Source organism: Polypterus senegalus, chromosome 8 (genome assembly GCF_016835505.1).
Source record: "Polypterus senegalus isolate Bchr_013 chromosome 8, ASM1683550v1, whole genome shotgun sequence".
In the NCBI taxonomy this organism is placed as follows: Eukaryota; Metazoa; Chordata; class Cladistia; order Polypteriformes; family Polypteridae; genus Polypterus; species Polypterus senegalus.
The window spans coordinates 153801746-153945924 of NC_053161.1; the positions used below are offsets into that span (position 1 = coordinate 153801746).

The 144179-nt window shown below is 39.6% G+C and overlaps 3 protein-coding genes across 8 annotated transcripts; all 3 read right to left on the reverse strand.

Annotated features, from left to right (window-relative positions):
• Nucleotides 1-10022: 10022 nt before the first annotated feature.
• On the reverse strand, nt 10023-42804 carry LOC120533178 (gastrula zinc finger protein XlCGF57.1-like). 2 transcript variants are annotated; one of them, XM_039759910.1, is made up of 4 exons: nt 42703-42804; nt 26464-26514; nt 20314-20925; nt 10023-13755 (listed from the first exon to the last, which is right to left on the reverse strand). In XM_039759910.1, exons 3-4 carry the CDS (start codon nt 20894-20896, stop codon nt 12371-12373), a joined length of 1968 nt encoding a protein of 655 aa, XP_039615844.1. In that variant the 5' UTR covers nt 20897-20925; nt 26464-26514; nt 42703-42804; the 3' UTR covers nt 10023-12370. The 2 variants fall into 2 exon arrangements, with proteins under 2 accessions (XP_039615844.1, XP_039615843.1); XM_039759909.1 differs by lacking the exon at nt 42703-42804 and adding an exon at nt 30726-30808.
• A 3581-nt stretch (nt 42805-46385) lies between these two features.
• On the reverse strand, nt 46386-69423 carry LOC120533229 (gastrula zinc finger protein XlCGF8.2DB-like). Of its 5 annotated transcripts, XM_039760007.1 has the most exons (4): nt 69345-69403; nt 58323-58380; nt 50466-50655; nt 46386-48246 (listed from the first exon to the last, which is right to left on the reverse strand). In XM_039760007.1, the coding sequence occupies exon 4, from the start codon at nt 47952-47954 to the stop codon at nt 47184-47186; it is 771 nt and encodes a 256-aa protein (XP_039615941.1). In that variant the 5' UTR covers nt 47955-48246; nt 50466-50655; nt 58323-58380; nt 69345-69403; the 3' UTR covers nt 46386-47183. The 5 variants fall into 5 exon arrangements, with proteins under 5 accessions (XP_039615941.1, XP_039615942.1, XP_039615940.1 ...); XM_039760008.1 differs by lacking the exon at nt 50466-50655; XM_039760006.1 differs by lacking the exons at nt 50466-50655; nt 58323-58380 and having other exon boundaries at nt 69345-69423.
• Nucleotides 69424-86519: 17096 nt separating this feature from the next.
• LOC120533176 (gastrula zinc finger protein XlCGF26.1-like) lies at nt 86520-106278 on the reverse strand. The gene is made up of 3 exons (XM_039759908.1): nt 106195-106278; nt 97099-97586; nt 86520-88272 (listed from the first exon to the last, which is right to left on the reverse strand). The coding sequence occupies exons 2-3, from the start codon at nt 97538-97540 to the stop codon at nt 86744-86746; spliced, it is 1971 nt and encodes a 656-aa protein (XP_039615842.1). The 5' UTR covers nt 97541-97586; nt 106195-106278; the 3' UTR covers nt 86520-86743.
• Between the last annotated feature and the right edge of the window lie 37901 nt (nt 106279-144179).

The window sequence follows — 144179 nt, forward strand, 5'->3', positions numbered from 1 at the left end:
TAAGTGGGATCGAACTCGGCTAGCACTACGTTCAGAATTTGAAAAGCAACCACCTTAGTTAATTGTGCCATTGACGGCGTCATTTCGTTGTAGCTAATTCGTTACTTTCGTGCTCCACAAAATATTGTAAAGTACTAATAAATGAAATATTTCAATACTTGATCGAATAATAACAACTGATTTAAGGATTTCACCTTTTCTTTCTCAAATGTGCTTACCTATATCATGGCAAAGTACAGGGATAAACCATTATTTTCCGTCTACTCCATTTTAATTAAGTCAAACCAAGGAAAACATTTAAGGCTATTAAATGTGATCTCAAGAAAAGATGAGGGTTAATTCTAATACTAATAACAGGAGCGATTATAATGATACAGTGCAAAGGTAAATACTAATTGAAAGAGCCGGGAATCCATGCGTGAGGCGTCTTATTTTAACTCTTGCTATCGTATAGTGCATTCTGCTTGTCGGCGTTAGTTATATATATATATTTATATTTTTAGACATCAGACACTAGAAGTTGCTGACGAACCCTTCTCTTCGTTGTCAGTCTGTAGCAGCGAAAAAATAAAAGCAATAAGAGTTATAACAGACGTCATTGAAGTGGATCATGAGTTTGTGTAATGTTAATGAAAATGGCCAGGAGGGGTCACTAAAGAGGTGAGTGTCAAATGCTTCGAAGCTTCGATACGATTTCCGACACAATTGCTTCAAACGTTTTGATGCTTCATGAGGCTTCACTCCGCCCATCACTACTTCCACGTGCGTCTTACTTCCTCTTTCGTTACGTCAGCAAAGCCAAACTGACCAATCACATTGCTCAGAGGGACTCGACACTAAGGCTATAGTGTTATATAGTACTGTAGACATAAGCCGATTTCTATCATCGTTCAGTTCCACTCTTCTGCGCATATTCCCTAGTAAATAGACTAGCTGTAGAGTTCCATTCCATTGATGAGGCTGTCACGTTATATTAGAAGTCAGTGATAACCCCTAGTTACGATTTGGTTGAGGATCATCTAAGTCAAGTAATCCAAGTGACAAAAACCTGCATTCCAATTGGCGGAACTGCGGAGGTATGCAACTGGGCCCTTTTCGCAGACACAGCGATAACGTTTGCACTTCGCCCTCTGCTGGACTGTATGTGGTAGTGCACGTAGTAGTTTACTGTGAAGCCTTTTTCTTTCCCGCAGATCACGAATAACTGCCATGTAATTGAGGCAACAGATATAAACTACTCAAAAAATTAAAGGAACACTTTGAAAACACATCAGATCTCAATGGGAAAAAGAAATCCTCCTGGATATCTATACTGATATAGACTGGGTAATGTGTTAGGAACGAAAGGATGCCACATCGTTTGATGGAAATGAAAATGATCAACCTACAGAGCCCTGAATTCAAAGACGCCCCAAAAATCAGAGTGAAAAAATTATGTGGCAGGCTAGTCCATTTTGCCAAAATTTAATTGCAGCAACTCAAAATTGTACACAGCACTTTGTATGGCCCCTGTGTTCTTGTATACATGCCTGACAACATCGGTGCATGCTTCTAATGAGATGACAGATGGTGTTGTGGGGGATCTCCTCCCAGATCTGGACCAGGGCATCACTGAGCTCCTGGACAGTCTGAGGTGCAACCTGGTGGCATTGGATGGACCAAAACATAATGTCCCAGAGGTGTTCTATTGGATTTAGGTCAGGAAAGTGTGGTGGCCAGTCAATGGTATCAATTCCTTCATCCTCCAGGAACTGCCTGCATACTCTCACCACATGAGGCCAGGAATTGTGTGCACCAGGAGCCACTGTACCAGCATAGGGTCTGACAATGGGTCCAAGGATTTCATCCTGATACCTAATGGCAGCCAAGGTGCCTTTGTCAAGCCTGTAGCGGTCTGTGTGACCCTCCATGGATATGCCTCCCCAGACAATCATTAACCCACCACCACACTGCTCATGCTGAATGATGTTACAGGCAGCATAATGTTCTCCATGGCTTCTCCAGACCCTTTCACTTCTGTCACGTGCTCAGAGAGAACCTGCTCTCATCTGTAAAAAGCACAGGGCACCAGTGGTGCATCTGCCAATTCTGGTATTCTATGGCGAATGCCAATCGAGCTACATGCTGCTGGGCAGTGAGCTCAGGGCCCATTAGAGGACATGGGGCCCTTGGGTCACCCTCATGAAGTCTTTCTGGTTGTTTGGTCAGAGACATTCACACCAGTGGCCTGCTGGAGGTCATTTTGTAGGGCTCTGGCAGTGCTCATCCTGTTCCTCCTTGCCCAAAGGAGCAGATACTGGTCCTGCTGATGGGTTATGGACCTTCTATGGCCCTCTCCAGCTCTCCTAGAGTAACTGCTTGTCTCCTAGAATCTCCTCCATGCCCTTGAGACTGTGCAGGGAGACACAGCAAACCTTCTGGCAATGACACGTATTGATGTGCCATCCTGGAGAAGTTGGACTACCTGTGCAACCTCTGTAGGGTCCAGGTATCGCCTCATGCTACCAGTAGTGACACTGACTGTAGCCAAATGCAAAACTAGTGAAGAAACAGTCAGAAAAGATGAGGAGGGAAAAATGTCAGTGGCCTCCACCTGTTAAACCATTCCTGTTTTGGGGGTCATCTCATTGTTGCCCCTCTAGTGCATCTGTTGTTAATTTCATTAACACCACAGCAGCTGAAACTGATTAACAACCCCCTCTGCTACTTAACTGACCAGATTAATATCCCATAAGTTTCATTGACTTTATGCTATACTCTGATTAAAAAGTGTTCCTTTAATTCTTTTGAGCAGTATATATTAGTCATATTTATTACATAAAATGTAATCATAGAACTCAATTTCAATTTCTGCCTACAATAAAAGGAAAACAATGGTATTTTTCATATCCATGTTATTTCTTCACAATCCTGGTATATATTACTTTACCAGATGAAATGACATCTTAAAGTGAAGAATATTGTATAAAAAAGAACAAAAATTAGCCGACTCTTGCATTTTATAATGTAAGTGTAGGATTCCTCTTTCTCATTTTTAAAAAACCTTAAAACTTACCAGTTTAGTTTCCTCCACTTCAATTTAAGAAAGCGTGTCCCATGTGTTTCTGAGCCAGGCCTGTGACAGCAGAAATCAGGCAAGGATTCGTTTCTTGCTCATTTGTCTTCTCCCAGCAGCTGTCCCGACACCTCAAACCCCACCAAGCTCTAATCTGCTTAGCTTTGCTTCTAAAACCCTCGTTAATAAACGCACATCATTTGAGTTATATTCAGTTAATGAAATGTAAAAGTTTAAATTAAAACATGCAGGTACAGAGGCATAATCTTCACAATTTAGTCAGTCAGTGTCCAACCCGCTACATCCTAAAACAGGGTCACGGAGGGTCTGCTGCAGCCAATCCCAGCCAGCACAGGGCGCAAGGCAGGAACACACCCAGGCAGGGCGCCAGCCCACCGAAAAGGGCACATACCCATACACTAGGGACAATTTAGGATCGCCAATGCACCTAACGTGCATGTCTTTGGACTGTGGGAGGAAACCCATGCAACCACGGGGAGAACATGCAAACTCCACGCAGGGAGGACCGGGGAAGCGAACCCGGGTCTCCTTTCTGCGAGGCAGCAGCGCTACCCACTGTGCCGCCCTTCTTCACAATTTAATTCCATTGAAGTCATTTTGACTGACATGAAGCTGGCAGCTCACCACCCACACACTCCAGGTATCATAAATGCTTGTGGAAAATCTCAAGGTGCAATTTTTTTTTTAACAGATATTTCCCAAAGCAACTTAACGGTCCCACTCCCTCCTTATTGACTTACAAATGAAATATTAAATTGCCAAGTGCACCGTGTGACTGAGTAATCGGTGCAGTAAAACAGCAGGCCATCTCTAAAACAGGGTCCTGATGAATCTTCAAGTTGAGTTCTGAAAGTGGACTCTGCCCTCCGTAAGCACACGCTGGCAAAAACTGAAATGGTTGGACAAATTTGATAGAACAGTGACATTTAAAATATGGAGGAAGCTATAGGATGTTTATCGTGTTTAATTTTCTGTATGTGTCGTCACTTCAGTTTACAATCCCAATCCTGAAAAAGGCACCGTCAGTACAAAGTGAACAGAGTGGAACATTCACTCATTGCAAGACCTGACGAAAGGCATCATGGAGTGTCTGCCCTCTCGCTTGGAGCGGCTGGATTCAGAGCACAGACTCGAGCCAACCTTACCAGCCACAAACACCACCAACTCCAACCCAAAGGACCACTTTGAGCTCCTGTATGCTTACGGTTATTTTTGCACCAGGCCCTCTCAATTTCAGAAGCTGGTGGATGCAAACCTTGGCACTGAAGAGTGCAGCCATCTTAGCCAGTAGAGCGGAAGGACAACTGCCATCTCTTGAGTGACCAGCCAGGCTTCTAACTGGAAGGATATCTTCTTCTCACAGCGGGCTCTTTCCATTTCCATTTGCACAAAGTCATTCACACTGGAACAACTTAAAAGTCATCAATCAACCTAACCAGGAGAAGGGAAAAGATAGTGGATAGTATCTGGAGAAGAACACACCTTGACAAGCCAAGAACATACAAGGTCTATACACACCACAATTTGAACTCGGGGAGGAGGCCGCAGAACTAAACAAGTTCACCAGTGCTGCGCGTTTGTTGGAAATGTCAAATGTCACAAAAAGAGGCCTCATGTCACGTCAGAGAGAAGGTGGCTTGAAGTCTCAGGCGTAAGATGCAGCACAGCCAGGAGGACCAATATACTGTATGGTGGGCACAGACACACAGCAGACCTGCTCGGCAGTTGTTCGGTTAGGCTTCCTGATTGATTTAATGAACAGTTTATGGAAACTTTTAGAAAAAAAGATATTCGGATCAAACACTGTCAGACCCCGACCAAGATCTTTTATAGTTCGTATTGAACGATTATCATTTAAGTTAGAGGTGATGGCACTCCTCAGAAAAAAGGAAGATATTATATATGAAAATAGCCACATTCGTGTCTTCCCTGACTTCTCTCCAGCAACAGCTATTAAACACGCAGCTTTCTATAATATTAAACAGCGGCTACGGCAAGCCAGTGTCAAATACAGCCTCCTGTATCCGGCAAAACTGAAAGTGCAATGGCAAGGTCATTTCTATGTCTTCGCTAGCAAGGAAGAAACAGAAAATGAATTAAGAAAGCTGATCCTGGGACTATTCTGATACATAATAGTGAGTCATGGCGGTAAATGATAAATGATAGGATTAATAATCTACTGTCTGATCTATTTGTTTTAAAATACGGGTTTTTTTATCAGCATATATTCTCATATTCTTATTATTACTTATTATTACTAGGGCGCTAAATGTTTATGTTTTATTGTGCTTAATTACTTTTTCCTCCCTTTTTTTCTCTTTTTTCTTTTCTAATTATTTCATGTGTACCCTAAATGAGACTGTTCAATATCATACCCTTGGTTTGCTGTTATTGCTATTACTGCATTAAGACTTGTTATGCTTATTTTGGACACATCTTTAACACCATCACCCGGGTTTATTATCTGGGGGTATCATCTTAATGCACTAAAATTGCTGAAGACTATATATATATATTTTAAGTGCAAAATTCTTTGTTTTTCTCTCTCTCTTTTAAAGACTATATTGGTAACAGATATCTCTATCTTTTAACCCTAAAGCGCCACTGCATGGGGGCTTGATGTGCTTTGGACGTGCTCTGTCTCTGGGTATGTCAGAGGACTGGGACTGCGTGAAGTGGGTTTTAGCCTCACCTGGGGAGGCAAAAAGGGAGGGTGGGGGGTTAAGGGGGGAAGAGAAAGAGAGCAGGCTTGATCTATATCTAATCTATCATCTTAATCTTTATAATTATAACTATCAACGTAATAATAAGCTGCATGGCAACAACTCTTGGGGGAATAGGAAATTAAGACCTAAACTATTTCACTTCCAGTTAAGACTATAAAATGACATCAAAAACTCAGAATCAGTGTCTCCATGATGGGACAGTTAACTTCGTAAGAAAAAGGAGTCCTGCTTTTTATCTGCCACGTTCATTTAGACACATCTCCGTTTTACGTTCAAGGCCGCAGATCTGTCAATGCCAAGGAGTTGCCTTTGTGTTATTTATAGAAGTCAGGAATCTTCTGAATTTTACGACTTGCTTCTGTGACAGTATGGCTGTCTCCTGGCTTCAGGACGTGTTGGGTTATAAAAATGCATGTCTGATTATTTGAGATGCAGCAGCTCTTCAGCAGCACACGTGTGTGTGTGTGTGTGTGTGTCTTTTACAAAGCATCCCCTCTACTGTCACTAGTGGACCCTATGGAAGCTCATTCTCTCCACTCAGAAAAGTAAGTATTGCACTATTTCTCAAAGATAGTGCCTGCTGCTGTTATTATCGTGAACACGCATGCTCGGTCCGGTCCTCTAGTGACAGTTATTTCTGGAAAGAGTGTGTAATCAGGCGCCCAGAACTGAACAGATGTTACACATAAACATTTAGTTTTAATCAGGTGGAAATTGAGCACAGATCCCTCAAAGCGCCAGGGTTTGCAAGTTCTCCCCCATATGTTTTAAACACATAGATGATCACCCGTTTTACTGAATACTAGAAATGTGTAACCAATGCTTCTCAGTTAACAAAGAACATTTAGTCATTTAAGTGCTGTAAAGTCATTAACATCCATCCCCAACCTGAGTCCTCAAAGATCTCGGGTATGGAAAACTAACTGCTGTGCCAACAGTGCACGGTTTTTAAAATATCTATTGTAAATAACTAGATCAAACTTAGACAGGTATGTTACTTATTGGTTTCTATTACTAGATTGCATGTGGCACACTATTTTCCGCTTGGCTGTGTGATTCAGACAGCAAAAGGCAGGCATACCACTTCACTCCCAGCGCTGCTGCCACAATCACTGGCGCCCTGCGACCCTTAACTCGGCTGATCCAATGTGCCCCTCCGCACATGCAGGATTACATGTATACGTACGACTTTGGTCTTGTAGGATGCGGTCAAGTGGCACTTGCGCACTTTCTCACGAGATGTCACTAGGTGGGCACATGTGCAGCATGTTATTACTAACCTCAGTAGGCAAGGTCTTTGTGAAACAACATCAAATATTATGAAAATGTCATTTAGTTTTTTTTTTTTTTGAGTGGCAGAATTAAATTTCTGTATGCTCTCAATTCCTCAGCTAACATCAAGAATAAATCACTACAGGGCTTCATATACATTCATATATCTTTAGCACAGATACAGAGATATGCCAATGGCACTTTATAACAGATGGACTGATAGACAGCCAGATAGGATACTTCATTAATCCCCAAGGGGGGATTCACATACTCCAGCAGCAGCATACTGATAAAACCAATATTAATGAAAGAGCAATAAAAGCGCAGTGCAAGTTAAAAAATGCAAGGTGGGGAGTGTGAGGCAGATATAACGGTCTATAATCTTGTGTAGTGTTAACGTTTACCCCACCGGGTGGAACTGAAGAGTCGCATAGTGTGGGGAAGGAACGATCTCCTCAGTCTGTCAGTGGAGCAGGACGGTGACAAAAGTCAGTCACTAAAGCTGCTCCTCTGTCTGGAGATGATCCTGTTCAGTGGATTCTCCATGATTGACAGGAGCCTGCTGAGTGCCCGTCGCTCTGCCACAGATGTCAAACTGTCCAGCTCCATGCCTACAATAGAGCCTGACACCTCACCAGTTTGTCCAGGTGCGAGGTGTCCCTCTTCTTTATGCTGCCTCCCCAGCACACCACAACGTAGAAGGGGGCGCTCGCCACAACCATCTGAAAGAACATCTGCAGCAAAACACTGTAAGCCAATGTTTTGGATCCAGAGGCAGAACCAAACACTAATGCACAATTAAAAAATACACATCATCCCTTTCCTCACTGCTATATTTATAATGCGGATTTTGCTGCTACAATGCCGTATCACATATATTAATACCACGCTGCAACGCTTTTCATTCTTCCCTCACAATGGCTGAAGTGCGCTCTTATAATAACATTCACCCTCAGTGCCATCCATCCAGCTTGTTAACCCTCTCTGATTCAACTGCATTCATTCAGACACACAGACTATTAAATGGGTTGGGGTTTCAGATTTCAAACGGTACGACATTCCAACCTCTCTGTATTCCACTTTCTACATTTCAGATTTATTTTTTTGGAAATAGGCTTTTGAATCTTAGAGCAACTTGTGTTGTGATTTGGATACACTTTATAATTTCTTTACCAAATACATGTTGTGAGACAGTAATGTCTGCCCTTCAAAATGATACAATGCCATGGGTTTTCAAAAATGGATACGTTTGATTATTTGAAAACAGTGAAAGTGGAAAATTGGGGAGGGATGGCATCAGGAAAAGCATCCAGCCATAAAAAATTGGAGTAGTCCAATTACATTTAAAAATGGGAATTGCAGTGGAAGAAGAGGGGAAAAAAAACAATCCTGTATTTTTTGCACTGCTTCAAAACATTACAACTAGAACTATTACTTGTAGATATTTTATAACAACGTTGTGCGTTTCTGACACATTCACCAACACTCATAGTATTAGGGAGTTTATTCCAACACCTTTGGCAGGGGTCCTCAATCACAGACCTGGAGGGCCGCAGGTTTTTGTTCTAACCTGGATGCTTAATTAGAAAGCAATTCTTGCCAATAATTTAATTTCATAGCTTGCTAGGGCTTTAACTCTGCCATGTCAGGTCATTCTCATATCCTAGACTTTCTTCCTCTTTCTAATAATATCATCCAAATGATTTTAAGGCCAAAATGGACGAGCTATCCTCAGTCCTTCACTTTTTTCTCTTCACTTTCCTTGCAAGTATTTAATTAAACCCAAAAGTGCATGATACTTACACAGAGGAGTAAATGGAAACTAGCTAAATGGAGAAATGCCGCTCTCTTTTGTCATTTGCATGTTATTGATAATTAGGAGTGGTGGCTCTGAGGCAAGGGATCTGCACCAGCAATCGGAAAGGTTGCCGGTTTGAATCCCGTAAATGCCAACAGAGACTCTGCAATTACTGATTTGCGCTTTTAGTAGTGAGAAAAGCGCTATATAAATTCAAAGAATTATTATTATTAGGAACAATTAAAAACTGAGAATACAGCTGTTTAAGACCAAACAAGCAATAAGGGTTCAAAATCTTAACAAGCGAGACAACTAAAGTGAAACAGAAGTGTTACTTGAGCAATAAGAGATTCTTATTACGCAAAAACCTGCAGCCGCTACGGCCCTCCAGGACTGTGATTGAGGATCCCTGACCTATGGAAAGAAGTAAATATTGATAAAAACATTAATGAATTTTGCTACAACACGTGTAATTCCCTAGGTTTAAAAAGTCTGAAAGAGAAATGTCTCAATTTTATTCTGAGGGGCGAGTGCGAGATGATGAAGTTCCAGCCAGTGAAATCAAAGTAGTCAAAAACTGACATAAATGAGGATGAATTTAAAAGGCGAATGCAAACAGAATCTTTCCTTTAAAATTAAAATATCTGGCCCACCCGTGTCCATGTAGTTCTCCTCGAAAATCCCAAAGTCCCGCATTACGCTGGCTGGCGCCCCTAAGCCGGTCTCCCATTAAAGTGACTATGTGGGGTGTGCCTTGAGTCGTGAACTCTATGCAGGGTTGGTTGTATGATGTGCAGTCCACACCTCTGAAATGAATAAATGGGATTGACAAACACATATAATACCCAATACAGTGTTGCGTTAAAGTAAAAGAGAAAAGCCAAGCAATTAGCTAACTAAAAGGATTACAATATGCAGGCTTTCGAGGCAACACAGGCCCCTTCTTCAGGCAAGATGGCATATTGTAATCCTTTTAGTTAGCCAATAAAAGGGGTCACTACATTCATAATGGCTACCACAGTACAACACCCTAATACTACAGTAAAAGAGAACAGGAGGCTGACACTCTCCTCAAAGTGGTGTCTACCGGGAAAGGAGGTCCTGCCCTCTACTCCACCCAAATGTTTTATTTAAAACTGCACGGTGCACATAAGGTAATCATCTTTATTAATCAAAGTCCTTTATTAATGCACATCCTATCAACAGAGGACATATACTTGCAGCTATTTTTTTTTTTTTTTATAATTTCTACATATTTAGCTGATGTCATTACTCAAGGCGACTTACAATACCAGTACACGTTACAATAGTTTACAGAATTATTATTATTATTTTTTTTTAAACAGATAAGAGCACAGGCAGGGTCACATAGTTAGGCATAGGCTGGAATTGAACCGCCGCCCTGAAGGTTTAAAGTTCAGTTTCTTAGCCTCTGTATCAAACTGCTGGCCCCAAAGACAAGAGGAGAAAGACAACAGGAAGGTATGGGGTTTTAACCCAGGATGCTGGATTTGTGAAGCTGTGTACAGCGCAAAAAAAAAAAACATTTCCTGCCTTCCTTCCATTGTTTCAAGAAGAACAGTCAAATGAGAAATAAAAAGTAACAGTAATGTTTTTTCTTTTTAAACTTACAATAAAAAAAAACAAACAAAAAAAAAAACAATCTTATATTTCATGGGCCCTGCTACAGCCTGTTGACAAGCTTATAGTATTTTTATACCTGCTTGTAAAAAATCCTGTTGAATAACCAAACGTTCCTCTTTGGACCACCAAAAAAAAAAAAAGCATGCAAAAAAAAAAAAAGTATACAGATAACTATGTTGTTTTTATTCTCTTAAATTAGTTGGAAAAGCTTGCTATCTAATTGCATAATCTTCTGCAAAGCAACAGTTCAGAGCTAATAAACACTTACGGACGTTGACAAAATTTCATTGAAGTTCTTGACTAGGATTATAGCAATCACGGCAGTTCTCCACTTTGAGGGTTATGTCCACTTGGGTCTGCTAGGCGGAGAGGAACATCACTCTTAAAGTCACAGTCTTCTTGTAAAACTGGCTGTAAGTGTTGTACGAGAATTGCCTGTAGATAATGCCTCCTCCTCAGGAGTAACAGTAATAAAGACAACGTCTTGGTAGTAAGCTAAGTACTATGGAGCTAAAAAAAAAATTAAAACAAACAAAACAAAAACACTTAACAATTTTAGTATTCTTTCACATCTGGCTTACCTCAAGCTGTATTTCTTAGCATTCTGTAATTTTTTCCTCTCTCTTTCCCTCTCCATCCATATGTCAACGCAGTTACTTTGGTGTAACAATTCAATTACAGAGATTTCTTCTGAATGCGTTTTCTTCACTCATTATAGCCAGTTCTCCCAAATATCTTTCCTTTTCTATGGAAGTTTGTATGCAGCGACTACCTGCACATTTGCATCTCCATTATCTCACTATCTGAATGTTGTACTTTAGAAAAAGAAGAGAAAGCTGGCTACTATTTTGCAACTACAATGGTGCATTTCTTTGCAGGTTAAAAGTCTTGAATAGTTTCCCACATAAAGGTAGGAAGATGGCGTCTCTCTGGTGTGAATTCAGATGTGCGCTTGAAGTACACTTGACTGGAATGCTTGCCTCATTCAATACACTCATCTGGCTTTTCTACAGTTTGAATGACATTGTGTACTTGAAGACCACTTAGGTGGGTGTGAAGCTCTTGCCATATTTCTCACAGGTGTCAGTTTCACCATGCAAAGTTTTGCGACAGAAGTACATCTCACATTTCATAATGCTTTTACTCTCAACAGCAAAGGCTTTGTGTTGTCCCGGCATTGCCCCTTGCAACATTTTTGCTTTCTGTAGCTCAGGAGTGATATTAATCTCCAGATCTTCTAGAGTTTTCTATTCATATATCCCGTGGATCCAAGAACCAATCAGTTATTTTATCCAATATCTGGAAGTTCTCAGATGGCATCTCTTTATTATTTGTCTCTGCCATCTTAGGCAGCCTCTTGGAATTAATAATTATTTAGGCTTTTTCTGAGGGACTTTCGTTCAACGTTATATTTGGGCATCCTATCATATAGCGGTTAGCGTGCCCCATGTGACTAGCACATTTTACAATATTATTGGAGAACTGTGGTTTTAATGAGTCTGTGGTAGTGATAGGTAGGTTATTTTCTTTGCAGTTGCCAATGGGGAGATATGACATCTTATTTTTGCATAAACCTTGGTGCAAAGCCATGGCCATCAGTACCTTGTATTCTGCAACCAGGTGTATGGCTCGTGTTACTTTCAAAGTTGTTTGTCGATTATTTTTCTATTGATGCTTTGAACCACCTAACACAAGGGACACTGTTTTGTATAGCCATGATTAGATGTTCACCCTTCTCTCCGTTTGCCTCTGCTAAGCCATCCATAGGTCAGTAATTGATCCACATGAGGTTGGAGTGATAGAGGAGAATATTTTTCTACTGTATTTATGTTCTTTATTCTTTACCAGTTGGTTTTACAACTGAATTTCTTGTATTTCTAGTTCACCGTTGTCTTGCCAGTTGGCTGCAGTCTTGTCAGCTGGAGGTGGTCTTGCCAGTTGGCCCAAATGAGTTCTCATGTGTCTACGAAGATCACACGAGACTCTGAATCGCCTGCCACAATCCCTACAGCAGTACGGCTTCTCTCCGGTATGAATTCTCATGTGTCGGTGAAGATCACTTGACGCTTTGAATTGCTTGCCACATTCAGTACAACCATAAGGCTTCTCTACAGCGTGGACTTTCATGTGTCTTCGAAGATCACGGAGTTCTGAGTATCGCTCATCACATTCACAACAGAAATACAACTTCTCTCTGGTGTGAATTCTCTCATGTCTCAGAAGAGAACTTTTATCAATGAAAGGTTTGCCACATTCCCCACAGACAAATGGCTTCTCACCCGAATGAGTTTTCTTGTGTCTCTGGAGAGACATTTTATCAATGTACCACTTGTCACATTGATCACAGCCATATGGCTTCTCTCCGGTGTGAATTTTCGTGTGCCTCTGAAGATCACTCGAGTCTCTGAATCGCTTACCACATTCGGTACAGCCATATGGCTTGTCTCCTGTATGGATTATCATGTGTTTTCGAAGTGCACATTGTTCTACAAACTGCTTGCCACATTCGCTACAGCAATACGGCTTCTCTTCAGCATGAATCTTCACGTGCTTCCGAAGTGCACGAAGTTCTTTGAATCGCTTGTCGCATTCACTACAGCAATATAATTTCTCTTCTGCATGAATCTTCATGTGTCTTTGCACAGAACTTTTATCAATGAATCGCTTGCCACACTCAGTACAGCCATACGGCTTCTCTCCAGTGTGAGTTCTAATGTGTCGCAGGAGATCATTTGATTCTCTGAAACGCTTGTCACACATAGTACAGCAGTGTGGCTTCTCACCAGTGTGAATTCTCATATGTTTGCGAAGATCACTGGATACTCTGAATCGCTTGACACATTCAGTGCAACAATGGGTTTTCTCTCCAGTATGGATTCTCGCGTGCATTTTAAGATGAGCTTTGTGCACAAATTGTTTACCGCATTCTTCACAACCAAACATCTGCGTGTGATTCCGCTGGTGTTCTTCTAAGTCAGAGCTATTTTTAAAAAATTTTCCACATAATGGACAGGGTAACAAATTGCCTGAATTCGCATTTTGAATGTTTTGGAGACTTTTGATGGCATCCACCCCAGACATCTTTGCCATAGGTAGAAGATATTTCTGTACCGTGGCCCATTTCAAAGGTCTTACACCCGACTTCTTCATATTTTCTTGAAGCTGATAATATTGAGCTATGTCTTGAAATGATGTCTCATTTAATGAAGACTCAAAACAGCTGTCATCCTCTTGTAAATCTGTAGACGTCAAAGACAAAGAATTAGTAAGGAAAGGCACATTTACTCACAACACTAAAGCAGCTGTTAGGATCAGGGATAAGCCCCAATTGCTTAATCATTGTCACACATTTGTACAGGACCTGAGCCTAAAACTCTCAATGAATAACTTCTAGCTTGTAAGAAAATGCAACTTTAAGCTTAAGTACCATTGTATCATTATGCAGGTTCAGTTGTTTGCTATGTAATATGTACAATACAATATATGAGGATCATGGGAGTGAGTGCTGTATTCTTTAGTTGCTGTATGCACTTAAGCTGTTGTTAGATGATTTTTGGTTATGTTTATGCATTACTGACTTTTAATCCTGTAATTCTTTGCTGGATTGCTTACACCTTTGTATGCTCATTTCTGATAAACTTGAGGAGCTTTACCTTTCTATTTATGTCTATTTTTGGGTGGGAGTTCTCTTTGTGACCTTTGTGGTCTTATGCTTTTTCCCTTTCCAGTGGGAAACTCACTCTAATTGAATAAATAAATAAGATTAAACAAACTTAGTGCAGGCAATTACTTTCTTACCAGAAAGACAGTGGCAGTCATACAGTTGATTGGAATCACACCAAAGAATCTGATACTGTCATTTTTCTGATCACAACAAAATAGAATTACAAACTGTTCTCATATGGCTCACTACCACCACATGATGCACAAACTACTTCAATATGTGAGACAATAACAAAGTATAATGGTGCTGATAATTTTATTGTGTTGAGTACTGGAATGCAGTGCTCATATGTAAACATACAGTACCCTCTTGAAGAGAATTACTGAAAGGGTTAAGAAACCAAGAGTTCTAGGAGCCGGCTTAAGAAATTGGCCAATATCACGTACCCAGGAGAACTGACACTTGTCACGTAAACATAAAATTTCATAACAAAAGGGTAACAACTGAACTTAAGACAAAGACAACGAAAGTTGAAACAGACTTATTTTGGCCTATGCATTTGGGTGTGTAAATGAATGACCCAATCAGTGAGTGCAATCCAGTGAACCAATCACAGTAAGCAACAACTCGGCACTGTTATGCAAATTCAGTTATCTATAAGAATGACTCTCTGCCTTTGCTCTGTTACCATTTGCTGACAACATCTACTCAGGGCACTGTCCCTTAGTATATCGCTGTAACAGGGTTCTCCCCTGAATGAAAGATGCAATTGACAAGCTTCCTCCTGCCTGGTTTATGAATAATTTCTGCCTTAAGAGTTTCTTAGTTAACGATAAATACTTACTTCTTTCTACTTAAGATATAATGGAATCACTCTGGTTGTTTGATGAATGCTGGTCTTACAAACCATTTTTTCAAAATAAGGTTCTTACAGTGAGACCTGTAGGTACATCTAAATTGCACACCTTGTCACATAATATTACAGAATCCTAACAAGACTGGAGTAGGGGTTAGAATGTGTATCTAGGCCAGAAGTGTCTAAAATTAAACACTAATATAAATTTTACTATTCTGTTTCCCCACCTGCAGTCTCACAAACACTGTCCTCTCGTTTTTTTTCAAACCTGACTGCAGTGACCCTGTCCATCTTTGGCTGTTTTATTGTTTATTGTGATACAAAATACAGCTTTAAGTAACAAAAACTAAAATTCTGTCGTTTCAAGTGGTAGATTCTCCTTAAGAAAAAGTGTAAAATTGAAGAAAAACATTTAGAGATTCTTGTGCTTATTACATAGCTGTAACAGTAACCAACTTCATGTGCTCGTTCAGATCCCCTGCTCACATGCAAACAGAAAATAAGCTTCAAAAATGTGTTATGCACTGCACAGCAGAATATTATTTTATATTATATATATTATTATATAATATTATATAATTATATTATATTAATTTATTATTTGCAAACATTTGACACCATTTGCAAATGCATTTTTGCAAGACTATGAATACAACTTTGAATTCTAGACAAACATTCAAAGCGTAAATCACTCTGACTGGTGTCTCAATCAAAATGGCACATACGATGCATGCTGGGTAGAATCTCCTTTCAAAAATAGATTAAGATTGCCGCTCAAATAAAAACATTTATTGACAAAGTGACTCTCAAGACACCAGACATCCTCAATTTTTAATACGCTACGTTTCCTTGTCTTTTAAAAAAAGATACTCTAAAAGATTAGTCAATCTCTATTTCCTAAAGGCATGACAATAATTTCAGTTTAAAATTAACTCAGAAAGTGTAAGACATGGTTTGCTACAATAAAACCTAAAGATCATGAGGCAGCACCTGTATCAAAAGCCATACAGTCTTCCCTGAATAAAATAATATATTAAAAATCCCCATTCCAACTTCATCCAGCTGCAAACAACTCCCTCTCTGCCACTGTGCATAAGTTTAATTAAAAAATGCTATCCATTAAAAAAAAGCTCCCCTATATTCTCATTGTGATTTCACTACATGAATACTTCATTCAATAAAAACTTGTTAACTTAATTTTCCAGTTCACTCATTCCAAAGCCAGATCCCTGGGATCGGGAGACTAGCTTGACAGTAAAATACTGTAAACACCACCACTGCATCAGACATTAGTCGATCACAGAAAGCATTCACTCACACAAATAGAGCAGGCTAATTTAGATGTGGCAGTTAACTTGGCCCATACGACAAATTCCACACACATAATTCTGGGGCTGGTTTTTAACTCCTTTCATGGTAAATTGAAGGCCATCATTTCTGATGAATAAAAAGTGAATAATGATCTTGGCTACATGTTGTGCAGAAATGCATAAACAATTATAAGAATATAAGAAAAGCTTTAACAAAAGCTGTAAACAGCCTATATATAGCTGCCAAATTATCCTGTTCAGAATGTAAGATTAAAATGTAAGGTTTCTCCAAGCACTATTATATATCAATCCTCCTGACCTGATCTCTGATGGGGTATTTTGCAGGTATAAACATTGCTTTTACTTTGAGCATTCCTGTGGAAGTTCACATATATCCTAAAATAACCTGCATGCTACCAGGTTAGTTGATTTGGGAAGTAAAATGAGGTAAGATATTTTAAAACATTCATCATTATGGTGCCACACTATGACATGTGGGCGGCACAGTGGTAGTGTTACTGCCTTGCAGTAAGGAGACCTGGGTTCGCTTCCCGGGAGTTTGCATGTTCTCCCCGTGTCTGCGTGGGTTTCCTCCGGGCGCTCCGGTTTCTTCCCACAGTCCAAAGACATGCAGGTTAGGTGGATTGGTGATTCTAAATTGACCCTAGAGTGTGTTGGTGGGTGCCCTGTGTTGGCTGGGATTGGCTCCAGCAGACCCCCGTGACCCTGTGTTCGGATTCAGCGGGTTGGAAAATGGATGGATGTTGTACGACATGTTGCACGATAACAGGGTTTGAAGAAGTAAGAATTTCCCTGAACGTGTGACAATACTACTACTACTAGGCAAGTTATTTCATGCATTTACGACTGTTAGTATGCAGAACAACACTTCCAAGGTTTATATTAAATTTACCTTAAAATAATCACCATCTGTATCCCTGTGTTACCACTGGCTTTAATATACGAGGTAACTATACAGCATCCACTCACAACTTCAAACACTTCTGTCATTAATCTCAGTTTGCTGAAACTGAAAACATTCAGCTCCTTCAATCTTTCTTCATTGCTCACACCCTATCAGTTCTGGATTTAGCCTAGTAGCTCATATTTCTAGCACAGATAATGCTGCCTGACAAGTGTGTTACACAGGTTAAAAACGGCCTCTCTGACTTCAACCACATCTAGAAGCATTTAAAATTATCATCTACTGTGTATGAAAAATAAACACTTTTGAGCATTGATCAGCCTGAAGGAAGGGTTTATTGTTAGACAAACACAAATGTCCTACGTCCTGCTACGGATCCTAAGATGTGTGTGCGCTTGTTGCATTGAGCAGGCGGCTTTTATAAGGGCACACAACACATCATCATTTATCTCTTATCAAGAGTCATTTCTCCGAAAGAACAAAATGACCTTAAAAACTAGTGGGAAGGCAACTTTTGAAACATGCTTCATAGGCAGTTTTGATAATACAAACCACAGAAAGAGACTTAATAGTCTTAATATTGCTGCTGGATTATTAGTCACAAATCAACGTAAAAGCTACGGAAATGGATAGAAATACTATATGTAAACATGGGCTAAAAGCAATTTTGAGCTAATACAAATATGGGCTCAAATAAAATGTCAAGACTGCTTCATGGTTAGAATTTGACCCTTCGTGATTTTAACAGCCCAGAACTTCAGCAATTCCTACACACACAGCATATGTACATTATGTATCCCAGCATTCTATTAGCATTCCAATTTTTGTTAGGTTTGTCCCCAGTTCATTTTACGTTTCATGTAACTGTATCTAATATTTCTTACATTTTACATTTACTCACTCTAAACTTCATCTTCCCCATATCTGCCAAACCCTGAACTCTGTCTAAATCATCTGTAATGATCCTGTGGACTTTAGGCAAATTCCTTTCAAGTTTAGTACTAAGGGCCTTCTGCATTTTTGTCCCAACCAGTTCCTTCTCTTAACTTGACTCCTACCTTAATTAACCAAGCTGTTATTTCACAGTTTCTATGTTTTTTATAACCATCCAGAAATTACAAACTGGTTATTCTATATTCTTACTGAATAAAGCAAGAATTTATATACTGTACTTGTTAGATAGCTAAGAATTCACTTTTTCTGTTGCTTTTCTGGTTATTTAATAAGCACACAAATGCTTACACTGAAGTAGCTGCTCCTTTCAGAGTCATTTGCACTGGTGTCTGCTCTGCTCATCATTAACTATCTGTTTTTGGATACAACTAAGAAATCAAACTTCAATAAAAAAGTACTTTAAAAAAAAATAAGGTAAGCATTTTAAGATACAGAAAAAAATGTGTCTTATGGCCTCCAAGTGTAAATCTAACATTATCGAGCTTTTTTAGAAGCAAAAAAAAAAAAAAAAAAGCGTCAGCAAACGAAACGACGAGATTAATGAAACAGGTTGGAACAAAAACCTGCAGCTACAGGAGGACCCCAGGACTGAACACGAGCAACGCCTGCTCTAGAATATCCAGCTATTCACCAGGTTTAGTGTCATCTACAGACATAACCAACTTTTTAATCATCTTTCGACCGAGTCTGAACATATAAAGAACGAACAATGGCCCCACCAGCTTTTTTAATGTAATTCTGAAAAATTCCCTCATCACACTACAGCCATTCACTGAAAAAACCCTTCACACTTTAGCCCAATCTTTTGTGCATTCAAACCAATTGTAAAATCATCTCCACACAGATTTGAACTTTCAAAAATGCAGATAAATGTCACATGTACAACACTAATCGTATAATTCAAGCTATCAACCCCATGTTGACTATTGTCTAACAAAGAGTTGCATTTGACATGTGTTACCGTAATAAACTACAAAACAGGTTTGCTTGATTTCTAAATTAATTCAATACAAGGATAAGGTCCTTGCCATAACCACCCTCTTAACAGATATGATGAAGCCATGTGTAATAGCCGACAGTCTCGTAAATGGACATTATCCATGTAAAACAAGCACAAAATAGCAGTTCCCACTAGAAAAACAAACAAGGCAGCCCTATTGTAACATCAGAGTCAAAAAGATAAAATATTTTCAGTGGTACACGAATGATCCCTAAATCAACAGAATTTTGATAAATAAAGATTCCAAAGCATACAACAGAAAACAATGATTGTTTAGAAATAAATGTGATTTTGCTTTTCAAGAGGACTCTGGGGTTTTGTTGCTTTTTACTGCCTTACATTATTTCAGTGCAAACTATACCACTACTAATATGCACCTAAAATCTGGACTAGCCTGCCAATAGGAATTCGCCAGGCTGATACAGTGGAGCACTTTAAAACACTGCTGAAAACACATTACTTTAACATGGCCTTTTTATAACTTCAATTTAACTTAATCCTGATACTCTGTATGTTCAATTTCCTCAAAATAACTATTCATGGTGGCTCTAAAATCGCTACTGACCCCTACTCTCTTTTCTGTTTCTTTTTCCGGTTTCTTTGTGGTGGTGGCCTGCGCCACCACCACCTACTCAAAGCTTCATGATGCTCCAACAATGATAGATGGATTAAAAGGCAGAACTCTACGTGACCATCATCATCAAGCCCTTCCGTGAGAACCCTAAATCCAAAGAGGACTGTTTCATTTATGTTAGATAGAATGCCCAGATGGGACTGGGCAGTCTAATGGTCTGGAATCACAACAGATTTTATTTTTTCTCCAGCCGTCTGGAGTTTTTGTTTTTTCTGTCCCCCCTGGCCATTGAACCTTACTCTTATTTGATGTTAATGTTGATTTATTTTGTTTTATAATTGTATCTTTCATTTTTCTATTCTTTAATATGTAAAGCACTTTGAGCTACTGTTTGTATGAAAATGTGCTATATAAATAAATGTTGTTGTTGTTGTTGTAATAAAAAAAGGAATAAATCACTGGTCAACACTTGCATCCCCAAAATATCCTATGGTCTTAATCCCATAATACTTACTTTCACCAGATTGACCTGAAGCAGAAGGCTTTTCAGATGTTTTTGCACTAGACTCCACCGAGTTAGACTGTTCATGGTCAGGATCCTCTTGCATATAGTGGCGACTGTTCCACATGGAATTTAATCCAGTTGTCTCTTCATCTCCATAAGAACATTGTGAAATAAACTCGGATTTGAAATCGTCGTCTTCTTCTTCTTCTTTAACACAGGTTATAATTTCATGCTCTGGTACATCAAAGTCCTCTGGTGTTTCCTCAGAGTCTCCTTTAACACTTACAGTGTCCCATTCATAATCCTCCTCCTCTTCCTCCTCTTCATCTTCATCATCCTCTTCCTTAATTCGGACAGTCTGCTGTGTATAGTCGCTTGATTCCCAATCACAGTCTTCTTCCTTAATGTGCACTGCAGAGTTGAAATTAAACCCCTTGTCTAACGTGAAACTTTCCTCTTCCACATCACTGCTTCTCTCTTCTGTATCCTCCACATCATCTTTATATGCCAGCTCTTGGGTCTTCCGAGTACCCTGGCCCTTCTCCTTCATACTGCTTTTCCTGGAAATACCAGCTTCTGCTGTCTCCTCCATTGGAACAATGGAGTACAATTCCTTGAGGACTGCAAAAAGAACACAACACATTTACGTTACATCTTTCAGTTTCACTGCAATAAAACAAATATTCCAACCAATTAATTAATTAAAGTCCACATTAATTACTCAAGCTTCATGACAAATTGCCAGTTATAAACCTGATGCTTTACCAGCATGTTTCCTTAACTGCCACCACCACTAAAAAGGCTCTGATTTAAGACTAAAAGGATGATAAATCTACAAGCTCCGTGTGGGGGAAATCAAACAAGAGTCAACATTAACAAATGTAGTATTTTGATAACAATCTTATAAATATAGTACGTAAATAAAGCCCTGACCTGTTACTTAAAATGAATACATGTCTTCAGAGTAGAAGCCTTTAATGTGAGAAGCTGTTTTAACATCTTTATATATAATACGCTACTGTGGCTGTTCGTTTGTCTGTCCAGGATTTTAAATCACCTGTAGCTCGCAAACCATTTCACCTATTGACCTGAAATGTGGCACACATATACTACATGACCTCTAATATCTGCTTTCGTATTGATGATTGACCTCCAATGTTATTCCTCTTTTTATTTTATTATAGAATCAACTCTTACCAGCAGGGCAGCCGTGTGGCGCATGCGTATGGGCAACATTCTCATCCCTACCACCTTCGCAGTTACTTCCCCTACCTCTAGATATCTTAAATCATTCTTGAGGCAGATTGAAGAAGTGAAAAATTAAGAAAAATGTACTTAGTAACTGCAACACAAACACTGATAATCAGTTTTAACGCAAAAAGATGCCAATGAAAGAAGAGAAGCAGTGGACCGCTAGGGTCGAGAAAAGAAGAGCTGCTCAGGAAGCAGTAAGCGGATCATCCTCTGAATGCTAAACGAATGCTAAACGAAGAAAGAGGGTGAAAACTAGGAATGCAAGTCAAGTGGGTTCACTGCACGTTACTGTGCAGTGCGCCGTTACTGGTTTTATCTATATTTCATTTACGCTGACGCCTATGTTCAATATCTACAATTAAATTTTGATTGCCAAATTTTCAAAATAATGGTATTTGTAATTAGATTGTGGCTAGACAAACCTTGAAGTGCTTGTATCAATAATTCAATTATTATTAATGAAAAAGAGATTCATTTTTGACTTCAGTAGAGATTTCAGTATAAGATCTGTTACTATATCTTCACAGACATATATTTAATGTAATTGAATTAAAAAAACAGTAGACTCCTCATTTCGCATTCTTCTAGGGACTGACTGCTACCAGCTATGATCCTATTTAAACTGTTCCAAATTCTTCTGGTTAATTTTTGATATGAATATTGTTCTTCACGTTGTGTTAAAATTCTTATTCCATTTCATGAATGCCGTCATGTTGTTACTAGTAATTGCACCACAGTTAAACCAACTAAAGCCTGATGCCCAAGTGCAGAGCGGTACATATAAACAGGTTTGATGTTTGAAAACAAAGCTATGTTCCAAGTCTATGACTTTGTGGCTTTGTCCCACAAAGACCTGGGAAGAAGTAGTCCAGCAGGGAATAGGAGTTCGCATTTCAGAATGAAGCTGCAATTTTACAGTTCCATGAGCCTCAATATGGCATTCATAAAGACGTTTTGTTCCTTGGAAATCGTGTTTTGTTATTGTCTAATACGAATGTTAAGGCCTCACCTAAAAGATAATATTCAAAGAAAGACACCATAGGATATTGTGTTAAGCTGCACATAATTGTTGCCACTTTGCAACAACATCAATAATAAAGTTTTCATCTGTGACATCTGTGTGTTGATACTGTGTTATCACTTACGATTCACATGAGTGCTCATGCACACTTGGAGCTACATTTCTTTTTTGTATGAAAAAGTGCTATATAAATAAATGATGTTAAATAAAATAAATGATATTCATGTGTGTACTATCAATCACACCAAACACTCTAGGAAAACCAGTGATTTGCATGCTTGCTTATTAACATTACCTTGCGTAAAGCAGTGGGGAAATAAATACATCTTCATTTTACCTCATGTGTTATAAGGACACTGAAAGTTGGTGTAAAATTTAAGAAATGCTTGGTTGTGTTATCACTATTGCAAAGCGTCATTTTCCCTGTGGCCAAAACATGTAACTTTACCAAAACGTTTATTTTGGCGTACAGCTTCTTCGCATAGATGGAGTGATCATGTGACGTACAAGATTTATGAGGCATATTATTTCATCTCTGTCAAATTCATTGTCGTCTAGCACTTACAAAACATTTTGCCTCTCCTGGAATGTGTGTGCCAATCTCTGCCATAACGGCATCTTCTGATAGCTCCTAGTAGGACATTTCATGGACTCTCCCAAAATCCAGGCCAAGTTAGCAGTAGTTTCCTAAGTTATCGATAGATAGATAGATAGATAGATAGATAGATAGATAGATACTTTATTAATCCCAAGGTCTTATATAATACGCTACCGTGGATGTTTGTTGTCTGTCCAGGATTTTAAATCACCTGTAGCTCGTGGATGTTTGTTGTCTGCAGGATTTTAAAACCGCTGCATAAACCGTTTCACCTATTAACTTGAAATTTAGTCCACATATACTACGTGATGTCTACTATCCGCTTTTGGGGTGATGATTTTTATTAATATTTTTAGTCTTATTTTATTGAAGAATCAACTCTCTGCAGCACACAGCAGGGCGGCTGTGCTGCGCATGCGTATGGGCGCCGGTCTCATTCCTCACCACCTTCACGGGTCACTTCCCCTACCTCTTCATATCTTTAATCATTCTTGAGGCAGATTGTAGAATTAAGTGCCAGCTTAAGTGAAGAATTAAAGAAAACATACTAAGTAATTGCAACACAAAAACTAACTTAATCAGTTTTAACGCGAAAAGATGCAGATGAAGAGAAGCGAAGCAGCAGGCCGCTGGGGTGGAGAAAAGAAGAGCTGCTCAGGAAGCAGCAAGCGCATCAACCTCTGAGCAAACGAATGATAAACGTAGAGAGATTGAGTCTGAAAACTATGAATGCTCAAGTCAAGTGTATTCACTGCACGTTAACATGCAGTAGGCCGTTACTGGTTAATTATATTTCCTATTCTCAAATACCGGTACTGATCTTATTACACTGAATTTGAGCTTTTCAGGAAAAATTTTACAGCACATTCATGATGACTGTTTTGCATCCACAATTTTGACATCTTACTCTCCTCATTCCTTTCTCAACTCTTGTCCCCAGGTTTTTAAAACGATGTGTGAAAATCAACAGTTGTGCTTTTTCATTTTCTGCTTCTGTTCCTTTCCCATCATGAGTTGACCAATTTGTTAACTGTTGAAGAACAATATTCAGTCTGCTGACTGTGCAATTAAAACTTACCAATAATATTGGAAGTATATTAATAACAGCCCTAAGTGACACTAAATGTTTTCATTTTAAAGTTATATTATAGGCCTATTACAAAACTTAAGAAGGGTGGTTCAGTTGGCATGACAAAATCAGGTAGAAGGCCAAGGCTATATAAACCCTCATAAACCCAACCAGGTCACTCATCAACCAAAGGTATGAAGAAATCATAGCAGACGTCTGACAGATAACAAACAAAACCTCTTCTGGTCCAAAGAAGCGCGTGTAGAATATTATGATTGTCATTCAAAGTTATTGTATTTCACTTATCACTACATACAATAAATGTGACATTTAAGAGCACAGCATGTCAGGCATAATGGGGGCAGCACCAACATGATGGGAATGTCAGTTATGTTAAGGACAAAGCAGAAAATGTGTGTCTTAGCCCAACACCCTGTAAGCTCCTGTCACACAGATGAAATTACTGAAGAAGGTCACTTTCAATACAACAATCTGAAGCAGGCAACAGACACATATAAGGAATATCTCAAGAAAAGAAAGGTCACCCTTTGAATGGCTAGGTCACAGCAATCCTATAGAAACATTTTGGACTTACCTACAGAGTGAAGTGAGCTAAATTTACACAGAGATCTAGTCAAACATGACTTACTACTGGAGTTAAAGCAAAAAGTCCTGTCCGTAACGTCAGCCTATATAGCATCAGGATTTAGAATCCACTATAAACCTGTTTTAGACATGCTTGGCCACTTTTGCTATGGTGGCCTATCTATTGTTCTATCAAATATTCAGCTATGAGAAAATGGATGGCAAAACTTTTGTTAGTAGCTAAATACTTGCAAGTGTCGCACAGATCCATACTCTTGCTGTACCTTCCCTTCCACAAGATGACTCGGGGCACATTGATCAAAAGTTGATTCTTATGTTTTATTTTCCTCTTTCTTTTTTTCACTTTCTTGTATACAAAGTATAGGGAAAGTTTTGTAATCGTCCAAAAATCTGATGTCGACGTTTTAATGAATCTTGACGTTTTAGACCTCCCCGAGTCTGAAAATACCATTTCTGGAATTACTTATGTGCGAGTTATGTAAACACGATAACCTGAGTACGCTTTTATTCAGGTCAACCAAATTCTGCATACAAGTATTAGGTACAAAACATTGTACTACTTTTATTCATGCAGCTGCAGAGTGCGATTTATTCAACTTTACTTTTATGATAATTGTTCAATATAGTATTAATTTAATTTGTTGTTGATGTTTTTTTCAATGTACAGTATATAAAAATCTAATCAGTTTTACGATTAACTCCTCAAACATCCATCCCCATATCTGAGTATACGAGAAAGTCTAGGGGAGACCACTTCCCGATATTTTTATACCTAGTGCCAGGACCGAAGTGCCATTTGACTACCTAGAGTTTAGAAGGCCCAGTTAGCCATGCTTAACTTGACTTTGTGTCAGTGTAGACTTAAAATGGTGTGGTTTGTTGCAATGAAAGTTGTACGGCACAATGTACATGTATATGACATTACAGCCCTAGGCCTACACACAGCTGTATGGATTGTTAGGAAGCCCGGTTCAAAGTTTCACTGCCACTTTTTAGCATAACCTCTGCTGGATCCAAATATGAAAATGACATTTTATGTAAATTTCCATGCACAGCTGCTATTAATCTGTTCAATTACAAAGCGAATGAAGTGTCCACAAAACTTCAGACACCTTTCTCTGTTGATTCAATATTTTAAACCTCAAAACTCATGAAGCCCGGGAAAGACAATTCCAGAGCCGATTAAACCTTCTGATCCTTGTAAGCTCTAAGGATGTTGTAAAGACACTGAATAACAATCTGCATGGAAGAATTACCAGAAGTAGACCTTCCTTAAAAACTCACGTTTGGAGTGTGCACAACAATAGCTAGATAAGTTAGACTAAAGTGAACTCACAAAACAAAATTGGGACTGTGTGCCTACAACCATAACATATATTTGGTGAAACGTAAGTGAAGTTAAATGTGGTGGTGAATGTGTTATACTGTGGGGTTAAAAAAACTGCAAATAAACTATAGGGTGAAAGTTGGAAGAATGTACCACATAAATACTGATAAAGCCAAAAAGAAAATTTCCCAAGGTCAGTGTGGAAATTGATGCTGAAAAGAAGTAGAATCTTTCAATAAGATAATAACCCAAAATATATCAGAAATCAACCATAAAGTACTTACAGGAACAAAAATTCTTGAATTGCCTCGGTATTCAATTTGATTAGAGAAAACCTGTAGAGAAAGCAAAACATGCAAGTATGAGAAGAGCACACGGTATCTCAGAACTTGAGTACTGCAGAGGTGATTCAAATAAATAAATAAGTAAAAATAAATAAAATCACACATATCAAGAATAGAAACAGTGGATAAAGCACATGTCTGGAAGCTGGGATTTCTCTCACATGATATGCTGTAAAATGGTGACTAATTGGGTGCCCAAAATTTGGTATATATGGCAATCGCAGTTTTAGTCTTAACAAATAAATAGTACTTGTGCATTAAAATGCATATAAATTTCACTTTTAAATGGGTACCCTGCAAAGGTTGGTATAACGTTTTATATCAGAGCTTAAGTATTGATTACAATAAAGTATAAAAAATGTTTTATTTTACTTAATAATTTTTCTTATTTTTTTTTTTTATTTCCCTTTGTGTTGAAATCATGTGCAGCCATTTTGAAAAATATGACTATGATGCCATAAGTCACTATGGGGCACGGCCATCTTGTGATCTTATAATGTCACACTCAACACTTTGTGCACTCAGCAAGTGTCCTCACTTTATACTTATAAAAGGAAAGACTTAAAAAGAAAAAAACAAACGAATGTATTGTGAAAGGAGACAATATACAGCGTCTATAAAAAGTATCCACTTCCTTGGAGGTTTTCCAATGTTACTGTCACACTGGATTGAACTTGGCTCTGTTCACAGTGAGCACAACCAAAAAAAAAAACTTTTTAAAAAGTCCCTTTAATGTAATCTGTTTGATATTTCAAGATCTCTCCAAAGTAGTCGAAATTCATTACAAATATAAAACAAAAAAATATTTTATAGGCACTGTATAACCAAAGGCACAATAACATGTCTGCGGTGGGCTGGCGCCCTGCCCGGGGTTTGTTTCCTGCCTTGCGCCCTGTGTTGGCTGGGATTGTTTCCAGCAGATCCCCGTGACCCTGCCAGTTAGGATATGGCGGGTTGGATAACGGACGGATGGATGGACAATAACATGCCACCATAAATAATTAAATGATCATTTCTTTATATGTTTTTAACACTTTTCTCATTTTTCTTTAGGTCAATGACACCACACGCAATGTGAAATTATGCCTTGAAATTTAAACTGCCATTTTCACACGTTAAAGCTGACAGGATGGGCTCTGACAAGTTTGTGTTTTAATGACTGCATTGTTGGTAGAGGAGATGTTCGCAGTTGTAACTCTGAGCGTGCACTTTGCATATGTCTATGAGCCACAGGATTCCCAAGCAAAGCTGCGACTGTGCACATCTACGGTGGCCAAGAGTGCAATAAAGTCGGTCAGAATTACTGCATAAAGTAGCTGCATCAGATCAAGATGCCCTGAATCCATAATCCTCTCAGGAGTCTGCACTGGACACGTGGTGTCTGCCTATAAATGTAGCACTTGATGGCCAAAGATTTACTCGCATTGCATTGATGATGCACCAGTTAAAACACAGTACTTACCAGAGCCCACCCTCCCGGGTCTGACTGGTGAAAATGGCAGTTTTTATTTCAAGACATTTTATGGTGTATGTGTGGTGTCATGGAAAACAAAATAATTAAATATACTGAATGAAATAAGCAACAAAAAATCCAATATTCAATTATCTATAATCGTATCACTGTTTATGTACAAACACATTTCACAATATGTTAACTTGCAAATATAATTTTGTCTGAAATATCCACCCTTATTTGGGCAATTCAGTATTTGTTTGTTTATTATTTCAAAAATGATTTGCCTTTTCTCAGGCTGGCAACTGATTGGCAAATTGTTGTGTAGAACCCTGTTATTGTAAACTAGTTTTTGCCTTTAAAAAAAAAAAAAAAGGCTGCCAGTCATGTTATAAGTATCACCTTGATTGTTTTCTTTCTATGTGTATTAAAATCTCAAAATGGATGCAACACATTTCACTGGACACTCCCAGAAACATGCAATTTGACCAGTTGCAGCCAACGTTATCTGTACAACTGTATTTAAATAAAACTTTTTTTTTTTTTATTTCTTACACAAACAACCATCTACACAGTTTCTGAATTCTTCAAATCAAGCATCATGTCAAAGACAGAGGACAATGCTGGATGGAGAGGACAGCTATATTCATAATAATTTTCATCAGGTATATCGTACAAATGTAGAGCTGTCAAATGCTCTCATGCGCCTGTCTAGGATATGTGGAGAGTATTTGGAACTCTTCAAATTTGACGAGAACAGGTAATTCAGCCCAACAAAGCTTGATAATCCTATCCGCCAAACAAACATCAAGTTTTGAATTTCCCTAAAGTCCTGCTCTCCAACACATTACTTGGTAACTTCTTCCATGTGCCTTTGGGGTTCTCTGTGTGAAAAAGCTTCTGAATGTTTGTGTGGAATTGACCCTGTGCTCTTGTTAAACTCCTTTCAAAGTAACCATCTCAATCCACTGTACTAATTCCGTTCATAATTTTAAAATTTCATTCATGTCACCAAATCATTTTTTTTTTTTTTAACTTAATAAGGTCACCTCGTTTAATCTTTCCAGCCTAACTGAACTTCCTGTGGTGCAGCTTTAACATGGAGACCAAAACTGCACAAAGTGCTCCAGGTGTGGCTTCACTAGTGTGTTATAAAATTGTTTTGTACTCTACACATCATGGGCAATACAAAACCGAATTTTCTGTTAGTCTTCATAAGGGAATTGCGTTCTCCCTGTGACAATACCTCGTCAATCATTGCAATTCTCAAGTAACATGTTCACTGATTGATTTTTGAAGCATGTTTACCCTTTATAGAATGATAAGGAGTCTCCTATAGGAGCTAAATGCCCAGGGCAATAACCACACCTGGTGAGGATGAAAGTTCAAACCGCACACCCCCTTTAACACCTACACTCATACACAACCAATTTAGAGTTGCTAATTTGCTTAACCTGCACCGGGGTGTGTGTGTGTGTATATATGTATGTATGTATGTTATATATATATATATATATATATATATATAAAAAAAGTGCAGAGAGCAGGAAAACCTCTCTCAGGCTGCATTCAAATCCTTGAGCTTTTTAAAGCAACAGCTTTCACCAGAGTCTCGCCAAAGAAATTTAAGGGTTGCTAATCTACCTCACAGCAAAGTGTTCGGGACAATGGGAGGAAATCTTTGTCAGACGTAAGTCTGTGGTTTTACCAACTCCACCCTATTTTATTAGGACTTGAGCATTCACGCTGACATTTTCCGCCCAATTTCTCTTTAGGAATGACTTATTGACTTATTTTTCAACGCTACCATTTACAACATTGATCTTCGCTATTTTAGCCAGTGTTTTTACTGTTTTCCCTACGACTGGCAGCAAAAATGAAAAAAAAAAAATGCTGTTTCGCGTTGTCCGTGGGTTTAAACGGTTCAAGCTTCGAACACATATATACATCTGTAAGTAAATGCGTAAAGTATTTAAAAGCATGCACATTACAATTCAGTAATTAAAAGGCACACTCCAACAAGCAACTATTTTTTGGCTATGATTTTTGACACGGACCGCATTCACAATGATTCGTTCGCACCCAAACGGCAATTAAATGACGGCGTAATAAGCAGAAAAAGGAACCCCGGTCCGCAACCGCTAGTGCAGAGATCGGGGCCGCCACTAAGCGCCAGCCTCGACTCGAGCACAGGCCTAACCCATCGAATCCGATGACTGCAGGCTGGGAGCGCCGACGGCTGTTTGCCGTACATCGAAGTACCGAACATTTACTTCATCCCACAGAATAATAATTTAAGTGGCCAGCCTTTTATGAAATCGGCAGTGTGACGCGAAGTACGGTCATCTCGGCCTTTGCTTTTGTCTAAAATCCGCCTTCGCAATCTGCTGCGGCCTGTGCGGATTAACGGATGGGGCCCACGCTCCCATGCCCACTACCTAACTGACCAGACTCCGCACGACCATATCTGTGCATCTTTAAATTACAAAGGTGACGTCGCGACATCCTTAATAGTCGAAGTGTTCAGCGACAGAAGGCACTCCTTTGTTATCGAGGAGTGCGCAGTGGCAATGGTCACTAATGCTCTTCGGGCACAGAGGGGTGTTAAAGAGCAGACTGTGACGCGACGTTAACGGACTTGTGCACACGCCAAAAATACTGCATCAACTGGATTAGCCGAACCAAAACAAAAACCACGTTCTAATTAATTTAACCACAAACTCAAATAACAACAGTATTGGACACTCACCTTCCCAGATAAAACTTCGCACCTGAACGATCTTCAGGCGAGTTTTTTCCGTTTCCGTCGTCCTCCCCCCACCTTTTTTTGTGTGTACGTCATTGCCACCTACTGGACTGGAGTGTCATATACTTGAGTGCTAGCCGTCTAACGTCATTTTGTCGAGGAAACTTTCAAATTGAGGATTCAACAATTCAGTTTAAAACAGAATTAAAGCACACACAGGTTGGGTAACACACCGCGAGTCACTGGTGGGAATGAACGGATACATTTGTGCCACTGTGCTTTAAAGCCACCTTAGCCGCAGTAATGTTTCCATCCATCTTGTGCAGACTCGCTGGGCAGTTGGAACCTATCTATGCAAGCATCCGGCTCAAAGCAGGAAAAAATCTCTTAACAGTCCACCGCACACTCATAAAAATTAAAGGTGCCAGAGCGATTCTTCGGAGTGATGCACAAAATTTTTCATGGGCCATGTTGTTTTCTGTGTGGGACAAAAACAATGGCCCATCTAGCTTTAACAAAGCATGATGCTTTTAAATATTTTTTCTCCGTTTCTTATAACAAAATGACACCATGCCCTCGTGCTTCGGTCCTAATGGAAGAAAATAACACTTGGGTCAATGAGATGGGAGGGGAGGGAGTCTGGGTCATGGTTCCCCAAAGGGAGGTATATCAGATATTAAACTGATACCACAAGTTGATTTTAGACAAGAGAATGATAACCTAGAAGGCACCAGACCTAGCTGGGCCCCAGATTCCAGTTGCAGCTTCTGTCTGGTACTGACCCCCTACCCCATGAAGCTGTTGCTTTTCTACTACACACCCTGCAAAAGATAAATGCAGCTGAATAAAACAAAGCAAGTCATGCCAGACACAACCACACCCGTCTATAAATACCATTGACCTGGAGAGGTACTCTTTCCTCACTCTTGAAGACAAGTTCAACTGCATCCTGAAGCTGCATAATGGAAGGAGTTTGGTTTGTGTAAATGAGATAAACCAGCATCTTAGAAAAAGCAATTAGGAGGAAGTAAAATAAAAAAAAAAAAGAGAGAGGTGGGCGGACAGAAGAAGAGTACATCAGACTGACTGAATGTCACGGAGTGCAAACCAACAGACATACAACTGGAATCTTCTTTCTAGTGCAATACGAGACAAATTCCTCATGTGCGATTGGCTGTCTCAATGGTAGACACAAGCTGGGACCAGAGGAGGATCTACAGGGACTATGGTATTAAATGAACTTAAATGAACTTAAGCTTTAGGGCCTGTAATCCTGGAGGGGCCCCATAAGTGCCTTTAGTTTACACTTCTTAAAAACTGTGAGTCTACTTTGTCTTTTTTTTTAAAGTAATATTACAATAATAGTGTAACTAAAAACACCACCTTTATTCAAAATCCGAGATGTAGTGGTTATATGTTTTAAAAAAATTGTGGTGATCTATTGTGAAACATCTCCATTGAAGAAGATAACAGTGGTTACCCAGACATCACTGCTGGTTGAGAATAGGCCTCTATAACAGTTCAAGCTTCAGGGCCCTAAAAATGTAGGCCCACTGCTGGCTGTGACATCACATTTGTCACTACAGTAAGATAAAATACAACAGAAGAAAAGATAGCAGCATGCACACTGTACATGGTTGTGTAAAAAATTTACCGTATGGTTGAGGTCCAATTAAGTGTTCAAGTTCAAACAGTTTCACAGTAGGTTCTGTAGGACAAAATTGCATTGCCATCTCTTCTTTGGCATGGCACATGATACTTTTACTTGAGCTGCAACCACAAGCTTCCTCTTTTACTGACTCTTAACTTCAGCTAAAGTGTAAGTTCTCCTCACAGAGCTTCTCTTAAAGAAATGCAGTTTTTTGGGCCTCATCTGATAAAACTGATTCAATCACAAATAAATGATATCCAGTGATAATAATAATAAGTTGCATTTATAGAGCGCCTTTCACAAACCCAAGGTTGCTTTACATACAGATGGGGAAAAAACAAGATCACACAGAAGACAAAAGTTTGTTGAAGTTTTGAGTTGAGATTTAAAGATGGAAAAAGAGGAGCAATCTCAGAGAGACTGAGGAAGAGTGTTCCAGAGTTGACAGGCCATAACACTGAAGGACCTGCCTCCCAGGGTGGACAGTCTGGTGCGTGGGACAGTAAGGAGATTACTGCTCGAGGACCTGAGAGAACAACAAGGAGTGTAAGGAGCTAAGAGCTGAGTAAGGTAGAGGGGGCAAGGTTATGTAGGGCTTTGAAGGCTCGAAAAATAATCTTGAATTTAATCCTTGATGGAACCGGTAACCAGTGCAGTTGAGAGAGAACAGGGGAGACGTGAGCGGAACGCTTTGTGTGGGCGATGACTCATAGACTCAGCTCCACCTTCAACACAATCATCCCTCAAAAGCTGGTTGTAAAACTGAGCAGGTTGGGCCTGAACACCACCATCTGCAATTGGATCCTGGACTTCTTGACAGAGAGACCCCAGTCTGTTCAGATGGGCTGCAACACTTCCAGCATCATCACACTGAGCACTGGAGCGCTGCAGGCTTAGTCCACTGCTCTTCACCCTGCTGACTCACGACTGCACAGCCCCACACAACACCAACCACAGCATCCAGTTTACAGATGATACGATGGTACTGGGACTGATAAGTAGGGATGATGAAACAGTATACAGAGATGAGGTGGAACGGCTATCTGCATGGTGTGAGGACAACAATCTATCTCTCAATGTCGACAAGACAAAAGAGATAATCGTGGACTTCAGAAAATCACATCCTGCCCACATCCCACTCAGTATCAACGGTTTAGATGTGCAGACTGTTAGGAGTACCAAGTTCCTCGGTGTGCGTATAACTGAGGAACTTACGTTGATGCTTAACACCTCATCACTAATCAAGAAAGCCCAGCAGAGACTACAATTCCTGAGGTGGCTGAAGCAAGCACGTCTTCCCCCTTCCATCCTCACCATGTTCTACAGAGGCACCATTTAGAGTGTTCTGACTAGCTGCAACACTGTCTGGTATGGCAAGTTCAACATATCCGACCGCAAGTGCCTGAAAAGGATAGTGAAGACAGCAGAGAACATTATTGGGCTGCCTCTACCTTTGCTACAGGGCATATTTTACAAACTCATGTGTCCGCAAGGTCTGCAGCATTGTGCAGGACCCCTTACATCCCTCACATGGACTTTTCACACTTCTGCCATCCAAGAGAAGATACTGCAGCATCAAAGCCAGATCTGCCAGGCTGCAGGAGAGTTTTTACCCCAAAGTTGGCTTCCTGGCTCCCTGTGTCTTACAGAATTGAATATAAAATCCTACTAATAACCTACAAAGCCTTAAACGACCTTCTCCATCACTATGTGCTTGCCCGCCCACTAAGGTCCTCTGATTCTGGCAATCTTGTTGTATCCCACACTAATCTACACTCCATGGGTGACAGCAGGGCCTTTAGCTGTATAGCGTCCAGACTCTGGAATGAGCTACCGAATTAATCAAATCAGCTAACTCCATGAAATCTTTTAAAATAACATCTCAGGAAGGCTTTTAGCTCTACTTGACTTTATTACCCCTCTCTCAGTTTACCTCTCTGTCAAGATGCTCATGTAACCTGTATGTGTGTGTGCTGGACCATCAATTATGTTGTCTGTTAGGTTTTTTCTCTTAAATGACTGTCCTAATCTTCTTTATTTATCTGGTTTGTGCAATGCAATATACTGTACACCCTGCCGTTCTTTCTTTAAACTCTGTGAAGTGCCTTGAGCATGGGAAAGGCGTTATATAAATAAAATTTATTATTATTATTATTATTATTAGGCTGTTAGACTCCTTAACACCATGCTGCCACCTGGGATCTTCCATACTGTCTCAACCACCTCTAAAAACAGAACTTTTCTACATGCAAGCCACTTTCCTGTAAAGACGAGTGTGCATGGAGAAAAGAACTGAAAATCTCATACTAACCTTTAAGTATTTTGCACACTGCACTTTGACATTCTTTAATATCCTTCTGCTGTGAAACATTCTGACCTGTCATTGTTTACACATGTCTTAAACAACTATTATCATACACTGATAATTTCTGTATTATCTATATCTATAATTTATTTATTACATTACATATCTGTTGACTATATTTATGTATCTAGATTGCAAATACCATACATTGCATCAATGTTCATATTGCTTATTACACGTCAAAATTGCTGCTACTTTTTTGTCTTTACTTTGCACAATGTCTTGTCTTGTTTGTGTTTTAATTTTACATTTTAGTTTTAATTCTGTTTTATATTTTTTATTTGCACTTCATGTTGTTACACTGTGGACCCTGAGCTTCGCAATTTCGTCTATCTGTATACTTGTATATGGTTGAGATGACAATAAAGTTCTCCTTGACTTTTGACTCTGGCTGCAGAGTTCTTAATGTACATGTAGCTTCTGTATAAATTTTGCAGAAAGGCAAATGAAGAGGGGCCGGCACAGTGGCATACTGGTAGCGCTGCTGCCTTGCAGTAAGGAAACCTGGGTTCGCTTCCCGGGTCCTCCATGCGTGGAGTTTGCTTGTTCTCCCCGTGTCTGCATGGGTTTCCTCCCACAGTCCAAAGTCCATTGGCGATCCTAAATTGTCCCTGGTGTGTGTGTGTGTGTGTGTGTGTGTGTGTGTGTGCTCTGAGGCGGGCTACTGCCCTGCCCGGGGTTTGTTCCTGCCTTGCGCCCTGTGTTGGCTGGGATTGGCTCCAGCAGACCCCTTATGAACCTGTGTTAGGATATAGCGGGTTGGATAATGATTGACTGACTGGGAATTACAGCAATCAATATGAGACATTATGAAACAATGGACCAGAGTTTGAGTATCAATAAAGGACAAAAGTGGACAGAGTAGAGCTATGGGGTTGTTATAGACTGGTAGACTACTTGGGGTTAAGGGAAAGCTAAAAAGAACAAAGTAGACACATGTCATTAATAGCGCTCTGGACTTCAGACAGGGCCAAAGGTTGACCTTCTCACAAAGTATATACAACTCGGATAAAAGACAGAAGTGGCTTAAGGTCAACTCTGTAAATGTCCTTGAGTTGCCCAGCCAGAGTACGGCCAGTTTGCCATACTTAGTTTAAAAAAAAAAATCATAACTCAACTGTTGTCAAACTTAATGGACAAACCATACTGTACCTTATACTTTATAAAGGGTCGTGGTGAGGATTTGCAAGGAATGCACACAGTCATATAAACTGCTGAAAAAAATTAAAGGAACACTTTGAAAACACATCAGATCTCAATGGGAAAAAGAAATCCTCCTGGATATCTATACTGATATAGACTGGGTAATGTGTTAGGAACGAAAGGATGCCACATTGTTTGATGGAAATGAAAATGATCAACCTACAGAGCCCTGAATTCAAAGACGCCCCAAAAATCAGAGTGAAAAAATTATGTGGCAGGCTAGTCCATTTTGCCAAAATTTAATTGCAGCAACTCAAAATTGTACGCAGCACTTTGTATGGCCCCTGTGTTCTTGTATACATGCCTGACAACATCGGTGCATGCTTCTAATGAGATGACAGATGGTGTTGTGGGGGATCTCCTCCCAGATCTGGACCAGGGCATCCCTGAGCTCCTGGACAGTCTGAGGTGCAACCTGGTGGCATTGGATGGACCAAAACATAATGTCCCAGAGGTGTTCTATTGGATTTAGGTCAGGAAAGTGTGGTGGCCAGTCAATGGTATCAATTCCTTCATCCTCCAGGAACTGCCTGCATACTCTCACCACATGAGGCCAGGAATTGTCGTGCACCAGGAGCCACTGTACCAGCATAGGGTCTGACAATGGGTCCAAGGATTTCATCCTGATATCTAATGGCAGCCAAGGTGCCTTTGTCAAGCCTGTAGCGGTCTGTGTGACCCTCCATGGATATGCCTCCCCAGAAAATCATTAACCCACCACCAAACTGCTCATGCTGAATGATGTTACAGGCAGCATAATGTTCTCCATGGCTTCTCCAGACCCTTTCACTTCTGTCACGTGCTCAGGGTGAACCTGCTCTCATCTGTAAAAAGCACAGGGCACCAGTGGTGCATCTGCCAATTCTGGTATTCTATGGTGAATGCCAATCGAGCTGCATGCTGCTGGGCAGTGAGCTCAGGGCCCATTAGAGGACATGGGGCCCTTGGGTCACCCTCATGAAGTCTTTCTGGTTGTTTGGTCAGAGACATTCACACCAGTGGCCTGCTGGAGGTCATTTTGTAGGGCTCTGGCAGTGCTCATCCTGTTCCTCCTTGCCCAAAGGAGCAGATACTGGTCCTGCTGATGGGTTATGGACCTTCTATGGCCCTCTCCAGCTCTCCTAGAGTAACTGCTTGTCTCCTAGAATCTCCTCCATGCCCTTGAGACTGTGCAGGGAGACACAGCAAACCTTCTGGCAATGACATGTATTGATGTGCCATCCTGGAGAAGTTGGACTACCTGTGCAACCTCTGTAGGGTCCAGGTATCGCCTCATGCTACCAGTAGTGACACTGACTGTAGCCAAATGCAAAACTAGTGAAGAAACAGTCAGAAAAGACGAGGAGGGAAAAATGTCAGTGGCCTCCACCTGTTAAACCATTCCTGTTTTGGGGGTCATCTTATTGTTGCCCCTCTAGTGCATCTGTTGTTAATTTCATTAACACCACAGCAGCTGAAACTGATTAACAACCCCCTCTGCTACTTAACTGACCAGATTAATATCCCATAAGTTTCATTGACTTTATGCTATACTCTGATTAAAAAGTGTTCCTTTAATTTTTTTGAGCAGTATATATAATTTCTACTTATTTTACATGGCTTTCTATTTTTCTGCATTATATATTATGCAGTCTTACTTTTTGTATTCATTATTTTGAATTAGAATGCATGAAAAATATTTCTTTTGCTCAACTTAAAACTATAGTGAAAACACAAACATTTCTAATGTTAATTTCACACTACTGCCCTTTTATAAAGGGGCAATAAGAGCACAAAAAAACCCAGCTAATTAAACAATATGATCAGTTATAGGAGAAAAGGCTTACCGAAACTGAAACATTGTGGGGGAAAAAAAACCTGAAGCCACAAGATTCCCCCAGGAATGAGACTGGAAACCAGCCACTTCCAAGCCTCAGCCTTGAGAAATTTTATGTTTCAATCTGTCCACTTGCTTATTAACATATAGATCACAACAAATTGGATGAGAACAGGTCATTCAGCTCAGTGAATCTTGCCAGTCCTATCCACTTAATTCTTCCAAAATAACATCAAATAAAATTTTGAAGACCCCCTAACATCCTGCTGTCTACCACACTACTTGGTAACTTATTCCTGTCTGTGGTTCTCTGTGTGAAGAAAAACTTCCTGATGTTTCTGCACATTTACCCTTAACAAGTTTCCAACTGCGTCCCCATATTTTTGTTGAACGTAAACAGCCTACTCCTCCAAACAGCCAATCATGTGGCTCTGACTCTGTGTATATGGCAGGCAGACATGGTCAAGTGGTTTAGCTCTTGTTGGACCAAATATAAGATCACAAGTCTTGGCCATTCTAAGTGCCTATGGTTGTGGTAGTATGGCTGTTGGAGGCAAATGCAGTGTTGCCAGGATTAAGGAAAAAAACTGCCTCCCAGATTTTGATGCACTACAGTCCATTAAGAGTTTACAAACAATGCTGTAATAAACAAAAAAGCATCAAGTGGATAATGGCTATGTGCACGAAAACCAGGGCCAGATTTACACATTTATACGCCTGAGGCCAAAGCACATAATTCTGCGCCCCCCTCAAAAAGTTGATCTATAATTTTCAATTTAATATGTAATAGTTTATTTTTGAAACATATAAGCACTTAATACAATCTTTATAATCTTTGAACCACAATATATTTTTAATTCAAAACTACACTACTTATGAAATTGCATAACATTATCACCTACAAAAAAACTTGCCATCCAGTTTCTTCAAGCCATCTTAAATACCTATTAGAATTTCTTCCTTTGCGCTTTTGAAAAAGCTTCAGTTGTTTCATTGAAGTCGACCAATCTTGTTAAATCTGCTTCGATGCAAAGAAGTGCAAAGACATTCAGCTTATTTTGAGGCATCGTAGATCTTAAATGATCCTTGATTCTTTTCAGAGAAGAAAAAGGCCTTTCAGCCAAGGAATTCGTCACCGGCGTGCAGACAAACATTCTTAATGAAATGTCAGCATTTGGATAAACTGTTTGTAGTCCTTTGTGCTAAAGGGGTTTTTAGTCCCAATGTTGCAATCAGTTATGTGAGATTTCAGATGGACAAGTTCATCGCATAGAGCAGGTTCCAAATCATGTTTGAAAATCAAAAGCAGGTTTCTTCCCTCTTCTTCAAGTTCTGGAGAAGTCAGCGACCAGAATTTTGTAAGAGCACCAAATCTTTAGCCAAACTCTTTGTAAGCAACTGACCTTTTGCTTTAAGGTTGTCAGCTATCATTAGAAACGTATTGATTCGAAAGTTATCATGCCCGCTTAATAAACGTGTCTCATCAAGTTTCCGGAGAATCGAACGCTTTTCATCACGCTCATATACAGTACCTTCTTTTCAGAAATGTTGAGAGCTTTTTCCTCATATAAATCAAACTGTTCTCGCAGTTCTATCAAGAACTTTACTAGTGATTGGAGAACTTTGGCAACTTCCAAAACATCAATTTCCACATTTAAACTAAACAGTACGGTATATAAAAGTAGTAACGATATATTTTAGGTACCTACTATCAGTAGATATGTAGAAGTCAAGCGATATGAGCGTAATTAATCACTTGGAAGCACTATTGTAACACCAAATCTGGAATTTTCCTTTTAACACGTGGTTTACGCCGAGTGTGTGAGAGTAGAAATAGCAAATGCTTTTTGCCTGTGACTAAGCAAGACAGCACAAGGTGTAGAGATGGGCAACGTAAATGTACTGCTCAATTTATTTAATGTATATGGAAGTAAATTTAAAAAACAGCATTTTATTTGGCCTTTTCAAAATAATACTGAAAAATTTGTAAATATTTGGTTGTTATTTGTTCTGTATATACACCCCCCTGACTGCTTCACCCTAGGCCATGGCCTATGTTGGCCTTATAGGAAATCCAACCCTGACGAAAACATCTTTTAATAAGAAAAATTCAAAGGAGAATGGCCAGACACACTCAAGATAATAGAAAGGCCACACATACTTAAGTAGCAGCTCTTTACGACAGCAATGTCCAGAAAGGCCTTTCAGAATGCATAAACAACAACATTTATTTATATAGCACATTTTCATACAAACAGTAGCTCAAAGTGCTAAAGTATCAGACCTTGAGGTAAACAATCTACAGCAGTGGGAGACCATTAACAACAGGGAAATGAAGCTACAGTAGGCATGAGATCTCCAAAGGTTGATGACTAAGGACTGAAAAAATGTCACCTGCTCTGCATCCTTTTATTTCTTAGGCATAAAGAGCATGAACCTAAGGATACAACTTGTTTTGTGTAAAAGGTACATGTATTGGTGATATTGGAATGTGGAAGAAGTGTTTTATGAACAAATATTAGGCCTCTTTAGGATAACTGGGCAGCATTTGAATGGTTCAGTTTGCTACAATGGTCTACACTGTCCTGAGATTTTAGTTGTTCCTTTGAGATATGGTGTAATTGGAGGTCCACATCATCAATGTATTGCCATAAAATCTGCAGGAACCGAGAAGCTATTGTGTCAGCCTAACCAAAATCTAGCATCATGTTGAACCTTGCGAAGAATTCAAGCTGTCCTGGAAGTCAAAGTGTGTACCGAGTACTAGTTAGGAGAACTGAATAAAGTGACCACTCAATTGTTTTCATTCAATGTTTTAAAGCATGCAATATTGGCCTCCACAACCTGAAAGGTTCTTGACCATGGGAAAGGGCATCAATATTCACTGCAGGTCCCGTTACACTGCTCAGTTGTAGGTGACTTTGGGGCTGTGTGAAGTTTACTATACACTCATTCTATTAGTGGTTGCCCAGTCTCTTTGAAGAAGTGATATTTCTACATGAAAAAGTACACCCTATTAAGTGCTTTTTCTTTTCTTTCTTTTTTTTTTTTTAACATGTGGACAAATCAAGATCTAATCTTCACTTAAACAATATTTATAAACTAGGGGGTTCGCCCCCTGCTCACTTCGCTTGCCAATCCCCCCTGGCCTGTGCTACGCGCCAGCCACTTCACGTTGCTGCCGCTCGTGTTGTGATGAGGGGGGCTGAATGCACTCCAAGGAGATGTGGTCGCTCCTCCAAAACCCCCTCTTAAACGGTGATACAATGGGAAACAAATAGTTTTTTTTACCACCTCTTTGCTCGATGAGCTGCTGCTGCCGTACTGCATGATCTGCATCTTGTGCGGCGCTTTGAACATTTAAAAGTCTGTGCAGCAGCTATCCTACTCTGTCTTTTGTTCTCAGCCCCGGAAGTGGTTAAATCTCTTGGCACAAAGTCTTGTCTCGTGGGACGCAAGTTCTTGATATTTTTTTCAGTTTATAATTTAAAAATGGAACAAGAATCTGAAAATCTAACAACATCACATTAAAGTTCAATAAATTCTGAAAAGAATGACACCAAACATATATACGTAGGTTTTAAAATAAACCTGATTTAAAGCGGGACATAAAATCGCTGCACTTTTAGGCTTAGGATTTTCTATATATAGAGAAGATAAAAGATGACATGATATAGCGAACATCGTGACATATTTACATTTCATTTTGTAGTTCATTGTGTAATATAAATAAACAACTGCAAATTGTGCATGTAGAAAAAAAATCCACCCCTACATTTCTCTCTACCTCAGATACCTAAAATTAGAATCAGACTCAAATGATTAGAACTTCAGTGGAGAGAATCTTATCTGAACTGGTCTTATTTCAACCTCAGACATTTAGTTTGGTCTGGTGTTATCTCTGTACTTATACTGAAAGAGCTCCGAGGCTTTCAGTAATATTAGAGATGCCTGGAAAAGCATTTATAGTATAATGTCTCAAAACAACTGTAAATCAAAACTTCTACTGCACAGAAGATCTGCAAGTGGTGTAGATTTCAAACAACTTGTCCAGGCCATGTCAACCCAGCAAGCTCAGCCTGACAGCAGGACACAAGATGCTGAAAGAAGTTTCATCAGCCCCAGAATTTCATCATGGGACGCACAGGTAGCTCTTGCTACTGTCAATGTCAAAATGCACAAGCCTGCCATTAGAAAGAGGCTGAACAAATTACATCTACATAGGAGCTTTGATAGGAGGTAAACTTTCATGTCTGAAAAGGACATCAGAGCAAGCGTCAAATTTTCCCATGAACATCTAGGCAAAGACCAGGACTACTGGAACAATGTGCTCTGTGTCAAAGGCAAAGATAGAGTTAGTTCCAGAAAAAATGTCTGCTGAAAACCACATTTGACCTGAAAAACCTGATAGCAATTGTAAAGTGTGGCAGAAGAAATGTTAGCAGGCCTGGGAAGCTCACCGTCACAGAATCTACTAGGAATTCTTTATTGTACCAGAGGGTGCTTCAGGATAATGTGAGATCATCTGTCAGAGGATTGAAGCTCAACCCAAAGTGTATCTTGCAACATGACAATGACCCTAAACATGCATATGAAATCCACCAAGGAATGGCTGAAAAGAAAGAAATGGAGGGCTCTGAAATGGCAGAGTCAAAACCCAGATCTGAATCCATTGGAGAGGCGGATATGAAATGGGTTGTGCAGGCAAGACTCCCTTCAAACATCACACAGATAAAAGAATTCTGCATCGAGAAATGGAAAAAAGTTACACCCAGTTCATGTCAGAGATAGAAATGGCAGATCTGTTCATCTTTTATTGAATAAATTATTGCAAAGTCAAATTTTCCAATTACACCACCTTTATCTAAAGATACTGTTTAAATCAAGGATATGTCCACTTATGTTTAAAAAGAAAAAAAAAAAAACATTTCATGGGGTTACTGACCTTATCTTACGATTCTATTCAATGTCAGCTGGAAAGTCACCATATGTTTACATGCAAATACTGAAAAAAAGAAGTATAGACAGGTATTACTCAACAGCTAGTACTAGAGGCTTGAAATTAAAAATTTATCTTCTTCATCAGCTGCTCTCAAGTACCATTTTCTGGGACAACTTATGACTGCAGGTGTTTGTTCTATCTAGTCTTTCATCGAGTCAGTCACATTCCCCCTAACTGATCTCATTGCTTAATGAGCTGGAAATGTCTTCCTCCTCTTATTTAGAAAAAGAGACTTGTATTTGACAGAAACCGAGTAATTATTTTTTTTAACTCGCTCTATTCCATGGAGTTTGTTCCTTTAATGGTATCCTACAATTAATAATGAGTGGAGCAAATGAAACTAAATGCTAAGGGCAGCATCTACTTCAGTGTTATCCACTTGTATGCTTATTAGTAAATACTGGGTTAAGTAACTAGAACATTAAAAAAGAGGAAATTATTAAAAGGCAAGACAAAAGTTGAGCACTTATACATCCAACACACATACAGTACAGGCCAAAAGTTTGGACAAACCTCCTCATTCAATGTGTTTTCTTTATTTTCATGACCATTTACATTGGTAGATTCTCACTGAAGGCATCAAAACTATGAATGAACACATGTGGAGTTATGTACTTAACAAAAAAAGGTGAAATAACTGAAAACATGTTTTATATTCTAGTTTCTTCAAAATAGCCACCCTTTGCTCTGATTACTGCTTTGCACACTCTTGGCATTCTCTCGATGAGCTTCAACTGGTAGTCACCTGAAATGGTTTTCACGTCACATGTGTGCCTTCTCAGGGTTATTTAGTGGAATTTCTTGCTTTATCAATGGGGTTGGGACCAGCAGTTGTGTTGTGCAGAAGTCAGGTTAGTTGGACGATCATTTATTTTTCAACAGGACAATGACCCCAAACACACCTCCAGGCTGTGTAAGGGCTATTTGACCAAGAAGGAGAGTGATGGAGTGCTGTAAATGGTCATGAAAATAAAGAAAACACATTGAATGAGGTGGTGTGTCCAAACTATTGGCCTGTACTGTAAATGTTTGCTTAATTCAGTAAAAAATGAACATAGCTAGGTTGTAATTTCTGAATCGACTCAAACACCTAGAAACTGTAAATGTTTTCATAACTAAAGTAGGGGGCATCTAACAAAAATGAGAACATATTTGTGATTAAAACCTACAGCCACAGGAGGCCCCCAGAACTGAACCTGAAAAACAAAGTTTCTACATTTATTTAAATAAAAAAAAAAAAACATTTACTGCCTTGGCCATGGTGCAAGAGCCAACTGAGCGAAATCTCTCCTTAGAGCAGGGGTCTCCAACACTTCGCTGGCGAGCTACCCCTTTCCAAGTAGCTTGCCAGAGGGTTAATGAATCCTATATAAATTAGAAAACTTGATTGCTCAATTTAGGGGTGGGCGATCTTTTCAAGAAATCATGTCATGATCCACAATCTGAATTGCAATCTATCTTTTCAATGTGGCATACACTTAAGAGAATATCCGGACTCAAACTCACCTAAGTAACAAAGTTTAATTCAATTGTTCTCTCGTTCACTAGCTAAGTGGAGTTAAGGAACACACCCTGAAGCTGGCGAGTGAGTGAGGAAGGCCCCTCCCTTCAGCCCGTCATGTGGATCTCGGATTCGCGCAAATAAATTGGTAACACAAGCGAGCTATGAGACATAACGAAATGAGAGAAGTCGCAAAATCAAAAGGAATGTTCTAGCAAATTATAGAAAAAACCCGATCTAAATCCGTTTAGTTCTCTCATGAATAGCGGACAGACATGCAGACAGCAAAACATTGGAATTTATATATTATATATTAGTAAACCTTCAGAATAATGTGCAGTTAAAGTCTCAACCGCATTCTCAGCATTTCTAGAGCTTAGCAGAGCCAGATAACTACATGAATCTTCACCAAGCAGCTCTGAAAATATCTGCTTTATTTGGGTCTCCATACCTCTGTGAGTCTGACATGAATGTCATGAAATCAAAGTTCAGATCAAGACTGACAGATGAACATTTAAAGGACTCCATAAGAGTGAACCTAAGTGGCTCCACTCCACCATACACATGCCACTCTTGTTGACTCCATGCAGTGCCAGTCATCTGACTAACTAAAAAACACATCACACCTGCAACTGGACATGTGAATACTCTTGTGAAGTGAAACAGCGACAAGGAACAAAATGACAAATTAATAAGTCATATCTGTGTATTTGTAATTGCATTGTTTTGTTTTGACAGCATTCATGTTTTAATTCAATAGTGTGAGATACACTAGAAAATGCATACAGACATACAAAATGCACTTGCAGGTGAACTAAATATTTTTTGTGATGTTTTAATGCAAAATGTGAGTTGTGGACAACAACATTTTGTAAATTCAGGCAAAACAAGCTTATTCAGTTTGTTCTGGTTGAAATAAGCTATGAGAAAAAACGTTAGAAAACATGAGTAGCTCTCGGCCATTTTCCTTTAGTCACTACACTGGTTGCGTGTGTCATTCAGGATTGACTTTAAAATACTGCTTATGGTTTATAAAGCCTTAAATAATCTCGCTCCATCTTATATATCGGAATGCCTGACACGTTATATTCCAAATCGTAACCTTAGATCTTCAAATGTGTCTCCTTATAATTCCAAAAGCTAAACTTAAAAGAAGTGGTGAGGCGGCCTTCTGCTGTTATGCACCCAAAATCTGGAATAGCCTGCCAATAGGAATTCGCCAGGCAAATACAGTGGAGCACTTTAAAACACTGCTGAAAACACATTACTTTAACATGGCCTTTTTATAACTTCACTTTAACTTAATCCTGATACTCTGTATGTTCAATTCATCACAATAACTATTCACAGTGGCTCCAAAATCCATACTGACCCCTACTCTCTCTTCTGTTTCTTTTTCCGGTTTCTTTGTGGTGGCGGCCTGCGCCACCTCCATCTACTCAAAGCATCATGATGCTCCAACAATGATGGACTGAAAGCCAGAAGTCTACGTGACCATCATCATGAAGTCCTTCCATGAAAACCCTAAATACAAAGAGGACTGTTTGATTTATGTTAGGTAGATTGCCCAGAGGGGACTGGGTGGTCTCTTGGTCTGGAACCCCTACAGATTTTATTTTTTCTCCAGCCTTTGGAGTTTTTTGTTTTTCTGTCCACCCTGGCCATCGGACCTTACTCTTATTCTATGTTAATTAATGTTGACTTATGTTTATTTTTTATTGTGTCTTCTATTTTTCTATTCATTTTGTAAAGCACTTTGAGCTACATTTTTTTTGTATGAATATGTGCTATATAAATAAATGTTGATTGATTGATTGATAGTAAAAGTAGCTCTCAGAGGAAAAAAAAGATGAGAGTCCCCTGCCTTAGAGCAACATGATCTGAGAAATGGAGACACAGTTTTAAACTGTACCAGATAATTCAATTAATACTAGAGCTGTACATCTGTGTCCTTTATTAATTTTTTTAATTAGTCAATATTTCAGCATGTGTCCACGTTTTATTTTTTGTATTTACCATTTTTGAGATTCCCGCAGCTTCCTAGGCTTTTAATGAAAATTTGGCGTCAGGCTTTAAAAATGGTGCCTGGAAATCAAATTGCTTTTCCATAAACTAAAAGCCTACACAAACTATGAAGGGGGTGTATTAAACTACTCTAAAACTAAGACATTATGAGAAGAGGCAGAAGGAAAACCATCAAACTTTGGGTTATTATTACAAAAACAAGGTTTCTTAATGTTTAATGGGTTTGCTTAAAAAATATCAACAATAACAAAAAATTAAAAAGTACATCCATAAGGTAATGCAGTCAATCCATAACCAAGAAACCCCAAAAACCCTAAAATACAAAGACAAAAACAGGGAAGTATATTAACAAATCAATGGCCCCAACAAGGCACACTAACACTCAACCGTGAACATACAAACGGGGGAAATAAGTATTGAACGCATCAACATTTTCCTCAGTAAATAAATTTCTAAAGGGGCTATTGACATGAAATTTTCACCCAATGTCAGTAACAATCCAAGTAATCCACACATACAAAGAAATCAAAGCAAATAAGTCCATAAATTAAGTTATATGTAATAAACTGCATACGCTAAAGGTGCTCACTCAGATGTGACCTGGATGGGGGGTTCCACCCCATGAGGTTCCATTCACAAGCTGCATAATTGTTATATTTTTGAGTTAATTATCAAAGTAATATACATCAAAAATAAAGACTAAAACAAGTAAAATTATTACATATTTACTAAATAACTAAACAAACCATTTAAAATAGAAAATAAAATGAAAAGAAATTTAAACTAGTGGTAAAACTAGGGCTATTACATACTAATGGTGGGTTTGTCTTCGTAAAAATAAATTTATTCTTCACAAAATCTTAGATTTGCTAAAATTGCCTGGTCAGTTTCTAGTTCTTTATACATTTTCTTGGCTTTTCGCCGAGTGAGTTTTCTTGTGTCTCTGCAGAGACATTTTATTCATGTACCACTTGTCACATTGATCACAAGCGTATGGCTTCTCTCCAGTGTGAATATTTGTGTGCCTTTTAAGGTCACTCGAGTCTCTGAATCGCTTACCACACTCTGTACAGCCATATTGCTTTTCTCCCGTATGGATTATCATATGCTTTCGAAGTGCACATCGTTCTGCTAACTGCTTGCCACATTCAATACAGCAATATGGCTTCACTGCAGCATGGATTTTCAAGTGTTTCCGAAGTGCACGAAGTTCTTTGAATCGCTTGTCGCATTCACTACAGCAATATAATTTCTCTTCCACATGAATTTTCATGTGTCTTTGTACAGAACTTTTATCAATGAATCGCTTGCCGCACTTGGTACAGCTATACGGCTTCTCTCCAGTGTGAGTTCTAACGTGTCGCAGGAGATCATTTGATTCTCTGAAACGCTTGTCACATATAGTACAGCAATGTGGCTTCTCACCAGTGTGAATTCTCATATGTTTGCGAAGATCACTTGAAACTCTGAATCGCTTGACACATTCAGTACAGCCATAAGGTTTCTCACCAGTGTGGATTCTCATATGCTTCCGAAGATCACTGGATTCTCTGAATCGCTTATCGCATTCAGTGCAACAATGGGTTTTCTCTCCAGTATGGATTCCTGCATGCATCTTCAGATGATCATTGTGCACAAATTGTTTACCACATTCTTTATAACCAAACATCTGTGTATAAACCTACTGGTGTTTTTGTTAATCGGAGCTATTAAAAAAAAAAAAAATTTGCTGGACAGGGTAACATTTACTGAAATCGTATTTTAAATGACTTGGAGACTTTTGATGGTATCCATCCTAGACATCTATGCCATAGGTAGAAGACATTTCTGTAAAGTGTCCCATTTCAACGGTCTTACGACTGACGACTTCATGTTTTCTTGAAGCAAATAATATTGAGCTATGTCCTGAAATGATGTCTCATTTAATGAAGATTCAAAACAGCTATCATCCTCTTGTAAATCTGTAGACGTTAAAGACAAAGAATCAGTTATGTAAGGAAAGGCACATTTTCTCATAAAGAAAAAAAAAATAACCCATGCAAACTCTGGGATATAATCCCCATTTCTTAGCTTAATCAGCCCCATACATTTTTACACCCAAGTAGTACTAAACATGAAGGATCTGAACCTAAAACTCTATGAACACATCTGAAAGATATATTGACTTTCTAGTTTGTGAGAAAATGAAACTTGGTGCATAAGTACAATCGTATCATTATGTAGGAGTAGTTGTTTGCCAAGTACTGCCAGAGGATCATGGGAGTGAGTGCTGTATTCTTTAGTTGCAGTGTAGGCTTACACTTAGGATGTTGTTGTTTAGGTGATTTTTTTGATAAGGTTTATGCTTTACTGACTTTTAATCACGCTTACTTTGCATGAGCATTTTTGATAAACTTGAAGAGCTTTAACTTTCTATTTATGTCTACTTTTAGGTAGGATTTCTCTTTGTGGTCTTAAGCTTTTTCCTCTTCCAGTGGTAAACTCGAACTAATTTGATAAATAAATAAGATTAAACAAACGTAGTGCAGGCAATTATTTTCTTACTGGAAAAGCAGTGGCTGTCATGCAGTTGTTTGGGATCACACCAAAGTAACTGATACTGACATTTTCCTGATGACTTGTGTTCACAACAAATTGAATTTCAAATGTTCTGATATGGCTCATGAACGTTAAGTGATGCACAAACTACTTGTGCATCTACATGTGAGACGATTACAAAGTGTAATGGTGCGGATAATGTTATTGTTTTGAGTATTGGAATGCAATGGGACCTTTCCAATGTGCATATGCAATGAGAAGTCAAGCAAAATGACACATTGTATTGCCTAACTGAACAGATTACAGTAATCCCTCGCCATATAGCGCTTCAACTTTCGCGGCTTCACATGTAAGCATATCTAAATATATAACACAGATTTTTCGCTGCTTCGCGGGTTTCTGCGGACAATTTACTTCTGGTACATGCTTCCTCAGTTGGTTTGCCAGTTGATTTCATACAAGAGACGCTATTGGCGGATGGCTGAGAAACTACCCAATCAGAGCACGCAGTTAAGTTCCTGTGTGCTGACTGGCTCAGCGACGGAGTGCCGAATTAGATTCCACTGCATTAACCAGAAAGTCTCATCTCGCTCATTCAGCATCAACGTGTTTCGCTGTGTAAAGAGTTAACAGTTGTGTTTATCTTTGTGCATAGTCAAGCCCTTCGTTATGGCTCCAAAACAATCTGCTCCTGCTTCAGGAGCTGTGCCCAGGCGCCAATGGAAGATGCTAACGATTGACGAAAAGGTAAAAGTTTTGGATAGGTTGAAGTAAGGAAACAGCTACACTGCTGCAGGACGCCATTACGGCATCAATAAGTCCACAATTCTTTTTATTTAAAAAGAAGGAAAAGAATATAAGATCTACGGCCGCAGTGTCCTTTAACCAGGGCGCAAAACGAGTTGTAAGTGGATGTAATAAGGTGGTAGTCCGGATGGAATCTGCTTTAGGGATTTGGATTGAAGACTGCCGGAAGAAGAACAACGGCGGTGCTACACAAACAGTGTGTTTACATACATAATTTCAACAAATCTTACCTAATAACTAAGAGAATATAAAGGGTTTATGCTGTATAACTGTGCAGGGAATATTTATAAACAGTGTGGGAGAGTTTATAAGGGCTTAAAATATATAAAAATAACCATACAGACATGGTTTCTACTTCGCGGATTTTCATCAATCGCAGGGGGTTCTGGAACGCAACCCCCGCAATTGAGGAGGGATTACTGTACAATATGCAAGCTTTCGAGGCAGCTTAGGCCCCTTCTTCAGGTAACTCGGAATCAAAGCATACAATGCATATATGTAAACATACAGTATCCTCTCTCACAAACCTCTTAACATATTTTCAAGATACAGTAATTATTTTATGATAAACCACAAAAGATCATTGTAATTAAATTGATAAAATATATTTAATCTTTTTGGGGCATGCCTATCCTTAGTTGAAACAACACTAAAATTTTCTACCTAAGATATAATGGAAACACTCTAGTTGCTTGATAAATGTTGGTCTTACAAACCATTTTTTTTTTCAAACTAAGGTTCTTAGAGTAGTAAACTGGCACATAATATTACAGATCCCCAACAAGACTGGAAAAGGAGCGGTATTTCTATAATTAAGCACCAATATAAATTTTACCATTCTATTGCGCCACCTGCAGTCACACAAACACTGTCCCCTGGTTTTTCAAGTCTGACTGTAGTGGCTCTGTCCACCTTTGGCTGGTTTATTGTGGTACTGTTGTGCTTGAAAGTTTGTGAACCCTTTAGAATTTTCTATATTTCTGCATAAATATGACCCAAAACATCATCAGATTTTCACTCAAGTCCTAAAAGTAGATAAAGAGGAACCAGTTAAACAAATGAGACAAAAATATCATACTTGGTCATTTATTTATTAAGGAAAATGATCAATATTTTAGAACATTCATCATAATGGCGCCACAGTGTGATGATATGTTTCACGTCGACTAGGTTTGCCAATAAGAATTTCCCTATACGTTCGACAACGCTACTACTAGGTAAGTTATTCTACAAACTGACAACTGTTAGTATGCAGAAAAATATTTCAAGGTTGCTATAAAATTGACCCTAAACTAATCACTATTTGTATCCCTGTGTTAATATAACTATGTAGCATCCAGTAGTAACTTTAAACACATCTGTCATGTAACCTCCTCTGGTAGATCTCAGTTTGCTTAAACTGAAAAGATTCAGCTCCTTTAATCTTTCCTCTCTGCACACACTACATCCGTTCTGGATTTAGTGTAGCAGCTCATTTTTTCTAGCAATGTAATGGCCCATGGAGACTAAAACCACATATAATTTGGCCTCATGAGTGTGTCACAGAGGTTAGGAACCTCCTCTCTTTTGCTTCTACTACACAACATACAGTATGTACATTTTGTAGCTCAGCATTCAATTGGTATTCCAATTTTTGTTTTGGTATTCCAGGTTGTGGATCTCAAACAGTTCACTATGACTTCCCTTGTGCATTTCGATTTTCACACTTGGTATTATGTAACTGTATCCTACATTTCTTATATTTATTCACACTAAACCTCATCTTTCACATATCTGCCTATCTAAGTTATCTGTAATGATTTTTTTGACTTTAGGACAATGCTTTTCAAGTGCAGTACTAGGGACTCTTCTGCATTTTGTCCCAATCAGTTTCTTCTATTAATTGCACTCCTACCTTAATTAAGAAAGTCATTTAACAGTTACTATGTTTTCTGCATCAATCCAGAAATTATAAACGGATTATGCAACATTTTTACTGAATGAAGGAAGTATTTATATATGTGTTACATGGGTAATGGGTCACTCTTTTTTCTTTGATTTCTTTTCTGTTTATTTAATAAGCACACAAGTTGGCAACATTGAAGTAGCTGCTCTTTTCAGAGTCATTTGCACTGGTGTCTGTTCTGCTCATTATTAACCGCCTGTATTTATATACAATTAAGAAAGCAAACTAAACAGAAAAAGCAAATTTAAAAAACAAAGTACGCCTTTGAAGATGCAGAAAAAACAAATATATCTTATGTCCTCCAAGTGTAAATTTGACACTATTGACCTTTTCTAAATACAGAATAAAAGGAAGGGTCAGCTAATTAAACAATGATATGTTTTACTGCTTTTAAATAATCACTCCCATTATTATCCTACGATGCTAGTTTATAATCAATCACCTTTTTATACAATGGATAACCTTTACTAGCTGCATGTTGTTAGCAGCTTCTCCAGTGTCTTATCATCTCAGGGAGCTTGAAGGAGTCAGTGCGATTGAAAGATGGCATCAAAAAGAACAGATAATCCAAGTCAAAGGGGTGACAGGAAAACATAAGTTGACTATACAGAAATACGTACTAAAGAGACAAAACAGGCAAAGGTGTTAGAACCCAACTATTTTAGGAAGCACCGGTTAGCTCCATCTAAGGCTAAGGTAAATGCGAAAAGGCCAGAAACAGTAGAGATGAGGACAGGGACAGGCTAAAGTGTCAGAACATCAGATTTTTAGATTACCCTAAATACATTACAGAAGAGGTTTGCTTGATTTCTGAGATAATTCAATACATGGACAAAGTCCTGGCCATACCATCTTCTTAATGTGTATGATGAAGCCATGTGTAATAGCTGACAGTCTCGTAAATGGACATCATTAGCAAAGACAACATGGCCACAGACACGTAAAACAAGAATAAACTAGCAGTGCCCACAAGAAAAACAAACAAGGCAGACCTATAGTGACATCACTGTTATAAGGATAAAATCAATTCAGTGGTGCATAAATGATACCTAAATCAACAGAAAGTTCAAGAACAGGGATTCCAAAACATTAAAAATGTTAAATGAAGGAAATTGTCAAGATCCCAGTTTCATTGCAGTTCATTTTGTGACTACTAGTTATGATCCAGTTTGAACTTTCCCAATTTCCTCTATTTAATTTTTGAAATTAATATTGCTCTTCATGTTGTTTCAGATTCTTATTCCTTTTCATAAATGCCGTCATGTTGTTACTAGTAACTGCACCCCTATTAAACCACTAAAGCCTGATGCCCGAGTGCAGAGCGGCGCACATAAACAGGTTAGATGTTTGAAAAAAAGCAGTGTTCAATTTGCACTAAAAGTCCATGACTAGAATGACACTTTGTTCCACCCCTGACCAGGACATAAGCCATATTCCAACAAGAAATAGGAATTCACATTTGAGAATGAATGATGTCAACATTTTATAGTACCGCGAGCCTCTAAAAGCATTCATGAAGATGTGTTGCAGTTTCCTTGGAAATCACAATGTTTTGTTGTTGTGTGATACTAACGTTAAGGCTTCACCAAAAAGATAATATTCAAAGCAGAAGGAAGACAACATAATGTAGGATATTGTACTAAGCTGCACATAATTGTTACCAGTTTGCAACATTAAAAATAATAATAATCCTCATTTTATCTATGACACCTGTGTGTTCATACTGTACTATCACTTGTGATTCACACAAATGCGTGCTGATCCACACATGGGGCAATAATCTTTATGTGTGTGTCATCAATCACACCAAATACTCTACGAAAACGAGGGATTTACATGCTTTCTTAACATTACTGCTTGTAAAGCAGTGGAGAAATGTACAAATATGCATATTACCTCACAAGTTATAAGGGCATTGAAAGTTTGGTGCAAAATTTAAGAAATGCCTGGTTGCGATACACCCAAATTATCACCATTGCAAAGCCACTTTTTCTATTGTTGCCAAAACACGTAACATTACCAAAAGCTTCATTTTGACTTAAAGCGTAGATGGAGTAAGCATGTGACATACAAGATTTATTAGACATATTACTTCATCTCTGTCAAATTTATTGATGTCTAGCGCCTCCAAAACACTTGGCCTTTCCTGGAAAGTGCGTTCCATTCTCTGTCTCAACAGCATCTTCTGATAGCTCCCAGTGAGTTAGGACATCTCATGGGCTCTCCTAAAGCCAGGTCAAGTTAGCAGAAGTTTTCTAAATTATTTAAACTTCATAAATACTGGTGCTGATCTTTTTATTACACTGAATTTCTGCTTTTCCGGAAGAATTTACACTACATTCGTATGGACTGTTTTGTATCCAAAATTTTGACATCTCCCTCTCCCCATTCCTGTCAACTCTTGTCTATAGCTTATTAAAATTCTGGCAATGATATGCTAAAATCAACAGTTATGACTTTTTATTTTCTGTTTTTGTTCCTTGCCATCATGATCTAACAAATTTGTTAGCTGTTGAACAATATTCAGTCGGTCTGTTCAATTAAAACTAATGAGATTTCCTGTCTGACCAATAATATTGTAAATATTAATAACAGCCCTAAGTGACACTAAACTTTTTCACTGTAAAGTTTAGTAAAAATTCACACATTATTATTATTATTATTAAACGCCTATTACAGAACTCATTTTGGAAGAGTAGATCAGCTGACATGACAAAATCAGGTAGAAAGCTAATGCTGAGGCTATGGATGGATGGATGGATGGATAGATACTTTATTAATCCCAAGGGGAAATTTACATAATCCAGCAGCAGTATACTGATACAAAGAAACAATATTAAATTAAATAGTAATAAAAATGAAAAGAATTAAAATAAAATTAATGTTCGCATTTACTCCCCCGGGTGGAATTGAAGAGTCGCATAGTGTGGGGGAGGAACGATCTCTTTAGTCTGTCAGTGGAAGAGGACAGTGACAAAAGTCTGTCACTGAAGCTACTCCTCTGTCTGGAGATGACACTGTTAAGTGGATGCAGTGGATTCTTCATGATTGACAGGAGTTTGCTTAGTGCCCGTCACTCTGCCACAGATGTTAAACTGTCCAACTTTAATCCTACAATGGAGCCTGCCTTCTTAACAAGTTTGTCCAGGCGTGAGGCGTCTTTCATCTTTATGCTGCCTCTCCAGCACACCACCGCGTAGAAGAGGGCACTCGCCACAACCGTCTGGTAGAACATCTGCAGCATCTTACTGCAGATGTTGAAGGATGCCAACCTTCTCAGAAAGTATATTCTGCTCTGAGCTTTCTTACATAGAGCATCAGTATTGGCAGTCCAGTCCAATTTGTCATCCAGCTGCACTCCCAGATATTTATAGGTATGCACCCTCTGCACACAGTCACCTCTGATGATCACAGGGTCCATGAGGGGCCTGGGCCTCCTAAAATCCACCACCAGCTCCTTGGTCTTGCTGGTGTTAAGGTGTAAGTGGTTTGAGTCGCACCATTTAACAAAGTCTTTGATTAACTTTCTGTACTCCTCCTCCTGCCCACTCCTGATGCAGCCCACAATAGCAGTGTCATCAGCGAACTTTTGCACGTGGCAGGACTCCGAGTCATATTGGAAGTCTGATGTATATAGACTGAACAGGACCGGAGAAAGTACAGTCCCCTGCGGCGCCCTGTATTGCTGCACACGATGTCAGACCTGCAGTTCCCAAGACGCACATATTGAGGTCTGTCTGTAAGATAGTCCACAATCCATGCCACCAGGTGTGAGTCTACTCCCATCTCAGTCAGCTTATCCCTAAGGAGCAGAGGTTGGATGGTGTTGAAGGCGCTAGAGAAGTCCAAAAACATAATTCTTACGGCACCACTGCCTCTGTCCAGGTGGGAGAGGGATCGATGAAGCATATAGATGATGGCATCCTCCGCTCCCACCTTCTCCTGGTATGCGAACTGCAGAGGGTCTAGGGCTTGACGGACCTGTGGCCTCAGGTGGTGAAGCAGCAGCCGCTCCATGGTCTTCATCAGATGTGACGTCAGAGCAACAGGCCGGAAGTCATTCAGCTCACTAGGACGTGATACCTTTGGGACAGGAGTGATACAAGATGTTTTCCAAAGCCTCGGGACTCTCCCCTGTTCCAGGCTCAGGTTGAAGATGCGCTGTAGAGGACTCCCCAGTTCCAAAGCACAGGCCTTCAGCAATCGTGGCGATACACCATCTGGACCCGCTGCTTTGCTGGCACAAAGTCTTTTCAGCTCTCTGCTCACCTGGGCTATGCCCCTCATAAACCCAACAAGGACATCAAGCAAAGGCATGGAGACAATAAATCATAGCAGCAGACTGGCAGATCACTTAAACATTTCTGAAAATCCCTCCTGTCCAAAGAAGGCCGTGTAGATTATGATTTCCTGCCAGAGATACTGTATATCACTTATCATTGGACAACACACACACACACCACAATTAATGTGATTTAACTCTTTCAGGGCTGATGTCGACTTTTGTCAAAAGGGGGAGTTGATGATGGTAATCAACTGTAAACTGTGACAAAACCAACTGTTATGTTTTAGTTGGACTCTCATTGCTAGAAAGAAAGTTAGCTGGTTTGATCGAGATTTCCTGCGCTCGTGTGAGTAGTAAGGAGCAAACAACGGCAAAAATGGGACAGACATCTGGTGAGAGATCAAAGCAAATGCGTAAAGCAAAATACTCTGTGGACGATGTATTGCCTCTTCTCTCCAAATTGGACTATGACTTGCCGGAATTCCGATTTTGATACAAGTGATCGGAAATGAATGTGAGGTTCCAGCTTCAGCGGATTGGTCCCCAGCTAATCGTGGTGATGACAATGTTTGCCAGGTAGGACTGCCACTTAACTATGATAAGAGATAGAAACCAGATTGCAATGCACTGTGACCGTGATCACTGCTGCTGCTGCCCCAGCCACACGATGACAGCCTGGCAGCAAGGCTGCCGCACATTCTTGGCAAACTGGCAGCCACAGCAGACGTTTTACGTTGATTTCTGTGTGAAACCATTGCTTTTCAGAAACCTCTGTCTTTTGGAAAAAATATTCAGCCCTCAAAGAGTTAAAGAGAACAGCGCTTAATGTCAAGCATGGTGGAGGCAGCATCAACATGATGGAAATGTCAGTTAAGGACAAAGCAGAAAATTTGTGTCTTGGCCCAACACCCTGGAGCTGTTGTCAGACAGGTGAAATTACTGAAGGTGGTCACTTTCGATACGACAATCTGCAGCACACAACCAACAAAAATAAGGAATGGATCAAGAAAAGGAAGGCCACTGGTTAAATGGCAGGGTAAGAGCAATCCCATGGAATCTTTTTGGGCTCTACAGAGTGACGTGAGCCAAGTTTATACAGAGACCTAGTCAAACATGACTTACTATTGGAGTTAAGGCAAAAAGTATCGTCCATAACGTCAGCCTTTATAGCAACAGAATCTAATTTTAAGATTTAGAATCTACTGAATAAATGTTTTAGACATGTTTGGCAACTTTTGCTATAGAGGACTGTCCACTGTTCTATCAAATATTCGACTCAAAGAAAGTGGCAAAATTTCTCTTACTAGTCAAATACTTGCAAGTGTCCCACAGATCCATACTCTTGCTTCACCTTCCATAAGATGACCCAGGGTACAAAAGTTGATTCTTATCTTAGGGTTGAACAATGATCTTCATGGAAGAATTACCAGAAGTAAATCTTCCTTAAAACTCATGTTTGGAGTGTGCACAACAATAGCTAAGTAAGCCAGACTAAAGTGAAGTGAACTCACAAAACAAAATTGGGACTGTGTGGCTACAACCATAAAACATACTTGGTAAAATTTAAGTGAAGTTAAATGTGGTGGTGAACATATTATACTGTGGGGTTACAAACTGCAAATAAACTATAGGGCAGGGGTGGCAAACTCCAGGCCTGGAGGGCCGCAGTGGTGACAGGTTTTCATTCTACCCCTTTTCCTAATCAGTGGCCAGTTTTCACTGCTAATTAACTTTTTCCCCATCACTTTAATAGTCCTGTTAGAAAAGTTCAGCCCTCTGAATTGATTTCTTTCTTCATTAAATGACAGCCAAGCAGAAATGAGATGTGAAATGAGCTAACAGATGACCAGCTAAACTGGGGCTTCAAACTCCAACCAATTTCAGTCCAATCACTTAATGTGAAGCCAATTCTTGCTGTTAATTAAGTCCGTTATTTAATTCCATGGCTTGTTGCTGCTCTCATTCTGCCACTGCACACATTTCCAAAATTGTTTATCTGTTCTTTCTAAGAGTCAAAATGTTTTGGTGACCTGAGAGATCCACCTTACCAAGACTATCACCTCTCTTTAATTTCAGATATTGTGTAATGGGCACAGGGGAGCTGGTCATGTGGTGGTTTATTTTGTGTCTCATTATTGTTTGTCTGCTAATTAAAGAAAAAGAAACAACTATGGCGCCTGAGTCAAGTTCATTAAAAGAAGCAATCAGCAGCAAAAACTAGTCACAAATTAAGAAGATGGTAAGAAAGAAAACCTGCAGCCACTGTGGCTCTCTAGGCCTGGAGTTCGCCACCTCTGCTATAGGGGGAAAGAAGGAAGAATATACCAAATAAATATTGATAAACCCTAGTGTAGAAGCCAGTTTCCCAAAGTCAGTGAGGAAACTGATGCTGAAAAGAAGTGGGATATTTCAATAAGACAATAACCCAAAGTATTTCTGAAAACCAACCATAAAGTACTTACAGAAACAAAAGCTTAAAGTTCTTGAATACTCTCTGCATGCAATTAGATTAGTGAAAATCTGTTGAGAAAGCAAAACATGTAAACATGAAAGAAGATTTGAAGTGTTAACTACAGAGGACTGGTGATTAAAATAACTACATAAAGATACACAGCAAGAATAGAAACAGTAGATAAAGGATATGTCTAGAAGCTGGGGTTTCTCTCAAAGGAGATGTTGCAAAATGGTAACTAGGTGCCCAAACTTTTGCTTGTATCACATTTGCAGTTTTAGTCTTTAAACAAATAAATAGTACTTGTGCATTAAATTACACATAAATGTGACGTTTAAGCCTGTACCCTGCAGAGGTGGGTTTAACCTATTAAAGCAGGACTGAAATATTTATTACAATACAGTACAAAAATCTTAATTTGTTTTATTTTGTAATTTTTGTTAATTTTTTTTTGTATTTCCCTTTGTGTTGAAATCATGTGCAGCCATTTTGCAACACATTACTATGATGCCAAAAGTTAACATAGGGCATGGCCTTCTTGTGATCTTATAATGTCACAGTGAACTTTAAACAGAGTGCACTGAGAACGCACCTCCACTCTATATTTATAAAAGGAAAGACAAACAAAATAAATAAATAAATAAATAGATGAATGTATTGTGAAATGAGACAATATAAAAGTGCCTATAAAAAGTACCAACTCCCTTGTTTTCAATATTGTCATCATACAACACTAAACTTACTCTTTTGACACTGACCAACGGAAAAAGACTTTAAAAAGTCCCTGTAATGTTTTTCAGGATCTCTGCAAAGTGGTCTAAATTAATTACAAATATAAAACAAAAAAGAACTGATATTTTTACAGGCACTGTGCAACTAAAAGCACAATGATACGCAAGCATAAACGTTTCATGAAATGTGTTTTTAACACAGATGCTCAGGTCGATCAGCCACTGATGTAAATCGGTTGATTTTCACTAAAAAAGACTCGTGATCGATAAATTGGCCGATCACAAAAACACAATCCTTTCAGCCCCTGCTTTTCTAGGCTTTACGTAATTTAGTTGCAGTGCTCCTTTACGCAAGGTATTACAGTAATTGAGGCAGCACAAGCTTTTTCTTTTTCTGGAACATACTCTTCTGTTCTGGAAACAAAGCAAGCCAAGACTTGTTTTAGAAGAGACTGAGAGACGAATGGAATATTAGCCTTTACGTTAAAGAAAATGGAAAAATAAACTGAGAAAAAGGAATCAGACTCTTCCTGTTGAAGAAAAGCTACTTTAATGAATTCAGGCCTTTTTATTTTGTCCTTAATATTAAAATGGACAGCGAGCTTGTTTTAAGTACAGCGGCTTACATTCTTAATTAGAAAAAGAAAAGATGAAGACAAAATTGAAATTGCTGCTTAGTAAACAACAGGCTTGTTAGCTTAACAGACAAAATGTGTCTTTTACTTAAAACTTTTCAAGCATGTTAGTTTTGGGTCTTCTTGATAAACATCTTAAGAACATTTGATACATTTGCAGCTTTTTTTAAAGATATGTACACATTGTTTATTATTTGTTACTGTATGACATACAGTAGAAGTTTTGGTAAGAACCAAGCGCTGGATTATTAAAATGGTAATCCATATTTATAATTTTACAAATGTCCAGCTGATACACTGAAGGCAAAAAACACACCTGTACAAACATAGTAAATAAATACTTTTAACAATAAAAAAAGTTGCAGTGCAAGTAATGATTAAAAATAATTAAAATTTACAAGTGCTGGTATATTAGCATTTAAGCAGTGTTTAATTTCCAATACCAATTAAATGACTGTGTGAGTATGTATATTTTCTTTCTTACAGAAATGGTAAAACCTACTTTATTGTTTTAATAAGCCTTTTTTCAGATAGTTACATTATAGAAAACAATCAAACAATATTACAGCTTGTAATTATGAGAAGCATTTTATTTTCTTGTACACCATATGTATTATGGATAATGACTTTTGTACATATTAATATGCATTTTAAGGATATTTTATTTATTTTAGTTATTTTTATGATCACTAACAATAAGCCCATAGAATTTAATTTTGTGAAATGAACAGTTTACACCTGTATTCTATAGTTTAATCATGAAAGTATCTCTATATATAATCTTCATTTGGATCTTGATCTTTGTTTGTCCGCGAATGAATTAGAAGCACCACCACTAGATGGCAGTAGAGAGACAGCTAAAACATAGGCATTGCATTAAGACTCTCCTCCAGGCTTATACTACTGAAGACTGTAGTACTTCAGTCACACCTCAAAACACCGACATTCAAACTAAACAAATTGTTGTGCTTTAAATTAACTAAAGAGATCTTCATTTAGATCTTGATCTTTGTTTGTCCGCGCATTCCACACATACATTTATAACCATTGCTCCGTGTATATTGCCTTAATCTTTGGATTGCCACAAAGCAACCTGCGAGACTGGAGAAAGGTTGAGAAGAGATCGTGAGAGGAAACTACAGCGTCGTGAAAACGAGACGGACTGTGAATGGACAGAAGCAGAAATACTCCTACACCACCACATAATTACGATTCGGACAGTGATTCCAAGTAGGCCGTTCCTATCGAATCAATATCCAAGGGTTTTCTTTTGTAATTTTGTTTCCCTTATTAAAAATCATAATGCTGTGCGACGAAGGGCCCAGTTCACGACTGGCAGCCGCGTTTAAACAGGGAGCCCTTCACAGACAACTTTAACGCGCGCAACGTAGTTGGGTGCACATGGCTAGTGCTTTTAATATAGGACATTAGGCTTTGATGCATCCGGTTACACAGGATCTTTTTTAAAAGGATAAAGAGAAGGAAAAAAAAAAAAAAGATTGGAATCGGCAAATCAAGTAACATGAAACGATGATTGGTATCAGCCTTAAAAAAACACCTGATCTGAGCATCCCTAGTTTTTATTGCTTATTTCGTTACGTCTTTAATTCTTTTTTCATTTTTTTAGGTCAGTGACACCACACGCAATGTGAAATGTGCCTTGAAATTTAAACTGCCATTTTCACACGTTGAAGCTGACAGGATGGGCTCTGACGAGTTTGTGTTTTAATGACTGCATTGTTGGTAGAGGAGATGTTCACAGTTGTAACTCTGAGCGTGCACTTTGCATATGTCAAAAGCCACAGGATTCCCAAGCAAAGCTGTGACTGTGTGCATCTGTGGTGGCCATGAGTGCAAGAAAGTCGGTCAGAATTACTGCATGAAGAAGCTGCATCAGATCAAGATGCCCTGAATCCATAATCCTCTCAGGAGTCTGCACTGGACACGTGGTGTCTGCCTATAAATGTAGCACTTGATGGCCAAAGATTTACTCGCATTCCATTGATGATGGACCAGTTAAAACACAGTACTTACCAGAGCCCACCCTCCCAGGTCTGACTGGTTCATTTCAAGACATTTTATGTTGTGTGTGGTGTCATTGAAAACAAAATAATTAAATATACAGAATGAAATAAGCAACAAAAAAGAATTTATGTACAGACATTTCACGATATGTTAATTTGTATATTTCATTTTGTCTGAAATATCCATCCATATTTGAGCAATTCAGTGTTAACTTTGCTTATTTATTTCAATAATTTGCCTTTCTTGTTTTATTCAGGCTGCCAACTGATTGGCAAATTGTTGTATAGAACCCTGTTATTGTAAACTAGTTTTTGCCTTAAAAAAAAAGTCTGGCAGTCATTTTAAAAGTTATCATTTTGATTGTTTTCTTTCTACGTGTATTAAATGTTCAAAATGGATGACGCACATTTCACTGACAACTCCTGGAAACATGCAGTTTGACTAGGGCACAACTCTAAATGTATTATAATAAAAAAATATTCTACTTTCCCCACAAACAACCTTCTATACAGTTTATAAATTTTTCAAATCAAGCTGCAGCCTCTCCTGACGGCATCAGGTAAATGAGAGGACAATGCTAGATGGATGGACAGAATAACTAAATTCATAATATGGTACACAGCAGGTATATCATGCAAATGCAGAGCTGTCAAATGCTCTCACGAGCCTGTGTAGGATATGTGGAGAGGGAATGGAACTCTTCATAAACAGTCATTAGAACATCAGGAAAATTTGAAGAGCTTGCCAATCTTATCCTCCAAACAAACACCAAGACAAGTCTTGAATTTCCCTGAAGTCCTGCCCTCCAACACAATACCTGCTAACTTATTCCATGTGCCTTTGGTGTTCTTTGTGTGAAAGAAACATCTGAATGTTGGTGTGGAATTTACTCTTAAGTTTCCAACTGTGGCCCTGTGATCTTGTTAAACTTCTTTGAAAGTAATCATCTCAATCCAATGTACTAATTCCTTTCATAATTTTTAATTTTAATTACATCATCAAATCATGCTTTTTTTTAAACTGGAAATGCTCAGCTCCTTAATCTTTCCAGCCTAACTGATGTTCTCTGAACTTCATGTAGTGCGGCAGTAACACGGAGACCAAAACTGCACAAAGTAGTCCAGGTGTGGCCTCACCCGTGTGCTATAAAAGCATGACCTCTCAATTTGCACTCTACACATCATGGGCAATACAAAACCTAACATTTGGTTAGTCTTCTTTATGGAGTGAGTCATGGGGAGAATGTGCCAATGCCTCGTCAATCATTGCAATTCTCAAGTAACATGTTCACCGATTGATTTTTGAAGCCTGTTTCCCCTTTATAGAATGATAAGGAGTCTCCTATAGAAGCTAAATGCTCAAGGCAATAAACACACCTGGGGCCTCATGTATAAACGGTGCGTACGCACAGAAATGTTGCGTAAGAACTTTTCCACATTCAAATTGCGATGTATAAAACCTACACTTGGCGTAAAGCCACGCACTTTTCCACAGTACCTCATACCTTGTCGTACGCAAGTTCTCCGCTCGGTTTTGCAGACTGGCGGCAACCAGCGTCAAAGCAGTGCTACTGTTCCTGTGTGGTTACACCTTATTTTCCTGACGCGGCTTTATAAATACACTAATAAACAATATGCGGTTAGTTTCAGTGTAACGCATCTGATTGTAATTAACTTGTAACAATATAATGGTCCAGGGGACAGCCATAGTATTCCAAATACCATAACTGCTTTAGCGTTGTTACTCTCACTTCTCCTCCTTCTTCTTCTTCTTTCAGCTGCTCCCGTTAGGAGTTGCCACAGCGGATCATCTTTTTCCATATTTCTCTCACTGCACCACTCGGAGTATTTATATCACTGTATCTGAGTGTGAATCACAGCAGCAGCTGATCGGAAAGACAATTATCAGTATACAGCTTTAAGGACACGCTACCTCAGCCACTGCAAAATGTTTTAAAGCCTTTCCTGTACGGACCTCACGATTCAGAAACAGTTTCATCCCAAGAACTATAAACTCACTCAATCAAGTGCTCCTTGTAGAACTGTTAGGACTTAGAAGTACAATCACCACACTGTAAACTTGCACTATAGTTATAATATCGCACAACCTGAGCCACTTTATAAAGCGCGTATTTACATATGATGACGATATCATTTTTAAGGTGAAATGCAGCAAAATATGTTTGTTAAATTATACAGATAAAACTTTAACTTCATTTAAATAATCTATATTCTTCACTGGGAGTGTCGTTAAGGATAGAATAATTAAACATGTACTACGAAGATATTTCAATGTTCCTTAAACGTTTTGAAGAATCAGCACTAAGCTTACAGATGGCTTAACGTCTATTACAGAGCTGATTGTATGGCGATCGGTTACTTGGGGAAAGAAAAGCACTGTCTGCAGTGACGGCTACGCCAATATATATTGAATATAAAACAGAAAGATAAAATAACAACACAGCGACAAATTTCGGCAAAAGTTAAATGCTTGTGTCATGAGCAGGCGGCTATGCAGTGTCTGCAACGGACGTGGCCATCCACCGTGCATTACATTGGCGGCGAAGGAGCCACCGATTCTTCCTCTGCCCAGTGCCACCACAAGCCTAGAGCCGCCCCTGAGTACTGCTGCAATAAATTATTTCATCGAAGTGAAACACATGTTTAATAACGTGCTTTAACTCCTATCATCATGAAAATTATATCACGTATACATTTTAGTATTTTAGTTATTCAGAGAGCTGTAATATCACGAATGTAATGGATTCTGTGTCCAGTTGGAGGAAGAGAGCCGGTTTAAGAAGCAAGTAGTGATTCACACACATAGGCACATAGATTAAATACAAAACAAAGCATTTAACGTGCTACTTTAATTACGATGGGATTTGAGAAACTGGTTAATTAAATGATTTTAAAATGAAGTTTATAATGTTCTACTTTAATGACAAAATAAACTACGTGATTAAAGTGGAAATGTCGAGATTGAAGTTGACATTTCGTGCTTTTTCCCCCCACTGTGTGCCTTTTTTCTCTGTACCCTAATAAGCTTTCATATGACACTCAGACAGTGGGCTTACAACTCGGCTTTTCACGGCGACTTTGATATGTGACTTCATTTTTATTTCCGGCACTGTGCGATTTTGTGAACGTGAGCTTTCAAGTTTCTCCAACACGCTATGCCACTCGATCAGTCTTTGTCAGACATAAAAGTCTGTGGTGAAACCAAATCCACTCCATTTAGTTAGAATGCTATAGTAGTGAGCATCCATACTGACAAGTTTTCTTTAGGAATAACTTGTAGATTGCTTTTTTTTTTTTAAAAAAAAAAAAAACAAACTACCATTTACAACATAGATCTTCATGATGCTTTAGTCATATTTCTACTGTTTTCCCTATGACTACCTGCATATCTGAAAAACAACGTGACAGGGTCACACACTGTCAGTGGCTTCAAACCTTTTAGGCATCCCACATGTACAGTTAGGTCCATAAGTATTTGGACAGTGACACAACTTTCATTATTTTGGCTCTACATGCCACCACAGTGGATTTGAAATGAAGAAATAATTACATGACTGAAGTGTAGGCTTTCAGCATTAATTCAAAGGGTTTAACAGAAATATTAGGAATTTAGGAATGACAGCAATTTGTATACGTGGTCCTCCCACCCCTACCATTTTCAGAAGCTCAAAACTATTTGGACATTTGAATGCCAAGCTGTTCCATAGCCAGCTGTGAGCAGTTCCTCTCATTATTTCATTAACTGTTAAACAGGTAGAAGGTGTGCAGATGATTCCAAGTGTAGAATTTACATTTGGAAGCTGTCAATGTGAACTCTCAAGATGAGGTCCAAAGAACTGCCCATTCAAGTAAAAACAGACCATCATTAGGCAGAGAAAATAAAACAAACCCTTTAGAGAGATAGCAGAAACACCAGGAGTGATCAAATCAACCATTTGGTACATTCTTAAAAAGAAAGAACACACTGGTGAGCTCAGCAACACCAGAAGATCTGGGAAACCACAGAAGACAACTGTGTTAAATTATTGCAGAGTTCTTTCCTTGATGAACAAAAACCAATTTGCAACATTTAGCCAAACCAAGAACACTCTTCCGGAGGTAGGCCTATCATTGCCAAAGTCCACAATCAAGAGAAGACTTCATGAAAGTAAAGACAGAGAGGCTTTACCACAACGTGTAAACCACTGGTGAACCTCAAGCATAGGAAGGACAGATTAAACTTTGCCAGAAAATATATAAAAAAAATTTTAAAAAGTCCAGTTTTGGAACAGTTTTCTTTGGACAAATGAAACTGAGATAAATATATACCAGAATGATGGATAGAAAGGAATATGGAAAAGAAAAGGAATGGCTCATGATCAGTAGCATACCACATAATCTGTGAAACATGGTGGAGACAGTGTTTCTAACCTACCCTTCTTAAGTAAAGTTCTAGAGAAGGCAGTCATTATGCAGTTAAATGACCACCTAAATAAACATGCTATTCTTGATACTTTTCAGTCAGGCTTCAGAACAAATCACAGTACAGAAACTGCACTCATTAAAGTAGTAAATGACTTGCGGGTAAATGCAGACAGAGGCCATTTATCTGTTCTCATCCTCTTAGATCTGAGTGCTGCATTTGACACCATTGATCACAACATTCTTAGAAATCGCCTTAGTCAATGGGTGGGCCTCTCTGGCAGGGTCTTAAATTGTTTTGAATCCTACCTGGCAGGGAGAAAATTCTTTGTGAGTTGTGGTAATCAAATCTCAAAGACACATGATATCCAATATGGTGTTCCACAAGGCTCTATCCTGGGTCCGCTGTTATTCTCAATCTACATGCTTCCGTTAGGTCAGATTATCTCAGGGCACAACGTGAGCTACCACAGCTATGCTGATGACACACAGCTGTACTTATCTATAGCACCTGATGACTCCAACTCTTTCGATACACTAACACAATGTCTTACTGGTATTTCTGAATGGATGAATAGTAATTTTCTCAAACTAAATAAAGAGAAAACTGAAATGTTAGTAATTGGCAATAATGGATTCAGCGAGGTTATCAGAAATAAACTTGATGCACTAGGATTGAAAGTTAAGACGGAAGTAAAAAATTTAGGGGTAACCGTTGACTGTAATCTGAATTTTAAATCGCATATTCATCAGACCACTAGGACAGCATTTTTTCACTTAAGAAACATAGCTAAAGTTAGACCTCTTATATCATTGAAAGATGCAGAGAAATTAATTCACGCTTTTGTTTTCAGTCGACTAGATTACTGTAACGCACTCCTCTCAGGACTACCCAAAAAAGACATCAATCATTTGCAATGAGTGCAGAATGCAGCTGCTAGAATCCTAACTAGGAAAAGAAAATCCGAACACATTTCTCCAGTTTTGATGTCACTACACTGGTTGCCTGTGTCATTCAGGATTGACTTTAAAATACTGCTTATGGTTTATAAAGCCTTAAATAATCTCGCCCCATCTTATATATCAGAATGCCTGACACGTTATATTCCAAATCGTAACCTTAGATCTTCAAATGAGTGTCTCCTTATAATTCCAAAAGCTAAACTTAAAAGAAGTGGTGAGGCGGCCTTCTGCTGCTTTGCACCTAAAATCTGGAATAGCCTGCCAATAGGAATTCACCAGGCTGATACAGTAGAGCAGTTTAAAACACTGCTGAAAACACATTACTTTAACATGGCCTTTTTATAACTTCACTTTAACTTAATACTGATACTCTGTATGTTCAATTCTTCATAATAACTATTCACAGTGGCTTTAAAATCCATACTGACCCCAACTCTCTCTTCTGTTTCTTTTTCCGGTTTCTTTGTGATCATGATGCACCAACACTGATGGACTGAAAGCCAGAAGTCTACGTGACCATCATCATCAGGTCCTTCCATGAAAATCCTAAATACAAAGAGGACTGTTTGACTTATGTTAGGTAGATTGCCCAGAGGGGACTGGGCGGTCTCTTGGTCTGGAACCCCTACAGATTTTATTTTTTCTCCAGCCTTTGGAGTTTTTTGTTTTTCTGTCCACCCTGGCCATCGGACCTTACTCTTATTCTATGTTAATTAATGTTGACTTATGTTTATTTTTTATTGTGTCTTCTATTTTTCTATTCATTTTGTAAAGCACTTTGAGCTACATTTTTTTGTATGAATATGTGCTATATAAATAAATGTTGATTGATTGATTGATTGTGACATGATCATGCATGGCTGCCAATGGAAGTCGGTCACTGGTGTTTATTGATGATAGGACAACTGACAAAAGCTGTAGGATTAATTCTGAAGTGTACAGGTATATACTGTCTGCTCAGATTCAGACAAATGCTGTAAAATTGATTGGACGACACTCTGTAACAGTACAGATGGACAATGAGCTAAAACATACCGTGACAGCAAACTAAATGCTTTTCAAGGCAAAGAAGTGGAATATTCTTCAATAGCCAAGTCTATCAACTGATCTCAACCCAATTGGATATGAATTCCACTTTCTGAAGACAAAACTGAAGGCAGAAAGTCCAATGAACAAGCAGCACCTGAAGACAGCAGCAGTAAAGGCCTGGCACAGCATCACGAGGGTGGAATCCCAGCACTTGGTGAAGACCATGGGCTCAGACTTCAGACAGTCATTGACTGGAAAGTATTGAAAATGATTGTTATATTCATGATTATTCAAGTTTGTACCTTTTACCCCTGGAAATGGAAGGGGGTATATGTGATTTGCACATATACAAAAAAATAGAATTAAAGTAAAACTGCAAGTCTCTATACTTCAATGATATCTAGACTGCTTAATTTCAAATCTACTATGGTGGCACATAGGGCCAAATTTATGAAATTTGTATCAATGCCCAAATACTTATGGACCTAACTGTATACACGCACATAAATTTATATGTTATCGCTCAATAATTAAAATACATACTCCGCATTCATAATTATTCTTTCGCATCCAAACGGCAATTAAATGACGGTGTAATACGGGTAAAGGAAACACAATCCGAATCGCAAAACCTCCATTCCACTTCCAGTACAGAGATCGGGTCGCCACTTAGTGCCAGCCTTGACTCGAGCACAAGTCGAACGCATCAAATCCGAGGACTGCAGGACTGGGGCGTGTCGTGTTTCTTGCGTCAGAGGACCGCAAAATTACTTTCTCCCACAGAAAAATACTTTTAAGTCGCCAGGCTTTTATGAAATTGACAGTGTAACGCGGAGTACGGACAACTCTTTTGTCTAAAAACCACCCTTGCAGTCCGCGGGCTGTGCAGATTAACCGATCCGCACTCCCATCCCCAGTGCCTACTGACCAAACTCCGCAAAAACATACCTGCGCATCTTTAAATGGCAAAGGTGACGTCGTAACATCCTTAATTGCCGGTGTATTCAGCGACAGACGGCATTCCTTTGTTATCGAGGAGTGCGCAGTGGCAATGGTCACTAATGCTCTCCGGGCACAGAGGTATTAAAGAGGAGACTATGACCTGACGACGACAGACATGTGCACACGCTGAAGATACAACATCAACAGTATTAGCCAAAGCAAAACAAAATCCACATTCCAACTGATTTAAGCTCAAGCTCAAACAACAACAGTATTAAACACCCACCTTCACAAACAAAACTTCGCGCCTGAACAATCTTCAAGCGAGCTATTCCGTTTCCGTCGTCCTCATTCCACCGTTTTTGTGTGTACGTCATCGCCACCTACTGGACTGGGGTGTCATATACTTGAGTGCTCGCCGTCCAACGTCATTTCTCAAGGTAACGTCCTAAGTGACGATTCAACAATTCAGCTGTACTTAATTTTTTTTTGTCAGCGGTGATAGTGAATTGATACATTTGTGGCACTGTGCTTTAAAGTCACTTTAGCCAAAGTAATTTTTTTCCCTCACTCATTATTTTTTACATCCATCTTTCAAATCTGTATTATCCTGAGCAGACTCGCTGGGAAGTTGGAGCCTATCCACACAATCATCCGACACAAGGTAGGAACAATTCCTGGAAATGTTCTCAGTTCACTCTTAAAAATAAAGGTGCCAGAGTGGATCTTCAGAGTGATGCCATATGGGAACCACATGAAGGTTCTGTATATTTATTATACACTTTCCGCTGGGTTAATAGCAAAAATTGTCATAGACCATATTGTATTTCTGTGTAGGACAGTAAACAGCAGCCCACCTAGATTTAACAAAGCATGATGCTTCTCATTGTTTTCTCTTCTCAAAGGCAGCATGCCCTTGCACTTTGGTCCTAATGGAAGAAAATGGCACTTGGGACAATATAGGGCTTGAACCAATAAGGGGCAGGGGCTTGAGCCATGGTTCCCCCAAAGGAAGGCATATCAGATATTGAACTGATATGAAGAGATACGACAAGTTGATTTTAGACAAGAAAATGATAACATAGAAGGCCAGACTCGGCTGGGCCCCAGATTCCAGTTACATCTTTGGCCTGGTACTGACCCTCTACCCCATGAAGCTGTTGCTTTCCTTCTACATGCCCTGCAAAAAAGACACACCCTGAAAAAGATAAATGCACTTGAATAAAACAAAGCAAGTCATGTCAGACACCACCATCTGGTCTATAAATACCATTGACCTGGAGAGGTACTCTTTCCTTAATCTTGAAGACAAGTTCAACTGCATCCTGAAGCTGCATAGTGGAAGGAGTTTGGTTTGCGTAAATGAGATAAACCACCTTCAGGAAAAAGCAATTAGGAAGAAAGTGAAATTTAAACAATAGGAGGAGGGTGGGTGGACAATAGAAGAGTGAGACATTCAGCATGGTTCTGGGTGCAGAGGCTCCCTCATGCAGTGCACGTTGATTTACTGCTTGGCATTGAGTGCAACCCCAATCTCTTTGTAGTGCAATACAAGACAAACTCCTCATGTACCATTGGCTCTCTCAATGGCAGACGCAGGCTGTAACCAGGGGAAGATCTACTTTGGGATTAATGGAGCTTAAACTTCAGTGCCTCTATCCTGGCAGGGCCACAGAAGTGAATTTGTTTCACATTTCTTAATAAATGAATGTGCCTACCGTATGAGAAGGGCTTTTAAAAAATATTATTAAAATATTACAGTGCAATTCACAACAACACCTTTAAACAAAATCTGAGATGCAGTAGTTTCATGTTTTAATAATTCTTTAATAATAATTCTTTGCATTTATATAGCGCTTTTCTCACTACTCAAAGTGCTCAGCAATTGCAGGTTAAGGGCCTTGCTCAAGTTTTAACTAATTGTTTTCTGTTGTGGAACATCCCCATTGAAGAAAATAACAGTGGTTACCCAGAACTCCCTGCTGACTGTGAAGGGGTCCCCATAACAGTTCAAGCTTCAAGGCCCTAAAAATGTAGGTCCACCACTGGCTGTGCCATCACATTTGTCACTACTGCATGATAAAAATACAACAGAATAAAAGGTAGCAGCTGCAATGTGTGCATGGGGGTGTAAAAATGTATCCCATGGGTAAGCTCCAACTGACTAAGTTCAAACAGTGTCACAATGGGTTCGGTAGGGCAAAATGGTATTGACATCTTTTCTTTGGCATGGCACATGAGACTTTTACTTAAGCTGTAACCACAAGCTCCCTCTTTTACTGACTCTTAACTTCATCTAAAGTGCAAGTCCTCCTCACAAAGCCTCTCTTATGGAATGCAGTGTTTGGGTCTCATCTGATAAGACTGATCAATCACAAATAAACCAGGATCCCGAGCTGTTTTGTCGTGTGGTGGGTGTGGCGACATGCTGTACTGCAGTGCATTGCTCCCCAACCTGACCTGACTTGATCATCACTGTTGTTGTCATTCGTGTTATTGTTGGACTGTGTAGGCTCTCAGACATTAAGTTAAGACCGAACATTGCTAGTATGCAAAAGTAATATAAAACAGTAAGTGGACAATCGCTTTGAGTCAGAGTATTCGTAGATGTGTATTGTTTAAAAAAAAAAAAATTGCGTTGCTCATCGTCATTTCTGGGCAATAGATTGTGCTGTGCATAGTGCAGAGGCGCACAACATAAAAATGTATTTATGTTCTGTTCTGGTCAGGACATTTTTTTCTAAATAAAATAAAGATAGGAATCTCTACACTGGGCTGCAGTAATTCACCCTGACTACTAGGCACTTGCCTAGACCGCTTATGCACAGAAACAGCCCTGCTTCTTAGAACATAACATCTCTCACAACCGCTGGATACTGAACTTGCACTTGACGATCACTGCAGCAAAGACCGACCTGTAAGTAAAACTGAGGTGGACATGATCAAGCCTTGCACCCATACACTGACTGATCCATAAGGGACTCCTCCCATCACTTCAAGTTCAGAGTGGACACTGGCGGACTGAGTGTGGGATTATGTGCTTCAGGAATGATTGTCAGGAACAACCACGGTGTTCCCGGGTGTTATAAAGAAGATCCAAAACCGACAGCGCGCACTGGCTTCAGCCTTACACACAACAAGCATTGAAGTATGTGAATCTCCTGAAGATTTGTAGTTATTTTCCGACCTGTAAGTACAGAAGTAACCTTCTCTCTTTTCGTGGTCTGTTTTACTGTAGCCTAATCCGATTAGGTCATACAGAGTACAATACAATACAATACAATTTATTTTTGTATAGCCCAAAATCACACAAGGAGTGCCGCAATGGGCTTTAACAGGCCCTGCCTCTTGACAGCCCCCCAGCCTTGACTCTCTAAGAAGACAAGAAAAAACTCCTAAAAAAATCCCCAGTAGGGAAAAAATAGAAGAAACCTCAGGAAAAGCAGTTCAAAGAGAGACCCCATTCCAATTAGGTTGGGCGTGCAGTGGGTGTCAAAAAGAAGGAAGTCAATACAATACAATACACAGAACAGAACAAATCTTCAATACAGTATAAAAATTAAAATTTTAGAAGTACGTGGCAGAATTTAACAGTAGATGATATCACATAATATGATTAGAGTCCTGGAGACCTCATCCTCAAGCTGCCTCCCCCATTTGGCCATTCCACAGCTGAAACAGTGCTGGAACAGCCAATCCGATGAAAGGATCCCTCTTTTCCATGATTCCTGTGATCCTCCATCAGGGATGACTTTACCTTAGGCAGGCACAACAACTTGGCAGGTGGGCCATGGCACCAATTGCCACATTTGAGTACCAAAAACAGAAACAGAATAGGTGAGGGTTAGTATTTAATTATAATTATCATGTTACTTATGTTTTAGTACTGATGACTAACAACAGAGATGCAGTCTGTACAGTTAATCAGCAGCTCTAGTCAGGATATGCTAAACTGAAGTAGCATTGAGTGTTCACCTAGGATTTAAAAGCTGAGACCGAAGGGGCACCTCTTATAGTAGCAGGCAGACCATTCCACAGTTTAGGGGCCCTGTAACTAAAAGCTCGAGCTCTCACTGTTATTTTATTAATCCTTGGAATCCTAAGTAGACCGGCATCTTGAGATCTTAATGTGCGCTCAGGTTTGTAAGTCATGATAAGTTCAGACAAGTAAGCCGGACCTTGGCCATTTAATCCTTAATATGTTAAAAGGAGGATTTTTAAATCTGCCCAGAACTTAATTGGGAGCCAGTGTAAGGATTTAAGAACTGGAGTTATGTGTTCGTATTTTCTTGTTCTTGTAATAATTCTTGCAGCGCATTCTGGATTAACTGGAGGCTGTATAAAGAACAGTTTGAACATCCAGTGAACACCGCATTGCAGTAGTCAATCCTACTAGAGATAAATGCATGAATTAATTTCTCAGAATCCTGTTTATTTAGAAAGCATCTTTATTTCCTAACATTTTTAAAATGGAAGAAACATGTTTTGGACAACTTTGTAATATGTGCTTTAAATGACATGCCAGAGTCAAAGAGAACTCCGAGATTTCGGGCTAATTCAGTGAAATTAATGGAGATTAATTGATAAAATGATGACAGAATATTGTTGTGATCAACGTCATTCCCTCCAACAATTAACATCTCTGTTTTATCGGTGTTTAAAGACAAGTAGTTCTCATCCATCCACTCCTTTAATTCACTAACACAACTAATTAAAGACAACATCGGAGAAACTTCATTTGATTTAAAAGAAAGGTATAACTGGGTGTCATCTGCATATGAGTGAAAATTAACATTATGTTTCCTAATGAGAGATCCCAGTGGAAGCATGTAAAGTGAAAACAGTAAAAGTCCCAGTACTGAGGCCTGCGGGACACCATTTTGAACTTCTGTGTATAATGATGGAGTACTGTCAGCACATTTCTGTACATATTGGTATCGATTTGATAAATAAGAACTAAACCAAGCGAGCACGGGGCCTGTAAGCCCAACATCGTTTTCTAGCCTGTGCAGTAAAATAGAATGGTCAACGGTGTCAAATACTTCACTTAAGTCTAACAACATAATTCCAGTGGAGTTTCCTTCATCAGAGGATATCAGAATGTCGTTTACAACCCGTGTTAGTGCAGTTTCTGTACTATGACCAGTGCGGAAACCAGACTGGAATTTCTCAAATAAATTGTAATGCATAATATGTGACTGAAGCTGATTGGCGACTACTTTTTATACTAATTTAGAGAGAAAGGGTAAATTTGAAATAGGCCTATAATTATTAAGTATGTGTGGGTCTTAATGTAAGACATTTTCTCAAACTGTGGAAGTCTTTTTATTTCATTATTCTATATTTAAAATTTCCATTGTTATAGTGTATATTGCATATGTGATCTTTTGGACAAACGTAAAGCATTTCATACACACAACAAATATCTTAGAACAGGTGCTTAAATGACATCCTTTGAATAAATGTGTCGTTTATGATGTTGTAGTTATGGCAGGCTGCAGTTACACTGTGTGTATTTCGATTCGAATAAGCGTCCTCACTTCAAATATATGCAGAACAGAAGACTAACAGTTCACAATTTAGCCTTGACTCTCTAAGAAGACAAGAAAAAACTCCTAAAAAAATCCCCAGTAGGGAAAAAATAGAAGAAACCTCAGGAAAAGCAGTTCAAAGAGAGACCCCATTCCAATTAGGTTGGGCGTGCAGTGGGTGTCAAAAAGAAGGAAGTCAATACAATACAATACACAGAACAGAACAAATCTTCAATACAGTATAAAAATTAAAATTTTAGAAGTACGTGGCAGAATTTAACAGTAGATGATATCACATAATATGATTAGAGTCCTGGAGACCTCATCCTCAAGCTGCCTCCCCCATTTGGCCATTCCACAGCTGAAACAGTGCTGGAACAGCCAATCCGATGAAAGGATCCCTCTTTCCCATGATTCCTGTGATCCTCCATCAGGGATGACTTTACCTTAGGCAGGCACAACAACTTGGCAGGTGGGCCATGGCACCAATTGCCACATTTGAGTACCAAAAACAGAAACAGAATAGGTGAGGGTTAGTATTTAATTATAATTATCATGTTACTTATGTTTTAGTACTGATGACTAACAACAGAGATGCAGTCTGTACAGTTAATCAGCAGCTCTAGTCAGGATATGCTAAACTGAAGTAGCATTGAGTGTTCACCTAGGATTTAAAAGCTGAGACCGAAGGGGCACCTCTTATAGTAGCAGGCAGACCATTCCACAGTTTAGGGGCCCTGTAACTAAAAGCTCGAGCTCTCACTGTTATTTTATTAATCCTTGGAATCCTAAGTAGACCGGCATCTTGAGATCTTAATGTGCGCTCAGGTTTGTAAGTCATGATAAGTTCAGACAAGTAAGCCGGACCTTGGCCATTTAATCCTTAATATGTTAAAAGGAGGATTTTTAAATCTGCCCAGAACTTAATTGGGAGCCAGTGTAAGGATTTAAGAACTGGAGTTATGTGTTCGTATTTTCTTGTTCTTGTAATAATTCTTGCAGCCGCATTCTGGATTAACTGGAGGCTGTATAAAGAACAGTTTGAACATCCAGTGAACACCGCATTGCAGTAGTCAATCCTACTAGAGATAAATGCATGAATTAATTTCTCAGAATCCTGTTTATTTAGAAAGCATCTTTATTTCCTAACATTTTTAAAATGGAAGAAACATGTTTTGGACAACTTTGTAATATGTGCTTTAAATGACATGCCAGAGTCAAAGAGAACTCCGAGATTTCGGGCTAATTCAGTGAAATTAATGGAGATTAATTGATAAAATGATGACAGAATATTGTTGTGATCAACGTCATTCCCTCCAACAATTAACATCTCTGTTTTATCGGTGTTTAAAGACAAGTAGTTCTCATCCATCCACTCCTTTAATTCACTAACACAACTAATTAAAGACAACATCGGAGAAACTTCATTTGATTTAAAAGAAAGGTATAACTGGGTGTCATCTGCATATGAGTGAAAATTAACATTATGTTTCCTAATGAGAGATCCCAGTGGAAGCATGTAAAGTGAAAACAGTAAAAGTCCCAGTACTGAGGCCTGCGGGACACCATTTTGAACTTCTGTGTATAATGATGGAGTACTGTCAGCACATTTCTGTACATATTGGTATCGATTTGATAAATAAGAACTAAACCAAGCGAGCACGGGGCCTGTAAGCCCAACATCGTTTTCTAGCCTGTGCAGTAAAATAGAATGGTCAACGGTGTCAAATACTTCACTTAAGTCTAACAACATAATTCCAGTGGAGTTTCCTTCATCAGAGGATACCAGAATGTCATTTACAACCCGTGTTAGTGCAGTTTCTGTACTATGACCAGTGCGGAAACCAGACTGGAATTTCTCAAATAAATTGTAATGCATAATATGTGACTGAAGCTGATTGGCGACTACTTTTTATACTAATTTAGAGAGAAAGGGTAAATTTGAAATAGGCCTATAATTATTAAGTATGTGTGGGTCTTAATGTAAGACATTTTCTCAAACTGTGGAAGTCTTTTTATTTCATTATTCTATATTTAAAATTTCCATTGTTATAGTGTATATTGCATATGTGATCTTTTGGACAAACGTAAAGCATTTCATACACACAACAAATATCTTAGAACAGGTGCTTAAATGACATCCTTTGAATAAATGTGTCGTTTATGATGTTGTAGTTATGGCAGGCTGCAGTTACACTGTGTGTATTTCGATTCGAATAAGCGTCCTCACTTCAAATATATGCAGAACAGAAGACTAACAGTTCACAATTTACTTTGGAATGGACCTGCTAGTATTATTATATTCTAAATCATGCTACCAGTTGCCTTTTGAATATTATTAGTTTTGCCTTTATTAAGTAACAGTGTTCTTAAGTCTGTCTATTTTAGCCTAATTCGTGTGGCTTTAAAGAGGGGGCACTAAAAACAGCCCCTTTTCCTTACGGCCAGCGCACACTGAATACGTCAGATCTCAGAGCCATAATGGGACCGAGCTCTGTTAGTACTTAGGTATGAGACCCCCGTAGGTAGCAGTTGACAACATTTCCCCGATATTGTCCTGGCAGTAAGAACTTAAATATTATATCGCCTTTTGTATCATATCTTCTACGTGGCGATTCGTAGGCCTGTACAACATTAATACATTCAAAGCGATCCGGAAAAGCAGGTTGTATGCAAACAGACAGGCGTCTTCTGCCATCTGCTGGACTATCTGTGCACTACAGGCAAAGAGGGCGTTTCTCTATTTAAATGTTATTTTGAAAATGGTCGCCTAGAGGAGAAGACGCCGACAAACTTTTAGGGGAAATGTTTGCTCCATTTGAAAAAGTTAGAGGTAGAATAATATTTATATTGTTGCTGATATTTCGAGATAAAGGTTTAGTGCCTCGAAACAACTTATAACAACTTCATACTAGAATGTAATTGAAAATCGTTTTGAAAATGTATGTATTTATTACGATGCTGCAGGTATATAAATTATGGTAATTTAGCCATAAATGTACAATCGTCATTTTTGTTGAATTTCATGATGCAATAAAACAATGCAAAATAAAGTTTTTGATTATTAATTTGTACACTGAAATGTCATTTTAGAATATATTTTGAGAGGAAATCGAACCATTTATGTTTTTTCTATATATGCAACCTTGGTATGATAATCAATTGAATGTTGTAGTGGCTTACTTGCTAATATTTTTCTTATCGATTCTCAATAAAACAGTGTCTTGGCTTTTTATCGATATATTTCACCAATTCAGAGTATACAATAATGTGTAATTTTAGATGACAAAAAAGAGCAGCATTGAAGTTGCCTTGCACTTGATCGTAGATGACAATTCAAGTGACATGTGCAGTTAGGGGAAGATGAGGGTGAAGATGATGAGGAGTAATGGACCCCTCATGCAACGCTTGCAGAGTGAAGCTCAAGTAGTAGTGATGATGAGGAAGGCCTGCAAGATGAAAGTGAAGACCAGACGAGCACAGAAGTAGAGGGCCCCAAAACACCAAAGGCAATGCGAGTAGGAAAGAGTACAGATGGAGAAAAGTGGAATCTGATCCTCTAGACGACAAGTTTTAGAGATGTATTGATGAAGACAGACTGGAAACCATACATCTATTTCCAGCATTTTATTACTGGTGAAATGCTACTTGAAGTTGTAGAACAAATAAACTTGTACAGTATACAGAAACCCAGAAAATCAGTAGAGACAACTGTCAAAGAAATTGAACAAGTTCTTGGTTTGTACCTGCATATGGGATTAGTACAGATGTCCAGTGTTCAAGGTTATTGGGAGATGGAGACAAAGAATGCTGCAGTTTTGTGATGTGATGTCGACTCTCGACACATTGCTGACTCTGGCTCACTTTCAGTAGAACCTCTATGTGTCTGATGATGCGAAGAAAGGAAAAACATGGAAGCTCAGGCAGGAATTGGCTCAGAAGTTGATTGACAGAATTCCAGGGCAAATTGCAGAGGTCTTGAAAAAGAAGGGCCTACACTGCAAATATTGAGCCTTTGCATAAACTTAATGTAATTGTCAATAAAAGCCTTTGAAACTTATGAAATGCTTGTAATTATACTTCAGTATACCATAGGAACATCTGACAAAAAGACCTAAAAACACTGAAGCAGCAAACTTTGTGAAAACCAATACTTGTGTCATTCTCAAAACTTTTGGCCACGACTGTATAGCTCTCCTTCGAGTATTATATTCTTTCGAGTGTTAAGCCGAAATTAAACAGAACCCAGTATAACTTTCCTTTAGTTTTACGCATTCTTTATTCCGTTTAGAATTACAGCCGTATCGCTACGGAGAGATACAAGATATATCTTCATGCATATTTCTGGATTAGTAATGGCTTCTATCTGTAACGAACCTCTTCCTAGCGTGCATGCGCCCCCTGCTGGATGGAAAGAGATGCACGCAATGCACAGGAAATCACTTCGCTTATGTCTACTATGGGAAATGCAAAGTCCAGCTACGCTTTTTCTTCCTACCACAATATAAAATCAAGTCATTTTAAATGTTCCAAATGTTGTCCAAAATGTATGCTTTTACTTCTTTAAAAAATGCGTGAGCAATATTTTGCCATAAAAGCCTTGTGAATCAAAAATTATATAACAAATCATTATATATATATATATATATATATATATATATATATATCCATCCATTATCCAACCCGCTGAATCCGAATACAGGGACACGGGGTCTGCTGGAGCCAATCCCAGCCAACACAGGGCACAAGGCAGGAACCAATCCTGGGCAGGGTGCCAACCCACCGCAGTATGTATATATATATATATATATATATATATATATATATATATATATATATATATATATATATATACACAAGTTATATTTTTTAATTTTGTCAAAGGGATAAATAAACACTTTAATTTCAAAAAAGTAGATTTGCTAGTATTTTATACAGTATGTCAGGCTTTACAGTGTGAAGGTTGGAGTAAAAATAAGTAAATAAACATAAAAGTGATTTAATTCATAAATGAGTATAACTTAAAAATGAAAAAATGAAATACAGATTTGCTTTTTAGTACACTAAAGCCTTTGAACAAAAATAATGGTATCTGCAATTAAATAATACACCCTTGATGTTGCCTTAAGGAACTTTAATATGCAAGGTCAAAGCTGCACCCATTTTGTTTCCACAATTTCAGATAATAAAAGGAGTCAAAATGGAGTTGTGCATTTAATGAATTTGTTGCGGTGGAGGAGTGGACTGTTCTTCCCTATCCACCCAGCTCTTGTTCCTTTTTTTGACACCATGGAGAAGCCAACTGTGGGGAAAAGGTCTGGCAATGATGGCTATAAATGCTAAGGTTCAGAATGGTACAACACAAACGTGTTTAGTAATAAAATGCATTGCCTTTAACATTCCAACAGATGGCGCATTGCAAACACATGTCACTGAAGGAAGGCTGCTGAAGCAGACCCGCAGTGCACAAAGTCAAGACCCTGGATTTGGAAGACTGCAGCACTGCTTCACCTGGAATACAAACCTTCTTTATGAAAATTGTCAAAAGGCTTGGGTGACACTGAATGGATTTTTTCCTAAACAGAAAGTCTTAAATTTGCTTGCTCTGTGGTGCTCATATAATCTTGAGAAATTAGCAGATGACACTATAAAAGATGGGCGTCATGGTGGCGCAGTGGTAGTTCTGCTGTCTCGCAGTAAGGAGACCTGGGTTCGCTTCCAGGGTCCAAAAGTTTGCATGTTCTCCCCGTGTCTGCGTGGGTTTTCTCACACAGTCCAAAGACATGCAGGTTAGGTGCTAGGGTGTGGGCTGGCGTCCTACCCGGGGATTTGTTCCTGCCTTGCGCTCTGTGCTGGCTGGGATTGGCTCCAGCAGGCCCCTCCCCCTTGACCCTGTGTTAGAATATAGTGGGTTGGGAAATAACTGACTGACTATAAGAGATAGCAAGTTTAATAGTACAAACTGGACAAGTCATCACAAATTGGAAAATGCAGTTTAATGGAGACGAGTGCAAGCTACTACACTTTTTCTTCTGGCTGTTCCTGTTAGGGGTTGCCACAGCTTATCAAAAAAAAAAAAAATTACAAATACAAAACGGGCATTGCAGGAATACTATATACTTGCACAAGAGAACATTCCTACTATTTAGGCAATGTGCAGAATTAATTGAAAAGGCATATAACATTTTTGGGTTATATTCTTAAAACTGCTGAAAACAAATCGAGGAACATTCTGCTGAAACTGTATAGAGAGAATACATCTGGAGTCCCTTAGGTGGTTCTGGTCACCACAACACAAAAAAAAAAAAAGACAACTGGGCTAAAAGTCGCATTAGAGGAGAGCAACCAGGTGTCTCCCGGGACTGGATTGGAGAGTTTTGTCTGGATGAATGACAACCAGGTATCAAAGTTGTTGCAATGCACTAGGAAGGATCTGTCATTCCATAAAATCAAAGATCTAGCCAACTTACCTTGGGATAAACACCTTCACTTATTCAGTTAACAGTCACAGGAAGACTCGTCTCCTGAAGTATTATAATGTATGCCAAGCAACAGGTGATGCCTAAGCAAACTAACATCTTTTAAATACACTAGGGGGCTCTGCCCCTTGCTCACCAACCCCCAGGTGGGTGCTACGCACTAGCGACTGTGCAGATCTGCCACTCGTGTATGGGGAAGTGGATGTAAAATTTAAACAGATTGTTATTTTCATTGAAACAGATATTTGAGATCAGAGGTCCTTAAACTCCGGCCTGTGGACCCCCTGTCTCTCTAGGTTTTTGTTCCAACCTGTTCCAGTCATTTTAGTGTGAATTGATCTCATTTAGTTAGCTGGGATATTTTTTTTTTCTCTTATTTGCATTTGTAGGAACCCAGCCGTGTGATTTTTATATTTATACTGGGGGCCTCCACCCCCTGCTCGCTTCGATTGCCAACCCCATGGTTTGGTTAACTCGATGTACAGTTTAATGAGATTGTTATTTTCATGGGAATTGTTACATATGCATAATAGACCTAACTAGTTTACATTACAGCGAGTAATTAACCACAGTACAAAATAGTACAATGTAATAAATTGAAATAAATTATGTTTCATGTTGTGTTATACATTTTCCTTCCGTCTGGCTTTGGAATTAACACGCAAATACTTTTTAAACTTATACTTTTACTTTAAAACTGCAGTAAAAACAATATTTGGAATTAACTTTTCATTAATATCGCATTAAATTTTGATTCTGTGTTTGAACTTACATCGTGACAACACAACGTATAACTGCCCGTGAGTGAAAATCGTCTCTTTCTCTCTGATAAATAAACCAACTTTTTCTAATGCTCGTCCGTGTGATTTGTTAGTTGCCATAGCCAAAGCTATTCTCACGGGAAACTGTAAACGTTTTAATACAAATAGCATATCAAGAGCTCCTTTGGTGTCTAATGTTATCCACGGAAGAGGTTACCTTTCTTGTCACCTGTTAAAATTTTACATCAGAATTGTTCGACAACGTAGTCTATTCATACACGTTTAACCAATTTGCTGTGTAACTGTTCGACAATTTTCACATTAATTCGTTTGACTTCATTGCTTCCCGGTGCTAGGATTGCCCGTGTACTCATTTGTTCTGTTAATAACCCTTTGGGATGAAATTCTTCAATAAGATTTGGACATAATAAGTCTTCTTTAATTGGGAACTTAAAGTGAGGAAAATGTAAAAATGTATAAGAGCTGAGAGCACAGGAACTGTGTCTGACAAAAGCATTCACACGAATGAGAGGTCTGTGGTTGAAAATGGTTCAGAGGAGGGCAGGACTTGAAAAAAATCTCTTGGCAAAAGTCTTGTCTCAAGATTTTCTTTTATAATAAGAGAGATGTACTTACTTACTTAATATTATGTGGGAGGTTTGGATTTTTCGGTTAAATGCCATAGTCCATGTTCCTGTATGACAGATGCTTTAATTTTCTTGCTGCATGGCTAAAGTGGTCATTTCACCCCAGGCCAGCACTGGCCCATTCATGTTTTACCAATGGACTAATGCGTTCACGGCTGCAAAATGGCCTCAGTTGGAAAATTAATTTTGTTATAATAAGTAAGAGAAATGAACAACAACACAAACATCCCTAGTATTTTCCACTTATTGTTTTTTTAAATTGAAGAACATTGATTTGCAAATTGTTTGTATAGCTTTAGGTCATCCAAGAAAACTAAACATGCTATTAATTTAATTTAAAGACTAAGTGCCAAAATCTTTGACATTTGGTGGAGGATTTAAATTCTAGCTACGCAGAATAGCCAAAGGTGCAAAGACGTTATCCCTGCTGAAGGGATACAATTGGGGTTATAGCTTGAACCTCTGACGTGAATTCATTTTTATAAATCTCTTCACAGTACCCCCTTTTGGTTTCAAACCACCGAGTCATTTTTTTTCTCCGATTGATTTCACTGTCAAATTATCTGGGCTTTTTCCTTCTCATCCTTGGGGGGGTTAGATTAACATTAACGAGAAATACAGAAATACTCACTTTTGTCATTTGAATTCACTTTACAATTTTCTCTATTCTCCATTCTTCTTTGGCGTTTCCATCCATCCATTTTCTAACCCGCTGAATCCGAATACAGGGTCACGGGGGTCTGCTGGAGCCAATCCCAGCCAACACAGGGCACAAGGCAGGAACCAATCCCGGGCAGGGTGCCAACCCACCACAGGACACACACAAACACACCCACACACCAAGCACACACTAGGGCCAATTTAGAATCGCCAATCCACCTAACCTGCATGTCTTTGGATTGCGGGAGGAAACCAGAGCGTTTACTCCCTTAATTGCTTCCTATTGACAATTAATGATTAGCAGGGGCAAATGTCACTACATGATGACAGGCTTGACACCAGAAATTTCTAAACCGGCATACATTTAACAGAAATGTAGCAAGCAGGGTTGTGGAGTTGGATTCCGAGTCGGAAGCAGTTACTGGAGTTGTAATCCGGCTCCAACTAAATGTAAATTGTAATATAATGTGTTAAAACCTCCAATTTCACGTATACTGATTCAATGAACTATTTATTCTTCTAGCTTTTTGGCAAAATTATTTCAACTTTATAAGTAAAATTAATAAATAATATAAAACAGCCACAGTGGCAATACTACCGCATTTAAACCCAAGCTTTCACAGCTTAGGGTGCTCAAAAGTAGCCTGATGATTCACGATACCAATGACGAAAAGCCTTGTATCTTGTATGCTTTTAATCAGTATAGCATACTGTATATAGGGTGGTCCAGATCTAATTATGCAATTTTCATTACGCTATAACTTACTAAGTTTATTACATAGAAAATCACCTGAAAAATCCCAGACCATCGAGAAGTGTGTGTACTGACAACATGAAGAATCGTCTCCGCATAAATCAAAGTCATTTATCACTCTTTAATTTAATATTGTTCTTTATGTATGCTGCTGCTGGAGTATGTGAATTGCCCCTTGGGATTAATAAAGTATCAATCTATCTAGATCTGGACCACCCTCTACAGTGCCTTCCATAACGTTTGGGAGAAAGGCACATCTTTCCTTGATTTACTCTTCTGCTCCACAGTTTAAAATTACAAATCAAACAATTCACACCTGATTAAGCTGCACATTGTAGACTTTCACTTAAAGGGATTTGAATACATTTCAGTCACACCATGTAGAAATGACAACACTTTTCATACATGGGGCCCACAACTCATGGCACCATAACCTTTGGTATACCTTTTGGTATATTTCTTTTCTTCACAAAGGGCTTGCTTCTGCCCTTTGGAGTCTGTAGTTGTCATTGTTCAACATGAGGGCAAGAGCTGTGCCAATGAAAGTCAAAAGAAGCTAGTATGAGGCTGGAAAAAAAAAATAAAACCATCAGACACCCCAGTAAAACCTTAGGATGACCTAAATCAACTGTCTGGAATATCATTAAGAACAAAATGCATTGGTTAGCTCAGCAATCACAAAGGGACTGGTAGGCCAAGGAAGACATTCACTGCTGAGGACAGACAAGCCCTCACTATAGTAAAAGAAAAAGCTCCAAACATTCGTCCGACAGATCAGACGTTGTTTTTAGGAGGCAGATGTGTGTGTGTGTGTGTCAGAGATGACTATCAGCAGAAGATTTCATAAACGGAAATACAGAGGACACACTGCAAGATACAAACCACTAGCTAGCCACAAAAACAAGATGGCCAGATTACAGTTTGTGACAAAGGACTTAAAAGAGCCTGCAGAATTTTGGGAAAAGGTCTTGTGGAGAGACTGCAGCAGAGAGATGGCAAGAGCAAAGTGTGGAGATGAAAACGACCTGCCCGAGATCCAAAGCAGACCATCTCATCTGTTAAACACAGTGGTGGGGGTGTCATGGCTTGGGCGTGCATGGCTGCCACAGGTACTTGAAATGCGACAAAGTCCAAAAAAATGACAGCTTTAATAGACCTGCCATTGCTGTGTCCTGAAATTGAACGTCTGCAATGTGCACTTTAATTAAACTTGAATTGTTTGATTTGTAATTTTAAACTGTGGGCCAGAGGTGTACATCAAGGAAAAATGTGTCTTTGTCCCAAACATTATGGAGGACACTATATATTAGACTAATTACAAAGACAGGAGTCCGAGTCAGAGTTTGAGGTTTTGTGTATCGACTTCACAGCCCTGGTAGAAAGCATTTATATGGGTTATCTGTACTTTTTTTTTTTTTTATATAAAGCTTTGGTTCAAGTTTTTAAGGTTATCATCATCTTTAGGGTCTTTCTTCTGCTTTTTTATGTTTCCATTTATTTAACCCATTACTTAATACTAATCAAGCCGGTGGGTGTGATACTTAAAGCAGCAGCGGCTATTCAGCTTTCTATTGCCCCAAGTCTACTCCACACTTCATTACCTGCCATGAATAACACACAATGCAACATCCTTGGGGAACAAACTAAATTAGAAAATGACAAGAAAGAGATAAAAGCTTAGTACTCTGACAAAAATGCACATATTTCTAAAAATGAATGTAAGCTCTCACACTACTGCTCTTCACTATCTTCTTATACAGGGAGGTCCAGATCAAATTATGCAGATCCAGATCATCTGGATGACTGATTTATGCAGGGACAATTTCAGTTTAGCGTAAAGATGATTCTTCATGTCATCAGTTCGCACACTTCTCGATGGTCCGGGATTTTTCGGGTGATTTTCTATGTAATAGACTTAAAGTTATAACATAATGAAAATTGCTTAATTAGATCTGGACCACCCTATATATTGCGCTACCGTGGCTGTCTGTTTAACCGGTCAAAGATTTTAAATCACCCGTAGCTCGCAAACTGTTTCACCTATTGACCTGATATTTGGTACACATATACGACGTGACATTTACTATCCGCTTTCAGGGTGGTGATTGACCTCTAAGGTTATTCCTCTTTTTATTTTATTGTAGAATCAACTCCCGGCAGCGGCCAACAGGGCAGCCATGCCTCGCATCTGTATGGGCGCCGTTCTCAGCCCTACCTCTTTATAACTTAAATCATTCTTGAGGCAGATTGAAGAATTAAGTGTCAGCTTAACCCTAATTAAGAAAACATACAAAGTAATTGCAACACAAACACTGACTTAATCAGTTTTAATGTGAAAAGATGCCGACTGAAGAAGAGAAGAAGCGGGCCGCTAGGGTGGAGCAAAGAAGAGCTGCTCAGGAAGCAGCAAGCGCATCAACCTCTGAGCTAATGAATGCTAAACTTAGAGAGAGTCTGAAAATTAGAAGCCAAGTGTATTCACTGCACGATGCGCCGTTACAGGTAAGAAATAAGAAAGGCCAGCTAATTAAAGATCAACTCAAGGTATGATAGAGAAAATGGTTTTAAGAAATATCTGCAAGCAAAGGAGTTGAGTAGAACTGTACCCTTCTGTTACACGATTTCAACATTTTTGCAGTTTTAAAACTCTAGATTTATTTGGCCAAGTCTCCACAGGAAGATTACAGTAGGCATACTTTACTGCGTCTCGTCTGCAAACAAGTTTTCAGTCATTTGCTTTGTGAATTCTCTTGTGTACTGTAAGCAAATCTTTTCGATGGAACTGCTTGTCACATTCTTTACAGAAATATGGCTTCTCTCCTGGGTGAATTCCTTTGTGCAACTGAACACCATTTAAGTGTATAAATGGCTTCCCAAATTAAGTACGGGAATACAGTTTTCCCCCGCGTGAATTCTGCTGTGTTTGCGAAGACTATTTGAGTAAGTGAACTGCCTTCCACATTCAGCGCAGCTATACGGCTTCTCTCCGGTGTGGATTCTCTCATGTTCCTGAAGGACACCGGACCGGGTAAATTGCTTTCCACATTCTTTACAGCCATATGGCTTCTCTCCTGTGTGAACTCTCTTATGCACCTGAAGACCACTTAAGTGTATGAACTGCTTGCCACATTCTGTACAGGAATGCAGTTTTTCCCCGGTGTGAATTCTCCTGTGTTTCCGAAGACTACCCATGTAAGTGAACCGCCTTCCACAGTCAGTGCAGCTGTACTGCTTCTCTCCGGTGTGGATCCTCTCATGTTCTTGGAGAGCACCAGAAAGTCGAAATTGCTTACCACATTCTTTACAGCAATATGGCTTCTCTCCAGTGTGAATTCTCTTGTGCAATTGCAGACTACATAAGTGTATGAACTGCTTCCCACATTCTGTACAGGAATACAGCTTTTCCCTCGTGTGAATTCTCCTGTGGTTGTGAAAACTGCCTCTGGAATTGAACTGTCTTCCACATTCAGGGCAGCAATACGGCTTCTCTCCGGTGTGAATTCTCTCATGTTCCTGAAGAGCACTAGACTGTGTAAACTGTTTGCCACATTCTTTACAGCAATATGGCTTCTCCCCAGTGTGAATTCTTTTGTGTACCTTTAGACTGCTTGAACATGTGAACTTCTTCCCGCATTCTGTACAGCAATACGAACCCTCGCCAGTATGAATTCTCTTGTGCATCCGGAGACCACTTGTGTGTGCAAACTGTTTGCCACATACCATACAGCAAAAGGACTTCTCTCCAGTGTGAATTTTCTTGTGCGTTTGAAGATTACTCCTGTATGTGAATCGCTTGCCACATTCCGTACAATGATACGGCTTCTCTCCAGTGTGAATCCTCTCGTGTTCTCGAAGTGCTCCCGAGTGTATGAACTGCTTGCCGCATACTTTGCAGGAATGTGGCTTTTCTCCTGTGTGTGTTCGCTTGTGTACTTGAAGACCACTCAAGTGTACAAACTGTTTGCCACACTCTGTGCAGCAATATGTCTTCTCTCCAGTATGAGTTCTCTTATGAGTCCGCAAACTACTCGAGTATGCAAATTGTTTACCACAGTCTGTACAGTGATACGGCTTCTCCCCAGTGTGAATTTTCTCATGTTCCTGAAGACCTGACAGCCGTGTGAATTGTTTGCCACATTCTTTACAGCAATATGGCTTCTCCCCAGTATGAACTCTGATGTGTGCCTGGAGGCCATTCAAGTGTACAAATTGCTTGCCACATTCTTTACAGCAGTGCTTTTTCTTTCCAGTGAGGGTTTTCTGAAAAGGTCTTTTGGTCAGCATTGGCTTGCCATCTTCAGTAAAATAGTCTAGTTTCTCTTCAGCAGAAGGTGCCTGGTGCGCATGGTCTTGACAGAAGAAAGGCACATCCTCTTGAAAATCTGTTAAAAATCAAAGATAAAGAATAAGTAAGCAAACAGAAACACTGACGTAGATAATTTTGAATTTGAAATGCTAAACATATATTAAGCACCTCATGGGGAACTACCACCTTATTGCAGAAGGGAGCTAAGTTGTCTGAAGCAGAAACTCCTGATTGGGCTTCTCAAGGCAAATTGGTCTCAGGTGAGGTTGTCAGACAAACAGCGATTCAAAGCCCCTAATAATGCAAACCCATAAATTTAAAAAGAATACCCCACCTGGTATGGCGTTAACAGGGCCTCCCTCCTTGTGCCAGGCCTGGGAGAAGTGTCTGTAGACATGTGCCTGGCTGCTGGGTACAGCCCAAAAATGTAACATGGAAGTGCCCGCCTGAAGACCCACCATCTGCAGGTGGAATTGGGGCTGGGTGCAATGTGACCTGGATGGCAGTTGAATGCAGAGGCCTTGGCAGACTGGAGCCCAGACACACACTGCCTGTTGGGACGTGGAATGTCACCTCTCTTGGGGGCAAAGAGCCAGAGGTGGCGAGTGAGGCGGAGAGATACCAGTTACATATAGTTGGACTCATATGCACTCACTCACTTGGTTCTGGAACCAAACCCTTTAAAGAAGGCTGGACTCTTATTTACTATGGAGTTGCCCAGGGGAAAGGCGTTGCGATGGAGTGGACTTCTTACTGAGTCCCTGCCTAGTCGAGACAAATGTCAGTTTGAAGTACCAGGCCTTCTTGAAGTTAGAGACTGGAGAGGATCCTGGAAAGGGTCCCAGCTGGGGACTCCAATGCCCATGTGGGTAATGATGGAGACACCCAGGGCCTGATGTATAAACGGTGCGTATGCACAAAATGTGGTGTATGTCCATTTACACAAACACTTTGAGATGTATGAAAACTAATCTTGGTGTAAAGCTATGCACATTTTCATGACAGCCTCGCACTACTCGGTTTTGCAACCTGGTGGCACCCAGTGTCAAAGCAGTGCTACGGTTTCTGTGTCGTTTCTCTTTCTTTTTTAGAATTGTATCCATGAAGCGGGATTTATCACATACACTGAAATTAATTGTATACATCATTTACAAATTTAATGCACTTGATTCTAACCATTTTGTAACAATACAATTGTGCAGAAGATGGCCAAACTATTCCAACTACCATAGATGCTTTAGCATTGTTAGAAGGCGTCACAAATGGAAAAATTTGAAGAAAATGCATATTTACAGATGATCATGACTGCCTTCTAAGTTGATTTCAATTTTCAAGAGCTACCCTCTTGGCACTGTATGCTGAACTGGCACCGGCTTTACAGAGGCAGATTTTGAGGAATTATGCTCTAACCTGCTGCTTTGCCAGTTCTGTCTGCCTTCGGATTTTTAGCTGCAGGAGCTTTTCAATGTGAACCTGCTGACGGATCGGGAATTTCACAATTATTACTGAATCAGGTTATGCCAGCTGTATGAGATGGTATTATCTGCTTGTCACGTGAATAGATGAAACTTCCGTACACTGTGATTGAACTGGCAAACAAAAAAAAAAAACGCAATTCACAGCAAATCCAGTTTTCCAAATGTAACTGAAGAGGTCAACTGCTCACATACATTGCTATTGCAACATTGCTGGACAAATGACATCAGCCAGGAAGGAATCACCAAAACAATGAGATGGCATTACATCATATACAGCTGGAGAGAATATAAAAATGGCAAATCCACATAGGTGCAGGTGCCCTTTCCAAATAGTGTGGCACAAGGCTAGCTGTCAATTTAAGGATACACTACACTATAAAGGTGCCTTCAGAGAATTAATTTGATTATGTAAATAGAAAGCACTTCCACTCTATTAAATGTGCTGCTGTATAGTCCACAAAAAGTGTGTCGCATTGTGCAAGCATGTAGCGTGTTGACATAATGTGGCACATAATCATGGCCTGAAGAGATGTGGTATGATGAACCTGACCCACCAAATGATCATCCAAATCTGACAGCATTACAACTTTGTTTGAATGTAAAACCCAAGCAATCCGATGCAGCATTTATTTTTCAACCAATTCATTTAATTTGTGGTCAGTCTCACATACTACAGACCTTATATTCCTTAGTTCATTGGCCACATCTCTTACTGTATCCACTATTGTATTTTGTGACTCCAGAACAGCAGCCATCAGCACACAGCCAGATGGTTGCCGAATGGTTTCTGAGGCAGAGGTGTTGTGCAGCCAGCGCCCAAAGATGTGCCGAGCATAGTAGCACCATTACCACCTAGAGTCATGTCCTTGGCACGGGGGTCAGCGTTTGAAATATTGTCTGAAACAGAATGAAAAGACAATGGGGTGAGACTTGTATTTTAACGTTGACTTTGATATCTGACCACTTCTTTTTTTATTTTGGGCACTTTGCAACTTTCTGAACTTGAACTTTTGAGTGTGTTGCCCTGCTGTATCACTCCATCAATTTCTTTTTGTTACTTACACTACTGCTTAAGCCAACAAATTGTAGTTTTTTTCCTTGCCTCCATTTCGTATTTGCTGAAATTCTTGTTTTCCCCCACAAGCTTTGCCATTGTCTTTTGAACAAAATACTGAATGGAAGGGGATATTTATATTGATCTGTATATTCAAGTATGTGAAATTTGGAGAGGAGTCAGGTGGCGCTATAGGTACATGCATGTGCATTAAAATTCATTTTGATCGGGTTTATAAAGAGAAAGTATAACATTGCTCATGCATCCAAATTTTTTTGTGCATATGCATACCGTATATACTAGTGTTAAAGTTCTCTTGCAGATAAGTTGGGGCTTTATTTTACCGTAAAATTTCCAGTATTTTATAATGTCGACTGCGGAAAACTTGCGCTATTGGTCTCCCACCTGAGAGAGTAACCATGGAGCACACTGCCTTTTTTTCTATGTATTGTGCCCACATGACCACACGGTGAAACCCGAACTATTCTGAAGTGACGTTTGCATCGATTTGTGTTTTTTGTATCTCACACCCTCATACATCTTTATCGTAAGAGCATCCCTTATCTACGATGGAGCGTTCAATCAGAAGAAAATATGAAACTGGCTTTAAGTTATAAGTGGTTGAAGTGGCGAAAGAAATTGGTAACTGTGCTGCTGCAACAAAATTTTATGTGTCTGGGAAACTGGTGCGAAATTGGAGGAAGCAAGAAGATGTTAAAAAAAAAAATTAAGTGTTGTATTTTTGAACGGGCATACAAGTCAGGGTCTGATTTTACAACCAATTTTTTGTGTTTCAAGACCCAACTTATACCGAGTACATGTATATATGGTATTTCCAGTTGTGTCCATGCACCACGTTTTAGTGTGAATTCTATGCACATCGTTATACGAGGCCCCTGGAGAGGCGTGATTGAGAGGAACAGCCTCCCTGATCTAAACCCAAGTAGTGTTTTGTCACTGGACCTCTATGCTAGGCAATGTTTGTCCATAACAACACCATGTTTGAAAATAAGGCGGCTCATAAGTGTACTTGGTACCACAGCAACTTAGGTCATAGATCTATAATCAATTTTATATTTATATCATCATATCTGAAGCTGTATATTCTGGATATTCAGGTGGAGGGAGAGGCGGAGGTGTCAACTGATCACCACTGGAGGTGAGTTGGGTCAAATGATTGGGGAAGGGGCTTGGACAGACTCGGAAAGCCCAAGGGAGTAGTGAGGGTGTCCTGGGAATGTCTGGGGGAGCCCCAGTCTTGATGACTTTCAACTCCAACCTCTGAAAGACCTTTTCCCACATCCTGGGGGAGCTGGAGACATAGAATTCAAATGGGCCTTGTTCAAAGCCTCCATTGTGAAAGCAGTTGCAATGAACTCTGGCCTGAAGGCCATAGGTGTCTCTCAAGGTGGCAACCTAAGGACCCAATGGTGGACACTTGAGGTGAGGGATGCCATCAGACTGAAAAAGGAGGCCTTCCAAGTATTTTTAAAACGGGAGCCTCCCGAACCAGAAAAGAGGTACCAACAGGCCAAAAGGGCTGTGGTCTTGGTGGTCAGGGAAGCAAAAACCTGGGTGTAGGTGGAATTTGAAGACACCATGGAAAGAGACTATCAATTGGCATCAAAGAGGTTTTGTTAAACCATCAGAACTCAGAAAGGAAAGGCAGGGGATTCACCCAGACTGTTCTCAGCAAGGGCAGGGAAGTGCGGACCCCAATTAAGAATGTTGTCTGGTGTTTGAAGGAACATTTTGAGGAGCTCCTGAACCCAAGGCCATCTCTGTGGAGGGGCCAGAGGCAGAAACTGATGGGGGATCAATGCCCATTTCCTTGAGGGAGGTCACCAATGCAGTTAAGCAATTATGCAGTATCAAGGCCCCGGGGGTGAATGAGATCCACCCAAAAATGCTGAAGGCTCTGGACACTATTGCGCTGTCATGGCTGACAAGCCTGTTCAATGTTGCGTGGTCTTTGGGTGCATTGCCTTTGGAGTGGCAGACCAGGGTGGTAGTCCCCATTTTTGAAAAAAAGGGGACAGGATGGTGTTCTCGAACTACCAGGGGAATCACATTTCTGGAATAGCTTATGCCAGGGTATCTCAGATCCAGGTGGAGCAATGGGAATTCTGTCCAGGGTGTGGAAGGGTGGATCATCTCTTTACCATCATGAGGATTCTGGAGGGGGAATGGGAGTACGCCCAATTGGTCTACTTGGAGAAGGTGTATCATTGTGTTCCTCAAAGGATACTGTGGAGTGTGCTGGAAGAGTATGTGGTTTACGGCCCCTTAAAAGGGGTATCACAGTGCATAACCACAGTGAGAGCTCTGTCTGCATTCTCAGAAAAAACATCAGCTCTTTCCAGTAGATTTGTGGGACTCTGCCAGGGTAGTGTTTTGTCTCCTACCCTGTTTGTGGTTTTCATGGACAGGATATCAAGGCACAGCCAGGGAGGGGAAAGAGGTCCAGTTCTGTGGCCTCAGAATCGAGTCACATGGTCTTACTAGCTTCATCGGGCCGAGAACTCCAGCATGCATTGGGATGGATTATGACTGAATTTGAAGCGGCAGGTATGAGGATCAGCACACCTCTAAATATGAGGCCATGGTTCTCAGTAGGAAAAAGGTGGACAGTCCTCTCCAAGTGGAAGGTAAGCTACTGCCTCAAGTGGAGGAGTTTAAGTACCTTGGGGTATTCTTCATGAGTAAAAGGGAAATGAGATTGTGAGATCGACAGACAGAGTGGGGTGTACAGCGCAGTAAAGTGGTCACTATACCAATCTGTAGTGGTGAAGAAGAAGCAGAGTCAGAAGATGAAGCTGTCGATTTACCATTTGATCTATGTTCCTACCCTTATCTATGGTCATGAGCTTTGGGCAATGACCAAAAGAATGAGATTGCTAGTACAAGCGGCTGAAATGAGCTTTCTTGGTAGTGTGGCTGAGCTCTAACTCCGAGATAGGGTGAGAAGCTCAGACATCTGGGAGAGAGGCTTGGAGTAGAGCCTCTGACCATCCTTTTCGAGAGGAGGCAATGGAGGTGGTTCAGGCATCTAATCTGGATGCCTCCCTGTGCAGGTTTTATGGGCACAACCAACTTGGATGAGACCCCGGGGAAGACCCAGGGCTTGCTGGGAGGAATACATCTCCCAGATGGCCTTGGGATCCCAAAGTATGAGTTGGCAAGTGTATTTGACTCCGACTCTTTCGATACACTAACACAATGTCTTACTGGTATTTCTGAATGGATGAATAGTAATTTTCTCAAACTAAAGAGAAAACTGAAATTTTAGTAATTGGCAATAATGGATTCAGTGAGGTTATCAGAAATAAACTTGATGCACTAGGATTAAAAAAAGTAAAGACGGAAGTAAAAAATTTAGGGGTAACAGTTGACTGTAATCTGAATTTTAAATCGCATATTCATCAGACCACTAGGACAGCATTTTTTCACTTAAGAAACATAGCTAAAGTTAGACCTCTTATATCATTGAAAGATGCTGAGAAATTAATTCACGCTTTTGTTTTCAGTCGACTAGATTACTGTAACACACTCCTCTCAGGACTACCCAAAAAAGACATCAATCATTTGCAATGAGTGCAGAATGCAGCTGCTAGAATCCTAACTGGGAAAAGAAAATCCGAACACATTTCTCCAGTTTTGATGTCACTACACTGGTTGCCTGTGTCATTCAGGATTGACTTTAAAATACTGCTTATGGTTTATAAAGCCTTAAATAATCTCGGTCCATCTTATATATCGGAATGCCTGATGTGTTATATTCCAAATCGTAACCTTAGATCTTCAAATTAGTGTCTCCTTATAATTCCAAAAGCTAAACTTAAAAGAAGTGGTGAGGCGGCCTTCTGCTGCTATGCACCCAAAATCTGGAATAGCCTGCCAATAGGAATTCACCAGGCAAATACAGTAGAGCAGTTTAAAACACTGCTGAAAACACATTACTTTAACATGGCCTTTTTATAACTTCACTTTAACTTAATACTGATACTCTGTATGTTCAATTCTTCATAATAATTATTCACAGTGGCTCCAAAATCCATACTGACCCCTACTCTCTCTTCTGTTTCTTTTTCCGGTTTTTTGTGGTGGCGGCCTGCCACCACCACCTACTCAAAGCATCATGATGCACCAACATTGATGGACTGAAAGCCAGAAGTCTATGTGACCATCATCATCAGGTCCTTCCATGAAAATATGATGATTTATGTTAGGTAGAATGCCCAGAGGGGACTGGGCGGTCTCTTGGTCTGGAACCCCTACAGATTTTATTTTTTTCTCCAGCCTTTGGAGTTTTTTGTTTTTCTGTCCACCCTGGCCATCAGACCTTACTCTTATTCTATGTTAATTAATGTTGACTTATGTTTATCTTTTATTGTGTCTTCTATTTTTCTATTCATTTTGTAAAGCACTTTGAGCTACATTTTTTTGTATGAATATGTGCTATATAAATAAATGTTGATTGATTGATTGATTGATTTGGGGAAAAGGACATTTGGAGCTTACTGCTAAGACTGTTTCCCCCATGACCTAGCTTTTGATAAGCGGTGGAAAATGAATAAATATATTAAGCAGCACATTGAAAAAAAGTGTTCATCTACTTTAATTTTTTTATAATAAAGAGTGTAATTTTTTTTTCCTTCAGAGCCCCCGCCCCAAAATAAACAAGAAAAATATAAAAACTGAAATGTTATCATCAGTCAAGCTTTCATCCCCAAGGTTAATACTGTACATGTCTGATAGCTTTAATGTTTTTCATCAAGCCTCTCTTAACTTTGCATTATTTACCTTACAAAATAGCTCTGTGCCAACTAAGTTGTATTGAGTGAGTAGTAGAAGCAGAGGCAAATTCCGGGGTCTTATTGCAAATCAACAGGATTAAGGGCAGAGCTCTGGCTTTTCTTCAACACTAGAGTGTTTCTCTGGCAATGTGTTTCAAAGAATTGCTCTGTGGGTAGGCTGGGCAATATGACCTAAAAATAAAATCTCATGTTTTTCTAACCCCTGCAGCTCTCCCATCTGGCACCCAAGATCCCTGGGAGGGCCTTTCCAATGGATTGCAAATCCCAGTCTAATTTGTGGGTATTCAATCGAGAGTACCACTAATAGAATGCTGCCATCGTGTACAAGTGGCCACGGCGATACAAGTCATAACTCCACCTTCTGTCCTTCCAAGCAGGCCTTCTATCCTGGCTGAAATGCCAGTCTATCCAACATAGCACTCACACATTTAAGTTGTGCAATCAAGTAACTTACAGTGTCCACTGTAATAAAAGCTAAGTACCTTCCTTCTGACTTAGAGGATCTAAGAAAATGATTAATTTTAATGATTCTTCACTTTGTGAATCTTTGATTTATTTTTTACATAACGGATTAATGAAGATACTAATGCAATTCCTCATTCTTAGATAAGAAGTCACCAACTGATATGTGTGGAAATTAAAATCAACAAAGCAACAGTGAAGTATCCTTGGACACAAAGCACAACTGAGACATTCTGGTTATTAACAAAGCAGCAATGATATAAAAATAGATTTCTAGATAACCGAAAGAAGAATCAATATTTTGAGCAAACCAAAGTAAATTTCACTCACAGGTGATCCTGACAAGGATTCATGCACAGTATATACTGTAAGAGACGGCCAGCAGTCCAACCTGGCTGGAACGCCCATGGAAATAAGGGGGAAGGCAGCTTCTTTAGGTCACTGTCTCCCCACAAGGAATTATGGGACTTGGAGTTCTTTATCTCAGCCCTGTTGGAGGCTGAGAATATAGAGGAACCACATGGCACGAGGTTTCCGACTAACCCGGAAGTGCCTGCAGACCACTTGCTCAGAACAGCAGAAGCACTTCTGAGTTAACCAATATAAGAGGACTGAACAGACCTCACAGGGATGAGCCACAGTCGGGTGGAAGGTGGACAAAGCTTGCTGGGAGGAGCGAAGGAGAAAGAGACAGAGAGAAATAATCATTGTGTGCTATATTGCTAGTTACTTGTGGCTGTGAGAAAAGATTTGGGAAGAGTTTACAGAAATAAACAAGCACTTGGTGCTTTTAACTTGTGTCCTTGGTGTCTGTGTGTTGGGTTTGAGGAGCGACAGTGCCCTCTAGTGTCCACAATACACAAAAAGGCACTTGGGTAAGATACTCCTTTTATTACACAGTTTCTTCTGATACTGTAGTTTCTATGCAAACACTTTAAAAAATACTGTAGCCAAATAAATCTTAAAACAATTAGGAAATTGTAATCTGTACTTTTTCTGCTTTTAAAATAAAGATACTAGATATTAATATACTTGTGTTTCAACAACAAGTCTTCATTTTACATTTCATTCACTTTTATTTAAATACATACCTGCAAGTGATTTACTTGGAGATGTTGCTTTGTCAAATTCAGACTTTACTTGGATAACATCTTTCTGTAGAGAACTGGGTATTCTCTGAATTTCTGAATCTGGACATCCTTCGGCAGGGAGAGACACTGATTTATTGTCTTCTTTCTTGACAAAATGTGCAATTTCATGTTTCAGCACAGGGTTGAAATTATCAGGGTCTTTTTTAATGTCACTGTCTCGCTTCTTAAAGCGGACATCCTCTTGTTCATTAAAGGCAGATTCCCATTCACAATCCTCTTCCTTAACATGCAGAGTCGTTTTCTGGATGCTACATGTGAAAATGGTATCCCGGTCTAGTGTAAGAGTCCCCTCTTCTTTGACATTGCTCCTTCCTTCTGAGAGCCCATCTTCACATTTAAATTTCATTCCCATAGTCTCCTGGGTAGCCTGGCACTTCTCCATCTCACATATCCAAGTGTTATTGGAGGTTACAGCTTCCTCTTTTTCTCTACAGACAGAACAAAAAAAGTGAGTCAGCATCAACAACATTTGCTCAGACTACTTTAAACTAGAACGTGGCACTAGACAAGGATGCCCCTTGTCACCACTGCTGTTTGTGATTGCCATTGAACCACTGGCAATACATTGTCGAAATACTGATCAGATAAAGGGGATTAGCAGAGAAGGACTGGAACAGAAAATCTCATTATATGCAGATGACATGGTACTGTATATATCGGATCCAGAAAATTCTGTGCCTGCAGTCTTAGCAGCACTCACAGAATTTCAAAAGATCTCTGGTCTCAGAATTAATCTGAATAAAAGTGTACTCTTTCCAGTGAATTCTCAAACATATAATATTAGATTAGACACCCTACCTTTTATCATTGCAGAACAGTTTAAATACCTTGGGGTAAACATCACAAGTAAACATAAAGCTCTTTATCAACAAAATTTCGCAGTCTGCATGGAAAAAATTAAACAAGACTTGCATAGATGGTCAACCCTTCATCTCACACTAGCTGGAAGAATTAACACTGTTAAGATGAATATTCTTCCTAAGCTCCTTTTTATTTCAAAACATCCCAATATACATTAATAAATCATTCTTTAAGCAATTAGATTCAACAATAACCTCATTTATTTGGAATTCAAAACATCCACACATCAAAAGAGCGACCCTACAAAGACAAAAGGCAGAAGGTGGCATGGCTCTACCTAACTTCCAGTTTTATTACTGGGCAGCAAATATACAGGCGATAAGAACCTGGACACAAATAGAAGAACATACACAGGCTTGGACCGCAATAGAAGTAAAATCCTGCAGTACTTCTTTGTATTCCTTGCTCTGTGCTCCAATAAACACACGCTATCGGCAATACACTAATAACCCAATTGTGCTCCACTCACTTAGAATCTGGAACCAATGTAGAAAGCATTTTAAGACGGAGAAGCTTCTATCTGTGGCATCCCTGCAAGAGAACCACCTCTTTCAACCTTCACAAACATATGCAGTTTTAATATCTGGAAAAATTTGGAATTAACTTGCTTAGAGATCTTTATATAGACAACGCCTTTGCATCCTATGAACAATTACATTCCAAATTTAACATTCCAGCTACACATTTCTTTCACTATCTTCAAATCAGGAACTTTGTTAAACAGAACCTTCCAGATTTTCCTCATCTTGCACCCTCAACCATGCTGGAAAAATTATTGCTCAATTTCAAGGAGTTAGACTCCATCTCTACAATATATAAAATCATTTTACAATCCCTTCCTTTCAAAGATCCAAGAGGACACTGGGAAAAAGATCTCTCAATTAATATATCAGAAAAGGAGTGGAAAGTAGCAATGCAGAGAATTCACTCAAGCTCCATATGCAAAGCATACAATTATACAACTCAAAATTATATAATCGAGCACATCTGTCTCGACTAAAACTCTCCAAAATGTTTCCAGGTTATGATCCAACCACTGAACGTTGCAACCAAGTCCCAGCCTCAACAGGTCACATGTTCTGGGCCTTCACCAAATTAACATTATTCTGGACAAAAATTTTTAATTACCTTTCAGACAGCCTTGGACTCACAATCCCTCCTAACCCATTAACAGCTGTGTTTGGGGTTCTTCCAGAGGGTCTTAAAGTGGAGAAGGACAAACAAATTGTGATTGCATTCACTACACTGTTGGCACGCAGACTCATTCTGATAAACTGGAAGAACCCAAACTCTCCTCTTTTAAGTCAGTGGGAAACCGATGTGTTATATTATTTGAAATTGGAAAAAATCAAATACTCAGTTAGAGGATCCGTACAAATGTTTTTCAAAACATGGCAGGATCTAATCAGTAATATTTTAAAATAAGTTCATAAAGCACAGAGAATTTTTTTTAAATTAGGTATGTTTACAAGCCTTAAATTTAACGTTATTTGGCTTGCTCTCTCTCTCAGGGGTGGGGATCGATCTGTTCTTAACTCAATTTTTCTTTTTGTAAAATCTTGATTGCTTTGTATGGATTGTAATAAAATTAATAAAAAAAAAAGTGAGTCATTGATTTGTATCTTTTTTTTGTGAACTCTGGGAAACAAGCTCCAAAGACAAATCATTCAAAACACTGCACTACAGCACGTGAACAGGAATTTGTCTTGCTTTGTAACTTATTGTGTGTTCCTGTGTGAAGCAGTCTTTGGTGCTGTGTGGTAGAATTACAAATGCCTGCAAAGACTCCGGCTCTCATAATCCTCCACTTTGCATGGTGTGCTCTGAAGGAAGCAAATGCTCTTTTAGAAACAGATTAGTGATGCCCCACAAAGTCAAATTTCAGAAAACATTGGGCCAAAAGCCAAATGTTTTTCATTTATATTTTGATTGTTTTCTTTTGTTCCATTGTGTGAGGTTTAAATAACTTGATTGATATTTACTGTTCAATTAAACTGAATGATAAAACTACAAGTCGATAAAAAAAAAAATTGTTATTGAGTCAGTCAGAACAAAAAAACTGTGCGGTACGGCAGCACAGTGGGTAGCACTGCTGCCTCGCAGTTAGGAGACCCCGGGTTCGCTTCCCCGGTCCTCCCTACGTGGAGTTTGCATGTTCTCCCCGTGTCTGCGTAGGTTTCCTCCCACAGTCCAAAGACATGCAGGTTAGGTGCATTAGCATTCCTAAATTGTCCCTAGTGTGTGCTTGGTGGGTGTGTGTGCCCTGCCCGGGGTTTGTTCCTGCCTTGCCCCCTAGGATTGGCTCCAGCAGAGGATATAGTAGTATACAGTGATACCTTGAGATACACGAGTTTAATTTATTCCGTGACTGAGCTCTTAAGTCAAAATACTCTTAACCCAAATCAATTTTCCCCATTGAATGAATTGAAATGCCATTAATCCGTTACGGACCCCCAAAAAACACAATTTTTTTGTTACAGGTTTTTAAATAAGAAAAATGTACTTATAAATAATGAATAATGTATAAAAACACAATACAATAGAATGTACTACAATAAACTGGTTTTATTAAGTACAGAATAAATGTACAGCATTTACCTTGGAGATCAGACGAGTTGAAGATGCTGACAGAGGTGGTGGAGAAAGGCTGAACTCAATAACTGAATGTTATTCACCGATTTTTGCCCTTTTCGCTGGCACCTTCCTCACTTTCATCTGCAGGGTTTTCAGAAAAAACCTGTCCAATGAGGTCAGTTTCATCCTAACTCTTTCAGAATGTTTCTAAAATGCGCTAGTAGGCAAGTGTCATTAAACAGAGCAAGTGTCACTAAATAGAGCGCCAAGAATCAGTTGTAATTTTTTCAGGGTGTTTATTTTCTTTAAAATTCGAAAAAATTTTTTCCCCAAATTGCAAACACTTCCTTTATCTCACTTTATGAGGTAACCTCCTCCACGATACCGATCTCCTGCATGCGTATGTTGCCGCGTCTGTAGTTCCGTCAACTCCTCCGTCGTCAGTTCCTCTGAATGTGCGCGACAAGCTCTTTGATGGCTCAGATTTAATTTTGGTCAGAACTCAAGGCAAAAAATCAACTTAGTGACGGCTCGTATCTCAAAAAACTCGTACGTTGGGACACTCGTATCTCAAGGTACTACTGTATATGTAGTTAGGATATAGCTGTAGGAGAATTACTGACTGATAAAAAAAACTGAACTACAATACAGTGAGAAGCAATATTACTGGGACAATGAGGTAATATGGGTTATTTTTGTTACATATTCATAAAACATTACTTCTAGGTTAAAAAAAAAGAATGAATATAAGAGTAAAGTGCAGAATTGTCAGCTTTTATTTCTATTCTACACATAACATAAAGAATAATAGAAAAAATAACATTTGCTGTGTGTTGTCCCCCAGAAATATTTGGGACAAATGAATCACAGGTGATTATCAACACATGACACAGCTCCCAGTGTGGAGGGCTAGCTGCAGTCATTGGGAGTTTGAGTTTGGGGGTCTGGTGTTGGCAACAGAGGTACAAGTCAAGACGAAAAATGGAGAAATGACAGTGACAGAAAAGCCAACATTTTTTAAAATGAGAGTTCAGCAAATACCACTGCTGACGGACTAGGCATTCCAAAATCAACAGGATGGAATATTTTGCCAAAGAGAGAAACCACTTGAGGTGTAAACAATTTGGCAACGAGCAGGATATCCCCGAAAAGCACAGCAGAGCAGATGACAGGAGTGTTGTTAGAGCTGCGAAGAGAAACCCAAAAATAATATCCAAAGAAATAGGGTGCAGGGGTGAAAGTGAAAAGTATTCACCAAAGTCACCGAAGAGTTAAAGAGAAGAAATACAGAAACCACTCATTAGCATCAAGAGCAGAAAGGCCTGACAAATTCACAAAGAAGTCCAAAGACGGGCCAAAGGGCTCTGGAGGAAAGTGCTATGGGCAGAAAAGGGAAAGACCAACCTTTAGACCAGTGGGGGCTGAGTGGGCGTTTGGCCTTGGAACCCCTGCAGATTTTGTTTTTTTTTTTCCTGTCCTTAGCACAGGACTCCTCTTTAGAGACTTACAGTACTTTCGCTTTAACATCTTCTAAACCACTTTGTGCTACATTGTTTGCATGAAAAATATGCGAATAGAAATAAACATTACTGTTTAGCAGAGTGATGGGAAGAGAAAAATGTGGAGAAAGAGACAGACTGCAAATGCTCTTTAGCACATCAGTTCATCTGTCAAGCGTGAAGAAAGCATCATCACGGCTTGGGTATGCATGGTAGCTTCTGGAAATGGTGCATTTGTCTTCGTTGATGATGTAAATAATAAAGGTGATCCAAACAACTGCCTCACTGGAGCTTGGAGGTAGCAAGACAATGACTCGCCTAACTAAGGAGTCCATCAGAATAAAAAAAGTGTAGATACAGACTTCTGATTTAAACCCAGTACAGAAGAGATTTCAACTATTGAAGAGCAAACTGAAGTCAGAAACACTCCAGAATAAGCAACAACTGGTTTCCTCCGGGCACTCCGGTTTCCTCCCGAAATCCAAAGACGTGCAGGTTAGGTGGATTGGCGATTCTAAATTGGCCCTAGTGTGTGCTTGGTGTGTGGGTGTGTTTGTATGTGTCCTGCGGTGGGTTGGCACCCTGCCCAGGATTGGTTCCTGCCTTGTGCCCTGTGTTGGCTGGGATTGGCTCCAGCAGACCCCCCGTGACCCTGTATTCAGATTCAGCGGGTTAGAAAATGGATGGATGAAAGACGCTGCCATAAAGGCATCACAGAGCAGGCCAAGCAAAGTTCCCAAGAGTCTAGGGATGTCACTGACTTGGGGCAGTTATTGAGTGGACGAGGTATGTGACAAAATGCCAACTTCAACCAACTTTTTTTTTGTTTTCACATTCATTTGTCCCAATAATTCTGCTCATCTGGAACTGAGGCACTAAACACAATTTTTTTCCAAAATTATTTGTTATATGTAAAACCAAGCTGGCATTCTATACTTGAATCTTATATTCATCTTTTGACCTAGAACACACATTTTATAAATATGCAATAAAATTAACCCACTTTATTTCAATGTCCCAGCATTTTTGCTTCTCACTGTAGATAAATGAATTAATAGTTTTGTAAAATAAATAAATAAATAAATGACTTACAGTATACAAGTTCATCAAACAACATACAGTGGTGTGAAAAACTATTTGCCCTCCTTCCTGATTTCTTATTCTTTTGCACGTTTGTCACACAAAATGTTTCTGATCATCAAACACATTTAACCATTAGTCAAATATAACACAAGTAAACACAAAATGCAGTTTTTAAATGATGGTTTTTATTATTTAGGGAGAAAAAATCCAAACCTACATGGCCCTGTGTGAAAAGTAATTGCCCCCTGAACCTAATAACTGGTTGGGCCACCCTTAGCAGCAATAACTGCAATCAAGTGTTTGTGATAACTTGCAATGAGTCTTTTACAGCTCTGGAGGAATTTTGGCCCACTCATCTTTGCAGAATTGTTGTAATTGAGCTTTATTTGAGGGTTTTCTAGCATGAACCGCCTTTTTAAGGTCATGCCATAGCATCTCAATTGGATTCAGGTCAGGACTTTGACTAGGCCACTCCAAAGTCTTCATTTTGTTTTTCTTCAGCCATTCAGAGGTGGATTTGCTGGTGTGTTTTGGATCATTGTCCTGTTGCAGCACCCAAGATCGCTTCAGCTTGAGTTGACGAACAGATGGCCGGACATTCTCCTTCAGGATTTTTTGGTAGACAGTAGAATTCATGGTTCCGTCTATCACAGCAAGCCTTCTAGGTCCTGAAGCAGTAAAACAACCCCAGACCATCACACTACCACCACCATATTTTACTGTTTGTATGATGTTCTTTTTCTGAAATGCTGTGTTCTTTTTATGCCAGATGTAACGGGACATTTGCCTTCCAAAAAGTTCAACTTTTGTCTCATCAGTCCACAAGGTATTTTCCCAAAAGTCTTGACAATCACTGAGATGTTTCTTAGCAAAATTGAGACGAGCCCTAATGTTCTTTTTGCTTAACAGTGGTTTGCGTCTTGGAAATCTGCCATGCAGGCCGTTTTTGCCCAGTCTCTTTCTTATGGTGGAGTCGTGAACACTGACCTTAATTGAGGCAAGCGAGGCCTGTAGTTCTTTAGACGTTGTCCTGGGGTCTTTTGTGACCTCTCGGATGAGTCGCTCTCTCGCGCTCTTGGGGTAATTTTGGTCGGCCGCCACTCCTGGGAAGGTTCACCACTGTTCCATGTTTTTGTCATTTGTGGATAATGGCTCTCACTGTGGTTCGCTGGAGTCCCAAAGCTTTAGAAATGGCTTTATAACCTTTACCAGACTGATGGATCTCAATTACTTCTGTTCTCATTTGTTCCTGAATTTCTTTGGATCTTGGCATGATGTCTAGCTTTTGAGGTGCTTTTGGTCTACTTCTCTGTGTCAGGCAGCTCCTATTGAAGTGATTTCTTGATTGAAACAGGTGTGGCAGTAATCAGGTCTGGGGGTGGCTACGGAAATTGAACTCAGGTGTGATACACCGCAGTTAGGTTATTTTTGAACAAGGGGCAATTACTTTTCACACAGGGCCATGTAGGTTTGGATTTTTTTTCTCCCTAAATAATAAAAGCCATCATTTAAAAACTGCATTTTGTGTTTACTTGTGTTATATTTGACTAATGGTTAAATGTGTTTGATGATCAGAAACATTTTGTGTGACAAACATGCAAAAGAATAAGAAATCAGGAAGGGGGCAAATAGTTTTTCACACCACTGTACAAGTTCCCTTGACAAACAGGAAAGAGAAAAACAACAGCACAAGAGGGCAGTGAAAAAGAATTAATCAGAATGACTCTTCTCTCACAGCCTGATGTCTTATAAACTTGAAGATTGTACACCCAACCACTAATACCTGAAGTTGGCAGTTAAATGCCTTCCATCCAATATAATAGAGCTTGTGAGGGTCTGTCAGGAAGAATGGGATAAACTGCCAGGAGTACAAAGTTTGTAGAGATTTACCCATGAAGACTTGGAGTTGTAATTGCTGCCAAAGCAGGCTGAGCAGATCTCCTTTTTTTATGCATTGCTTCCTAGAATTTATCAAAATGCCCAATTTTCTGAAACTCCAAAGGACCCCCCCCCCCTTTTTTATATAAAGAATTAATGTACATTGTTAAGTGTCACATAAAACTCCAAGTGAAAAAAACTCCCGTCAGTCTTTGATCTAAAACAGGCTCTGTTCAGCCTAGACTAAAGGGGCTTTTACAAATTAATTAATATAGTGCATATGTACACCTTGCATGAATGAAAATTTTCAGTTTTTGGTTTTTAAAAATTTGCACCTTTCTGAAAAGAATTTTTCACTTTGTCATTATGGATTATTAAGCATAGATTATTGGGCAAGTACAGAACTTGTATCTATTTGAACTGAAATCTACAACACAGTTTAAATACTTTCTGAATCCACTGTATATTTTTAACAATTGAAACCCAGTCAGGTTATGTGATTTGCTCAGCTGGGGTACTGATTGAATTCACAGTCTTGCCAGTGCCTTTGCCACTACTTTTGTATTTAAATGGACGCCTACCTTAATTAAGTAGTTTCTATTTTAGTGCCTTTCTAGAAATTACAAAACTGGTTTTGCTCAATACGTAGTAGAAATTTACGTATGTTATGGGGGATAATCTGCTCTTTTTAACCTTGCTTTTAGGCGTGTCATTTTCATTCCGGTTGACCAGGTATTTAAGCTGCTAGTTCGTAAAGAGCAGAACACACAACTGGATCCCAACCGAAGTAGCTGCAGATATTAATTACGGTCGTTACTAGAACACAATACAGGAAAAAGTCAAAAACGCATATTTCTGATCTTCTTACAAATATAAACCTGCATAATACTAGCTAATTAAAAAATAGATCAGTTGGTGGGAAAAGGACTTACTGAACAAAAAGAATTGTGTCCTCAACCGAAACTGAATCGGAAACCCACTGCAACATGTCACGTGTCCCTCCGGCGACCACCTACTCTATGATCATGTGGATTTTTAGATTCATTTTCTACCTAACGCAGACGACTGAATGGTGAAAGAACATCCGAAGCCAGCCCACGATAAAAGAAATAAATATGTGGTGTTTGAACCAAAGACGTACCGCTGTTCCGTTGACCTGCGTCTTTCTTGCCAAACTCACACAATGTTTTTCTTCGACAGATTAAACTTCTCATAGCCACTTCCGATTCCGTCGCTACTAATGACATCATTTTAATTTTCACACAACGAGCATGCGCGTCTTCTAACGCATGTGCCTTTCATTACACGTTAAATTCAATTTCTTAGGCATAGTTTTAATGTTGATCACAGTAATTTTTATGTTGTTATTATTGAGACTGCGAACTGTCTCTTTTTCTTATGGCCTTAAAGTAATGTATTTTGGAATGAATTTGTTTCATTGGTTACATCCAAAATAATCTCATTGCATCTTTTTTATTTAATTAATAACATTTATTAATATCATATATTTATTTAATTAATTAAATGTAAATTTAATTATTAAATTAAAAAAGTTTAACTGATTTAAATAGGGATAAAGTCCGTATTGCTTTCATACTTTTACAATCTGAAATAGATACACCATGACATCCATTTTAAAATATTCAAATATAGGATGTATTCCAAGCCATTTAATTTTGTGTATATAATAGCATGCCAATATAATACTTATATTAATTACAAATGACATTTGTTTTATTGTTATCAGTGGGATTGTGTTTAACATAATATCTATTTTTTGAAAAGTATCCACATTAGTTTCTTTTATAATGCGAGTGTGTAACTCTATCCAAAACATTTTTCAACAGGACATAACCAGAACAAATACTGAATAGTTTCAGGAACATTGTTACAAAATTGACATTGAGTTTCATGATAAACAGACTACTATTATTTAATTATTCATTTTCCATAATTCAATGACTCGTTTATATACATTATATCGCTGTACTTGTTTCATGCGATTGTTTCCTAATTGCCATTTTATTTATTTATTTCTTTTTGACACAAACAGCATTCTATAACAGGAATATTTGTTTTGTTTAAAATATTCAGATTTGTAGGAATGAGGCATTTTATGGGACAATGTCCTGAGTGAAGTTCATGTTATTTTTTCCATCAAATATTTTTAGCCCCTCTTCTCTGATCCATATTCCTGGGTTCGAAACCCGAGCCCGTTACCGTTCTGTCAATGTTTTCGTAGGTTTAACCTCCGTCATCCACAAAACGTGTCTGTTAGATTTTTTCCCCCTAAATTGGCTGTGTACGAGCTGATGACTGAGTGCTGTATCCAAGGCTAATTTGTGCCTTGCTCCTGATGCTGCGACCCTGCTTAGCCTGGATTAAGGCGCCCCATAGGACCCTGGGTACATGGTGGCCCTAGTTAGTGGATTTGTAAATGGCATCGAATTGAGCCCTTTGGAGATGGCGAACTCGTAAGAGCAAGTGAAATCAACGAGCGACAGGAGCGGCGCGCTTGCAATCGTAAAGTAAATCCACTTGCGAGGTGACCCCATCTGGAAATTAGCGTTCATCTATGGGGAAGAGCTGGCGTTGAATAGCTTTTGGCACCCTTACGCTGATGCCCACACGCCCTATACTTACGGTTTACTTACTGAACAGGGCCCCTTACTACTAGAGACATCATTTTACTTTCAACAATGCAACAACAGAGGGGGCTGGGCGGTCTCGTGGTCTGGAACCCCTGCAGATTTGATTTTTTTTCTCTCCAGCCGTCTGGAATTTATTTTTGGTTTTTCTGTCCTCCTTGGCCATCGGATCTTACTCTTATTCTATGTTAATTAGTGTTGTCTTATTTTAATTTTACTTTGTTTTTATTTCTCGTGGAGTCGAGTGGAGTGGAATGGAACTTCCTGGTGATATGTTTTTGAAGACCTGCACTTTTTTTCAGCTGATGACATGTCACAATTTGAGTTTTTTTTACATGTGTTATTCTTGCATCAGCCTGTCTGTTGGCTTCATTAAGTTATGAGCAATGTTTAATGATTCAGGCACTTGTACTAAAAATTTAATCTTCTTCTTCTTTCGGCTGCTCCCGTTAGGGGTCGCCACAGCGGATCATCTTCTTCCATATCTTTCTGTCCTCTGCATCTTGTTCTGTCACACCCATCACCTGCATGTCCTCTCTCACCACATCCATAAACCTTCGCTTAGGCCTTCTTCTTTTTCTCTTCCCTGGCAGCTCTATCCTTAGCATCCTTCTCCCAATATACCCAGCATCTCTCCTCTAACATGTCCAAACCAACGCAATCTCGCATCTCTGACTTTGTCTCCCAACCATCCAACTTGAGCTGACTCTCTAATGTCCTCATTTCTAATCTTGCTCATCCTCGTCACGCCCAATGTAAATCTTAGCATCTTTAACTCTGCCACCTCCAGCTCTGTCTCCTGCTTTCTGGTCAGTGCCACCATCTCCAACCCATATGACATAGTTGGTCGCACTACCGTCCTGAAGACCTTCCCTTTCACTCTTGCTGATACCCGTCTGTCACAAATCACTCCTGACACTCTTCTCCACCCATTCCACCCTGCTAGCACTCTCTTTTTCACCTCTCTTCCATAACCCCCATTACTCTGTACTGTTGATCCCAAGTATTTAAACTCACCCACCTTCACCAACTTTACTCCCTGCATCCTCACCATTCCACTGACCTCCCTCTCATTTACATATGTATTCTGTCTTGTTCCTACTGACCTTAATTCCTCTCCTCTCTAGAGCATATCTCCACCTCTCCAGGGTCTCCACAACCTGCTCCCTACTCTTGCTACAGATCACAATGTCATCAGCAAACATCATAGTCCACGGTGACCCCTGTCAAACTGTCCATCACCATTGCAAATAAGAAAGGACTCAGAGCCAATATCTGATGTAATCCCACCTCCAAGTTGAATGCATCCATCACTCCTACCACAGATCTCACCACTGTCACACTTCCCTCGAAAATATCCTGTACAACTCTTACGTACTTCTCTGCCACTCCCGACTTCCTCATACAATACCACAGCTCCTCTCCAGGCACCCTGTCATATGCTTTCTCCAGGTCCACAAAGATGCAATACAACTCCTTTTGGCCTTCTCTAAACTTCTCCATCAACATCCTTAGAGCAAACATTGCATCTGTGGTGCTCTTTCTCGGCATGAAACCATACTGCTGCTCACTAATCATCACCTCACTTCTTAACCTAGCTTCCACTACTCTTTCCCATAACTTCATGCTGTGGCTCATCAATTTTATTTCCCTGTAGTTACTGCAGTCCTGCACATCCCCCTTATTCTTAAATATCGACACCAGTACACTTCTTCTCCACCCCTCAGGCATCCTTTCACTTTCCAAGATTCCATTAAATAATTTGGTTAAAAATTCTACTGCCATCTCTCCTAAACACCTCCATGCTTCCATAGGTATGTCACCTGGACCAACTGCCTTTCCATTTTTCATCCTCTTCATAGCTGTCCTTACTTCCTCCTTGCTAATCTATTGCACTTCCTGATTCACTATCTCCACATCATTCAACCTCTTCTCTCTCTCTTCTCTTCATTCATCAGCCTCTCAAAGTACTCTTTCCATCTGCTCAACACACTCTCCTCGCTTGTGAGTATGTTTCCATCTTTATCCTTTATCACCCTAACCTGCTGCACATCTTTCCCAGCTCAGTCCCTCTGTCTAGCCCACAGGTCCTTTTCTCCCTCTTTAGTGTCCAACCTCTCATACAATTCATCATACTCCTTTTCTTTAGCCTTTGCCACCTCTCTCTTCACCTTGTGTCTTATCTCCTTGTACTCTTGTCTACTTTCTGCATCTCTCTGACTATCCCACTTCTTCTTTGCCATCCTCTTCCTCTGTATACTCTCCTGTACTTCCTCATTCCACCACCAGGTTTCCTTTTCCTCCTTCCTCTTTCCAGATGTCATACCAAGCACCCTTCTTGCTGTCACCCTCACTACATCTGCTGTAGTTTCCCAGCTGTCTGGTAACTCTTCACTGCCACCCAGTGCCTGTCTCACCTCCTCCCTAAACTCAACCTTTCCGCCTTCCTTTTTCAATTTCCACCATTTGATCTTTGGCTCTGCCCTCACTCTCTTCCTCTTCTTGATCTCCAACCTCATCCTACAAACCACCTTCCTATGCTGCTTAACTACACTTTCCCCTGCTACCACTTTGCAGTCTTCAATCTCCTTCAGATCAACTCTTCTGCATAGTATGTAATCTACCTGTGTGCATCTTCCTCCACTCTTGTACGTCACCCTATGTTCCTCCCTCACATTTTATATTACTGCAGTCCTGTCAGTAAGAAGAATGACCTGACTTTTTCCAAAAAGGTTTGAAAGACAACGTTTGCATAAGGTTTGTTGCTAATTGTATATTTGTGCACTTTGTTTAGCTGAGGTTTTTCCCTGCTTTCTGGGATTGACTATCAACATTTGGGGTTGTACAGTATGACATGGCAGTAAAACCGCTCTACACCGTACTGTAATTGTAAAAGAGCCAAATTTAAATTGTGAGGCCAGATGCAGGGACTTTTTTGATGAAGTCTGCTTGGAGGAATCTTGCATCATCAGGAGATAACAGTACCTTGCATTTAGGATCACTGAAAGATCACTATCAAAGATTGGTTGCTAATATCTTGATTTATCATTTAGGCAATCAATGCTACTTTATGATGAACTTGGTGCTCTTTCTTTTCAGATTTTTAAACTGGTCTCCAGGATGAAGTTTCTTGTGTTGTCAGCAATATGACTTGTCTCCAGTGTGAATTCTCCAGTTAAGTGCTGCTAAGGAATAAAACAACCTTCCATACTCCATAAAGGTATGGCTTGTCTTATGGATTTTCTTCTGGAGGGTACAACAAATAAACAAAAATGCTGCTTCTTTCACAAAGAAATTGAACAATGGGCATTTCCAACATAGGAATAAGCTTCTCATGGCCTTGGTGCGATGCAGACCAATGCTGCACAATGTGGCTTCACCCCAGTCTGTTCCTGGGCTTAATGATGCTGTAACGCCTGGCCTTTAGCTCTCAAGGGAAACCTGATCAAAGGAAGATGTGGGGTGTGTGCGACATTTCAAATTTGTATCCCTTGGTTTTGTGCAAAATTTCAACTTGGCAGTTTTAATACAGTTTTTGGTACAAGAATTTCCCTTCATCCTGAAATCCAACATTGTACTTTAAGGAGCTGCTAGTTACTCTGAAAAGTAATGTACCCTTAATGGAGTCATGTTTGCTTTCTCTCAAGGCACGGCTATGGCAGATTTAGTTCTCTCCCTTATCACACAGAAGCAATATATTGAAGTGTTGACTAGTGTCCAGTACTCATGCCTATCAGCTTCATGTTAAGGTTGGAACACCAGGTCAAAGTAGATGTTTCTACATGCTGCCGCAAAATATGCAGACCTGTTGGTACACTTGATCCCTCGTCCTTTTGACACCATTGGGTTTGAACAATCCCAGTTGAGTGTTGCCAACAAAACCCTTGAATACTTAAATGGTGTTCAAATGCATCCCTTGACACTGTGTGGCTGTGCGTTTTCATATAGAGGAGAGAACAAGAGCATATCTTTACAGATTTCGGACATCATATGGAATAGTCACATGAGACCTTTTTTGGGTATGGAATCGCTTCACTCTGTATTCCAGCAAATGTAAGATGCATAATTTCAGATGGGCATTTAATGATGTTGATGCTTACTGCCATCCAGTACCCATGCTTATTAGCTTTCTGCTGAAGAAGGGACACCATCACAAAGCAGATGTTTCTACACGATGCTGACAGATACACGTGTTGGGTATTGTACATTTGAGACACGTCATTACACTTCATACCCTTCCCTTTTGACACTGTTAGATTTGATTAATCCCAATTGAGTCTTGTCAAATTCCTTGAATACTCAAAGAGGGTTCAAATGCATCCCCTGACACTTTGTGTGGATGTGGATTTTTTTACATGGACGAAAGAATGGCATTTCTTTACAGATTTCATACATTGTATGGGAGGGTCACATATGACCTTTATTTCTGGAATTTCACTTTGAATCTCCAGGAAATGTAAGATGCATACTTTCAGATGGGCAGTTAGCATATTGTAGTAATGGATCCTCTGTGACCCACTGAGGTCTAGACAAGTTGCCATTACTTCAGCCTTTGCTGGATTATCTAAACAATATTTAGTTCATTTTAGACAGTTTTTGCTCATGTTTGTTTAGGTGCCTGGATTTTTCACTCCTCCCATAGTTTGCTCAAGCCGTCTGAAATTGGAAGGACAGGCGGGGTTTGCTCTCACTTTCTCATCCCCAAACTCTTGATGTGGGCAGTCTACTACCTCCGCCTCAACAATTACTCCTAGGTCTGGGGAGCCTTCAAAAAACTCTAAAATATCATCAAACATTGCTAGAAAGCCTCTTAAATATATATATATTTATATAAATGAATACAAAAAAACTGTACATATTTGCATAAATAATTAACATTGTAAAATTAAGACAGTTAAAAGCTAATTTTTCAATAAATAAAAAAGAGGTCTCAAAAGCAATACTACAAAGATAAAACAGAGTGCCAATTCAAAATAAATTTTTAAGGTTATTAGAGAAACCTAAAAGTGCAAGAGCATACTAGGGTTATAAAAAGTTTTGAATTTTTGAATGGGTATCTATCTCCATTTCTGAGTGTCTGAGTGTCTCTAGGGGAGACCACTCCCGATTTTTATCAATAGGTTCACTGCACCCCAGTGTTGGTCGAAGCCCATGTGAAGCCTTAGGCAAGGTTTACTGCTGCTCACCAAAACAAATGTGCAAACAATAGATGTGATAACCCAGACAGTTTCACTTAATACAATAGACCAAAGTAATGGCAAACTAAACATGTATAAAAGCATGCAATGTTAATAATATGTTAATAGTAATATGGGGCAGCACGGTGGCGCAGTGGTAGCGCTGCTGCCTCGCAGTTAGGAGATCTGGGTTCAATTTCCGGGTCCTCCCTGCATGGAGTTTGCATGTTCTCCCCGCGTCTATGTGGATTTCCTCCCACAGTCCAAAGACAAGCAGGTTAGGTACATTGGCAATCCTAAATTGTCCCTAGTGTGTCCTTGGTGTGTGTGTGTGTGTGTGTGCCCTGCCTTGCGCCCTGTGCCGGCTGGGGTTGGCTTCAGCAGACCCCCGTGGATAAAGTGGGTTGGAGAATGACTGACTGACTGACTATAATATTAACAATGGTAATAAAAATAATCATCTTAAAAAGGTGTTTTGAGGCAAAAGTACATTTAGAAATACATGAATGTAAGAATAAATTAAAGAACACTGTTAGCTCTGGAACTATGTGCATTATACATTCAACCACTTAAGCCTAACATAATAATTGCAGAGCTTTCATAACTGGCATATAACAAAATGCAAGGACTGATATGACATTGAGAACTTTTCTATTTACAGTTGTATCTTCCTGCATATCCTTGCTGCAAAGATGGAGTCAGTCCTTAAGTTCTTAAGGCCTGTGCTGATCAATTGTGTGGTGTCCTCTGTCACCTGTTCAGTTTGTCCCTAAGACTTCAGAAAGTGATGCTGCTGTGAAAAACATCCTGCATTGTTCCTATTTCAAAGAAGGCAGGCATGTGATGGTGCTGGTCTGGCTCCATTGTCCTTCTTTTCATTTGGGAGCCTTTTGAACCTGACACCATCGATAGTCATTAACATCAGAATATTAGAACATTAGAACACTCTAGATGAGAAAAAGCTTGCCAGTCCTATCCACTTATTTTTTCCAAAATAACATCAAGTTGAGTTTTGAAAGTCCCTAAAGTCTACCTGGTAGCTTATTCCAAGTGTCTATCGTTCTTTGTGTAAAGAAAAACTTCCTGACTGGGATGAACTGTACATAGGAGGGCACCACATGAAGCAAGGAGGAGGTGCAAAGGTGAGCAGTGCTTTAATTAAAGACAATCCAAAAAAAGTGTTCAAAAGTGCAGTGCATAAAAATATTCAATAAATAAATAATCCAATAAAAACAGGTGCAAAATGTGGAGGATAAAATCAAAGCAAATCATCTTTCAAACAAGGTTAAATCCATAGGCAGGAAGCTGTCCCTTTTTTAAAAAAAATAAACCCGGTGCACTCCTTCAAACTGACAGTTTCTCTGCTTATCCCATACAGACCTTGCAGCAGAGGAGTCGCACTACCAAAAGTTGCAGCAGACCTTCCAACTGGTCCGGTTGCCTGCCATCACATGGTTATGGGAAAGCTCCCTCACCGGGCCAAAACTTGGGTCCCCAATGGCCATGGCGCTCATGCTAGAGCTCTCCTCCCAAGCTTCCTTGACCCGTGCTGACTTCCCAGCATCTCACGGTGAGCTGTCCACATTCCCGGTCACTCCCACTCCTCAAAACAGCTCAGTGGGAGAGAGTACTTCCAACTGCCCGGCTACATACTCCTTCCCAGCTGCCTGCTTTCTCTCCCTTGAGCCTGTTCCCTCTGGCTTGTTCACTCCCGCTCCGGCTCTTCTTGCCTCCATCTCTCTCCTTAACCTCTATTCTCTCTGTTGTCTCTTGACCCCTTTCTCGTACTTGTGCTTCCATTTTAAAATGGGGATGTGGCACAGCAGCTGTGTTGCTTAGCAGCTCCCAGTAGCACTTAGGATCACGGATGATCCTACACCTGTGCACTTAGTGTAGGGCTGGGCCGGTTCTAGACAGGCATATATGAGGGGGCAGACAGAAATGTGAAGGGGGCACATGGTGACGACGGAGGCGGGAAAGGGGTAGGGGTGCTCTGGATAACTGTTTTTGTCATGTAATTGGATTGCACTTTGTCAGGCCTCTACCCTAAGACCTGTCCAACTTGGGTGTCCCACCTGAAGGCTAAGCTTCTGCTGGTGTAGCTCTTAGGGTCACTGAGGCACGCAAACCCCTGACCACAATAAGGTGGCAATCCCTCAGGAGGAAAACTGAAAAATAAAACAACAAAAAGTAAAATAAAATATTCCTCATCAAATTATAACAACTAAAAACATGACATTTACCTTAATTTTATGGCCTATATAAAATATATTTGAAGCCAACAATAACACTTCTCAATACTAACAAAACTAAAAAGGGTAGGCCAAGTTATAAAAAAATCAATTCACTAAGTCTTGAAAAATAAAATAAAGAATAAAATAAAATATCCATCCAGATCTTTACAACCAACAACATAAAAACTATCTTAATTGGATGGACTAATTCTCAAATAAATTTGCAAAATAAAGTAAGAATAAAATAAGACCTCTCAATATAGCCAATATTTCCAAAACTAAAAGGGTTGGCATAGTAATTAAAAAAACAATTCACCATGTCTTTCCTACAATTCTCAAACTAATTTGTAGAACACAACAGATTTAGAACAGAACATTTGAACTTTTTTTTCTTCTTTTTTTTGTCTTTTTGTCTTGTTTTAAGCTTGTTTGTTTTGTAAGCAACTGAACTCTCTGTTTGCAACTGAACAGCTCCACTCTCCTTTCTCCTCAATCCACTCTACAACAACAGTCTCCTGTTTCCCTTTGCAAAACTCTTCCAAATTCATCATATCCAAGTTATTTGTTATGGACTTCTCATGGGCCAAGATCACCAAATTCCTCTTTCTTTTATGTAACATGGTGTGACGATAGGGGGTTAGGACCCGTGACAAAGTGGAGAAGGAACTCTCACACGATGCTGAAGACACACCAATTACCAGGGCTGTTACATACAATTTATGCAACTCAGGAAAGGCTTCCTTGTACTCCTGCAGGAGTTTACACACAGTGGACAGGTCTGTTTCCTTTGAACATTTTTGAGCAGCATCTGTTTTGCCACAAGAACTTCATTTTCAGACTTACAACATCTGCTACAGTGCCAATCACAGCCAGAGGGTGCAACAGGGTGGGATCTAGAAATGCACTAGATTTGGGTGCAAGACTAGATATGGCTCTCATCAGGTCAATATTCTTGTGTGAAAATCTAGTTTCCATTTCTGAAATGGCCCTGTCAAGGATTTGAGCAGGGATCTTTTCAGAGACTGATGGGGAAATGGTAGGGTCACCAGAGTCTGTATGGCCCAAAGTTGAGAGCACAACACTTTGACCCAGGTGTTTGCTCATTGTTCTCCTTCTCTTTGTTGGATGTGACTCATCCTCAGCAGGAGATGACACTCCCCAACAGTCATCCTCACGGATGTTTTTTAAGGAGTCCAGTGCTGCACTAACAACCTCAGAAGCACTGCACAGATCAACTGACTGAGACTGTAGAATAGCATTTGCTGGTTTCAAGACACCAAGCACCCGCACTGGGAACTTTCCAATCTCAAAGAAGTGATGCCTCTTAATTTGGCATAGCAGGCCTGAAATCCTCGGTGCACAGGTGAACTGCAGCATCATCATCCTCTGTCATCTCAGATAGGATACTAAGGATTTGTTCTTGATTGTCCACAGTGCACCTTGTCACCTCACCTCATAGTGACTTGTCCATCTGATCTCAAGCAGCCTTTTTAGACAAGGTGCATCATGTTTATTGAGCACATAGTGGTGGTGAAAAAAGTTGTAGAGTGAACTAGATAGGCTAAAAAATCTTTTTGCACACGGCTCACTCTGCATGGCATGCACAACCACTAAGTGCAGTTGGTGGTTGTAGCAGTGGATGTATGGGACATATCTGTCAAGCCTCTTTTGGAGCAGAGCTTGTACACCACCTCTAACCCCATCATAACACTGGCTAAGTATACTGTCAGCACTGTAGCCAGCATCAGAAAGGTGTAACAGGATCTCAGAGGTGATGTACTCTGCATCAAGTTGTTGCAAGTCAAGCAACCCAATAAGATGCTCCTCTGGCATGGAATTTCTGACAAACCGTATTATCACAGACACATTTTCCACATTGCACCTATCCCTGGTCCCATCACTTTTGAGGCAAAACCCTGCAGAATCAGCACTTTCATATTTTTCCTGACCTTCCAAGCACCATGTCAGCCAGTGTTTGGATAATTTCATTTTGGATATCCTTAGATGTGTATTTTGCATTTTATGGGACACCCTTAGCAATGCTTGCTAGCTTCTCATCCTTCTCTAAGGTATATTCCATCAGTTTTAGAAAAATACCTGAAGCAATGTCATCATCATTACCCGCTGCATCATGTCTCAAGGTTTCTGCAGTCCCACGGAGCCCCAACTCATTTACACAGAGAAACCTTATAGCACTACCAATACTCTTGACATAGTAATGTTTTTTTTTCAAGTTGTGTTTTACCAACCAACATTGAATCCACAGTCCCCCGTGGCCTCTCTGCTTTTATGCTCAGTCCAGATGGTTGAAGCATGCACATGGTTGTGGCTGGACACATGCCTCTGTAGCCCCTTGTCTCGATCAAGTGCTGCTTTCCAGTTGATAAAACCAGTTAAGGTAAAAACTACATCCCTCTCATTAACAGTGCTGCCATATTTCGAATGGAAACAGAAGCATGCGTCCCACACAACAGAGTACTCCAGCCATGGTGTGTGCGGTACCAGGCAGGATTGAATGATCTTAATGTTGTACCACCAAATACACGTTTGGGGTAACTACCAAATATTAACTGGGATGGTGTATTACCATTTAAGTCACTGGGTAGCTGAGCGGGTTGCTTTGGGGCAGCAATTGTTGGCAGAGGTACAGGAGAAGCAGTGCCTGTTGATGCCACAGGAGTAGACATGCTAGTTGCTGTCTCTGATCATTGCTACTGCTATTGGTACAGGCAGGGGCAGCGTCACACTTTTAAAAGCTTGGAAAAGGATGCATCTCACAGCATTAACTTTCCCTTTGTGAACTGCTGGAAGCTGGGGAGGAAAGTAATTAAGCTTTACTAAAATCGCTGTGATTTCATCAGTATATGAAACGAGAAAACTGTTGAGTGCAGAGTTGAAAGCTGGGGCGAGGCTTTGTGTCGGGGTCTGACTGACAGACACGGGTCCTCCAGTCGGCTCTATGCAGCAGCAGTGGTGCTTGTGGGATCGAGAAAGAAACACTTCTCTACCAGACTGAAACTGTGAGAAGAACAATGGACTAGTCCCCCATTGACTGTACAAATATAGATGTATTTTTTAGTTGTTGTTAATTATCTCACGAGTCGCTATGACTTTGACAACAGAGATTTGCTGCTTCCTCAAAGCCTGCCGCTGTTGCGCAGCCCTGCCTACTGAGAAACCTGACACCGGGTCATTTGCATACTAACAGTGATTGGATGTTTAGCTGGGGGGAGGGTGAGTGGAGAATCTCTGCGGAGTGCTGTGTGAGCTGCAGACAAACAGAGCACGGAGGGAAAGAGCGAACAGGAGGTGAAACCTATGATCTCATTTGTGCCTTTTCCAGTGGATTTTTCAGCTACTGTAGTAAATCTTGTCCATATTCAGTTTGTGGGTAATCTATTATTTTCTCTCTCACCTTCTAAAAGTTTGATTTAAGGGGGCAGGATGTTTGTTTAAGGGGGCATTGCCCCCCCTTGCCCCAGCATAAAGCCGGCCCCATCACACCCAGGAACTGCTCTTGCCACGCTACCACGTCCCCTCCTACCAAGAGGCGAGTGCGGCGATTATTTATTTAAAATGCTAATCAGCTGCAGACCTGACTTTACCACAATGCACCTCTTCACAGAATGACTACAGACCAGTGTCACTTACATCTTACATCATGAAGACCTTTGAGAGACTGGTCCTGGACTATATGAGACCTCTTGTGGTAGACCGCCTGGACCCAATGGTAATAAATATAACACCAGTTCAAGTCATTTGCAGAAATTCTCAGATGATTCTGCACTTATGGGGTGAATTGATAAAGAGATGAGACAGAGGAGAGGAGTCAGGTGGAGAGCTTTGTTTATTGGTGCAAGGAAAATTGTACCTTAAAATTGACAAAACAAAGGCCCTCTATGGCTGATCACTATTCAAGGAGTGAATGTAGAGGTGGTCCACTCCTATAAGTACTTGGGGGTCCACATTAATGACAGGTTGGACTGGTCTCATAACACAGAGGTACTACTGTATATGAGGAAGGCCAGAGCAGGCTCTTCTTCCACAGCAGACTGTGTTCCTTTAATGTAGGCAGTGACATCTTTCATATCTTCTGCAACTCTGTGATGGCCAGCGGGATTTTCTATGCTGTGGTGTGCTGGGCTGGTAATGTCACTTCAAGAGAGGCCCAATGAATCAACAAACTAATTAAAGGTGTAGGCCCAATTATATGATGGACTTTGGACTTGGGACTCCCCTTGAGGTTGTAGCGAAGGAGAGAATGAAAACAAAACTGAGCACCATTATGAACAATGCTGCACATCCTCTCTGAAACACACTTAACACTCAGGACCTTTAGCCAATGAATTATTCAGCAGAAGTGTGTCAAGAAATGCTATGAGGACTCATTTATACCAACAGCAGTATGTCTGCATAGTGCCTCACTGGGACTGTGACAGCCAAGTCAGAAGTTTTCTCTTCTTTTTAAATTATTAATCCCTTTTTAGTAATTCTAGGGTCTAATCCGACAATAGCATTTGTGTCTGTGGGCCACTCTCAGGGATCATCACAGCTATGTATTACCTACCACTTCTGGTTGAGAGGGGGCATTGGCACTAACATTATCTTTTGTTATTCTCACCACAGCCCAGAGGAGATGTCCAGTGAGGGAAATTGACTCTTTCAGTTCTGCAACATATAAATTCCACTGCTGATGGGAGAAAGCAATCAGTACAGACCCCAAGTCAGGGTGGAATTTCCTTCTGAGAACTATCTAGAACATTGCCTGTTGTTTTAGCTTTGGTTTTTGTCTGCTCCCTTCCTTATTTTATCTCTTGGTCATTTTCTCTGTAATTTTATTTTTATGGTTACATACCTCAGTTATGTGTCATTAATTGTTACAGCCCTTATCTGTCATGTACAATAACTAAATGGTTGCCTGTGGCACATTTATTATCTCTGACACTAAAAAACTGATTTAATAAAATGTATACAAATACATTTTTCTTTTTATTTGCATATGTTAAAAAACCCTACTTAAATGGCTTATAAATCCTAACACACAAAGACAGCTGTTCCCATATACCGAATGTTTAATTTGATGTTTCTTAGGCAAAGTGACTTACTGAGGAAAGCAGAGGTGCAAATAATGAAATGTCTTTGCCAGAAGGATATGATGTCTGCCAGACAAGGAAGCATTTGCCCAAATTATTTTATTAGAAATTAAAATAAATAAATTAATACACTGTTGTTCTGTTGGGGATGGAACATACACAAACTACTGAAAATGACAGACCCCAAAAGCTTTTTATTGTGAGATAAGATTGCCGCACATCTCTGGTTCAGTTCTGAAGCCAATAGAATCAAATGGTGTTGTTTAAATGGTTTCCTTTAAAAATAGAAATATTTTCTTGTAAAGCCTCCAGTGTCGTAACAGGGTGACTGGACACTACTGTGGTGAATAGTGATGAGCGAGCATGCTCGGCCGAACACATGCATCGCTATGCTTGGAGCATGGCGCTACTTGAACGAGCACCACATGTGCTCGTGTGCCATGCTCGAGTCTCCGCCCTGCACGTTTCGCGGGTTGGAGACAGCCAATCAAGGGGAAAGTAAGTATTGCCCTCACTGTAATGCCAGTAGCCATGTCAGGTGCTGGCATTACAGTGATTGGCTGGCCGGAACACGTCACCTGCAGGCACTCCCATATCATGTTTTAGAGCGTCAGCTCACCTGCAGGCACTGGCATATAATGTTTTAGAGCGTCATTTTTCCTGTAAAATTGATTTTTTGGGGTTTGGGCATATTTTTGTCAGCCTGTAAAAGTGGCGTACAACTCGGACAAACTGGTTCCCGGCAGCGACTTGGGAGTCCAAGATGCATCCAGACATCGTCCCCATGCTGTTCCCGGTCCATTTGGGTGGTGTTTCTGTCACTTTCTGACCTTTTCCAATGGACCAGGCACCCTCCCCTCTTCAGAGCAGGGGGTGCCTGGTTGTCTCCCATTGACTTACATTATACTCGGGTGCTCAGTAGAGCACACGAACATCACGAAATGTTCAGACTGAACACCCAAACACCTGAACACTTTGGTGCTCGCTCATCACTAGTGGTGAATTGCAGATGACTAAAGTTTTTTTCTTTGCACCTAATTATTGACTGAATTTATATTTTTTATTCTCTGCAGTAAGAATTTTCAAAGATTTTCAGATGTTTTTAGAAGATTGTTGAAGGATCATCTGCTGCAATGAATCAGATTTTTACACTTTTTCATTTAATCAAGCACCTCAAAAAGTAGAAAACAGTTCAAATATTATTATTATTTATTTATTTATTTATTTTTTGTAAATTCAGTGAGGGCAGAAGGTAAAAGCAGGCAGCATCAATAGGAGGTCAGTTTGATCACTGAAATTGGTTTGTCTTGTGTCATGTCAGCTTTTCAGTTCTGATCATCACCTCCACTAGTGACTTCAGTTTCTTCCTGTCATCTTTTAACGATAACTCCTACAACCTGTAGAAGAAATAAAAATGTGAGTAATGATCTCATTGGGTTCTTACTTTCAATTTACACACTTAAATTTCTCTGTGACCAACTGTTCTGACATCATCTTCTTAGATAGATAGATAGATAGATAGATAGATAGATAGATAGATAGATAGATAGATAACATTTATCTTACTGGATGGATAGATAGATAGATAGATAGATAGACAGATACTTAATTAATCCCAAGGGAATACTAGAGCACTAGGTTTTAGCATGGATGGAATTTTGAGATGCAAAGTTCACTTATCAGAAAGAAATATCTGGTTTTCTTTTCTTAGAAACCTGTAAATTGCATCTAGCCTTATTATGTCCTGTCATTTTTGAGCATGTTGTGTTGTGACTAATTTGATCTGTTCATAATGAAGTCTGAAAAGATCAGAATATTTAATTGAATCAGGGATAGATTTTATTTTAGTGCAATTCAAGAAGAGTTGTCTGGGAAGAGTAGGAATCAGTTCAATAACTTCTATCTATCTATCTATCTATCTATCTATCTATCTATCTATCTATCTATCTATCTATCTATCTATCTATCTATCTATCTATCTATTGTGGGTGCCAAGAAGGGAGGACAGGCATCCATCCTGGGATAACGGAAGGTTTCATACCCTGCCAGGAGGCAATAATGGAAAGACCGGGAGAATGGGCATACCATGAGCAGGCCATTCCCCTACATAGCAGGTGGCAGTATTTGTTGGGGCTAAACCCGATTAGGACTCCTGCAGGGTTGCATGGGACATGGAGTCCAGAACTACAGCCTGTTGTAGGTCTTTGAAGACCGTGTGAAGGCGCTGCTGAGGGAGGACTGCCTTGGTTCCTGAACAACCCGGCAGCACTCTGGTCAACACAGAGAAGAGACCAGAAGCAGTTCCCATCTTTTTGTCTTTTTAAACTTGGGTCACAACCTAGTATATGTTGGGCTGCCAAATGACTGGAGGTCAGTAATGGTGCATGAATGTGCTCAGGGGTGCCTGTTTTGGATAGGAAAGTAATTTAACTTCAATATGCTGTACATTTTAATTGTTTAGTTATTTTAAAACATGAAAACTTTAATGAGATATGGAAAAAGTGATAAAATGAATGACTGAGAAAGCTGAGAAGATCTCTTAAGAAGTCGTTCTGGGATGTCTCATTCCTACTTCCTGTCAGGGGACCCTACAAAGTAAATTGTACAAAGTGTCATATTTTAGTTTTTTATTCTATTATATACTGGTATATCTTTCTAAATGGGCAGGTATTCTTAACTTAGTGAACTTGTCTTTTTGAGCATTTTGTTGCTTAAATTGTGTTGGAAGATGGTGGTGTTCATATGACATGTGTAAGAAGAAGAGGATAAAGATGGGATTTTTTCATTATAAATTTAAAACCTTTTTCTGTTATGCTGTTTTGCTCTTCTGTGCACAGGTCGGGCAGACATTGCAGATATTCATATCATTTATTTGTAGCATTATGGAATCCAACACATTTCTGTTGGTTGCCAATAGCCAAATACAAAGTATGTATATATTTTTCCATTTTTTTAATGGGGTTAGGTTCTACAAAGTCTCTGAACCACTTGTTATGAAATATAGCATAGACTTTGCCCTTAATAATAATAAAAAAAACTTTTGAACTCAATGTAAATATATAAAACTCCATTCTCAATGTCCAAGCTTTTAGCATACAGTGCAGTGAAGAAGCATTTTCCCTCTTCCTAATATCTTCTGTATTTATGCATTTGCCATAATGAATGGCTTTAGATCTTTAGACAAAGTGAAATACAATATAAAGGGAACCAGAATAAACATGTAACACCCTTCTAAATTTCTAAATAATATAGTGAAGTAATAAAGTGATCCAATGCAAGCATTGCCCATGTGAAAATGGTATTGTGCCCCTAGTTACTCATACAGCTGACCAAAGTTAAATGGCAATTCGACTCGGCTGACCTGTGAATCTAAACCTCAACGCAGACTGAGGCAATATCACAAGTCTCAGCCCCTGATAACTACTACACAGATGTGAGTTGTGGGTTCAAATAGACTATTGTTATTTAACAAACGTACCTTTACTCAGGCTACCGACACAAAAACCATCATAAACTATAAACCTCTCTTTTCCTCTGTCTCCACTCCACTCTTCTCCTAACACTGACTCACTGGCTGAGATGAGAAACTCCTTTTAAAGACCCTATCAGGTCTGACTAGACCTTTAGAGCAATGGAGTTTCAATCCTCACAGCTCTCTCCAGCAGCATGGAAGCCCCCCAACAGGGCTACCTGTCAAGATTACATTTCCCATGTTCAAATAGTAATATCATAAATGGGATGCTGCTCCCTAGACTATTAAGATAACATATGTCCTGAAGGGGCAGCCTCCCATTATCCATCTTTTATCATGGCCTCCTGAACAGGAAAGGGGACACTGATCCTTCCAGTTGTGATGCCCATCCACCCAGGCTGTCGATCCATCAACTCTGTCCAGGATGCCAGTCCATCTTCACCTTCCATTACGCACTACAAGAACACTGTATGTTTCATCATTCAAAGGAAATTCCAGAAGAGTTGTTTAGATGTTCCTATTAAGAACTGGCCACAAAGCCATTTCTAAGGTTATGGGACTCTACTGCACCAAAGCAAAAATAATTATCTCCAAAAGGAGAACATTTGGAATGGTGTGAAATCATCACAGGAAGCCTAACCTGCCAAACTTACCCCAACAACACATTGAAAAGGCCACAAAGGATCACAGAAGAACATCCAAACAAAGTACAGGTAAGGTCAGTGTTCATGACTCCACAGTAAGAAACAGACTGAGTAATAATTAGATTCATGGGAAAATAGAAAGGTGGAAACTGCTGCCATCCAAGAATAACACTAATGCTTGTCGCATCTGTAAAGCAACGCCTTGATGATTCCCAAGCCCTTATGAATAATTTTTAGTGGAAAAATGTGTAAAATGTAGAACTGATGGAGGACACAGGGCCCACTATGCCTGACAGTAAAAAATATTAGTCTTATATTAAATCATGAGGATGGTGGAGTGATTGTGTGGGGATGCAGCAGGACAATGAGCCGAAACATCAAATCAAGTCTTAAACTAAATGGCTCAGAAGGCACAGTAGTCCAGTTTCGTAGTGGCCTAGCCAAAGTCCTGACCTGAACTCAATAGAGATGCTGGGTCAGGACCTCAAAGGAGCACTTCATGCTCTCAACCCTACCATTGTTTCTGAATATAAACAGCTCTACAACAGAAATGTAAAAGATGGATATCAAATGATAGGAAACATTTAGCTGTGATTACTGCTGCTAAAAGCACTGTAACCAAATATTGAAACTATGGGGGCAAATACACCAGACAAGAATTTTTTTCAAACATGATGCTTCCTAAAAAACCTTTGGTGGTGACTACAATAGGCAGCCACTAGTTAAAGACAAATATAATTTCAGATTGACTATTTCACATAGGAATATGGAGGAACATGAAATTAACTTTTATTGAATCACTTCACGATGGTGGCAGATCGCATTAGTCGATTGAGCTACACGTTTTGTTGTTGGTTTTCTTTGTACTCCACATCTGATGCTTTTTATTTCAGTCAGCCAGAATGGATGGATTTCACTTGCTCTGAAACCACTTGTTCATTGTCTTAATGTACTCATAAAACCTTTCACCACGTTTGTAAATTACACTACCAAGATTAGCAAGGAAGAATTCCAAATGTGAATGCAGAAAGTGAATTTTTAGCGAAATGTTGGACTTCATGGTTTTGGATGCTTAAAGCATGTTGCTAACCAGCTAGATATAGCTTGGTGTTCTGTAGCTGCCAAAAAAAAGGTTCAGCAACATCCTTGATTCCTTCCAAGTGATGTTCTCCAGTCCTACTAGCAGATCTTTGAACTGCTCGCCATTGATGATGTGTCTGATTTCTGGACTAACAACAACATTTATTTATTTATATATCACATTTTTATACAAAAGATGTAGCCCAAAGTGCCTTACAGGACAAAGAAAGAGAAAAAAAACCAAAATATTAAAATAAAATTAAGCAATACTAATTAACATAGAATAAAAGTAAGGTCCGAAGACCAGGGAGGTCAGAAAAAACAAACAAACAAACAAAAAAAAATAAAACCCAGACCGCTGGAGAATGACAAAAAATCTGCAAGGGTTCCAGGCCACGAGACCACCCAGCCCCCTCTAGGCATTGTACCTAACATAAAAGATCTCAATCGGTCCTCATGGTTTTCAGGCTTCACATGGAAGAATTTGATGATGAAGGTCCTCTGGCCTTCAATCCATGACTAACTATGCCTTCCTAAATCTTGACATCAGTTGTTCATGGAAACATTCGTCTTAAACATCAAAATTCTTCATCTAACTTATTCATTACTTTTAGGAATTTTTTTTAAAGATGAAGTCATAAATAAAGAATAGGCAAAGACATATTTGTTGGGTCGAGAAGTGGTTTATGTGCCACACTTTTTTGTCTGAATCTCGTGGAACGGCCAGTTCTTTCTTAAGAGACTCTACATAGCTGTTGCATTTGTAAATGAAACAGAAGTGCATGGATTATCCAAGCTGCATTTCTAGTGGCAGTGACATTACTTTTAGATCATCAGATGTTGTACTGTTCTGTATATCTATACTTATAATATGGAAGAAATCACCACAACAGCAACAAAACGGTATGTGATAAGAGCTCATTTAATGTCTATGTTGTGATCAGCAGGCCAAAATACGCAAGATACACCCAATCTATGTTGTTCCAGTGTTACTTCTTTACATAGAGCGGTGTTGGATAACTTTGTTCCTTGAATAAAATAAGTGATAATTTAATATTGAGTGTTCCCTAATATTTTATTTTGTGTAAAGTTTGAGATCATTGATGTTGTAAAATATGTAAAAACAGGGAATATTAGGAATGGACCAAATGAGTAAATCTAAACTGGCCCACCATGAATGAGCATGGAAGTGAGTGTGTCATGTCCATTCAGTCCAAGTTTAGTTGTTGTATTGCTATTAAGACTGTGAAGATCAGTGCAAGAAACAAGTTTAGAAAAGTAATAAAAACAGATTTCACAAATTTAGGAAACACAAGGGGGAGCAAAACAGCATAGCAAGGATGGCCGGCATTACTGAGACACTGGAGAAGTAACGGTGTTCATTGTTCGGCCTCATTATCAATTTGAAATCACATTTTGCAGAAAAATAAATACAAAAAGGTCTTCATGTCCCTTACCAAACATGCTGAATGTTAAAGAAGCATTACCAAGTTCATCTTCAAGATGAGGTTCAAGTTTATTGCCTTGTGTTACAGCAGAATTTTTATTTGTATGGCCCACTAATGACTGTAGTCTAACGCTCGCAACAGACAATGAATTCAACATTATGTGGAGAACACACAAAGCACAACGGCAGACAATAAATAATAAAACAGTTGTTGGCATCAGTGCTTTACATATTCTCAAGTGGTTTTAAGAATATTATGTTAAAGAGTTTGCTCTGTTTATATTTTTCAAGTTTTCATTCATGTAGTCATTAGACATGTAACTGTCTAGCAGAGGAAGAGCTTCTATTTTAATTACACTTAAGGTTCATTACCACATCGGGACACAAGGGGGCGTGGCAGCTGATGGTAACATCTCCCTTTTTTTCCCACAGCCCTGAGAAACCGTCCACGGTGAGAAACTGACTCCTCCCACTGCGGTTCCTTCGGCTATAAAAGCAAAATGCTCCCAGTGTGGCATGTCTCACTCAGGAGACAGGAGACCGATGACTGGAGCTCCTACCTGAAACTGATGCACCCGAGAGAAGACTAAAGAAGCCTCTTGATTCATTTCTAGTTAACCTACGTTTTTGTTTTGCTTTTTTGGATGTGCCTGTTTCTGTTGAAGGTCTTTGTAATTATTAAATGGGGTGACCCTGTTCGTGCCCCAGCACTTCCTCTGTGCCCAGTGTATTCCCTCAGTTAACAATCACGTTTTATTTACACCCAGCTTTAAGGAAACCAGTTTTGTTTTTTGAAAGCATTCAAAACATGTAGATGTCTAAATACTTAGAATAAATATAACCCAGAAAATTTTCTGACCTCAGCCTTTTCAATGTAGTATTTGTAGTTTTCAGCCCCTTCCATAGCTGAGTGAATCCTGACTCATCCAGTTGATTTCCAGCCAAGTCCACCTCAGTCAGGCGTGAGCATTCTTCAAAAAAAGCCTCAGAGAGGTCCTCACAACATTCAGAGGTGAGACCGCATGACATCAGCCTGTAGGTATGAGCAGAGGGGAAGTGAAGATGCAATGAGTTACAGTACATGCGTACAAACAGGAAGAAGCGCTGATTTGGTAAATCAGGACCATTTCCAGGTGTGAATTCCTTGAAACGCTCCTGACTATGGAGGTGAAATCTGGCAGCACCCCAACATGAGTAACAAATTACAAGACTCCCCCACTGTAGGAACTACACCCCCAATAATGATGCATACTGCAGGCAGTGGGACAGTTAGGCTTGGGTGATCAAGGACTCCACATTTGAGGAAAATTTTGCATAAATGTTTGTTAGTTGGGCGGCACGGTGGCGCAGTGGTATCGCTGCTGCCTCGCAGTTAGGAGACCCGGGTTCGCTTCCTGGGTCCTCCCTGCGTGGAGTTTGCATGTTCTCCCCGTGTCTGCGTGGGTTTCCTCCCACAATCCAAAGACATGCAGGTTAGGTGGATTGGCGATTCTAAATTGGCCCTAGTGTGTGCTTGGTGTTTGTGTGTGTCCTGCGGTGGGTTGGGACCCTGCCCAGGATTGGTTCCTGCCCTGTGTTGGCTGGAATTGGCTCCAGCAGACCCCCGTGACCCTGCATTCGGATTCAATGGGTTGGAAAATTGATGGATGTTTGCTAGTTAATTATTGTACACAAAGTCTGAGCCTGAGACACTGCTGCAACCCAGGGGGGCTACCACCTAGTGCTCTGGGGGAGATAATGCTCTGGATACGTTCCCTCCCCTAGTCCTTCCAGCGTGGATGTGTTCCAGCTGGGCAAGGGCCCCGGCTGTATGCCACTCTTCCTTTTACAGAACAGCCTGCTTAATTCTAACCAGTTAGGCTTCAAAATCGGCCATTCTACCAAGATGGCTCTGCTCACTGTTGTTGGCACATTATGACTGACTAGAGCTACAAAATATGTCATCTGTCCTCATTCTGATAGATTTCTCCTCTGAATTTGACACAGCTAACAATCAGATCCTTCTTGCCACCCTCTCCAACACTGGCTTCACTGGGACTGTCCTTGGGTGGTTTAAGTCCTGCCTCTTGGGCAGACCCTACCAAGTGTCCTGGCGTGGAGTTATGTCAAGAGTGCACCAAATAAACACAGAAGTGCCCCATAGTTCGATGCTGGGTCCTCTCCTCTTCTATCTTTACCCCTCCTCATTAGGCCCTATCATCCTGTCCCATGGCTTCTCATATCAATTTAGCTGTACTTGTTGTTTCCTCCATATAACCAGATGGTATCAGCTAGAATCTATACATGTCTCACTGACATGTACTGGCATGTGTTGCAAAGCCACTGGAGATAATTCAAAATGCAGTGGCACGTCTTGTGTTCAACTAGCTTAAGCAGGCACACATCACTCCTCTTTTCAGATCGCTACAATGGCTTCATGTGTGATACATATTTGGTTAAATATCCATGATACTTGCCTACAGTATAGTCAATGAGTCATCATCTATATATATGGAGACACTTGTGAGATCTTTGCTTTTTATCACACAATCAGGTCTGCAGATGAGTGGCATCTCAAAGAAAGTGCTCACATTTGAGCAAAAATTATAGATTGAAGAATAACAAAATTAGGTAGGAGCAGAAACAGGTGTGGTCATAAAAATAGGCATGGGTATGAATTAAAAAAAAAAAAAACTAGAACACCAATCAAAGTAGACTGAAAATGAGAAGCAAGAATTCTTGGTCAAAAATCAAACAAGAAATCCTAGACCTTCTACAGTGTCCTAAGATTGCAAATCAAAGTAAATATTTTTGTTCTCATTAAAAGCTTGGAGATCATCTTTTACAGCCACCTTTGACAGACTAACTGTGGAGCACATCTAAAATACAATATACAAAATGGACTGTGAGTTAGTATGTTTTTCCAATTTACAAATCCACATCTCCACCAAATTTTGCACAGATTTCCTGTTTGTACAGGGGAAGTTTTGTGAATTCAGAAACACAAAAATGGCAAAAAGGGTGTGCAGCCTACTCAATTAACTAAAGCCAGACCAATACTGCAATAGGTTTGTACCTTGGGTACAGGCCTCACCCAAGGCAGCCTGACCCCAAACTCAAAAGGCAGGCTTTTTAGGCTGCATAGACACAAAATGGGGCACAACACCTCAGGTATGGAAATGCAAATGCAGAAAATATCAAGTAAAGCTAACAGATTTTTGAAGATGGTGTTTCTCCAACTAAGGTTAACATACTGTATAATGAAACCTCTTGCTATGAGATACCATCCATCCATTTTCCAACCCGCTGAATCCGAATACAGGGTCACGGGGGTCTGCTGGAGCCAATCCCAGCCAACACAAGGCACAAGGCAGGAACCAATCCTGGGCAGGGACTAGGGCCAATTTAGAATCGCCAATCCACCTAACCTGCATGTCTTTGAATTGTGGGAGGAAACCAGAGCGCCTGGAAGAAACCCATGCAGACACGGGGAGAACATGCAAACTCCACTCAGGGAGGACCCGGGAAGCGAACCCGGGTCTCCTAACTGCGAGGCAGCAGCGCTACCACTGCCCTGCGATTTATATTCATTTGCATATTCAAAGAGGCATAATTCTGGGAGGAGTTGGGGTGTTACATAAAGCGCGTGCACGAGCGTTAGTTTTCCCGCCGATCGGGATTTATGTAGCGAAGGAAGTTGGAGTACGCACAGATTTCTGCATCTGGATTTTTCTGTGCGTAAGCACATTTCGACTTTTGTGCTTACGCCATGTTATAGTGCGAGTTCTACGCACGGCGTTATACATGAGGCCCCAGGTGAATGTTGCTTGGGTTCAGTGACTTTTACAAGCATCACCCAGTAGGTGTACAGTACACCAGACATTTGCTGGTGTATTCTGCACTTTTAATCTCTGCTCTTCCAAACCAGTGTGCATATCTTCTGTGATAAGTTAAAGTCCTTGATCAGACTACTGTACAAGTCTTTAACACATTTACACTGATACATTTTGAGGTAAGAAACCTCAGGTAGTGGACTGAGATACCCAAGCTGATATATCTGAGTGATGACCTTACTTGTTGCAGTGTAGAAGTGGTGCTTATTAGAATACCTTATGAATTTGAAGTACAGAGAACTTAACAAAACCTCTCATTCTTTAGAGGCAGTAAAACCAAAAAATTCTATTACTCACATAACATGTTTACAGCAGCTGAAAGCCGGTGCCAGTCTCTTGATGCATTCTGGGGAAAGCATGGTGTCTGACAAGTTAAGTTCTTGAAGTTCTTCACAGCATTTGATAACAGAGCCCATCACACTACAGTCCAGGGGTGATAAATTTGTATCAGAAAAGTTCAACTTTAAATCTTTCCTTATTACATCTCTGATTAATTTATTATTGTGAGTCTCAAAGAGCCATTGACACACTCGCAGAGCTTCATTTATATTATGGCTCCCTAGAAACCGTTCAGCTCTCTTTTTCACCCACTCTAGAATCCACACTGCTGTTTTCCTTTCAAACTCACCAAGAATTGGCCCCAGTGTTTTAAACACAGTAGGTCTAGCCAGTCCTATTAAGAACTGTGTGAAAATCTCAAACCGACCATCTTCACAGGAGCTCAGTTTTGCAAGGACCCCCTCGATGTCACTTGATGGATCAAGGTAGAAGGAGCAGGCAGTTATAAACTCCTGCAGGGTGAGGTGGAAAAATGTATATGCTGTGAACTTTACAGAGTTTTCTTTTTGCAAAATGTCTTTCAGAAATCCAGAGAGAAATGGAGAGGACAGGACAGACCGGAGACCAAAGGAGAATATCTCATACTTGTCATAAAATACAAGAGTTCTGTTGTCAACTCCATAATATTCCATCTTTCCCAGTTTTACCAGAATCCCCCGCTCATCCTCAGCTTCTCGCCTGTGATTTGTTAGGATGTTGTGAAGGAACATCACAAAGAGCTCAGTGACAGTTTTTGGTGTTTCTCCTCGCTCATCTTCAGGTTGAGTAAAATACTTCTTGAGCACAGAGCACATGATCCAGCAGTAGGAAGGGTTGTAGCACATGGTGTAGAGGATGTCATTCTCCATGACATACTGAAAAGCTTTGTCACCAAGTTCAGTGTTACCAAAGAAGTTCTTAAAATATGTTTGCCTTTGTTCAGGGAAAAACCCTAGGACCTCTAGAAATCGATCAACTCTTTCCATATCCAAGACCTTTAAGGCTGTTGGTCTACTTGTGATCAGGATTGAACAGCCCTTTAGTAATGTCTGGCAAACCAGGCTAGAGACAAGGATATGGACAGGAAAGAAGCCATCTGTGCTTGAACAGAGGCTCCTGTGTGTGAAATCCAGTTTGTATTTGTACTCATCCAGCCCATCAAATATAAAGAGGAGATTCTTGGGCTTCTTGAGAATTTCTATCAGTCTTGGGTTATTAAGATGTTTGAACTGCCTCACAATCAGCTTGGTCAGAGTCATCTGTGGCTCTGCTGTGTTGTCTAGGAAGTTGAGCTCTCTGAATTTAAACAGGAAGATAAAGGCAAACTTCCTGTAATGTGTGCCTCTGGCCCAGTCGAACATGATCTTCTGTACCATGGTAGTCTTTCCAATTCCAGCCACTCCACTGACGACTACAATATTGGGAGAAGTGACACTTCCAGGACTCCTTCTGAAAAGTTGCTCAGTCCAAATTCGCTCACATTTCTCCTTTACCTGCTTCTCTACTAGCTTTGCATGTGTCAACCCAGTCTTCAGGAGTTCATGCTGTGTCTCAATAGGAGTTCTTTTGTACTGATGAATGACCATCAGCTCTGTGTATCGAGTTTCAAAGATCACAGCCCTCGTGCGGGGATCACCTGGAGCAGACTGCTCTTCCAGATTTCTGGTGAATTCAAATATAATTGCTTTCTGAATCTCATGAAGGCCTAAAAATCACAAAAACAACAAGTGAGCAAACTATGGGGAGTTCACAACTAGAGAAGATGATGACCAGAAACATGACATGAGAGTTTTACCTTTAATATGATCCTCAAGTATAGGTGATTGGAGATTGTCCTGCATCTCTTTCAGTAGATCTGATCCTAGAAGAGAAAATAAGAGAGTCAGAGGATACAATCACAGCAGTGATGGAGAAGATTAACACAATGGAACTTTTAGAGAGGTAATTCTGCTTCCTACAAGACACAGAATTCAGAATTTTTGAAAACTAAATTTAGAAAATGTTTTTACATGTGTGATAGATCAGTAATATGCTTCAAATTTGCTTACAAGCATTCTGTTGGTCATTTCAGGAAGACCCACAAAATACCATAGGCAAGTAATGAGTGGGAAAGATCAATTTAAATGGTATCCACCTTCTGAGCAAATGCACAAAAACACAGGGTTTATGGTGTCAGTATTGTCAAGTGCACAGAGTACAGTGAAATTCTTACTTCCATGTGCTAGAAAAATATATAACACGTTGTCACGCTCTAGTGATCAGTGAGTATCAATTTCTACCTAATCTTGAAAAGTCTGTCTTCCTCACCTGAAAACTTCTGTCTTCCTAATCTAAAATAACTACCTTACCTCAAAGACAGAACCATACTTTTTTAGGCCAAAATAGAACAATATGACATCAGAATTTGTCACAAGAATTATGGAACAAAAGTACTGGATGTGACCTTTAAAGAGTTTAGAAACTACACAGGCCTCTGTTTCAGCAGGATGCAACTTTCACATCTATGGCCAGACCCTGCATACTTTTAAAAAAATCACTATACTCTATTACCTATAACTAACCTATCTAACTTCATTTGAGGTTTCTTTAGCATCATTATGGGACTTAAACAAGAATGTGTCCTGAATACAGCATATGATGACTTATGAAACATAAAAAGATGTTATTGACCTCATCAGCAGAAGCACCTTGGTCCATCAGAAGTCAAAATAGATTTAGCACTATTCTAAGCATTGATATCTTCTGGATTATGATTATTTTATTTATTTTGTTCTTTATTTCACCTTATAACACTTCTTGTATGGAATTTATTAGCTTTCACATACCCCGTGGGGTCAGAGTGCATCATCAGCCATTGCACAGCACCCCTGGAGCAAGTGCAGGTTATGGGGCTTCCTCAAGGGCCCAGCATAGTTGGATCTCTTTTGGCAGTAACAGGGATTTGAATCGGCAAGTCTCCACTTTCCTGTCCTGTACTGTACTGTAATCATTTCTACCCATGACTTGAACAATATCCAAATCAAATGAGCTTTAAATGGAGTGAATTTGCATTCAATGGATTATTTCCTATTTATTGTAATAATACATTCAGGCTCATCCCTAACTGCCCAAGACACGCAAAAACAAACAGGAAGAAATTCAGAATAAGACTCTTCAAAGACCCCCTCCAATAAGGTCAAAATTCAGGAATAGCTTTTCGCTCAATTTAAAGACTTCAATTTGAAGACACTAATGTTGGACAATAGTAAAGATTTCCACTGAACACAAATGTCATCCTCATGATGCATGCTGAAACTATTGGCCACACTGTCACTGGGATTGGTCTGATGAGAAGAACAGATACAGAATCCTATAAGATGCAAGAGGAAAATGTTCTATGCCTGACAAAATAAAAGGAACGTCTTTACAAAATTGTGAAGCAAGTCAGTTTGTGAAAGTTGAGAACGAGAGGCAGATCTGTGACATCAAGAGCAAATGTAGAATGCTGTTGTGCTGATTGCATCAAAATGAAGAGTGTCATCCAGATAGCAAGGCTCTGATACGAACAAGTTCAGTGGCCTCAATTCTATTTGGTTCTAAGATTCTTTTGAAAAACAATACTTCCATCTTTGAAATGCTGGAAGAAGCATTTTGAGTAACTGTTAATCCATAGTGACAAGTGGTTTATTAGCATCTAGAAAACCAAAACTAGAAGCAATCCTTCAAGCCATCAAAGAGCAGCCTTAATGTCATTCCTATAAAAATGGTTGAATCTGGCGGTAAAGGACATGTGTGAAAGTTTTAAGTAATCTCTAATAAAGTCTAGAGCAGAGCTGCTCATATACATCCTACAACCAACCATCAGTTAATAATGAGTGCAAATGACAGAGGGTCCACCAGGTCTCTAGCTAACATGCTTCCATTTAAACTTGTGTACATGCATCATGGAGTTTCTGTGTTAATGTAATGTATTAAAATAAATACAAGTGAAGAGAAGGACCACAAAATATATGGGTAAAGTTCTCAGACAACAAAAAAATTACAATTTTTGTTTTGGAAGAATGAAACCAATAACAAGCCATATGAATAAATATTACCTGTTAGGCTTAGCATCTAATTACAAAACTGGTTGGAACAAAAACCTTCAGCTTCTGTGGACCTTAAGGACCGTAATTGAGGACCTCCTGTCCAGAACAATAAAAAATTTCAGAAGACTTCAGAAATGCCAACATTTTCATTGTGTTCAAGATGGGCACTGTTGTGAGGTACAAAATCTGAAGATTTTTGTCTATATTTTCATTATATTTTGCTTAAGACAACACCAGATGAACTTAAAAATACAGGACACATCAAAGCATATCCTCTTCCTGATTGTACCATACTTTTAAAGCAGCTGTTCCAACAAAGGAAGGAAGACATGGTGGTGCCTCAGGCTATCGATTAATTTATAACCTGGGTATCTGGGACAACAACTTGCTAAATTTGTTTACAGCCTGGGAAAGGAAGACATACCAGTAGGTATTAAGCAACATCAAAAAGTGTTATTGTTTGGTAAAATGGACTCTGAATTCATTCATTATATTGATCAATCAATCAGAATATCTAACAATCACATCTTGCAAACCCCCTGGTAGAAGTTTATAATAAATACACCTCGTCTGAAGAGTGACATCAGGAGGAAGAAGGAGAGACGAAGACGTCAGGAGAAGAGAACAGAGCGGCGTCAATATGCGGCCATTTCCATCGGATCATCAGAAAAGAATCTCATGAACAACTACGAGTGCTAGATCACAAGCCTCCTTGTCATCTTTTAACTTTTCGTAACCTTTTTCTAAAAACTATATATATCCAGACTTTACTATCAATCCTATTTTATATTATTATTTGTTCTACTACTATTATTATTCCTGAAATAAATACCATGCTGCTTTTAACTTTCTATGCTTTGTCTTAATGTCTAGAATGATTGAAGTAATAAGGTTGATTTCTTTGAGCACCTGGTGCAGCTGGAGGTTTGCCATTACCTCTGTGCTGCAAGGTTTATTAAATGCTGAAGGTGAGAGCTCCACCCAATAGCTGGGAACAGTACATAAAGTAAGGCATTCTTGGCTGATAAATGGCCTGCAGTCAAGGATGCTGAGCCTTTGTATGTATGGAAACCAAAAGTAATATTTAGGTCTGAGATATCATTAAAACTTTGTATGTTGTTCTTGACGATAATAAGTAAGTCTCTTGAAATGTTGAGAGAGTGACAAGTTGTGTTATTCATAAGGCACTTGTGTGGTTTAAAGTGCTAGAGATTAAAAAGCTGTGTGTGTGTGTCATTCACAGTTGAGTTTCTGTGTGTATGCATATATCTGTGTATGTGTGTCTTAATCTTAAAGTGCAACAGTAGACCAACCCGGTAACGGATCTGATGAGTACACTTATGCCTAGGTAGAGGGAAATACCTGGATAACACAGGCACCCAATCAGAGTAATAGTGCCATTATTTTTTCAGCACAAAGAATTTCCTTATCCCTGTGCTTGTAAAATGCCTGCTTCCACTAGCTGGAGAAATTATTCTTGAGTTACAGAGTGACTCTGTGCCTTCCTAAGATATTACTTAAATTATATTTGTGGCTCAGAAAATTCAGGGTGCATTTTGTGAGAAACAACAAAAAAATAAACACAGCTATCATTGATCTGACAAACACCTGTGAGGCCATTCCTAAGGCTGCCATAAGAGAGAACCCATCAAATTCATCACTATCCTTGGCAACTGCATAACAAGATGACCCCGAGTGTCCTCTGTAATGAAACAGAAACAGATTGCTTTACTGATGTGAAAGTGGCAGTATGATCAGAGGCAAAGGAAGACAATAGGGATCTATGAATCTCTGCTTCTATGCCTGAAAGGGGTAAAACAGGGTTTGTCATCGCATGTATATTTCTCACCATGTTATTCTGTTTTGGAACTCTAACTGCTCTCAGTGTGGTAGCTGTCATCATTTGATTTGTTCTTCATCATTTTTTTCTTGACCTCAAAAAATTATTGAATCTTGAACCTTCACTCAATTTTTTGGCTTTGAAGGTTGAGGAATCCTGTGGTTACATTTATTTTGGATACACTTTTAACATCCCTTGTTGTTCCCTTTCTGGTTTGTCCAAGTTTGTGTTATTTTTTTGTGAATCATTCTGATCCCTGGTGTATCCAGCAGAGAGAATGTTAACTCACTGGCAATGAGTTCTTTTATAACTGCAGATAGAATATAAAAAAGCGATACCCCTCCCTTATCGATATGGAGGTAAGAAATCAAATAGGAGAAATAACTTAGCTTTCTTTAATGACGGCATACGCTGCATAACAGACGAAGGAAGCCAATGGCAAGAACTCAGTTCGGGAGTGGGGGCCCGATGTGTAGAGATCAGGATCTGCAGTTTTCACCATTGCAGTGGAAGGATTTTCAGGATCAGATGACGTTATCTCCCATCCGTCCGTTGCTTTCAGTGGTGTATTGGGCAATGTTCCAAGGCTTTATACTCTTTCTTCACATGCAGGCCCCCACTTAGGTGAATCATGCCATTCCAAACAAAGCAAAAGAGGATACAGTTTCATGCTGACACTGACACACAAAAATAGTGTACAATGGTCCTCATTCTGATTGCCCATTTCTCAGTTGTCCCTAACTGTTTTCTAATGCTTGCCTTGCAGTTGTTATATGTTGAACCCCTTTGCTACATCTGGCTCTGTGTCAACTGTGCATGTGAGTTGAAAAAGGCAGATTTATAAAATATATTTGCACAGCGCACAGTAACATATTAAACTTAAACACTTATTACACCTGGTTACGAAATTGTTTGTGTCTTATGATCTTGTTCCCCAGCTTATGTTTTGGCTCAGTTTCTATGCTTACCCTGGTTTTTGACTCTCTTGCTATTCCCGTGACAATTATTTGGTTTTAGGAACTGAGCTTGTTTCCTAGAATTTCATTCTCCCAGTAGCAGACCGTAGCTAGTTTTTACATTTTCCTTTTCTCCCAATTCTATTGCTGTTGAAAACCGCTGCCACCCTAAGGTCTATGGCTTGAGTATTGGACTCCTCAGTCATCTAAGATCATTCCAATAACATGGCAAGGCATCACTGTTGCTTTCCAGTGACTGCCAAAAAAGAACACAAGAAAATGGCCAAATCCATCCAATGACCATCTTGCCTGTCAGTGTTGCTGCACTGAAATTTATTAGTCTTTCCATCATATAAAAAAATATGTAGACCTTTATCTGTCAATATTGCGAGAGTGGGATGCTCCTCAACACTTGTTAAATAATGTGAGATATAAGGGATGTGGTCAAAATTGGCCATGATATGAAAAAGGTGAGGTTGAAACTTGTAGTAATAGGGATTGACAAAAAAAAAAAAAAGGAAAACACGTATAGTTACTAGTTACAGGTATATATGTGAAAGTGGCAGTATGACCAGGGACAGAGGAAGACAATAGGAATCTATGAGTCTCTGCCTGTTAACACAAGTACACAGTGCTCTGTCTGGACACTTGTGGGTGCTATTACTGACTGTTACGTAAAGAAATACATGCAAAGTTTAAATGAATGTCTGGAACTACTAAAAGTCAGCTTCTTATTACTTTCTGAATGTGTTTGATGTGGTCCCTGATTCCAGTCCTACACATAGAAAAAGAGAGCAACTGGTGTTTTGAGTATAAGGCTGGCATCTCAATGCTACTGAGGGAATTTGTAATATAAGCCCACATAATGAGTTTCTTTTCCGTTTTGTAATTATGTATTGCATTCCTGTGTTCATCACGCTCTTTCATGCCTTTGTCTATCTAGACATTAAGGGTCTTCTCTGTCACATAACTCACCTCCCACTGTCACCTCCTCCAGTATTCTCGTCAGGTTCGGTGAAGGAAATCTCACAAATTCTTCAGCCAGTGACTCCCAAAGGCTGACTAATAAAATTCGGTCTTTCTTCATTACATCACTGATAAAGCAATCCACACCTGCAATCCCCTCAGATTCCTCTTTTGCTTTGATTTTCTGAAAGACAGGTGGAGTGAGTACGAGTTACAGTTTTCAGAAGAGAACTAAGGGGATGTATTAGTCATTTTAGTGTGATGATCTCAAACTAACATTAAATTCTCATTACGGTGGGTCAGAAGACCCTCTTACTGTTTTTTATCCCTCTCTTTAAAATAAATAAAGACTTATCTACCTTTGCCTCATCGTTGGCAAGGATGTGCTTGGTGACCAAGTTCTGCAGGATGCTGGTGATGTCGTATTCGATGATATAGGCCAAGTGGGGCTTGTAGAACTCAGTGACCTTGAGAAGATCTTCATGAGGTAATTTTTTAATCACTTTCCGAAACTTCTCTATCATGCCTAAATGAAACAAAGAAAGACAGGAACAGGATAATCTGTGGAGTCTCTGGAGTTATTTTGTGACATAACAGCCCACTGCCAAGTAAATATATCTCTGTACCAACTTCTGAGTGTTTTTTTTTTTTTATTTATGCTGTAAGTCTAGTGGCACAGAAGCTGCCTAAGGTGTGATAAACAACATAGAGAATAAACAGGTTATCATGAAATTCTAACACTTCACTTCAAGTAGTCCTTTTGGTGGAATGATTTACCTGTTCTGTTTGTTCTCACTTCTTCTCTCATTGGCTTGCGTGGTTTCTCCTGCTATATCTCAATCTGTGGAAATAGCTACTTTGTTCTCAGGCTAGTTTATGATTTTAGTTCCAGAACAAATGACTTCTCTTTTAAATGAGCTACATTTATTCCACACTTTTCAATGAACTGTTTTCCCCTGATGATGACTTTGATTAGCAACACTGTAGCTCCAGGTCTTTATTCACATCATCAGCACCAAGCCTTTAGCATCTAAGCTTTGGAAATGTACTGATGTGCTGACATCATTTTTGCAAGCAAGATTGGCTGAGAGTTGCTGAAAGTTGTTGTTTTGTATTGTTTGAGAGTTAATTCAAAATATATATTCCTATAAACTTGCGTCTGGTTGCTGCTAAGGAATTTTTAAAGGTTTTTCCTTTAGAAGGTTTTTTTTTGCCTGCACAGGAGCAAAAGCAGCTGTGCATTTGGTGTTGCATTTGGAAAAGTTACTTGTTATGTGTACTTGTTCTTGTTATTTGTATTCATATTAATGTCAGTGAGGCAGTGTTGTAAGCAGCAGTAGCTGACACTGGCATCTCTGTAAATAAATAACCAGCGTCATAGTGATGAAAAGTTATAAGTAACAGAAACACGTAATTCCTTAGTGGGAAAAAAAAAAGAAAAGCAGCGGCTGACTTCAAAGCACTAAAGAGAAGGACTCAGTGGTACATAGGCAGGCAGCCAGCATTAGGATGCCGATTAGGCACAAGCAGCCATAGGAAGAGATTCGACAGTAAGAAATTAACATATTCAGTAAACAAGATTTTCTAGACTGAACCGTCCTTAGCTGTCAGAAAAGTAGGACAGTTAAGAGGGAAACAGTGTAAGGGTTCATTAATATGAAGGAGTACAAATGGTGTGAGTTGACAGCTTTTAAGTAAAGAATAAGGATTACATCTTGCCTGAAGAAGGGGCCTGAGTTGCCTCGAAAGCTTGCATATTGTAATCTTTTTAGTTAGCCAATAAAAGGTGTCATTTTGCTTGGCTTTTCTCTACAAGTAAAGAATAAGAGGAGCACAAAGTTAGGAAAACAGAGAGAGACGAGTAAAGTTAATCACATAGAAGAACAAACAGCATGCATTCAAGGGGGAGAAGATTACAGGAGTTTAGGAGGCCAGAAGGTATTAAATAATTGTAGCAGTTCTTTAAGCCAATTTCTTTGGATTAATTTTTTTTTAGTTTTACCATTTAAGTTAAATCATTTAATTAAAAATAATAATAATAATAAAGGTAGTTAAGGCAGTTGTAGTTATTCTAACTCAAATTTTAATAATAAATGGAAGTTCAATGCAAGTCCTGATGGATGTTAGACTTTTTAGATGACGCCATGGAGGAGGCAGTCTTCTGTGAGAGCTACATCTACAAGAGATGCCAGCTGATCCAGCACCCCATTGCTGAACTGGAGGAAGAGTTGACTGGCCTGTTTGGTAGTAGAGAATTGGTGGACCTGGCCCAGGTGTCCTTTAGAGAGCAGCTGTGCACCACTAAAGGTGGAGATTCCAGACCAGACAGGTAGAGATAGGTGAGTCATGGTCACAAGGCTCAAGGTAAAGGGTGCACACTGTCTGGGTGCATCAACCCTAGAATTGGAAGTGTCAAACTGTTTTCAGGTCATTGCCGAACTGGATGGTGTCTCTTAAGATTCTGAGGTGGCAGGCAGGCATGAGAAGCCCAACGGACCACCTCACACCAGTTCCCAGAAAGAAAGAGGTAGTGATAGTTTGGGATTCAGTCATTAAGGGGATTGAAGCACAGGTTTGCTCCAGAGACAGACAGTCTCACACAGTGTGTTGCCTTCCAGGTGCACAGGGGGGAGAGTTCCTTGGAAGCATGGATAGGCTCTTGGCCAGAGCAGTGGTGCATCCAGTTGTCATTTTCCATTTTGGAACAAATGACATACATAAGGGCAACCATTAAGAAGGATATTAAGGAGGCTAAAAGGCAGAGAGGAATATGGTGCGTAAGGTGAAAGATGACCAAAAGAGATTCTTTTAGTCTTTTAAAAGAACAGTCAGAGGAGGATCAGGCATCAGGCATAGTAAAGGGGAATTAAAAATACAGACAGTGAAATAGCAGATGATACTTGCATTTTTCTTAGGTCTTCACAAAATGAGGAAGTAGATAACCTCTCGGCATAAGGGACTACTAAAGTGGCACTGAGGGATTTAGAAATTGTAGAGGGAGAAGTGCTGCTCAGATTAAATAGGCTGAAATCAAACAAATTTCCATGACCAGATAATATTTAACCTTGAATTCTTCAAGAGGTTATTAAGTACATATACAGGTATATACCCTTCACATATTTTTAGTAGGTCACTGTGCATTGGGGAGATTCTGAAGGACTGGAAAATGGCAAATATTATCCTGTTATACTGTATAAGAAGGGTGACAGGGCAGATCCAAGCAACTATAGGCCAGTAATCATGGGTTCAGAAGAGGGAGGTTATTCTAACATGCTAGAATTCTATGAGGAGGCAACAAAAGGGTATAATCAAAATGAAGCATATGATATTTGATAGGGTGAAGCATTTGATAAGGTGCCACATAAGAGGTTGGGAATCAGACTTAAAGAAGTGGGAGTTCAGGGTAGGGTTTGTAGATGGGTGCAGAATTGGCTCAGATACAGGAAGCAGAGAGTTATGCCTAATTGAATTGACTGGTGTTAAAGAGCGGTGTTCCACATGGATCAGTGCCATGGCTATTTTTAATAAATTTTAATGATTTGGATAGGAATATAAGTAATAAGCTAGTTAGGTTTGCAGATGATACCAAGACAGGTGGATTAGCAGATAATCTGGAATCCATTAAATCATTACAGAGGGACTTGGATAGCATAGAGGCTTAGGGAGATTTGTGGCAGATGAAATTTCACGTTAGCAAATATACAGTATTACATGTAGGATGTAAAAATGTTAGGTTTGAATACACAATGGGAGGTCTGAAAATCGAAAGTACACCTTATGAGAAGGATTTAGGAGTCATAGTGGACTCTACGCTATCAACTGCCAGAGAGTGTTCAGAAGCCATTAAGAAGGCTAACAGCATTTTAGGTTATATAGTGTCCTGATTTGTGGAGTACAAGTCCAAGGAGGTTCTGATCAGGCTTTATAACACACTGGTGAGTCCTCATCTGGAGTCCTGGGTGCCGTTTTGGTCTCCAAGACATAGCAATGCTAGAAAAAGTCCAGAGAGGGAATCCAGGCTAATTCCAGGGCAACAGGGAATGAATTACGAGGAAAGAGCTGAGCCTTTTCATTTTAAGCAAAAGAAGATTAAGAGGAGACATTAGTCCAGTGGATCGAGACTGTTATTTTAAAATGAGTTCATCAAAAACACGGAGGCACAGTCGGAAACTTGTTTAGGGTAAACTTCACACAAACATTAGGAAGTTTTTCTCTACACAGAAGACCACAGACACTTGGAATAAGCTACCAAGTATTGTGGTAGACAGTAAAACTTTAGAGACTTTCAAAACTCAACTTAATGTTATTTTGGAAGAAATAAGTGGATAGGACTGGCGAGCTTTGTTGGGCTGAATGGCCTGTTCTCGTCTAGAGTGTTCTAATGTTGTAATGTATTGTTCTTAAAACCTGGATAGGACAGCAGTCCATTGCAGGACAGATTAATTGACTCTTTACCACACTAGACAATATAAAGGCCTATTTAACTTAATCTGCAGAAAGGGGTAACTGGATTATCTGAGAAATCCCTCACTGACACAATGAGAAATGAAATATTCAACATATGGAAAAAATGACCTGGAGTTGTGAGAAAGTAACTCTAAAATTTGTCATTTTTGCTTTCAGCTTTCATAATTTGCCAGTAGACACTCATGCTTAAAATACCATAAAAGATAGAAAGAGAAGCTTCAGAACATCTCTTCATGATAACATTAGTGGTTTCCAAGAAAAGTTTTTACTTTTATTTTAATTATGTGTCTCTTCTCAGGAGTTCACTCAGAGCAACACTCCCACTTACAGCTGCTGTTCTCCCTGAGATAACACGTGAGAAGGCAAAACCCCAAAACTTTTGGATTATTCATCAGCATTTAGATGTAAAACTAATCTGCTTTGGGGATGACTGATTAGCCATTGAATTGGCTGAATTCTTTAGCTACATGGTAACAAAGACTGTTGGGTAATCCAAAGGTCCTGAGTTTGTGTCTCACTGCTATTATAGATAGAGTGAATTACTGAGAAGACACAGTACTCCACAGATACATTACATACTTCTTTATTCAACTCTATATTTATGCATATTTCTTTATTTCTTTTCCTGAGTCTAAGTTCCTTTCTTACATAACAAAACATGACGTGGATTACAGCGTGAAAATACTGTAGAAAATCAACTTACCCTTTACAGCTCATAATCACCTTGATGCTAATCAGCCTCATATATATGTAGTCATGATGCTGCAGGCGTTCATTGGCTGGTTGAGCAGCCTTCCTCCTGACACATCGAGACCCTACCACCTGCATTCAACAGCATCCACCTT

Bases quoted from the DNA above. Each gene is read 5' to 3' on its own strand.
- LOC120533229 (XM_039760006.1), bottom strand. From the start codon at position 47,954: ATGTTTGGTTATAAAGAATGTGGTAAACAATTTGTGCACAATGATCAT.
- LOC120533178 (XM_039759910.1), bottom strand. From the start codon at position 20,896: ATGGAGGAGACAGCAGAAGCTGGTATTTCCAGGAAAAGCAGTATGAAG. The intron at 13,756-20,313 runs GTAAGTATTATG...TGACGTCTACAG, and splicing joins TTCAGGTCAATCTGGTGAAA to ATTTACAAGAGGATGACAGC.
- LOC120533176 (XM_039759908.1), bottom strand. From the start codon at position 97,540: ATGGAGAAGTGCCAGGCTACCCAGGAGACTATGGGAATGAAATTTAAA. The intron at 88,273-97,098 runs GTATGTATTTAA...GATTTTTAACAG, and splicing joins TCCAAGTAAATCACTTGCAG to ATTTTCAAGAGGATGTGCCT.